Source organism: Phaseolus vulgaris, chromosome 7 (genome assembly GCF_000499845.2).
Source record: "Phaseolus vulgaris cultivar G19833 chromosome 7, P. vulgaris v2.0, whole genome shotgun sequence".
Classification (NCBI taxonomy): Eukaryota; Viridiplantae; Streptophyta; class Magnoliopsida; order Fabales; family Fabaceae; genus Phaseolus; species Phaseolus vulgaris.
Window position 1 is genome coordinate 3,015,315 of NC_023753.2, and position 142,206 is coordinate 3,157,520.

Genomic DNA, 142,206 nt, shown 5'->3' on the forward strand with positions numbered 1-142,206 from the left:
ACATAGCTCACTTCAGGAAGAACACTTTTGCCGTCTATTTATCAGCTTTGAGTCAGTACACTTGCGATTGCCTTCCTAGCCTCTTCGCATAACATGTCAGATTCCTTTCCAATAATGGGTTTATGTATAACCACTTTCACAGAACCAACGTTCACTATACCCTCCTTTCCTGCAGGCATGATTTGACCAGTTCCAATAAGGGTAATAGGTACGAGTGGAGCATTTGTCTTAGCAGCTACACTGAAAGCACCCTTCTGCAAATTCCCCAAAGAAAGTTGCAAAAGAATCGAGTCAGTTCACTGATTTAAGTCTCAGACAGTAAAGATATGTACAAAACAGAAAATAAAATAGTTGAAATTAATTTATTTCGAGTTACATTCCATAATCATCATACAAGCCAAATCCTGAGAGTCAATTATGCTTTACTCACCACCACAAACCTAGTGTAGTCACTGCGTTAAATTCCCATGCCCCATTCTAATTTTCATATCCAGTATACTTAACTTTCTGTCAGTATGGGAAAACTGAATACACTCCTGTATTTTTTAAGGTATTATCTTCTTTTACCAAAGGCATTTATTAATTTCATTTCACTATCCTATTTTTTTATTATATTATTATAACAAATGCTTTCCTTGTATTGTGCTATCTATTGTAATATACAAATTGTCCAGCCGACACCACCTATTGGCTGGAGAGCACATTGGAGCTAACCTTTTTCTCCCAGCTCTTCTACTTTTAATTTTATTTAAAAACTATGCAGAGCAAATACACTCTCTTGTTTGATAATAAACTTCATGTTCATTAACAACATTCACGAAACATACTGGTAGGTAGGTATAGGAAAGTATTATCAGTATGTATTATTTCTGTTCTTCCTACGTTTCCATCCATTTACAACTTGTAGCATGTTACCAAAGAAAGACCATTGTTAGTCGCTTAGCTGTCACCATCCTATAGTTGAAACCCAAAAAATAATTTTTCTTTCTCTTCCAGCCTTTTTCCCATTATTCTCTATTTTGCCGCTAATTCAACACTAACTCCTGCAATTCGAGACTTAGTATTTTCTCCTATTTCACACAACCTTCCAGTCAACAACAGTGTCTGCTTCTACTCTTTTACCCTTTTTATTTTCTTTGGGTGGTTTCTTAATGAGTTTCTCGACCTTTTTAATCGGAGTTGGTCGATGAATTAACTGGCAACTGAATTCAGTGACAAAGCATGCCAAAAAAAACCAGCAATGTGTTGCTTTTACCTCCTTGGCCATGCAATATTTCATGCAGTACAGCTCATTTGAAAGCACATCATTACAGCCATCTTCATTCTGTATTACTCTATAATGCAATGCAAGTTTTGTTATAGTCTACAATTCAGTTCTTATTCTTTTAGGGGTCATCTTACGTTACTATTGCTGGATTAGGTTTGTATTCCTTGCAGTACTCTAGTACTAGACCTATATGATTAATGAAATAATTAGTATAAATAGGTGTAATAAGTTTTTAGGATAGTGATTATAGCACATCTTACAACAAGTGATATATTATATCTTACTCTTATCTTCCCATCCTTACTCTTATCTTCCCTGTCCTTTATTTTTTCGGACAATTGATTAATAACTGTTGTACAGCGGAAGTGGTAAAGAGGGATTACTACCATGGTCACCATGCAATTTATAATAGAGAACTTCTTTCTAATATAAAAATGCTAATACAAAATCAGTTATTTTTCTACCACGTACACTCGTAATAATCAACAAACTTCAAGCCTTTAATGGATCCTTTCCTATCTAACTTGGATCTCAGAGTCCATCAGTTTATTCCTAGATTATAATTATCTATAAACATGGCAATGGTTAATGATTACAAGAATTTTGACACAAACTCACCTTGAATGTGCCTAGTTTTCCATCTTTACTGCGTGTTCCCTCTGGAAAGAAAAAAACAGAGGCTCCTTTCTTTATCAAATCCATGCATCGTTTAAGACAGTCCTATAGATTAAGAAGCAAACAAAACTGTGACTTGAAGGTCATTCATATCTTTTAAGCCAAAGGGGGGAATGAATTCCCAGAAAACAGTACCATCCAAATAAGAACTGGTTAAAATTAACAGCAATAACAATAATAGAGAAAGAATACCAGCTGACTTCGGCTGTCCATGCGCTTCAAAGGAATGACACCCAAAAGAAACATTGCCCACCCAATTATTGGAAAGAGAAATATCCCGGTCTTGCTAATGAACTTGAAGCTTCTTCCTAATGTAAGAAGAGTATATATGTCTAGAAAACTCTGATGATTCGAAACATACACAGCAGGGGTATCTGGGGGTGGCAGATTCTCCATTCCCTCAAATTCAATTTTGAAAAATGGTGCTACAGTCAATGCAGCCCACACTTTGGCAACAAAATGATGGAACTTTCTTCGATGGCGATCAAACAGGAGTACCAACGGATGTCCAGCCAACATCAGTACAAAAAGAAATATGGCACTGAAGGCTGTGACAACATAAAAGCAAGCTCCCCTGACTTTAGATTCCACTTTCAGCTCTGCAAGTAAGTGAAGATAAATACTTGACAAAATAAATCAGCATCCCAGTTCAAACACAAATCACACAAAAATCTAACCAAATAGAACGTATTATACATACCAGGTAGCAAATAGCCATCTTCGGCAGACCCAGCTGCAGTAAGTTCAGATCTAACAACTACATCTCTGGGAAATTTATTCTGAACAAGAAATTTAGTACTATCAAACAGCCATGATACATTTTCAAGCTTCTTGGAGATTCCTAGCATGCTACATTGAGGAGCTACAGAGGAAAAGCAAGATAAATAATAAATAAAACGACAATCAGTCATTTACCAATTCACTATATACAATCATTACACCCTCAGCCATGTATCAAGAAGAAACAAACAAACTAACAAACAAACACCAGATTAGTAAAGAATCTTTTGAAATGTAAGTTGTTATTAAGAATGCATAATCAGATAGACCCACACACTTACCCTTATGTGAAGTCCACAAAATTGGGTGCTTAAAAGTTGTTGCAGAACGGTGAGAACACAACTGCAACAGGAATGGGATTCAATAAAAAAAAAAACTAAAACATGAAACGGAATAGAATGATAAAGAAATACTTACAAGGGTGGAAGAGGATCCCGCGAAGAATCTCGCTTCATTGTGGCCTAAAGATGAAAAGATGGGAAAGAAATTAGTAAAAATCGTTGTGGGGAGTTAGAGAAAGAAATAAGAAGAAGAAAAAAATGACTAACCTAGGTAAAGACGATGGTGGATTGGAGAAGGGGAAGAGAGAAAAGTGATTTCCATGGCATCGAAATTGATTTAGGGTTTGAATTGTGCTTTTTCGAATTTGTAGTCGTAAATTTCAAAGTATCATATCGTTCAAATCAATCACCGGTATCTTTTGTTTCTTGGCAGAATTCAGTTCAGGAAGTATATCACATTAGCTTTAATAATTCTTTTGTATTATCCTTTTATGCCAATTTTTGTTTTGGCTCAATTATAAACTATAGAATTATTATTTTATATTTAAAAAATATTTTTTTATTCCACTCTTCTTCATCTTCATCTTCATCTTCATCTTCTTTTTTCCATGTCCATTTCTTCTCTTTTCCACCATACTCAATCTCTTCTTCTCTCTTTCCTTTTTCATTTAAATGAATTTGACTTTGTTTAAAATGAAAAACATCCATAATATTTTAGAAAGCAACTAATTGATTTTAAAAAATGTTGTTGAACAAGGTAATATTTCTAGATTAAGTTGGTTTAATAAACATTTCCCACGAAATTATCATAGACAGCTCAATCTCTTCTTCAAAATCAAACTTAAATAAATTTATACACAAATTTAAAAAATTTAATACAACTAGTTAATCAAATGTGATATCTGAGAAACTCTTCTATACTTACTAATGGAAAAATATTCAGCTTATAAAGATGTGTCTTCTAAAACCAAAACTATATCGTGAAGTAATTATCTAAAAGTACATTATAAAAAAAACTGGAATCTTTGTGAAATTATTTATAATTAGTCAACTATAATTATAATTAAGTTTGTGTATGTGTTACACTATTGTATGAACATTGATTATTAAAACAATAGTATGTTAATTAGTTATTTGTAGAGTTTAAAATTGGTTAGTTTAAAAAAGAGAGTGAAATAAATAGTGTACTATACATTACCGATCACGCAATTGAAAATTAAAAAATAATAATCCATCATATTTTGATAAATTTATTATTTAAGAAATTATATTAACATAATCAATATTATAAAATGTTTGCCTAATACAAGAATTAACTTCATTAGATTTATTAACATATGGACGTCATTATGACCACAAGTCGGTTGGACAACATCGTTAGGATCAATTATCGGAGGTCGGTGTTTTATTTTTGTCCTGAAAATGCACTTCAAAGAATGAAGGGAAGAGAAATATATAAACTCTTCTTAATCTCGATTCCTAAATGATGTAAAACTATATTATCATATTATGAAACAATACATATTTAATAATATTTATTATTTCAATTATAAAATACGGAATTTTAACTTAAGTCTTAAAAGTATACAATTGAAAATCTAAAATCAATTAGAGCACGATAAACGACCTATACACTAAAAAATAAGAAAAATATTAATATTATTTTATACAAAAAATTATTTCAACTATACTAATTTGACTAAAATAAAAATTATTTGCTAAAAAGTCAACCAAATATAATTTTTTCTATCCGAATAAAAAAAAGTTTAGAGCCTAGATACAAAATGTTACTTTCAATTGATAGTTTCATTCTTTTGAAATGTTTTATAAATTTAATAAGATATAAACAGTTTTTTCTAAACACAAGTTACATAAATCAGGCATTTAATAATGTAATTAATTATAACGTCAATTGGTACACTAACTAGCACAATAATTGCGTAAACACGCAATAAAATATTTAAATCAAAATGTGTATTTGGGTTGGATTGTTTTAAAAAATATATATGTTTTATTTGAACATATTTTAAAGGAAAGATTCTGAAGAAAACCTTATAAGTATTTAATATTCAAAAGTTAATCATAAAATAATTAAAAAATACCAGTTTTACATTCTTTTTATTAAAAGCCAATACAGATTTATACACTCGTAATCTCAACCCTCCACATCAAACAAAATTTAAATGTAAAAAACTCCTTAGATATTTTTTACAAAAATTAATCATTATTTCCAAAATAGATATCTATATTGATAGAATAATAAATATGCATTTTAAATATATTTTTAATTCATGTAAATTTAGGAAATTTTAATTTTTAGTTCTTATTAAAATTCATTTTGGGTGAATAAGGTTTTTTATATTCTTTAACAACTTATATCTTTAAGGACACCGTTCTAGCTAACATTTACTAATATTTACAGTATAATATTTTATATTTTAAAAAATATATCCTTCAAATAACTTTTATTTATTATGAAAATAAATAATAAAATGTCATTTTAATTATAGTACTTCCACTTTAAGCTATTTTTATAGATAACTATTAAAACTTGAATACATTAAGATAAAATCATATAATTATCTTTCATTTTAAAATCTTATATACATTTTTTAAGATATAAAAAGTAGTTATATAAATAAATATAGTTTTATATAATTCACTAAAACCTACATTTTGTTTATAAATTTCATTTTTTTCAAAATATGTAAATTGAAATTCAACTTTTAGAAAAAAAATATAATTTGGTATTTATATTATATCTTTTTATTATTATGTAGTTTATTATTTTACCGGATAAAATTATAATCTATTCTATTATCTTCTTATCTTATTATATTAACCGAACTTTAAAAGGATTAAAATTCGTTTATTTGAAAAAAAAGCAAAAATAAACACACTTAAGGTCGAAAATATTCTCATATTTTAACAAAAGATTTGTTTATAATATATGAAGATAGCAATTTGGTTGATTCCCTGGCTTTCCCCCTTTCGTATTTGCAGAGAATAGGAAAACAAAAACACCGATGATTGAACCCTAAGTTTTAAATTACTGTGGGTGCCTAATTCTAACACTGGTATGTATTTTTGTCTCTACCACGTCTCTGTGATTCATGTCTTGGGATAACTATTTTGAAAATCATTGAATTGAAAATGAAGTTGTAAGTTGAGTGATGTGATAATTTTGATTCTCGAATGAATCTTTCTTGTTCTTGTGATGTAGTCATCACGAAGGTTGTTTTGTGTAATCGATAAGATTGTCTTTATGATGCCGATGGAGGAAGTTAGTTTGCATGTTTAGGCAATATCTGGTTATATAATCGAGAGTTGGATGGAGTGAGATGATTTGAAGTTGCCGTTGCCATTGTTTGAATATCGTAGTGAAATTAAGAGAGAGAGAGAGAATTGGTTTCGGCATTTATCTTCAGAATTAGAGGGAAAAAAGTGGGTATTAGATAATGTAATAGCCATGTTGAAAAACTTGACTTGTTTTCATCTGTTGAATAGGTAGAAGCTAATAAACTCATTTGATGTGTGAAAAAACAAATGAACTAAACCACTCCAAAAACCAAATAAAACCACACCTGAATTAACCGGAACACTTTTAAAATGGTTTTAACCTTACTTTAGTTATATTCTTGAATGGATTCTGGTTGACCCATTCACTATACAAGTTAGGAACACAGAAATTGTACTCCGTTTCACGTTTCAGTTCTCAGCTCAAATGAAAACATCTGGCTTCTCAATTCCCTACCCCAGTTCCATCTCAGCCTCTCCCAACAACCAAAGCAAACAAAACCCTTGATTCTTCTTTGTGAACCCTTAATTCATACGTCCCATTCCAAATCTCAATCACCTTATCTCTGCATTTGCTTTGCATACAAGTGTAAGCTAAGCTTGATTGTGATTCTCTTTTTCTGCATCAGTCTTTCTCACTGGTTTTGCAGTCATTTCTAGGTTCGCAGACATATCCATATCTTTTGTCTTTCGTTGTTTAATTATCTCATCTATCTCAGATTTTTTTGCTTTTTTGGATCTTGATCCTTTTTATTTATAATGTACGGTAAATTGGTGTTGCTATGCCGACTTACTTGTTCTTTGTATAGATGTCTTTGATTAATTTTACAAAAAAAGCAGTAGTTTTCAGTCAGATGCTCTCAGTTTTGGTTTCTCGGTTTTAGTTTTGTCCTATCTTATTGTTCTCTCGGTGCTTGCCTTGTGTTGGTTCTGCAATAATTCCTACAAAACATTATGGGCTCAGTGCATAATAAGAGGCGGGCACAAAAATAATATTTGAGATAATTTTAGGAAATAGTTATTATCATGAGTTCATCAGATACAATACAACAAGAGCAGAAGCCTTTGTGAGTGTGAATGTTTGCAAATCATAATCCTGGTCCAAACACTTTGAATGGAATGGTTCTTCCACCAATTCAATTAGGATTATAAGACTTTTCCTTAATATATACAATCTATTTGTATATTGTGGTAGATTATTTTTCTTGAGTTAACCCACTTTCTAATGTTAATTGATGCTCATGGGGGTACAAGGAAACTACAAAAACAATTTCCAAACTCGTTCAAATTAAAAGTTCTAATGTGACTCTGGAGCTGCACTTGCTTGCTGAGTTTTCTTCTTAGCTTCTGTCTTTCCCTAGCCTTATGTTTCTGAAACCATTGATGAGTAGAACTGATATATCCTGTTATAGTACTAGAAGACTTGTTTAGTTATATAAATTTGTGCCTTTTTGAATGAATTCAATGAAATTTTGTTCCAATCAGGCTGTCTCAGGTCTGTGAACTTTACTTCTACCATGGCCAACAAATCTCAAGAAGAGCCCAAGACTGCTCCTGAGCCTGATCGGTGGTACAATCTCACCCTTGGACCTTCCGTCAAAGATGAATCCTCCAACAAATACTGCACTCTACGATGTAAGTTACAAAATATAAAAGCCATTTCTAGTATTTTTCTTTTTCTGGCGGGTCAGTTTTTGTTTTCCTAATTACTGGCAACTAGTCATGGAATGTTCACACTTGATTTTGCAATGATTATGTCAAGCCTTTTGACTTTGGTTCTTAATTTTTTTTCCTTATTTATGTTGAATTTTAATCATCAATGTCTTGAAATCTGTACAGATGAATTTAAGCCAGCTTCAGTTGATAAGAATAAGCCTGGACTGCTACGCAAGACCAAAGAGAACAGGATTTCTGTGGAATTTCAGAACAACCAAATGGGAAAACCGAAGGTGACATTTGAGGGGAGTAGTGAGGATTACAAGGAAAACGATGCTGTATTGTTTTTTGATGGTGAGACACTTCGATTGGAGCGGCTTCATAGAGCCGTAAAGCAATTGCGACACCTACGAATGCCTGGTGAATCTGCAGGTGCTGCAGCTACAGTTGTGGCTGCTCCATCTGGACCAGCTTTGGATCCTCGATCATCCCCTGTTGGGAAGTCTGTAAAGCCAGCATCTCATGGCAGGAGCACATTTCAGGCTGTGCCGGTAAATGCTCATTAACTATCTATGGCATAGTTGTGTATACTAGTTAATTCCATTGCATCTTAAAAATGTATGTTGTTGGAAATTTGCATTATAAATATGGTTATTTTTGCAATGCATTAAGATTTTTACTGATTTTATTGGGTTAAAAACTGATCATGTGTGGTATGTGTATGGTTACCAATAATGTATATCCTCTTGATATCATAATGATTGAGAGAGAAAGTTGGGGAGGACGGGGGAGGGTGAGCTGATTGGAGAGGCCTGGAGGGGCAATATAAAAACTGTTTGTTTATGCTTGTTATCATGGAGGTACTTCTCATTTGATGACAGGGCCAATATTTGTATCCATGGTTACGCAGCAAGCTATTTTTCATTTTTCATATGCATTTGTTAATTAAGGGGGAAAAGGAGTTATAGAAAGAACTGAAAGCTGCAAAATTATATTTTTGAGACTGTCGAACAGGGTTTTCTAAATGAATGAAGCAAATAGTCTGTCTCTTGTACCATTTTAACGATGCTTATGTTGGTTTTGCACAGGTTGAGGTCGAGCGAATTGATATTGGTGAACCTGAGAATACTGGTATGTATCATATAGTTTGAAGGTTTATGTAATTGCATATTTGGACTGAATTGAGTTTTAAACTTCTTTTTCAAAGTAAACAGGCCCGAAGCTTTTCATTTTCACTCATAATGTGATGCAGGTTTTTATTTTCATCATATGGTTATTTACCATATGATCTTTTGTGTAAAACTGTTCTGGTCATGTTTTCCAACTTGATGATTTGTGTTTCCTTTGCTGCGTATTACAAATTGCTCCATTGTCTTATCCCCAGTGCTGAAAGGCTTTATTATTGGATTTCTGCTCTGTTGATTTTGTGGTACTTTCACCATTGATGAAATAGTTGAAGCTGGCTTTGCTATTTAATTATTTACTTATATATGAAGTATGATTAATTTAATGTTGTACGTGTGGTATGACAGGCATCAAAGCTGGTTCGAAGAGGTCATCTGATAGTCTAAATGAAGTGCCCATTAGTACCTCACCAGATGCGAAAAATGAAGTGGAGGAACATCAAGATATAAGTATTAATGACCTTTTTGGCAGCGAGTCACCTGAGGATGACAACAATGTTGAAGAAAAAGATAATGTTGGATTTGACATGAATGTTCCACAGGCGGATGATGATATTGTGGATATGGATGATAGTGGTGATGAGGTGGAAAAAGGACACAATGCTGCAGAAGCTGTGGAAACCCAGGTGAATGCAGAGGGGAGGGATGAGCAGACATCTACTTCTAGCAGTAGCAGTGGAAGTGGCAGTAGTGAAAGTGGCAGTGGAAGTGGTAGTGGAAGTAGCAGCAGCAGTGACAGTGAAGGCAGTGATGAAGACTCAGTTCATTCAATCTGAACTTATACCACGCTGCTTTCTTTTTTTTTCTTTTCTCATTGCAAAGTAATCCAATGCATAATGAGTTCAATGTGTTTCTCAGGCTTGGCTTCGAAGGCTTATGAATAATGTGGTATATTTTATGTGTTTATATTATTAATCGACTTTAAATAATTTGGCTTTGTCATTGAATTTTTTTGAAACAAGAGTAAAAGCTATCCATTGATTGAAAAGTAACAAATCTTACATACTCAGAAACACACACGCACTTTTTATTTACAATCAGCATTATTATTTATATAGATGCATTGAAAATATCAGTTAACGCTAATATTAAACATTGAAAATGTAAATTAAAGAATATTACATACTCAGAAACACATACACGCACTTTTTATTTACTTTCTAGTACCACTTGTAAAATATTTCATCTTATAACTTTATTTACTTTTTTAACTTGTTTTCCGTTTATATTTTTCCGTAAATCTATTAATTATAAACTGTAATAAATTATATATACTTGTATAACATATTATAATTTTAATCACTCTTATTAAATTTGTATCTTCTGTACTTTACTTTTCTCATTTAAAAATATATTTCAAGTTTTCTTAATATTCCAATTTATTAATTTGATTGAAATTAAAACGTATATTTTTTTTATTTAGATTTAGTTATAATTTGCAACCATATATTAACACGTACGATTAAACATTATTTATTTTTTCAATAACCGATTAAACATAGTGTATAAAACTATATAATTCTCTTTCATCGTTATAGCCGGTTCATATTACTTAAATCTTATTTGGAAATAATTATGTGTAAAATGTATTAAATAAGACACATTTTACCTTTTAAAAATGATAGGATTACTTAAATGTTAAATATTAATATAATTTCTGGAAAAAATATAATTAAAATCATACCAAACATTCCTCCTAGTAAAAAAAATCATTTTAATTTTTCTTAGTTTCAAATATTAAATTTGACTTAAAATAAGAAGAGCTTTTGCTGGTCAGAACTTTAGTTTTGTATTTCTGAAAGAAAAATTAAAAAGTATTTATATCTTTATTGTATCTCATATTTTAATTACACATGGGGAAAAATAAAATGCATAGAATAAAAATATAAAACTACTTAGTAATATAAGTAGAGATGATAGAGAAATATTTAATAGTAAATAACAATTTTTATTATTATTATTTATAATTTTTACAATAATGTCAAACATTTTTATCATCTGATTTCCAACTTACATGATTTGTATTCACTGCGAGTATCCAGATCCTTGTCATCCTCTTCAGCGAGTCTCTTACAATAACACGTTCTTCGTAGGACAGTGTAACTTCCATCAATAACATCAAACACACGCAATCTACACCACCACTTTCTTTTACCTAACTTTCGATTTAAGAGGTAAAACCTAATTCCAATTTCTGTTGTTGTGCCAAGAACCACACCAAGTCAAACAAACCCAAAAAACGTGAATACTGCGTCCGTCGTGACTTAACGACTTCACCAACTGCAACACCATTCGAACCCTTTTGTTTTCATGCATGATGTTGAAATCCACACTTTCATTATCATATCATTTTACCACCGTTAGAGAAACAACATAAATATATTTATTTAATGGATAAATAGAAAAGAAAATTAAAATTATTCATCAACAACTTTCAAATAATTATTTTATTCATGGCTGATAAAAACAAAATAAAAATTTAATAACAACTCAAACATCTTCAAAGAAATCAAAAGAAAAGAAAAAACTTAGTACACGTGAGAGACTTTAAAGGAAGAAAAAACTTGCTATTGATTTCATAAACAAATACTTAGATAAAAAAAACACATCTTCAATAAATAACACATAAGAAGAATCAAATACTTAAAAATGAGAATGTATTTCTACAACAATATCAACAAGAGCGTTCTCACCTATGACGCGAGAATATCGTTAACGCCGTCAACTACAATCATGTCGTCGAAGAAGGGAAAGAACACCGGAACTCTGTTAAATAACAAAACGCCGTCAGATCGAGTGATACTGATTGTGAATCGCTCCAAAAAAAACTAGACAAACTCTGTTGTCGAAATTCATCAGAGTGATATTGATCGTGAACACTGTGATTCCGCTAAGCTCGGCGACACCGAAAAACTGCTTTCCTACGCAGCCACGACGGAGTATCCACCGGTTTTTAGGGATTGAATGGGTTGGTTGAAGGAATCCAAAACACTTGCGGTGTGGTTCTTGGCAGAACGGGAATTGGAATTAGAAGAAATAGGTCTTTGACTGTTAAATGGAAAGTTAGGGTCAAAGAACCTGTCATAAAGTAAAAGAGAGGCATGGTCGTAGATCGAAGATTGCGTGAGGTTGATGTTGTTGTTGTTGATGGACGTTAGGCGGTCGGACGAAGAAGGTGAAATTGTGAGAGGCTGGCTGGAAAGCATGGTAGGGATCTTGGCGCCGGCGGTGAGGAGTCGGAGACTGGGCGGCGTGAGCGGGAGCTCTGCCCAGATTTCTTGAACGCTGAAGGAGACTGTCATTGAAAAGCCTCAATGGGAGACTATATGGTATTCAATTTCTATTTGGCGAGATTATAAATACTGTTATTTTTTAAAGTTCAATTTCAAAATTTAATTCAAATGAATCTAATTATCTATACCTATATACCTAAAGGGAGTCATTTTCTATTTTTTTTTAAAAATCAAAATTTAAATATTTAGAAATTTTTAAATTTTAAATATTTCAAATTTTTAAAAATCGTAAGGCATTTTTCAAACACTTCAAATTTTAAAAGTTTTCAAATTTTTAGAAATTTTAAATTTTTTAGAAATTTTAAATTTTCAATATTTTAAATTTAAAAAAAAATCAAAATTTTAAATTTAAAAAAAATCAAAATTTTCAAACCCCAAAATCTTTTTTGAAACACTTCCAATTTCAAAATTTTAAATTTTTAAATTTTCAAAATTTTAAATTTCGAAAATTTGAATTTTCAAATTTTTTAAATTTTTAAAATATTTCACTCTTTAACTTCCTTCAATATTTTTTCTTATTTTCCTTATATCAATATTTGGTTTTATTTTCTTATTATTTGGTTTCATTTCCTATTTTCAAAAAATTTAAATTTTTTATTTTTCAAAATTTCAAATTTCAAACCCTAAACTCTTTTCGAAACACTTGAAGATCACTCTCACTACTCTCAATTATATGTTGCATTATCAAGAGATGTTTCTTAAGCTTCAACAACGAATGTGTGTGTAATTTGCAATTTATTCATAATTGACATTCTTTCGTAGAAAACAAAATTTGTAAAGAATTGAACACTTATAGTGATTTATCTAGTTTTAATCACTCGCATTGGTTAAGCCAATTCACGCAAAGATATAATGATTTTACATAATAGTGATGATAACGACATTTTTTTTTATTCATAATGTACTGTAAATTTCTATTGTTAATATAAGTGTGCGAATAATAACATCATTTAATATATAAATGAAAAAAATAAGAAATGTGGATACACAGGAAGATAGCGCTTGTGTTCCCGCTAGCACGTCTGGTTGACGTTGAAACAAGAAATTATAAGGACTATTACCTTTTAGCACATATGTGGGAAGAACATTTATAATGTGAATTGAGGCTATGAAAGCTTAAGCCCTAAAACGTACCTACTAGAGTGTGGTGCAAAAGACAAATTCATTGAGAGGAGGACACAAGCTTGGAGGGTTTAGAATGCACACAAAATGTTTTGTATTTTAAAATGAAAAGTTATGAGAGGTTACACGAAGTAAGAAGGTTACGGGATATTAAAAAAAAGAAAGATCGTGCAACCACTAGATAGGTGCCACGTGTAAAAATGGATGAGTAATTGCCAAAGCCACGTTGTATAAACGACATCTTAATGGCACACATAAACTTCTTCGCCTACTCGACTCGAGACCAGCGAGTTGTGTGTCGTCCTGGCTCTGATCGAGTTTATGGAGAGGTTCGTGATGTGAAGAGGTGCTCAAATAACAATTGTGAATAATATCTCTTAGTTGAATATGAAAAAATGTTTATCAACACCCCTATGTCGATCCAAGAGAGATCGCCTCCATGAACCTTAAATTTGGTGACTCATTATAATCGATATATATTCTTGACAAATTTTTCAAAAATTATCCAAAATTTTCAAAAATAATTTTTTTTATCTTCATGCTCCATATGGAAAATACTGCACTATAAATAAAGAAAAGGTTTGACAAGAAATGGATTGAAGATTCTTTATTCATGTCTAGTTCATAATAAACTAAGTGGGAAAAATTTAATGCAGTAAGCGAGTACAAATACACTTAAACCAAATCAGTAATAAATAGAGTATCTTTAACTATAAATTGACTTATAGATCACAAGCGATTGTTATAGACGAAATACATATTCTTTGTGAAAATTAAAATGAGCTTGAATAAAGTAGAAGTTTATTTTTCATCTTACACTTTATTTACTTTTTTTAACTTCTTTTTATTTTTTGAACATCATAGAATGTCCGTTTATCTTTTTCTGTAAATCTATTAATTATAAACTGTAATAAATTATATATACATGTATAACATATTATAATTTTATTCACATTTTTATCTTCTATACTTTACTTTTCTCATATAAAAATATATTTCAAGTTTACTCAATATTCCAATATCTTAATTTGATTGAAATTAAAACGTATATATATTTTTTATTTAGATTTAGTTATAATTTGCACCATATATTAACACCTACTATTAAACATTGCTTATTTTTTTAATAACCTATCAAACATTGTGTATGAAATTATCTAATTCTCTTTCATCAGTATAAACCGTTCATATTACTTAAATCTTATTTGGAAATAATTACGTATAAAATGGATTAAATAATACGTATTTTACCTATTAAAGGTTTACTTAAATGTTAAATATTAATATAATTTCTGAAAGAAAAATATAATTAAAGTCATATCAAACTTTCCTTCTCAGTAAAAAAATATCATTTTAATTTTTCTTAGTTTCAAATAAATATTAAATTTGACTTAAAATGAGAAAAATTTAAATCGTCTATTTATCAAAACTTTAGTTTTGTATTTCTGAAGAAAAATTAAAAAATAGTTATATCTCGTATCTAAGATTGTAATTACACGGGTGGAGAATAAAAATATAAATTATTTAGTACTACAAGTTTTTTGAACTATGTATAGAAGTTAAAAGAGTAAAACTAAATAAATATTTTAAAAATAATTGTATCAAAAGTATAAAATTTATTACATCGGTTAATACATTCATTTGAAAACTAAAAATTTAATTATTTTATTTATAAAACTTTGTTTATTTTTATTTTTATTAAATAAATATAATTTTTTTTTTATCAAAAGAAGTTTAAAGGTAGAAAAGTAATAGAAACATTATAAATTATTATTATTATTATTTTATAGCTCTTATCAAAGAATTTCAAACATTTTTTATCCGTATTAATTAAATCTGACTTCCATCTCACATCGCTCATATGTTTGGATCTTTATCATACTTCTTGGTCAGTCTCTTATGGCTACAACTTCTTTTTACAACGACTTAACTTCCATCAGCAACATTAAACTCACGCAATTGTCAATCTATACGACAACTTTCTTTTAATTTACGACACACGTTCTTCGACTTAACTTTCAATTTAAAAGTCAAAACCTAATTTCAATTCCTATTGTTCTGCCAACAACCACACCATGCCCCCGATTCCATCAACAGAGACATTCAATCCCTAAATCAGTGGACATTCCGTCTACCATGGCTTCATTCCTGAAAATATAACTTTTCGGTGTCAATGAGCATGCTTCGATGTTTCGTGTCGACGGTCATGAAATGATCTCGTAAATTTTAACGACGAACCCACATTCTCTATGTTCTTGAAGTAATTCACCATCAATATCACCCGATCTAACAATATTGAGTTAACGACGGTGTTCTTTACTACATAAAAAAAACATACCAACAAATATTTAAAAAAATAGAATAAATCTTTCATAAAATATCATTTCATCATCTTTAATAGACAAAGTAAACACATGTTAATAAATCTTTTAAATACAAGAATAACAAAAATTAAACTCAAAATAATATATTATTTCTTTATTTTTATACGTATATTGATAATTCCAATCAGCATTATTATTTATATATATGCATTGAGAATATCAGTTAACGCTAATCTTAAACATTGAAAATTTAAATTAAAGAATCTTACATACTCAGAAACACATACACGCACTCTTTATTTACTTTCCAGTACCACTTATAAAATATTTCATCTTATAACTTTATTTACTTTTTTAACTTGTTTTCCATTTATATTTTTCCGTAAATCTATTAATTATAAACTGTAATAAATTATATATACTTGTATAACATATTATAATTTTAATCACTCTTATTAAATTTGTATCTTCTATACTTTACTTTTCTCATTTAAAAATATATTTCAAGTTTTCTTAATATTCCAATTTATTAATTTGATTGAAATTAAAACGTATATTTTTTTTATTTAGATGTAGTTATAATTTGCACCATATATTAACACGTACGATTAAACATTATTTATTTTTTCAATAACCGATCAAACATTGTGTATGAAATTATCTAATTCTCTTTTATCAGTATAGTTCATATTACTTAAATCTTATTTGGAAATAATTATGTGTAAAATGTATTAAATAAGACGCATTTTACATATTAAAAATGATAGGATTACTTAAATGTTAAATATTAATATAATTTCTTGAAAAAAATATAATTAAAATCATACCAAACCATCCTTTCCAGTAAAAAAAATCATTTTAATTTTTCTTAATTTCAAATATTAAATTTGACTTAAAATAAAAAGTGTTTAAATCTTCTCCTTATCAGAACTTTAGTTTTGTATTTCTAAAAGAAAAATTAAAAAAAAGTGTTTATATCTATTATATCTCAGATCTTAGTTACACATGTGGAAAATAAAAATGCATAGAATAAAAAAAGATAAAATTATTTAGTAATACAAATTTTTAAAAAAATATATATAAATGTGTAAAAAATGAGCATAGTTTTTAAAAGTATTAAAAGAGCAAAATTAACTATTTATGATACTACGTTAAAAATATGACCAGAATATTTTCCTTCCTATTTTTTATTTATTTTATGAACTATGTATAGAAGTTAAAAGAGTAAAACTAAAGAAATATTTAAAAATAATTAGATAAAAATATAAAATTTATTATATTTTGTTATCATTATTTTATAAGTTGATTTGAAAACTAAAAATATAATTATTTTATCTTTAATTTTTTTATATATTTATTTTTATTAATCAAATATAAATATTTTATTATCAAAAGGAGTTTTAAGGAAGGGAGGTAAGAAATATTTAGCGACAAATGATAACTTTTTTTATTATTATTATTATTTACAATTCTTACAAGAATGTCAAATATCTTTATCTATATTAATTAAATTTGGCGTGGGGATCCCTACCATACTCTTTGGTCAGTCTCTTACGGTCACAACTCCTTCATACGATCGTGTAATTTTCATCACCAACATCAAACTCACACAATCGCCAATCTACACGACAACTTTCTTTTAGTTTACGACACATGTTTTTCGACCTAACTTTCAATTTAACAGTCAAAACCTAATTCCAATTCCTACGATTATGCCAACAATCACACCGTGCCTCCAATTCCATCAACCAAGATATTCAAAGCCTAAACCGGTGGATATTACGTCTGTCGACGAGCATGCTTCATTGTTTCGTGTCAACTTCGATGAAATGGTCTCGTAAACTTCTACGATAGATCCACGTTGTCGATGTTCTTGGAGTAATTTGCCATTAATATCACTTGATCTGGCAACATTTTGACTTAACAACGATATTCTTTCCTACGTGAAAAAGAAAGAGAAACATAACAGCAAATATATAAAAAAGAAAACACATATTTCATAAAATATCATTTCATCATCATCTTTAAAATAGATGAAGAAAAACATCTTAAGTGATTTTTTTTTAATACAGGAAGAACAAAAAATTGAACTTAAAATAATATATATATTTTTTTTATGTGTATAAAAGTTATAGTTAATTCTTATCAGCATTATTTTATATATATATATGCCTTTTAATAATACGAATAATGATAATAATATGAGGTAACGCTCATCTTAAACTTTGAAAATGTAAATTAAAGAATTTGTAAATTAAAGAATCAGATACGAAAATGTATATTAAAGAATCTTTAAAGAATTGGATACTTAGAAAAAAAAATAACTTTTAGAATGTATTTAACATCACACATGCAAAACAAGAATATATTTCTACAGCAATAATTAAAAAATTAAAGTGCCTCAAAATTCAAAAGGATCAAACATGCTTCCTCATAATCAACAACAAGAACTGAAATTGTCCTGTTACGCGGGAATATCGTTGAAGAACGTGTCGGAAAGAACATCGAAACTCCGTTAAAAATCAAAACGCCGGCAGATCGTGTGATATTGATCGTGAATCTCACTCCAAGAAAATAGGCAAAGCGGATCTTTCGTTAACGAGAACATTCCACCGAAGCCGGTGCGCACAACGAAAAGCTGCATTCATAAGAACGCAGCCATATCCATCGGTTTTAGGATTTGAATGGCTTGGTTGAAGGAATCGAAGGCACTTGCGGTGTGGTTCTTGGCAGAACAAAGGAATTGGAACAGAAGAAATAGGTCTTTGACTGTTAAATTGAAAGTTAGGGTCGAAGAACCTGTCAATGCCGTAAACTAAAAGAGAGCCGTCGGCGTAGATTGGGGATTGAATGAGCTTGATGGACGTTAGGCGGTCGGACGAGGAAGTTGAAAGCGTAAGAGACTGGCCGGGAGCATGGTAGGGATCTTGGCGACGGCGGTGAGGAGTCGGAGACTGGATGGTGTGAGCAGATTTCTTGAAGGCGGAATCGGAGAGAGCAAAGACGGTGGCTGAAGGACTTGGAGTGTGAGAGCCATTGAAACGAAGCCTGAATCTGAAAGAACGTCGGCGGCGTCAAATATGGCTTCACGCGGAAGAGCGCCGGCGAGAGAGAAGGAAAAGACGCACGCTCTGACTGCTGCATTATGAACCTCACGCTATTCCATTTCAATATTTGGCGCAATTCTCTTATATCTTACCACCCTTCTTTTCTCCTAACAATATTTCAAACAAATTGGGCTTATATGGATTAAGCCTTCAGAAGAGGCAAATTGGGCTTACCGGGCCTACATGAATTGGTAGCCTGGCCCAATCTTTACCATATTAATAATAAAAAATAATTTATATATAATTTTTTTTTAATTTAATTAACGTAATAACTAATTATGTTTAGTCTCCAATTAATAGTTTTATTGTAATATATATATATATATATATATATATATCAAACTCTAATTTAATATTTTTATGCTTGATATTTTAATTAAGTTTAAGCAAAAATATAATTTAATATGTTTTACCTTCATATTTTAATTAAGTTTAATTGAATAAATGAGTCAAGTTTTAATCGTACTTCTTTTTTTAATGAAGTTAAAGTTTCAAAAAATTTGGTTTAACGTGAATTACTTTGTTAACGAGGAGAGATCGTATTATACTAATGTGACCTTTATCACATATTATATTCTCAATAAATTTATATAACAGATAAATTCTATTAAACTATTAAATTATAATTTAGTATAATTATTTTAATCGTTTCTATATTTAAGATCAATATTCAATTTAGAGCGGATTGAGATATTAGTTTAAATATCAAGTGGTGGAGAGATTAATTTACTAAAAAATTACAACTTTAAATAATTTTGCTTTGTTATTAATTTTTTTTGAAACAAGAGTAAAAGCTATCCATTGATTGAAAAGTAACAAATCTTACACCTACATACTTATACTTTTCAACCTTCATATTTTTTAGGTTTCAACTTTGAACAAAGAATAATGAAAGAAATAAATTATACAATACAAATTTTAACAAAAAAAAAAGTCATTGTTTTCATCATGCTTGATAATTTTTGTCTTTAAAATAAAATATTTTATAAAAAAATGGTATATAAAAAATGATAAGATTCTTAGTATCTTATGTGTATTTACAACCCTTCTTATATAGAAAATATATAAAAGTTAATGAGTTAATAGAGTGATGTAAACACAGATGGTTTTAGTGAAAAAAAAATCAAAAATAAAGTTTCATATAAAAATAATTAATAAACAGATAAATAGACCTATAATTTTTATCATTATTGTTGAACGAGTACAGAAGTAAAATAATTTATTCACTTTATCAAAACATTTGTGTGAAAGTAGATTTTTTTTATTTTTACAAAAGAGTTGAAATTTTTTATGAATTATGAATTCTCCTCTGACAACAATTACTTTTTTTTATAATAATTGTTTGATTTTAAAAATAATTATGATTTTTTATAATATTTTTCAATTAATATTAAATATATTTTTTCGGTTATTTTAATAAATTTAGTTATAATTGTCTTTTAAAAGATGTTAAATTAAAATTATATTTGTCTAAATACTTAATCAATAAGAGTTTTTTATAATGTTCCTTACTAAAAAAAATATTTTAAATTATTAGTTTTATGATTTAAATTAGTTATTGACTTAAACGATAATAGTTATAAAGAAGAGTTATTTAAACTTCAAATCCTACTTTAAATAATTTTTCAGCTTGTCTTGTATCTTGCGTCTTGCAGAGAAAAAAAATAGAAGAAAATTTATTCACACACTTTAATGTAACAGTCTTCAAATTTCATTTTAACTTTTATCTTATTTTTATCTTAGAAGGTTTACCTTGTGTTTAACAATTAATAGGAAAAAAATATTTATATTTTTATTGTTTTTACTGAATGGGGTTGGTGATAGAAGAAAACAATATAAATGGAAAACGTTGCAGTTCAAAAAGGAAACAAATGTTCTTAGGTGTATTTTTTGAAATATAAATATTTTTATTAAAAAAATATTGAGAAAATTAAAATAAAACCTTTTTTAAATATTATTTATTCATTTTCAATAATTATTATAATTTCTTTAAAAGAGAACCTGATAAATAATTTTTAAAAATTAAATATTGAAAACGGAGTAAATTAATTTAATCACTCCTAACAAATCCATCATTTATCTCTAAGGTTCTAAAATAATTTTATTAGGATTTTTTCACTCAATGTTACTCTATTCACAAACTTAAAAAAAAAATCAAATTATTAATTCTCGTTCCTTAACAATTTTAGATAAGAAATAATTGTCTCAAGATATTTCTGATTTTAAATTTCAAATTATAAGAGGGTAAAGCTTAAACAATAATGTTCAATTTCAAGAATAATTACCATATCTTGAGCATAGTTGATAAATTAATAAGATGCTCAAACTATATATAGAAAAAAAAATATACTAACAAAATCATTTTTAACTCATCTAACAAGTTTTAAATATCACAATAAACCATATATTTTTACTCAAACTTGTATAACTCAAATTAATTATGACCATGCAATAAACGAGACTATACTACAACCTAAAATTCCAATATTTTTTAACAAAAAATCTTCACACAATTTAGGTTAAGCTTCTTTAACTTCAGTGGATGGTAAAAAATATTTAAAATCATTTTTTTTGAAGAAATGGTTTGTACAGACTTCCAATTATTTATCGGAATATTTAATCTATAAAATTACACATGAACTTGTCCATATTATTAACAGTTATTCCTCTACTATTTTACTCAAATGAAATATAAAGTTTCCACATGCAAAAATAATAGAAAAAAGATTAGACCAATTGTACGAGAACAAAAAATTTATCAAAATGAATAATAAAACATAATTATAAATTATATAAATTAATAATAAAAATTTATATACATTAAATATGTTTTATTTTTTTTTAAAAGAGAAAAATGTTCTTAGATTTGCTCTTATTTTTATAATCATAATAAAAATTTATACAATAAATTTGAGTTTTTAAAAAATTAATGTATTTCTCTTATTTAAAATTATGTTAAATCCATGTTAAAATTGTTATAAATCTAATAAATATTTTTTGAATTAGACACTTCATCTATATTTATCTTCGAGACACATCATTTAAATTTATTTTTTTTCTATTGTTTCGTTTTTTAAGTATAAATTAAATTATTAAGTACAAAATAATAAAATTAGTTGTAACTGATTAAATACTTTTTTTATTTTTTTTATAAATGTTTATTTTAAAAAATAATACATTGATAATATACAATCCTCTTTTTTAACCTAAAATTTTAATTTTTTTTATGAAATAAAAAAATACTTTTTTTTATATCATCAATTATATCTGTTATTTAAAATGGGTGAAATTGAAGGCATGGTTATAATTTGCATGTCATCATGTATCTAAAGCTAAAAACAAAATCAAATTGCTTTCTTTATTTATATGGACAGAATGTTGCAGCAGACTCTGGCTTTTCTCTTCAATGTGAGATGCCACCTTTGTATCTTACGTTACATAGTAGGGAACTTGTGATACAATAAACTCTACTTTATCAACTCATTCTTTATTTTAAAATCTATACTGAATCATTTATAACCAAAAACTCAGGAACATAAATATAAAATAAGCTCAATTTATTCATAATTTTATGATCAACAAATACCTAGCCCAACAAGAGCCACAGAAGCATCACAGCTGCTACTACATACAAAGCTAGACGCCTGCAAAATGTACGTGGTTTAGCATCATACATGGATGGGCTATAAATTTCTGGAATCAGTTTTATCATTACTTACACGTCATTGAACACTCTTCGAATTTTTACCGAATTTTCATTTGTCTTCTCAGAAAGTGTGTTTGCTGCAGTATTTAGATCCACATTCAGCTTGTCATACCATCCATGACATCAGATGGAAGAACAATCCTAGTGACATTGATGGTTTTTGCAAGCCTGCCCAACAGAGGATGCATCCAGTTCTGTGTAATTAAAAGAATAGGGCATGTACGTTATCATCCACATTTGAATTTGTGATTAATAAAACTTAGAGCCAGCAGTATACAGAAATTTTGCAGATACTATTACTAAAATTATCATCATCACTGTTATTTTTTCACTGAAAAGTGAAAACCAAAATCAAACATCCATAGCACATGGTGGTTTCTGGCAAGGACGACTTGTAAAAACACTTCCCTTCTTTGTGGGCGGTTTGTATAGAGTATCCAAAGAACAAGGCAGAGCAGAACACTATTTAGATTAAGCTGACATCTATTAGATATAATGACTCCACAAAGAATGAATGTGGCTGCAACAAGTAACCATCCAGTGATAACAAATCTGCAAAACATTTAAAAAATTAGATAGAAGAACAGAACAGCGACTCACATCCATAGCACATGATTTTGAATTATGGGTTATCAATCATGCAAATACCTTACTAAAGAATTTTTTTCCATATCTATGACAAAGGGTGAAAGAACAAGGGGAATTTTAAGGAAATATCTATGATTTAAATTTACAGAAAGCTGGAGAAGAAAATTATTTCATCGAGAACTTTCAAGTAATTTAATAACAACTCATTCATCGAGAACTTTCAAGTAATTTAATAACAACTCATTCATCCAGAACTTTCAAGTAATTTAGTAACAACTCAAACATCTTCGTCTTCAAAGAAATTAAAAGAAAAGAAAAAAACTGCTCGTACATGTGAGAGATTGAAAGGATATCCTACAAAAAAAAAAAGGAAGAAAAAACTTAATCATCATCTTCAAAATACACCAAGTAAAACATGTTAGTTTTTAGATACAATTATAACAAAAATTGAACTCAAAATAATATATTATTTCTTTATTCTATACGTATATTGTTAATTTATATATATATATATATATATATGCATTTTAATAATATACATAGTGATAATAATATCATCTTTAAACTTTGAAAATGTAAATTAAAGAATAGTTAAAGAATCTGATACTTAAAAAAGAAAAAGAACTTTTGAGAATGTATTTCAACATATGCAAAACGAGAATGTATTTCTAATAGAGAATGTATTTCAACATTACACATGCAAAACAGAATGTATTTCTACAGCATTTCTACAGAGACAATGTATTTCAACATTACACAAGCAAAATATTTTTAGAGCGATTATGGTAGCCACTAAAAATTTAAAGTGCCTCAAAATTCAGAAGTATCAAACAGGTTTCCCTCATAATCAACAACATGAGCGTTATGACGAAACGCTGTGTTCTGTGACGCGAGAATATTGCTAACGCCGTGAACTACAATCCTATCGTTGAAGAACACGTCGGGAAAGAACACCGGAACTCCGTTAAAAACCAAAACGCCGCCAGATCGAGTGATATTGATCGTGAATCCCTCCAAAAAACTAGACAACTCCGATCCGTCGTCGAAATTGACCAGATCATTCCACAGAAGCCGGCAAGGCACGACGTGCCGGCGAAAGAACGAAGGATACTGGCTGAAATCGCCGATGCGGTTTAGCACCAAGTCGTCTGCCGGAGCGAACACTGTGATTCCGCTAAACTCGGCTACACCGAAAAGCTGCATTTCTAAGAACGCAGCCACGGCGGAGTATCCACCGGTTTTTAGTGTTTGAATCGCTTGGTTGAAGGAATCGGAGACACTTGCGGTGTGGTTCTTCGCAGAACAGGAGGAATTGGAATCAGAAGAGCTAGGTAACTGAAAGTTAGGGTCGAAGAACCTGTCAATGCCGTAAACTAAAAGAGAGCCGTCGTCGTAGATTGGGGATTGAGTGAGCTTGATGTTGTTGATGGACGTTAGGCGGTCGGCCGAAGAAGTTGTGGCCGTAAGAGACTGGCCGGAGAGCATGGTAGGGATCTTGGCGCCGGCAGTGAGGAGTCGGAGACTGGAAGGGGTGAGTGGGAGCGGCGCGAGATGGAAGCGGAGGAGGTCAAGGGAAGGCTGGCCAGATTTCTTGAACGCGGAATCAGAGGGAGCAAAGACGGTGGCTGAAGGAGACTGCTCTAAAAGCGTTTCGGCAACGACTTCGAGCGTGAGAGCCATTGAAACGAAGCCTGAATCTGAAAGAACGTCGGCGGCGTCAAATATGGCTTCACGCGGAAGAGCGCCGGCGAGAGAGAAGAAGAGAACGAAAACGAACGCTGACTGCTTCATTGTGAACCTCACGCGATAATTCAATTTCGATATTTGGCGGGATTTTATCTTACCAATCCCTCTTTTATATCTGACCAACCCCTCTTTTCTTCTAACAATATTTAAAAAATAAAAATTAAAAAAAAAAATCTATCACGTGATTAGTAACAAATATACTGTTTTAGTTATAACAGTCACGGTTGTACACAACCCGCGTTTTCAAAATATTATTTTTTTAATTTAGAAATACACTTTTTTTCCAATTAAACACTGTCATTATTTAAAACAAATAAAAAAGTTAAATTTTAAATTTAATTCAAATGTTTTAATCTAATTATAAATCATAATATTGTTAATATTTTGTTACAGTACATCATCGTATATGCATGATTCAAACAAATGATTATTTATTTGTAGATTCGTATTCAAATCATTTGTAGATGTTATATTGCAAAGTTGAAAAATAATTTAAATATTTTTTTACAAGCAAAACTAACTAAGTTATAAATGAGATAAACAAGTCAAACTTTAATTTAATATTTTTACGCTCTATATTTTAATTAAGTTTGAGCCAAACTCTAATTTAATATGTTTTACCTTGATGTTTTAATTAAGTTTAATTGAATAAATGAGTCAAGCTTTTTTAATGAATTACTTTATTAATGAGTTAATGAGGAGAGATCATTGTATTAGTGTAACCTTTATCACATATTATATTCTCAATAAATTTATACAAAAAATAAAATCTATTGAACTCTTAAATTACAATTTTAAAAACAAAGTTTAAATAATAATAATAATAAAATAATTAAAAGATTTATGTTTTATCATATTTCAATTTATAATACATTAATTTTGATTTATATAAACAAATTAATGAATAATTTTCTGAAGTGAGTGATCAATTCATGAAAGAAATACATATACTAAAATGATACCTGAGTAAAATCACATATCATATGTGGTTTTCTCTTTTATTCGTTGATATTTCTTCCCTATGGTGTAAGACAACAAAAAAATGAGGTCTCTTTCTCTTTTTGCGTCCCATGCCCTTATGCATCCGTGGATACAAACAGAGTGTATAGTGCACCCATAGATCCAAATACATGCTTAGGGTTTGTTTATTTATATAAATGCTGAGTATAGAGGATTTGAGGGTATATCACTTGTTTGGATTCATGGTTTTATCTTGTTTGTTTATATAATACTACTATTTACATTCAATGCAATATTATTTTCTAATTATAATTGTAAAATTTATGAACATTTAAATTATTTATTTCTATAAAATAGTTTTCAATTTTTACATATATTCATAATTTTACATGTAAATTATTTTTCTTCAAGTAACTCTTGTTTTAAAAAAAATAAAATTATCCAACTATATCAAAGATAACTTGCATAACTTTAATTCACCAAAATTTACACAAAAAATACTTAATATTTGATTATTTTATTTTTTTGTAAAGACAATGATAAATTTGTAATATTATATTTTACATCTTTAACAAAAATCAAAACACCCTTACAATAATTACATCATTAAAAAACTTTAATAAACTTTCATCACATGTCCACTATAACATATCTCAATCCAAATACACTCACTTTTTTTCACATTTACATGTTAAATCTTTACACATTCACTTCTTATACTTCCACTTTTCAACACAAACATAATCTCAAGGACAAAACAATGACGGACTCAAGCTTAAAAACGAACAATACCTTATTTCCTTAACCCTCGACTGAAAGATTTGTTCCCATACACCCAATAATCTTATATCGTTAAGGATTCAATATCAAACCAAAAAGTTAAGGTCAAGTACAATTTATATACCATACATGAAATCATTAATGCACCAACTTCTTGTATACATCCCAAATAAAACCATAATAATCAAGCCAAATATACCGATAGTACCATAAAGTAGCAAAAATTCATCTTTATCCACTAACCTCATGTGCAACTACATATCCCTAGATACGCAATCATCCACATGCAAGACTTAAATCTTACAAGACTTAAATCTTAAAAAGTATGAAGAAATCCCTAAAAAATTTAAACAAAAGATAAAGAAAATATGTTTTAGAGAAGTGATAATTTTTAAGCCATAAAATTTTAAAAATTATATTTTTTATTTATATTTCATCTCATTTAAATTACTTTTATCATCCACGTATATAAGGGGAAAAAATACTTTTAAAAAATAATAAACAGTAAATTATGATTATTTTACATCAATATAACAAACTTAAATCTTGAAAAATATTAAAAAATCCCTCAAATATCTAAACAAAAGATAAAGAAAATATATTTTAGAGAAACAATAATTTTGAAGACATAAAATTTAAAAAATGACTTTATTTATTTATATTTCATCCCATTAAATGTTTCTAGAGAAATAATGTTGTTTTAACATAACTATATAAAAAATTTAAATCTTAAAAAAATACCAAACAAACTCTCAAACTTGAAAAGATAATAAAAGAATTATATATTTTAAAGAAATAATAACTTTTAAAACATAAAGTTTAAAACAATACATTTTATTTATTTATTTATACTTCATCTTATTTAAATCGCTTTTATTCTTAAACAAATTTAACTCGATACTTAAGAATTACTTAATTCAACACTTAAAATAAACACAATACAAACTTAAAAATCTACCTGTTATACATACACACACACACACATATATATATATATATATATATATATATATAAATACTGTAAACACCATCAATGTGTAAAATATAAATTTATTTAATTAAATTATTTTTAACAAAAGAACATGTAAATCAAGTAAATTTGTTAGAAACAAATACATTTAATTTAATTTGTGTATTATATTTAAATTATTTTAGATAAATAGCCAAAAAATATTTAATCTAAAAACAAAAAACAAAAAAAAAACCTTTTATATCTTTGGGGCTCGCAAAAGTTATTTCACCAACTATTGAGTACATATTTATCTCCTGCACACCTACACAAACGCATTTTTTTATGTATTTAACCTAATATATTCTCCAATTAACTAATATTAATAATTAATAACCAAGAAAATAAGCATAATTTACTTACATATCAAATTATAAAGTGATACTCTTATCCTTTATTTTTTTAAGAGGCAACCCATATTTGATTATTTTTATTAAAATATGAATGTTAATTATATGTATTATATAATTATAATTTATTATGTATAATAATTTATGTCATAATTATTTTAAAAATATGTCAATCATTTCTATAATGAAAATCATTAATAGTAAACTCTTTTATGGTTGTTATTTTAAAGTTAGTGTCAAGTGATGTAGATTAATGCATAAATTTAAACGGCTAAGATGTGAGGCCTGTTTGAATTAAAAAAAAAAAAAAAACCTGACACACGCGCTTACGTGGTTTGGCACGTATAGAAACAGTCAACTATTTTGCACAAGTAAAGTATAACCGAATCAACATGACCTTTTACTAAACAAAAAAAAAATGTAGAATTTGTCCATATTTTGTCTTTCTTTCTTCATTTGTATAATAATTTGCTCATTGTGATGGTTACTTCAAAATTAAAATAAACCTGAGATTGAATCTTGGCATCATCATCACCATCATTGAATACAGAGAAGAGAGAAAGGTAAGAGCAAATCCGTGATCTCCATTTCTTTCCCTAACACCTAACAACCAATCTAACCTCCAAGGAAGAAACCCTTGTCTTTTCTCTTTTATCCCATTTTCTCTTCTTCTCTGGAAGGTTGGGATTTGAAATCGAGCACTGAGAAAGCCAAAACCTGCAAAACTGGAGAAAATTTTTGGAACTTTCTGATCCGGGTTTTCCATGTGTCCACTGTCATCATCTCCTTTTCTTTTGTGCATGACAGTTTAACAGCTTCCATGTCCATCATCACCAAACGAGAAAAAGCCAAGATCTTTAGCGTCCATTTACGGAGAGGAGTCTAGAAAGCCAGACTCTGGGCAGACCCAGTTCTCAAAATCCCTTCTTTCAAGCCACGCCTGTTATTGTATCATATGCCCCAACGCCAAATTAGAGAGCACAGTAGTGGCTATGGGAGTTGACAGGAAATGGCTTTTCACTCTATTCAGTGCAGCATTGCTATCTCTCATGGTTCTGTTGATGTCCTCTTTCTCTGCTTTTAGTTCCCCAAAGGCTTTCCCTTCCCTTGTTCAGCATGGCTCTCGCTACCCTCCAGCTTTTGCATACTTTATCTCTGGTGGACACAAAGACAAGGACCGGATCTTGCGTTTGTTGTTGGCAGTTTACCATCCTAGGAATAGGTACCTCCTCCATCTTGGGAGGGATGCCAGGGATGATGAGAGAAAAGCCCTGGTTGCCGCCACGAGGGCGGTGCCGGCGATTCGTGCTTTCGGGAACGTTGATGTGGTTGGAAAGGCTGATTATGTCACCTACTTGGGGTCCTCCAATGTGGCCATCGCTCTCCGGGCTGCTGCCATTATGCTCAAATTGGATAGTGGCTGGAATTGGTTCATCACTTTGAGTGCACTGGATTATCCTCTCATCACACAGGATGGTATGCCTGTTTGCAATTTTCTGTTTGCTTCTTTGATTTGTGACTGTGTTTTGATGAGTCAATACCTAGATTGCTGTTGTATAGTTGGGAATTTGGAGGAGCATTCAAATCAATTTGCCTTTTAAAAAGAAATAAATAAATGGGATTGGTGGGTGATTAGTTAATAATTCAGTTTTATGAATTTGATTTTGACTGATCCAGTATTAAGAAGTAGTTGCTTGGTACTTAAGGAAAGTTTCTGCAATTTTAGTGGTCCAATAATTCACTTTCTGTTCCTTTTTAGTTCACCTTTTTTTCTCAAGTTTCACTTGTTTTTAGTCTATGCCCGAGGCTGGAATTTCAGAGGGAAAGGAAAGGGAAATCAAATTGTTTTTTCTAAAACTAAGAGTTATATAATGTTTTAAAAAATTATCAAAAAGATTAAGACATTAACTGTGTGCTAATCTATCATTTTTTATTGCATTTTAATTATTATCCTCAATAACTCAACTCCCAAATATTCCCTCAGGAAATCTGAGATAGATTGCTAATTGCAAACTTGCTCCTATAATCCTTAATTTCGCTTATCCTAGATTAGGTGTAGACGTTGTCCTATCGTTGAATCTCTAATATGATCAGCCTGAATTTATGTATTTCAGTATAAATATTCATTTTTTTTTAAAATTTCTTTTGGGGTCTTAATTTTAATGTCTTGTTTTGAAATTTTATAAATTCTGTTTGAGCAGTGTTAAAAAGACTTTTGCATTGATGTTAGCATAATATTGTTTTTGTGTCACTAAATAATACTTTGAGTTATTGTTTTGAGATTTCTTTCTGTATCGAATTTTTTGTCGTGGTAATACTGAAGATTAAGGTTTATTCTTTTAAAACTATACTGAAATTATCTTCTCATCGGATTGGTTACTACAGATTGATTAAACTGAGGCTGGTCATTTTGATTCTACTTTTGATTTTCAAATTAAATTTAAAATTTACCTAGAGCCCACCATTATTTAGCCTAAAGTTTTGCATGTTTAGATACTAAGCTAAAAGGACAGGTTTTCCAACTTATTAGTTTTTCATGCATAAGGAATTTGTGGTAACAGCCAGGAGATAAAGCCAAGACAAAAATGGTGAGGGAGCCGCAAAAGGGAGAGAAGGGTATTCAGTTGAAAAGAGGGATCACTGGGGTGAGAAGAGTGAGGAGGTGAATATGGTAGAAGGGTAATTAATGAGACAGATCAGGGGAACACTTGCCCTCGGCTGCGCCTTTGGTGGTTACATCCAAAAGACAGAAGTTATTGTTTTTATCTTGACCAAATAACAAATTCTGAGGTAGAGATTCTTCAAGCTCATCCCTGTATACCAAAGAAACTGCACCCAAATTCTTTATGTTATCTAGTTCCGTTTGCTGGTGAATAAGTTTAGGTCTTAGGAATTTGGAGTCACTTCATTTGTTCATCCTTCTTTATTTCAACCAGTTTGTGAATGCATTTTGGACTCCTTCCAAAATTTTGCCTGAGAACTTCTGTCAAACTGTGTTGGCATTGCATATTAATTTCCAAACGGAAGTGATTGGTTCTAAGCTGGAGACTGTATTTATGCATTAGATGGTTGAATATCTTAAAGTTCGGGGTCGCAAAATCTGATAGCGGATAAAGTCAATTCTTCTGATTGCATGGGATTACATGTGACTTCAAAGTAAACTGGCACTAAAATGTTTTAAGTCAGATGGACAGTTATCTAGAATTTAGTTTCAGACTTTCATCACTTCCATTATGCTTTTGATTAAACAAAGAAAATTGGGTATGTTTCACTCTGATATGCACATGCTACAGGAAGTAAGCATAACCAGAAGTAACTAAAACGACTCGTGTATTGTCATGTCTCAAATAAGTGCTTACTACATATTTATAAGATATAAGATTTTAATCATTTGAGGGTTGCATGGAAGATCTTCTGAAGAGTTGGAGGTATCACTAATGGAACTTGTGCAAGTCAAGCAATTAAGAAAGAACAAAGAGAGTGGCAGTAAAATTTGATTTTATAATATAAGGGGGTATGATGAAAATACAAGTTTTTATGTTGGTAACCATAGAGATGGGCTTTTGATGGCCAAGTATGTGAGATTGGTGGTGAGGCATTCGATGACAGACACATTGTTTTTAATAGAATCTCCTAAGGCATTCGATGACAGACACATTGTTTTTAATAGAATCTCCCAAGGCATTCAATGACATACACATTGTTTTTAAGTAAACCCTCAGAAGCCTGTAGAGCCAATGGGGCTGACTGATCCTAAAACCATGAGTTTGGCTATAGATTAGCAAGTAACAACAATCTATTCTGCATCAGTTCTCCTAGACCCTAGGTGTGTCATGGTCTTGTTGATTAAAATAAACATTGGGATTCCTCTGTTACTGGTAGGACTGGATGTTTTTATGGGCTCTTTCTATATATTATTTTTGTTGCTGTACAAGAACATCTATATTCATTATTCTGCTTTTAAGTGAATAAATACTTCATTTTTCTAAAATTTATTCATTGAATTCTTCTTGTTTTATAAGGTCAACAGAGTTCTCAGTTTTTTGTTCATACTCCCAGTATTGCTTGATGTATGCCTTCTTTCCCTACTTGTCGAAGTTGCTGATCCATATCCGTTATCTTTTATCAGATCTGTCCCACGTTTTCTCTTCTGTTAGGAGAGACCTGAATTTCATTGATCACACTGGTGACCTTGGATGGAAAGAGTACGGAAACTACTGCTAGTTCTAGCTGCTACTTTTTCGCACTTATTCAGTTAGCCTTATACCATTTACTTAGTAAGAATTTATTTGGTTTTGCAGGACTGATAGATTCCAGCCTATTGTAGTTGATCCGGGGTTATATTTAGCAAGAAAGAGTCAAATTTTTCAAGCTACAGAAAAGAGGGCAACTCCTAACGCATTCAAACTTTTCACAGGCAAATATTTTGTCTCATGCCTTCTGTGCAGCACAATATATGCCTTGTAGGGTTTTTGTATCCCCACTATATGTTGATTGCTTTTCGTGCCATGCAGGTTCACCATGGGTCATCTTGAGCCGGCCCTTTCTGGAGTTCTGCATTTTTGGTTGGGACAATTTACCTCGAACCCTACTGATGTATTTTACAAATGTGAAGTTATCTCAAGAAGGTTACTTTCACTCGGTCATTTGCAATGCGCCAGAATTCAAGAACACAACAGTAAATGGGGACTTGCGATATATAGTCTGGGACAATCCTCCAAAGATGGAACCACTTTTCCTTAATGCTTCCTTTTACGATCAAATGGTAGAAAGTGGAGCTGCTTTTGCAAGACAGTTTCATCTTAATAATCCTGTGTTGGACATGATTGATGAGAAGATCCTCCATCGTGGTAGCCATCGAGCTACTCCAGGAATGTGGTGCACTGGGCGGAGGAGCTGGTGGGTGGATCCGTGCTCCCAATGGGGTGATGTCAATCTTGTGGAACCAGGTCCTCAGGCTAAGAACCTTGAAGGGTCCGTTGCTAACCTTCTTGATGGCTGGAACTCACAGACCAATCAGTGTCAGTGAATAGATAAGAGAATAGAAGCATTTAGGAAGCTGTGCAGTCTAAGCACCACGATTCATCCACCAGTAGAAATTGCCATTTGCAGAAAACACATTCTTTGGTCACCAAAGTGTAATATCAATCTTGGAGTCATAGCATTGTTTGTAAGTGAGTGCTGATAGCAACACATCAGAGTTGTACTGGGGAAGGGAATATATGTTTAAGCTCTTGGGCTTTGGAGGCTTAATATTTGTGGTGGATCCTCCAATACCTTCCATCAGTGGGAGGATATTCCCTTCTGCATCCATTTTCATGGTGTTGTATGTTCAGTGTGCCTCATTATCATAGAGATTCTGGACGATCAGAGCAGAAAGTTCATTCTTTTTAGATATCATTGTCATTTTCCATTCCCTCATCATTGCACTTTTTAATTATTTGTTTCTATATAAGGAATATCTCTCAATTCGAAGTCAAAGAGTAGTTTCTCAAAATACTGAAATCTGTATAACTATTTAAGGAGCTCAACTTTCTTCACAATTTTTTTTATAAACATGGAGTTAAGATTGAAACTTTAACCACATATTTTAAAAAATAAAAGTATCTATCAACCATTTCATAATATAGTGGCAAAGTTGAGAATGCCCTAATACTTTAGTTCAGATGATATGCAAAGGAAGTGAGATAGTGATAAAGAAAATAAAGAGGAAATTAGGGTAAAAAAAATGAAGTTGTTTAGCATAGTTGAAGAAGAATATGAATAGAAATTATTTCTTATTATAATTTTATTTAATAGAAGATGGAAATTGATTTGATGTACCCACCAAACTAGTATAAAAGTAAAGCGCAGTGGCATAGATGTTAATGCTGGTTTCCATGGCGCTTTTTCGATCATCCAAAAGGTTCATCATCTCCAATCTTCTCCTTCCCCTCACAGAAACTTCTTCAACATTGCTTCCTCCTTTGTCAAGTTCAAATTTTTACCACCATTACTCCACACCCACAATCCAAGTTCCCTATGGGTCTCCAAAAAACACCACATTGGCCTTCCACACGGCCCAACCTAGCTCCACCCCCAACGCCGAAGCAATCTGCAGAATCTTATCCAACTCCCGCGACTCCACCGTCGACGTCTCTCTCGCTGCTGTTGTGGTGAATCCCTCGCCGGAGCTGGTACTGGAGGTCTTGAACAAACTCAGCAATGCCGGTACCCTCGCGCTTTCGTTCTTCCGTTGGGCCGAGAGGCAAAGCGAGTTCAAACACACCACAGAGACCTTCCACGCATTGATCGAAGCACTGGGAAAGATCAGACAGTTCAAAATGATTTGGACTTTGATCGACGACATGAAGCAACGAAAGTTGCTGACTTCTGACACTTTTGCCCTCGTTGCTCGGCGATACGCGCGAGCACGGAAGGTCAAGGAGGCAACTGAGATATTCGAGAAGATGGAGCGTTACGGTTTGAAGCCGCATGTAACGGATTTCAATAGGTTGATCGATGTGTTGTGTAAATCCAAGTGTGTTGAGAAGGCACATGAGGTGTTTGATAAAATGCGGCGCTTAGGCTTGGACCCTGATATCAAGTCCTACACCATTTTGCTAGAAGGGTGGAGTCAGCTGCAGAACCTGACCAAACTCAATGAGTTGTGTAGGGAGATGGAGGATAAAGGGTTTCAGATTGATGTTGTTGCGTATGGCATAATCATCAATGCGTATTGCAAGGCTAAGAAATTTGATGAAACCATTGGGTTGTACCATGAAATGAAAGCTAAGGGTGTGAGGCCTAGTCCCCATGTGTATTGTACTTTGATCAATGGTTTGGGTTCGGATAAGAGATTGAACCAAGCTCTTGAATTTTTTGAGGTATCTAAGGCTAGTGGCTTTGCACCAGAGGCTCCCACCTACAATGCTGTTGTTGGGGCTTATTGCTGGTCTATGCGTATGGATGATGCGTATAGGATGGTTGGTGAGATGAAAAAATGTGGGATTGGTCCAAATTCTCGAACTTTTGATATTATACTTCATCATCTTATAAAGGTTGGTAGGATTGAAGAAGCTTGCACGGTTTTTCGCAGAATGAATGGCGAGTTTGGGTGTGAGCCGAGTGTGAGCACGTATGAGATCATGGTGAGGATGTTTTGTAATGAAGTGAGATTGGATATGGCGATGGCAGTTTGGGATGAGATGAAAGAGAAAGGAATTCTTCCTGGAGTGCACATGTTCTCCACGTTGATCTGTTCCTTGTGCCATGAAAATAAGTTGAATGAAGCGTGTAAGTACTTTCAAGAAATGTTGGATGTGGGTATTCGGCCTCCTGCCAAAATGTTCAGCACCTTGAAGGAAGCTCTAGTTGATGCGAGGATGGAGCATGTTGCCATGCATTTTGCTATGAAAATTGATAAACTCAGGAAATCTCCTTTGGTTGCTTGACAAAAAGGCACACATGGTATATCAGGAATAGTTGGTGCGAAAGTGACAAAATTGTGTCTGCCTGTCTTGGTAAACGTCTGTTCACAGATGGATATGATGTTCTTGCACGACAGTGTATGTGAAGATTCTGTTCATATCCTTTGGAGACATTTATCCTCTGGAGAAGGAATTTGTGCATCACATTGTCATGTGAAAATTTCAGGTTTCCAATGATATATCCCAATGGCAATTCATGTGGGATACCTATGATCAACAGAACCAACTAGTAAAATTTGATTAAAGGAGTTTTTATTAGGAGGTCTGTCTTAGGCCGAAACAACTTTAGAGAACACTTGAACTCTTTCTAATTTCTATAGCATACCAGAAGGAGAAGGTTACTCCTGCACATGAAGGAAGCCATGCTAATATGAATTTCAGTATTTATCCTTTATTTATCCTAATAGTAGACTTGTTTTGGGTATTGCTGACTTCCTAAGGATATTGTTCTACACATCACTAGTAAATACATTCATCTCCATCATTCTGTCTTAATTTTTTAAAATTATAATTGAGTTTTATTTACTATTATTCTGTCTTGATCTTTCATATACATATTTGAATATGTTATTTAACTGTTTATTTTATATAGAAAAAGTCAAAATAAGGTATTTTTCACAATAAGATTTTATTGGTTCATTAATTATGTTATTTGAATTTGAAGAGATTTAACTTGAGTAACAATTCAATGAGTTTTAACAACAACAAAAAAAGGTTGGTGGTGACTAACCCTGGTAGATCACTCTGTTGGTTTTTGCTTCTCCTTGATCTCAAGCAACATCCTTCTGAAATTTAACATCTCTATTGTACGAATCTTTCTTATTAATATGATGATAAAGTTTGTAGGCCTTAGACTCCTCACTCACAACCAAGAACACACATTTGATACTTTTGTCATCAAGCTTACTCCTTTTGTGGCCATATACAAGAACAAATCCAATGCAACCAAAATTTTTGAAATAAAAAACAAAGGGTTTTGTTTCGCCACATGCATGCCTCTGGTGAATTTTTATCGCAAATGTTGAGCTTTACTTAAAATATAAACCTCCAAATTTACAACTTCAAGCCAAAAAGTTATGGGATCTTTTTTTTTTTTATTAAAACACTTTGAACCACACTTATAATGATTTGATTTTTTCTCTCAACCACGTAATTTTGTTGTGATGTATATGTCTCTTTAAATACCCTACTCATTACAAATTTGAACAAATTCTTTATACGTGTATCCCCTCTCTCTATCAAAATGTATATTTTGGATAGAGAAATCGACTTATTTTTCAACTAATGTCTTAAATTTCTTAAATACATAAAGTCGTTTATCTTTATAAAAAAAAATACACCTAAATTTTTTACTCAAACCATTAACAAAACGAGTATGTATCTATTATTTCCACTAGAGATAGAATTAATAGAGCACATATATCCTAATGAATTGATAGATCACATATATCATAATGAATTACATGTGGTTGTAATTGAGATGCACACCAATTTTTTTTCATAGAAAAATGAGCCTTTTAAGGATTTCTTTGAGAAAAAATGTTCACATAGGTGAGTTGGAAAATTGAAGATAAGTAGTCATTTCACCATAATGCTCTAATAGAGTTTTCAATCCACTAAGTAAGTGACCTTGGAGACTCTCAAACTTGATTTTGGAGACTCTCAAACTTGATTTGGTGACATTGAACTAACTTTAAAAAAAGCTGTGAGGGCAAAATTTTACAAAGATAACAAACATAAAGATTAAAAGTCATTAAAATTTCAAAAACTAAGTCATGTCCTTTAAACACTTCACACTTGTTTTTGTTTCATTTCAATACTCAATCCTTTGTCTAAAAGTGAACTCATAAATTATTTTTTTAACCCAAACACACAAACGACATGATTATATGATGGATGACTTTATTAATTATAAATGTACATATATGCATAACTTTATTAATTATTAGAAGTTTGATACTACCTTTTTCAACTACATTGAGTGAATAATTAGTCCCTACTCTAGTATCATAAGAAAACCAATCCTTTATACATTTCATCAGAATATTGCAACTTGAATTAGAGAACAACTTTTTTTCCATTAATCTTAGTTTATTTGTTTTTCTGTTTTGTTGATAATTTATTTTCATTAAAATAAATTGGTCTATAAACACCTGTATTCACAATTTATTAATTATATTTTAAATTAAGTTGCTATTTTTTTTTATAAATTACAAATCCTTTTTTATGAACTTTGTTGCTCATAATTAATTTTATCTGATTCAAGAATGATCCTCTTGTTAAAAAAAGGCCAACTTAATATGAAAACAATGCATGTACATAATATTTTTTTAATAAGTTTTTTTTTTTAATTTTTTTTTAAGAAAACATTCTTTTCACACATTTTAACAAATACTGTATACCATTATATAAAAATGAATATACTTTTTAAATAAGCAATTTTATAAAGAAAACATACTATTCATAATTATCTTTGGTATAAATTTTCATAAAATAATTTTTTTAATAATAATTTTTTTTTATGAAATATGTATCTTTGTAAAGGTAATTAAATATTTTAGATTTATAAGATTGTTAAATTATTCTTTTAGATTTATATTATTTGGGGTTAGTTATTATAATATTTATGTTTATTTTTTAAAGTATATTTTGATCAAAATAAATTACTTGTTTTATTAGTGAGGCAGTTAGAATGTTTGGGCCAGATGCAGCCCAGCCCACAAAGAGTCCACACAAGAAAACGATTCATGACGCCCTTGATACTAAAGAGCCCACAGTCCCTGCATTCAGGGAATAGTTTCGTTTCAGAGGAGAAAGATCTTCACCCACCATTTTGCTCAGTAAGGTTTTCTCCACAATTTGTTTCAGCTGCTTCATTTATTTTTTCAATTTTATTTTTTTTCTTCTTTTTTTCATTTCTTTTCCACCCAAACTCTGTTGACTAACTCCACATACTTTTTCCCTGGCTGATTTATTTTGCTTCTGTCAGATTCGACTTTGTTTGTTTTGGTTCTTGCAGTAGAAAGAATCTGTTAATCAAGAGATTTTTGTCTTTGTTTTTCTTGCAACTTTTCGATTTGGACAGCAGAACTACGATTTCTTAAACCCACTATGAAAATTAACCCTTATTTTTTTATTTATTTCAAATTGCATCTGAGAAGTAGCGCAATCTGCATCTGTTATTTTTATTTTTAATTATTAAAGTTAAGAATCTGTTCTTTTGTTATGGTTAGTATTATCATGCTGAATACGGTGTTGTTTTTTCCAGTTATCGCTATGTATAAAACATGGTTTATGTGTGTTTTTTTGGCCCAATTATGGAGTTTGTTAGGTTTGATTAGTGTGGGTTTTTTATATTTTTTTTGTTTTGTTTTCATTGCAGGAGCAAGAGGCTGGTTTGGTGTTTCTTTTGTTTCACTTTTTATGAATACCTGAATTTGGAAGGGTTTTAGGGTTTTGCAACATGCTAGGTTCATTACCTATATTGCCTCTCCCTGCCCCTCCTGCTGATGGAAATCTAGGTCCTCTCCCTGAGTCTCAAGTATCCGAGGAGAGGACTTATAATGAGGAGCAGAACAAATCAAATTCAGCTTCTGTTCCAGTGCCCGCAACAGTTGCAACCCACACAAGAACTATTGGAATTATACATCCTCCTCCAGATATTAGGACCATTGTTGATAAAACGTCCCAGTTTGTGGCTAAAAATGGTCCAGAATTTGAAAAGAGGATTATTGCAAATAACACGGGCAATGTCAAGTTCAATTTTCTTAACTCATCAGATCCCTATCATGCATATTATCAACATCGGTTGGCTGAATTTCGTGCTCAGAATCAATCATCAGGGCAGCAAACTCCTTCCCAGTCCACTGACTCGGGTGTTCCTGAGTCAGCTCCAACTGCCCCTGTCCCGGATAGTAATGGCATAGCAGCAGTAGAAAAGTTCGATGTTTCTGCCCAGTTTAAACCTGTTAGGAAAGTACTTGAACCCCCTGAAGCAGAACAGTATACTGTTCGGCTTCCTGAAGGAATTACAGGTGAAGAGCTGGATATTATAAAGCTTACAGCACAATTTGTGGCTCGAAATGGGAAATCTTTTTTGACAGGGTTGACAAGTAGGGAAGTTAATAATCCCCAGTTCCACTTTTTGAAACCTACCCACAGCATGTTTACGTTTTTTACTTCTCTTGCGGATGCATATTCGAAGGTTTTGATGCCACCAAAGGGATTGACAGAGAAGCTGACGAAGAGTGTGTCTGATATGACTACTGTCCTTGAAAGGTGTGTGAATAGGCTGGAATGGGAGCGCTCGCAAGAGCAAGCTAGGCAAAAGGCTGAGGATGAGATAGAACAGGAAAGAATACAAATGGCTATGATTGATTGGCATGATTTTGTGGTGGTTGAAACAATAGATTTTGTTGATGAGGAGGATGAAGAATTACCACCTCCAATGACTATTGAGGTGGTTATCAGGAGAAGCAAGGCGTCAGCCACGGAAGATGATACTGTTGAGCCCGAAAAGGAGGTTGAAATGGAAATGGACGAGGAAGAGGCTCTGCTTGTTGAAGAGGGCATGAGAGCTGCTAGTTTGGAAGACTCAGATGATGGGAAGCAAAATGAAGTTAGAGTTACTGAAGACCCTGAACCACCAATGAGAATTGTTAAGAACTGGAAGAGACCCGAGGAGAGGATTCCTGCTGAAAGAGATTCAGCTAAGTTCGTTGTTTCTCCTATCACCGGTGAGCTAATTCCTATTAGCGAAATGTCAGAACATATGCGAATTTCTCTCATTGATCCCAAGTACAAAGAACAAAAAGAAAGGATGTTTGCCAAAATTCGAGAGACAACTTTGGCTGCGGATGATGAAATTTCAAGAAACATAGTTGGTCTTGCCCGGACCCGTCCTGATATTTTTGGTACCACAGAAGAAGAGGTCTCCAATGCTGTCAAGGCAGAGATTGAGAAGATAAATGATGAGCAACCTAAGCAGGTTATATGGGATGGTCACACAGGTAGTATTGGGCGTACTGCAAACCAAGCCATGTCACAGAATATTGGAAACGAGGACCAAAATGATACATCTAATAATGAGGCCAAGAACCTTCTTGGTCCTGCTGCACCTCCTCCAAGACCTGGTATGCCTTCAGTTCGTCCACTCCCGCCACCACCTGGATTGGCTTTAAATCTTCCACGTGGTCCAGTCCAATATTCTGTTCCTCATAGTGGTGGCCTTCCAATTCCTCCACCCAGGCCACTTTCGATGATGCCATCTGTTCGGCCTGCTCCTCCTCCTCCAATGCAGATGAATTCTGGACAGCAGTCAGTTATGGGTGGTCAACCGCACCCAATGCCTCCAATGCATATGAATAACCAAGGATTTCAAATACCTCCACCACCAGGATCCCAGTTCACTCCTGTTCCAGTTCCTCGACCTTATGTTCCTCTTCCTGTTCCACAATCAGTTATGCCTATGATGCACCCACCACCTTTGCCTCAGGGAGTGCCACCACCGCCGCCGCCAGAAGAGGCTCCTCCCCCACTCCCAGAAGAACCAGAACCAAAGAGGCAGAAACTTGATGATTATGCTCTGATCCCTGAAGATCAATTTCTGGCTCAACATCCTGTATGGATCGACCTAGTTAACAATTATTATTGTTTTAAATGTTTATATAGAACTATGTTTAGCGTCAGTGCTATTCTATATATCCTAACTGGCTGTCTGTTTTACTGATTGTAGGGACCTGTTCGTATCAGTGTATCTGTTCCTAATGTTGATGAAGGAAGTCTCAAGGGACAAGTTCTGGAAATTACAGTGCAATCTTTGTCTGAAACCGTTGGTAGTTTGAAAGAAAAAATTGCAGGGGAGATTCAGCTCCCTGCTAATAAGCAGAAATTGAGCGGAAAACCTGGCTTTCTCAAGGATAACATGTCACTTGCCCATTACAATCTTGGTGGAGGGGAAACACTTACCCTCACCTTAAGAGAGCGGGGTGGTAGAAAGAGATGAGCATGTCGCTTGCATGTCCAATGAAGAAGGTTGTTGTAATCTTTGCCTTATTGTAAGGCATATGGACTCTTATAGTATTGATAGACTACATGACGTAATTTCATGAATTATATGTTGAATACATTAGATTTATTGTATTTTGAGACATCTTGCAGTATTTACTGCTTTCTTGAAGACTGATGTTAATTCTGGAATACAGATTTTGGCACCTTGGCGCTTCTCTCTTGAGGGAATGGGAAGTAGTGGAGTTCCTTTATCTAATGCTCTATTCAAATTACTTTCATCACTGATTATTGCTTTCTTTTTTGTATTTGAAGTAGTGGAGCTTCTTTGCTGTCAGGGAGGGATTATTTACATGTTAACATTTTTTGTTTGTTTTTTCATTTTCAGTATTGCAATAATCAACGTGAAGTGATGATTTAGGGTTTTCTTTTTTCCTAGGGTTTAGGTTTATGTCATATATTGGATATTTTCTCGTACAAGGACACTGTTGGACATTTGGTTAGAAAGGCGTTGGTTGCTGAATGCTTATGTACTTTAGCTGGGGGTATCCTGTTTGGGTTTTAGTCACGAGGTTGTTTTATTTTGTTGTTGTTTATGTCCTTAACCTAGATTATTTCTGGCAGTGGTTGGGATGGTTGTTTTTTTGATTTGGCTGTTTTGTCACAACAGAAATTCTACTTGGACTTGTGGGAAGGCTGTGCAGCTTAGCCTGATGTGTTTTTGAATGAGATGATGCGCAGGTAGAATGGTCAACAATCTTTTCTGTGCTGTTATAATCCTTATGTTGTGATCTTTCACTTTTTTATCTTTTTAGTTTTGTGCTGATGGCAGTTTCTGCCTGCCAATTTATTGCAGAATGAACCAGGTTTGGTATTTTAAAGAAGGCACCGATTCTCATGTTCATCTTTTTTGGGGATATGTTAGGAAACTTTCTGTTTAAGTTAACTTGTCGATCTCACAAGATTTTCTGGTCATCCTTAATTTGTGCATTTGTTTCTTCCCCTACCTCCCCATTGGCCTGAATATTACGTTTTTTTTTCCTGTGTGTGAGAGATTGTTAGTATACCTCATTGGAGCCTATGTTTGACTGTCGACAGACTCACAAGTTGGAGACTGTCAAGCTTGCTTGCAAGAAGCTTTCGGAGAACGACACTGATGTATTAAGATATTGGATTTGACTTCTGTTTCTATTTAAACTATGGAAATTGTGGTCTTACAAGAACCTAATGATGCCCCTTTTCTGTAGCCTTACCAGATCCCATCTAATATAAGATATAGGTCATTGTTGATATTTAGGCGCAGAATAAAGTTTCATTTGCCATACATAAAATGACCATTGTTGATATAATTGGTAGACATTAGTTTTTATTAGATAATTGCTGTCTCTTGAAAAAGTTAAGGCCCTTTAAAGATCAGAGAGACGTAAGATTAGTCGTCCAAACATTTTCAACCCTTTATGGCAATCTCTATATAATATAATGAATAATACAGTCTACCAGAGTTGGGGTGTGAGAACAAACTGCCCTCACAGACGGTTTTGTTTTATGCTGGGGATTTGAATCCCACCAGTTGGGGGCGAGAAAGATGATGGTTTGATTTTTCCGAACCATTGTTAGACTTAAAATGATGGTTTGATCTGGTAAAGATTGTTTGATTTAGTTTACCTTTTACACTTGCATGATGTTTGTAAATTGTTTACAAACTTGTTTTTGGCAAACTCAGGAGAATTGACATATATGTTGTGTGGAATTATATAGCTAGCGATGGTCAAGAAGAGTTCGTTTTTCATGATTTACTTTTTTAAATCTTAATAATATTAAAGGAAAAAAGGTGTAAGTGTAAAATATACAATCATGATTAAGTAGAATAAAAATTATATTAACATTCATATATTTTCCATCGAACGATTATTTAATATTTATTGTATGCATAGTTAAATAGTATTTATATTATATAATTCTGAGAATATAATTTTTTATTTTGGGGGAAAACACTTAAGAATTTGTTGGTATGGATTAAAATTAAATCTCTTCATAAATAAAATAATTTGTATATTTTAAAACAAGTTATTTAAGATGCAAATTTTAGTGTCATGAGTAGAAATATTTATTAGGTTGAATAATTTGATGACTTAAATAAATTAAGTTAAAATTTCTTAATAATTGGATTAAATTTAACGTAGTTCAAAGTGAAACAATCATTTACGTTTGGCAATAAGTTACATAGGTTGAACTTTAAATCCTATTTAAACGAAATTATTATATTTTTTTTGTTAATTTAACTGTTTTTTATGTTTTTAATTTTGATTATTAACTTGCACTTCTAATTTTTTTTGTTTAGTTTTATTTACAATAATATATTCTTTTTTTTTAAAAAGTGTATTTTAAAAATGACACAAAAAGTAAAAGTAGAAAAATTAAAACCTTATCTAATTCGAGTTTTTTTTATTGGTTTGCATAATAAATTTGTCCAAATTTCGTATAATTGAATACACACTTTTAATTCAGACTTGCTATGTTTCGAATTTCATTTTATTATTAATATTATTATATATAACTATTAAAATGAGCTTAGTAGGATGATGTGGTTCGAAAACTTATAAAATCTTAAACTAACAAAAGAAAATTGTAATCTAAATTAGATTATTTTAAAATTCGGTCACTCGTTTAATAATACAACAATTTCTATTTTAAAATAAATGAAAATACTATAATAAAACTATTGAAAATAATACTTTATTATATAACACACATGCGCGCACATATATATATATATATATTAATTTATATATCAAACAATTATATTTAAAGTTAAAACTAATTTCATTAATATGATTTAAATTTTAAAATACATATATATTTTTTCTAATTTTTTTTATACCTCCACTAATATACTCCCACTTTGTATTTTTTCAAGCCAATATTGATGTCCAGAAGGTCAGGTTTCATAACATTGTAAGTATGTTGGATTTCATTAGTTCCTATATGCTTCTGTATATCCTCATGTATCATCCCTTCTAAATCCCATTATAGACTCATATTTATTTATCTAACCCTAATAAAGTTATAAATAGTATTTTATTTCTAAATAAAGTTGTAAATGACATTTTATAATTTTTTAGTTTTAAATTTAATTAAATACTCGACATTAATTTAAAAAGTACATATTGTGCAAATACACGAGATTTATTTTAAAAACTGTTTCCATATTTAAATAAAGAGTTACCTTAAAATACAGGTACGAATAAATAATTGATATCAATAATTACTTGTATGATGTTTTACTAAAAACATTTTTATTATATTTGAAAAAATAATTAATATTAATTTAAACATATTTTAATGTGATTTTTGTAAGAATTTTAATAAAAGAGCATGAGTAATTTTTCTGAAGAAGTTAAAAGAAAATGAAAAGGCTGCATGGGGGTGCATTGTTTTTACTAGCAGAATGGTATGTTATAATCTTATTTTTACCATTGTTCATCGGGTTTCCTTCACTATGAAATCTATGTTTTATTATAACTCTTTTCATGTGATAGCTCATTATTTTGTTGAGTGTAAAACCTTCTTAAGTTGTGTACATTTTCCTTTATTTCCAGCACTAGCTACCTTGTGGTAACTCAGTTTATTTATATCTGCTTCAGATTAGGATATCATATTTTGATCTGGTTACTTCATGAAGCCATAAACCAAGTGTATTCTCATGGAGGAGGGTTGGTTGGGTTTCATTTTTAGAGAAGGAACATTGTCTTGCATTCTTAACTTTGGAGCTAATCTTCCTAAACTCTACTATTAATATGGAGAATGAATCTCAGGTTGTATTTTAATTAGCTCTTGCAGCCTTTAAAAATGGACTTTGAGTCTCATATACATTCACAGGCTTTTGCCAATTAGGTTGTTCAACTTTCTCTTTGTTTTAGTTTTAGTTATATAACACCTAGTTTTTCATGTCAAATGGGAAGAAATTAATCTATCTTTCACATTTATAACACAAATGATTTGATTTCTCTTATGAAACTGATTTTAAAGACACAAGTATTCTTCATTCAGAACAGTCAGATAGCAGAAGACTAGAGAGAAAGGTCAAATGTGAGTTGTTATATTTTCCCCAAGTCCCACATCAAATGGTTTCTAAGAAATTTCTTCTGCTTACATTATAAGATGAAGGAAGGTCACCTGTTGGAAATCACGGAGTCGTGTGTTAAGCACAAAGCGAACTATTCTTTCGCCTTTTACTAAAGAATACCGTGTGCTTGTCACTCTAAGCGACATACGCCAATTTTTTAAAGAGATTTCTAAGGAAATCTCTGCAATTGTAGTTTCAAATTATTTCCTCTGTTAGGTATTTTGGACAGCTTCAGTAAACCTAGTAATTTTTTTTGGAATTCTGTTTGATGTATTGTCCAATTGTTTTCATAAATTTTGAAGTATTAAATCATTTACACAGGTCTTAAATTATAATCATTATTAGATTGTAGAAACTAATTATTGTAATAGTAAAAGGTTGGAATGAAAACTGATCCAAGTAAGGTATTATGTGGTTTTTATTATTTTAATTTAGGTTACATTCTCATTTGTTTGTAAACTTTTTAGTTGAAAAATTAATTTGATTGCATTGTTTTATATATGTAAATTAAGTCTCTTATTAATGTTAAAGAAGTTCAAAAATTAAGTCTATTAATATATTCAAGAAGTTCAAAAATGAAGTCTATTATTATATTCAAGAAGTTAAAAAATTAATATGATATTCAGAAAGTAGATAAATAATCTTTAAAAAAAACACACATATATAAAAAAATAAAAATAAAACAAACGCACAGGAAGAGTGGTTGTGGGCAGTTGCAGAAGAAAGTGAAGCCAAAATTTTCTCCAGAAAGTTGCAATGGATATAATCTCTCAGTTACAAGAACAGGTTAATTTGATTGCACATTTAGCTTTCAATACGATTGGGACATTGCAAAGGGATGCCCCTCCTAATCGGCTGTCGCCAAATTATCCAGAACCACCTGCACATCCTACAGAGGAGGGCACAAATTTTTCAGAACAGCCAAAGCTCATGAGTTCTACTTTAGTGAAGGCTGCCAAGCAGGTACGTACCATTAGTCGAATTGGAATCATACGTAGTTGTTAATGTTGTCAAAATCGTCATTTGCTCGCCTAATGGAGGGATCCATCCTTCTCGTATTCAGAAGCTAGGGTTTCACAACCCATTTGTTAGCTAAATTACAACCCGACCCAAAAACAAAACCCGACCCTTTTGTTCTGCCAGGGTTCCCTACGTTTCGAAATCGGAACGAAGGAAAGTTTCAGCCTTCGGAGCACTGACGCAGCTCTCATGCCGCTAGCTTCGGCTTTGTCGGCATCGCACGACCACCGTCACCGTGCTGTTCTGCTTACTCTGTTTTTCCTTCAAATTTTATAGAGAACAGGAACTATTTTTAGTTGGGTTGGATCTTGCTAAAAGACTGTTATTTTTATCATTTATATTATATAATTTTTCCTTTACTCTCTAAATCAGAGTTATTATTTTTTATCCCCTTTCTAATCCTCTTAGGCATCCTCGAGTTTGACAACATTCATGCCTCATCAAACACAACACAAACACTAAACCAGTGGACACTAGACAGATATATAATTTTAATTTTTGTATTCAAAGTCATGGGTATAGCTAGTGTATGGAATTGTATTAGAGTTAAATGTGTTAAATATGTTTAGAAATTCTCTAAGTATCTTCAAATATGGAAATGTAATATTAATATTTTAAAGAATACTGCTCAAATTGTAATGGATTGTCATTGCTTAATATGTGTTGAACATATGACATTCACATTTTAGGAAACAAATTGTTCATTTGCCTTTTATTTAGTGCAAATATGGCTTGCAGCTGAAAATTTACTTTGTTCTTTAAAATCCCACTCTGTACCATTAGAATCAATACTTCTATGTTTATATTGTCATAGAGGAAGAATGAAAAAGCATTTTGCTGCCGTGATCATTCCATTCCCAAGCTAATATTGACATTCAAAGAAAAGTAGAATTTTGTTGCTTTTGGAAGTACTTCATTTTCAAAATTTATTTTAGATGTGCTTATTTTAAATTTTGATTCTTCAAGGCCATGTTTAGCATTATTGAAATTTTCCCTGGTTTTTATCTTTAAATTATTATTTATCAGTTTTACACTTTAATTAATTTCACACTCAGGAGTAATTTCAAGTTATACTTCCTGAACACAATTGTTCGATCAAATTATGAGATCTTCTTTGGTCGGGAGCTAATGGATTAACTAGAGGTCACCTTGTTAGTTGGAAGATTTGCTAGATTAAAAGAGAAGGTTTGGATATTGGAAAGTTGATATCCTAAAATGTTGCTTTAACAGCGAAGTGGCTTTAGCCTTTTCTTTTGCAGACTAACTCTTTATGGTATGAAGTTGTCCAGGGTAAATGTGGTTTTGTGTTCTGAGGGATGGAATGAAAATTCTGTGGTCAAAACAATGAGATAATTGGTAGCCCCTATAAATTTGTATTCAAGGACATGCTTTTTTCATATCTTTTGTTTCCCCTTGGTAATTGATGAAGGTTCCTTTCCATATTAAAATTTGGGAGAACCCTTGGATTGGGTGTGAGAATGCATTTCCTGGACACTTCATATGTCTAATTTGCACGTAATGCTCCTGTAATTTAGTTTTATTCTTCATCTGATTCTGTTTTTATGAAATTCATTCTAATGGAAATTCCCTGAATTACAGTCCCTTTTGCCTTTTTTGAATTACATGTCTTGAAAATACTGACCAGAGGGTTTGGTTTGGTCTCTTGACACATTTTATCTTGTAAATCTTGCTTTCATTTTATCCTTATCTATCTCCGAAGTCCAAAAAATGGTTCATTCGTTTTTGCCAAGTCGATTTGGAAATTGGTTGTTCCTGCAAAGGTTAAATCTTTTGTTTGAACTGATGTTCCAAACTGGATTAGTGCCAGTGATTTAATTCAAATTTGAAGACCTCTAACTGCATTGTCTGCTAACTATCGCATGTTCTGCAGATTGAGTTTTGAAAAAATTTCCTCAGTTGTTTTTGAACTTCTCAGCAACCCTTTGGTGTTTCTGGTGAACATTGGGTTTTTCCAAAGGGGCTCCAAAAATTCCCGTTTTAATTTTAGAGGTTTAGACGCTGATAGAGATGTTAAAATTACAAGGCTTTGGAGTTCACATTTTGTGGTTGTTTGGTGTACATGGTTGGAAAGATATGCACATTTTTCTTTTGTCAAACGATGCCTCTGGAGTTCATTTGAGATCATACATAGTTCACGTAGTTTCTTGGTAGTGTCCTGCTAATGGTTTTTCTAGGGGTGTCTTAGGTTACATAGATATTGGTATATTGAGTTACATGTATCATGTTCTTAGTTTTTTGGATTTTTCCTTTTATTCTTGATTTAGGTGATGAATTTCTTTGTCCCCGTGCATTGAATCTCTCTTTAAGAAATTTCATTAACAAAAGAAAAAAAAGTCCCCAACATATGTTAATTTTCTGAAATATTACACGGATCATATTCTAAGACTGGGATGGCTGCATAAGGTGTTCCAATTGTCTTTTTTTATTTTTATTTTAGAGGATAACATGCATAATGCTTGCTTAGAAATTGTAAACATTGGATATATACATAGAACCAATTTAATCAATTGGACTAGGGCTTATATTTTTCTTATTATGTGATGCTGAACTTCATTATTTATGGAGTCTTTGAGTCTTCGGTTTTCATTATTAGATCACTCGTAATTGGTCCATTGAAATATATGGTTTTTTCTGTAGTTTGATGCATTGGTTGCAGCTCTTCCAATATCCGAGTCAGGTGAAGAGGCACAGCTTAAGAGGATAAGAGAATTACAAGTATGTAACTCACTTTTGTATCTGATTGATTGGTGAACTAAGTAGTCTAATTGTTAAAAACATTGTTTATGCTTTTACATTGTTTATGCATTTTGCCTTCCAGGCTGAAAATGATGCAATAGGCCAAGAACTTCAAAAGCAGTTGGAAGCTGCAGGTGTGTCCAATTCTCTCTTAATCTCTGTATAACACGTGAAAGTGTAAATTCCTGTAATAGCCAAAATGAGTTTTAATTTAGATTCATGGAAAAAGGTGCCCTGGGGCACAACTTTCATATATGCAAAAGTAGTTTGTTCATGCAATATGAAGCATTTTATGAGCTGTACAGCTGTAGTTGTTCGGTGGAGGCTGCCATGCATCTGTATTGTTCCACGGAATATGCAATATTGAAATAGCAAACAACATGTGCTTTGGACTTTAGGATGTTTTGAGAAGGTATTAGTCTATCTAACACTTTGTGTTCTTGATGTCAGAGAAGGAATTGAATCAGGTTCAAGAACTGTTTAGCCAAGCATCAGATAATTGTTTGAACTTGAAGAAACCAGATGACAATTAGCAACTTGTGTTCCTGACAATATCAGAGTGATGAATTTGGCCACAAGTATCTCAACTTGACACAGAGCAGGCACTGCTGCAGGATGATTTTCCTTTTCTCCATGAAATCTTGGATAACTGAAATAGTCTGTATATTTTTTTTTTATGTTTAACTTTTGCATGTTTAGCTTAATTCATACAAGTTGAGTTGCTGTAATTATATTCCTTCAAAGGAGAAATGAAGAGTGTTTACTATCTTTATTCATTTCAGTTTCTGGAAAGTACACATTTTAGTCCTTTTTTTCTTTCTAATAATTATAGTTTAATGTTTTTTAAGTAAATATTGACAATAATAATGTGTCACTTATTAAATCAATTTTATTAAAATAATTTCACTCTCTTAATAAATATATTTTTTATGTTGTAAATATAAATATTAATTGATATTGTATTTAGAACTGAAAATAAAAAATATTAGTGCACTTAATCTTTGTTAAAAAAAAAAAATCCAATTATTTTTGGACTTTAGTGTATTTCGAATAACTTGCTACAACTACACTAAGTCTCACATGCACAGTAAGAGAGCTATTGCATAAATTTAATCTTAATCATCAAGGGATTGTGAAGAAATATTCTCTTGTTATATTAAAATTGAATATCCATGGATTTCATATAAATTAAAAAGTAACTTATGACGGAATAGATTTTCATGCTAAGTGATTAATCAATGTCATTCTCCTTCTAAACCCTTCAATAACTAGCAAGGGACTAGAAATTTGATAATACAATGTACAGTAGAGGAACAACGAAAAACAATATTTCACATTCTTTTTCCTTTTATGAAAGGGAATGGATGCATTGTATCCCAGGGCAGATTAAGTAAATGCTTAAATAAAAGTGACCTAATCTGTAAAATATTTGTTAGGAAGTTTGATGAAGCTGTTTTGTCCAGTCAAAATGATCCCACTCTTTGGAAAAGCTTGCAACTGCTTGCTTTTGTACCTCCACGGCCTCGTAGCGTCGTCGCCTATACATGTCCTCTTCTGCCAAATGTAGCATGCCTCTTACCACATTCAACCCAAGGCTGCTATTAAACTGTTTCTCATCATCAATAACATGGACAAAACCCTTGTTTAAACCAAATTCAACGTGGAAATATGGAAAGTGCTTCGGAATTGAATTACGCAATCCCTTTTCACTTGTATCAATAAGTTTCTTTGCATTGTGCTGACTCCACTCATCTTCAGCTTCATCAATAGCCTGTCATGAACCCAATTTAAAGAGTTTAAATGTTTAAAATGTGGGTATTTGAAACTAAACAAATATTAAATGTAGTAATAATAATGGATAGAAAAAAAGCAACCATCAACATAAGAGCACAATATACATTGGATCTTTACACAATCTTAGTAGTATGCTTTTAATCATATGGGGCCTAAAGGATTAATAGTTCATTTCCCTGATGCATAAATGAAAAGCATTGATTCCGAAGAGAGAAGTTAGTAATCAGTGCTACAAAAGAAAATAATGTTTGGCAACTCACCTTTTTAAAGTACAAAGGAGCCTCTTTGGCAATATCTTGCGGTAAAGGAATGCACTCAACCATACAGTGCCGTCGTTGCTGTGCCAATCCCATCACAGTCTCAAGAAACACTACCTCCTTTTCTTGCTTAGCAAACATCATAATTAGGCACTTCTTGAAGTTTCGAATTTCTGTCCACACATTATCGTCCACAGTTCTTGTAGCTGATTCATGCTGTAAGATAAAAGGAAAAGACAGTAACAAGGTTAAAATTCCATGAAAATAAAAAATAACTAAGTTGCTTACGGCACAAGATCAGCAGGCTCAAAAACTAATACAACTCAATGTTACTTAGAATTCATGCAATAATACTAATCTACTAAATTACTATCCCAATTTCAAGAAAACAGTATCAAATACACTTAAATTCTCATTACTATCATCTATCTGAATATTCTCCGGGATCTGCATAATTTATCTAGTAATGGTACTAGTCAATGTCATAATGGAAGGATCTTCAGATGTCAAATCCCAAGTCAAATAGCATCTTTATGCATAAGAAAAAAACCAACTAAGGAACTTAACCACTCATAATGCAGGGATTGTCCTAAATAAACAATAACTTGTATTGGTTTCAATTCTGGAAAAAACAAAGTAGCAGAAATTAAAGTCACCTGAATCGGTAAAATGCAGCAATGACCAGGAACCATGGGTTGCCACTGTGGCAACATAAGATATGTGAAATTTGCGATTGAAACCACAAGATGCATAGGTCGATTTGGATTTTCTAAACAAAAGAGGCAGCGTTCTTGCTGAGTCAAGAACCGATTAGTCTTTTTTAGGATCTTGCTGTCATCACCTACTTGCTTCTTTCTACTCTTTCTGCTTGGACCATCCTCAAAATCATATTCATCATCGGCCTGAGTGGAAATACTAAACTTCTTGTTCTGCATTATGTTGCGAGCAAGATGCATATCAGCATCATCCTCTCCTTTCTTCTGCCGAGCAGCAAGCATCTTTTGCATACCATACCTTGAAAATAAAAATCGCTGTTAAAAACATGAGAAATAACAAAATATCATAAGGATAAATAAAGCTTTAGAGACCAATAATAATAGTGAATCACATCAAACATGCTTACAAACATAAAAAGAATAAAGAGATGCAAACTAGAAATAAATAACAAGAGAAGCCCAGTTTTTTTGTAACATATGAAATTTCATATTGGGCACAATGTTTTCACATTAGAAATGAATAAATCATGTGTGGGATAAAGGAGGAGAACACAAAAACAAATACACAGAATTCCAAGACAGCAAAATACCTGCTAGAACTGCCATCTGTTCTTGGTCTAACTGAATGATCTCGATTTTCCTGTTTTGTGTTCATAACTTTTACTTCTTGCTGCCCACCAAACAAAAAAAAAAAACTGAATGAAATCGAGATAATCAAGAAACTAGAAGGATATGTTTCTGTAAGCAAAAATACAATATGTTGAATACTATCTATTTCCTTATTTTTAACTAAATAAATACTATTTGTTTACTTGTATATATAACAGCTGTGTAATTAATAATTACTAGAGAAGGATTTTCAGACTGTAATTACTATATTTAATCCCTATAAACCAAGGGATTTTTACGGTGCATTGATCATTAAAACTTAACATTGAGTGCCAACCTCTCAAGAATTTCAGAATGAATTTCATTAGAATCAACTATTATCATCAAACCAAATAACTAGGCTAATGTCACCTCCTCCCAAGGCAAAAGGAAAAGAAACATAATGCATTATGTACTCGTACATAACTAGAAGCTTTTCAACTCCTCACCAGCTTCAAGGTTCAGTTCTCACATACACGAAAGAGAAGAAGTCCACAAAATACAAAATGTCCAATTTCAGGCAAGTGGCAGCAAGATTGACAGAAGAATTTTAATAACAAGCAAATACTGATGGAAAGCAAATTTGATAACATAGCAGAGACCAGAAAAGCCATGAAGGCAATTATAATTCAAGATAAACTTTTCAAGGAACCAGAACAGAGAAAAGTTTGTCCTAATTCTGGAGTAAGGACCATAATCACAAACATTGAAACCATTATCTGAAAAAACAGTTTGTTCTGGCCATTTCTACTTTATGTAATATGGTAAGAAGGAATAAACTAATAGCACTACTCCCAAATCCAATACTGAACAGGCACATGAAATGATCGAAGATGGAAAAAAACACAATACGCTGGTCTAAACTGCAAAAACAATAAGATCCAACCACTCTAGAAAAGACACCTTATCCTCTTATTCATGTCTTACCATAAGTTTTTCAGCTTCTTCATGCTTTCCCTTCAAACGAAGTTGCATAGCCTTAGCTGCCAACTGGTTTGCACTCATCTCATTCTTGACTTCTGCACTTCTTTCCCCTGGAGTGTTTGCTTCTAACGAAACTTTTTCCAAAACAGAGCCATCAGAATTATTAGTCATCTTGCTACCAAAATCATGCATAAAGCTTCCATCATTAGAAAACTTATTTAGGCTAGATACTGCGGCAGAGATTACCCCAGCACCCTCAGCTTCCATGTGCTGGTGGCTCTTTCGCTTTCCCCAAGACAAAGAACCTTGAACTTTAGGTATTCTCATTTCATGGTGGCGAACAGAAACATCCTTTAAGTACTCCTGCTAGCATTTCATTAGCCAGTTTCAGTGAAGTGGAACAGAATATATTTCAGAATTCCAGAAAAACCAGTTGAATTGAAGGAAAAGAAAGAAATGTAAAATAGTTCTTTATGTCATCAAAGTTACCCTTGTAGAAGACCTTCGACCGTGCTTATCAGAATCTGGTGAATTTTCTTCAGTTATTCCTTTTTGTCTATTTTTTATAGCACGTAGATGTGCTCGAGCAGGAGCAGCTGCATTAGATGCAACAGATGCAGTCAACTCACCAAGAGAACCCCACCTTTCTTGCACAACCTGCACATATCCATACAAATAAATGGCAAATTTTTACAGGATGACAAAGATGTTCTTTTATATAGGAACAAGCAATGTCCGAAAAGCAAGGCAAAATAACCTCATTAAAGTTCCGTCCTTCTCGAGCTGCTTGTTCTTGTGCACGCTTTAAGGCTTTAAGTTTCCAACTTGCTCCTCCATCCCCAACAAGGGAAGAAGATAGAAGTTGGTCAGCACCAACTTTAGATCCATCCTTTTCTTCCGGGTAACCAGTTCCACTATCCTTAAAATATGGATTCAGTTCCTTAGGATTTACCTTTGGCTGAAAAAGAAAGCAAACAACTATGTCCCTTTATCACCTTAGATTGGCTGAGAATGAAAGATGAAGACAGGCTGCAAACTATATGAAAATATTTAATACAGACCACAAATGGACAGGCACTTCAACTAATGGAATGTCATCAGGAAAATTGAAACATTGTTCCCCAATCCAGCACTTTTATGTCAAACAAAATCCATGTATCGATAATGAAATAAACACATGGATATAAAATAATTCTCCTGCAGAAGAAGGCCAAATGATCAAACCATTTTATCTTCAAAAGGCATTAGCTCACCATATAACTGCCTTATACATTTTTTTAGTTTTGGAAAAAATCTTATCATTTTTCACATTTACCTTTTATTTTATCTCTTAATATGGTGAGTGATAGCAATATAAGGGGAAAAGGAGATTCTCTTTGCTTTGATTTATTCCTTGGTTTTATTTCTAGTTATTTTATCCTTCCCTCCATATTTATCCATTCATATCTTGTAAGAAATAGCAGAAAATGACACCAACTTATATCAGTTAAAGAGAAAATTCAAACAAAAAGCAACAAAAAAATTTAGTAAGCATAAAATGCTGTGTCCTCCCTTGAGGACAGAAAAAGAACATAAATATAGAACCCAACAGGAGAGATACATATGTTAACAGCCAAGAGGGAAAGATATTTAACAGAGACATACCTCCTCAACAGGAACCTCCTCTGACAAATTCTCCTCTGTTTCCACGACTGCAGGCTTCTTACTTTCAGCCCTGAGCATCCAATCCAGTCCCATTTCCTTTCTCGCAATTTCCATCTCACTGGGAGAATCATCCCTTTTCTTTTTTGCTTTACTCCTTCTCTTATTTTCATCTTTATCACTCTCACTTTCACTTGAGTAAAGAGAAGAGTCTTCATCAGACGAATACCACTTCTTCTTCCTAGATCCTTTCTTGATCTTAACAAGCCCGTCATCATCAGAACTATCCCTAGAGCTCTTCCCTTTCTTCTTTTTCTTTTCCCTCCTCCTATCTGATTTTTTCCTCTCTTTCGAGGCAGAATCCAAGTCCCCGTCCACCTAGTATACACACTATCAGACACAGGAAATAGGAACAACAACCATAACACTCACACTAAGATAAAACTAAAGTAGACCTACTCACCTGGTCCCGGGAAATGAATTTCACACCTGAAAACATTTTCTAGATTCCTAGACTGTACCAATACCTGCATAATAATAAAAATACAATGAACAACATGCAGAAAAAGGGGTTTTATTTGAAAGGTTCTTCTTCTTCAACGCAGTAGATGCAATATGCGACGGCAGGGCATGGTGATGGAAATAATACAAAAAATGTAGAAATTAATAGCAAATGAACAAATAAAAAAATAGTTGAACGAAGAAATTAAGAAGTGCAGGGAATGCATAAATTGAACAGGAAGATTGGAAATTGAGAGAAAATTTCACCAGATAATATCGTAAAATTGAATTTGGAAGAAAAAAAAAGAGTAAGGAAGAGAGCAAACTTACCCTAACAACCAATAAAGGTACCGGCGCCGGCGTGTTCTCAGGCAACACAGATGAGACGAAAGCCAAGCCACCAGCGATGGTGCCGTTTTCTTCAGACGCCGCCGTTTTGAGTTTTCACTCCTGATTTTGGTTGAAGCTATTAACGTCCTTTTGATTATTTATTTCTTTTTTGTTAACACCAGCGAAGCAAGTATATGTGCAGATTACAATTAGAATTAAACAAAACAATAAAAACAGAGGGAATGAAAGAAAAAAAGGAGTTGAAAATTTGTTGAAAAAAATCGAAAAAATAATAAATATACTTTATATAAAAAGTGTAAATATTAATATCATTTGTTTATTTATTAATAAAAAAATATTTTATTATTCTGTTTTAAATATTTCTTCTCCTTCTTATTATTATTATTATTATAAAACCAAACTATAATAAAATCAAAGGCAAAAAAATTGATTAAAGAGTCACTTTTATGAAGTGTTCATGATGCAAAATATCAATTAATTACAACATAATTGATGTTTAATAAATTAATTTTTTTAATGAAGACAATTTTCTAATTAAAATATAAATTTTAAAAAAAATTAACATTAAATTAGGAATTATATTATTATTAAATTATAATATTTAAAGACTGATTTCTAGGTTTTTAATATATCTAACGATTAAATTATTATTTTCGACAACGTTTCTTTAGAATAAAATTGGTCGATTACTCAGTGTTATTTATATTTACAGCTTTTCTGGTTGTTGATTTTTCCCTACTTAAAAAAATAATAAAATTGTCAATTTCCTCCATCGAATAATGAATCAATTTTATTTTATTTTTTTACTAATATTATTTTTACAAATTATTTTTAAGTTTCTTTTAAATTAGTAATTTAAAATTAAGTGATAGACCTCCACTGTTAGCCTGTTTATTAGTTAATTAAAAAACTGTCTAGATATTACTCTAAAATAAATACTATAAAACTAAAAAAATCAAATATAACATATCGAATAATAGTGTAAAAATAGTATTAGATTAAGTGTTCAGTTATAACATTATTGTTATTTTTTTGTGGTTATTGACATCCTCTTTTTATATGAATAAGTTTAGTATTTTTTTATATGTTAGGAAAAAATGTAATAAAAATATAGAAAAATAATATGATGAAAATCTATTTTTGTATCAACTAAACTTGTGATGAAAGTGCTAAATATATTACAAGAACGGTCACTTCAATTTTTCAAGATGGAATTAAGTTCTTAGTCTTGTTAATTTTAAAATAAAAGTGATAGTCATTAAAAAATTATCAATTTATTATCTCAATCAAGAAAACTATTATTTGATTTGAATATTTAAAATAATAATATATTGCAATTCAAAGTAATTTATAGTATTAATATGTACTATTATAATAATTAAAAATTATGACAATGCATATCCAAATTAATAATATATACATGTAATTCATATTAAATGATGGACCTGCACTGGGCCGGGCCATACACGTGGGCCTCAGAGTAGTATCGGATGGACTGTTTCTTCCTGCACCTCCATAGGTTCTTCTGCCACCCCCATACACAACATGAAAAATACCTTTTTAACCTTCTTGTGCCACCCCCATAAAATAGCTTATGAATTATGTAATCCATGCATGCATTAAAAAGAGACTTCCGGATTATGTAATCCGGAAGCTGAAAAAGACTTCTGGATTACATAATTCGAAAACTAATCATGCATCTGAAAAAAGATTTCCAGATTATGTAATTCAGAAGTTAATTATAAATTTAAAAAAAGACTTTCGAATTATGTAATTCAGAATATTACAGAGGGATATTTTTTGAAATATGAAAATGTATGGAGGTGGAAGAAGAATATATGAAAGTGCAGGAAGAAACAACCTATCGGATGTTGCGAAGCGCGTATGGGTTATTCTTCAAACTACTACTATTTGCACTCTCTTTTATACTAAATTATATTTTTACAATAGTTACCAAAACATTTCAGATGTGGAGAACAAACCCTAAATCCTTGTACAACGTTTGTCAGTTATTGGTGTTAGGTTTCATAAACTAGATTCAAAATGACTCTAATACTATATTACAAAATGAACTTTTAAATCTAACTCAACTTTATAAAATCGACTTATAAAGTAAGATTTACAACCAGTTATATATAATGAAATGTCTTTGATCTGTGATGAAGAATATAAAAGGTATAAATTGTAAATGACAAATGTCCTACTATGGAAAAAAGAAAAAAATGGTTGAGGGGTAGCACTTAGCAGGAAGTAGCAATTGTTGATCCCAGACAAGAAAAACATGGAAGTAGAGGGATAGTGACGCATGGATAATAATGGAGGTCAACAAAACGCAAATTTAGGCCACAGGAGAGTGAGAGCAAAAAGAATAGATGGACATCGAAATTGAATCATTGCCATTCTCTTTTTCTCTCACTTCCATTAATCTGTGCATGTATATAAATGTTTGAATAATGCATGGAAAGGACCCATCCAATTAAATTTGACAAGAGTCACAGGTGGTAGCAGGTTAACAAGTTGACAATACCATGCATCTACTCTTCAACTCTTTGATTTGAAAGCCCTTTGTCATCTTCTCAACTTCTTCTAAATCTCTAATCATGAATCAATAGCTAGCATTCCACTGCACATGCCAGGTGCAAACCTCAATTTTTTTATATTTTCATTATTGTGTCATGTAGTAGATTCAACATTACAGCAAAAGCCACCACAAAATCACACAATGTTATGCAGTAATTAACAAATGAACTAGCTTTTAAAAACAGTTTGATTTTCACGTTTTTATATTACTGTGGAAGCTGTTGCTCAAACTTATACTTAACTTGCATCGCATGCATGCATGCAACACAACCAGGTTGTGGTAGAAATATTAATTTATGAAAGTTACTATCTGTTACATATACATGCATAGAGTTTTTTCAAACAAAAAGGAAGCAATAAATATATATAGAGAGAGAGAGAAACATGAATTTGTAATGGGTTCCCACTGTTTAGATAACAACATTGACACTTCAAAATAGTCCATGTTCATGCAACTGTTTTGCATCCAAACAAATGTATTACTATAACTTTTTTTATATAGATATGCTAGATTTGCTACAGTTCTCCACTGTTAAGATAGAAACATTGACCTTCAAATTAAATGATCCATCACCATCATTTCCACCAAAAATAAAGGACAAAAGATCCATGCCATTAATGCAGATATTATTATGGCTGCAATGAAATTAGTGATTAAGCTGTTTTCTTTACTTATACTTATTTGAGAGAGAAGATGCTGAAATATTGTTCAGTTTCTTTCTTACTAATAGTGTCTTCTGAGATACTCCAAATATAATGAGTTTTCATACAAAGTTTTAAGTACGAATGGTTATTTACCTTTAATGATTGAACAATCCTTACTAATTTTTCCTAAAAAATGACATTAACTATAAACAAAAAAGCAAAAGAAGAAAATTAAACTTGACCTAAATGATTTCCAAAAGGACAAACTGATTTATTGTAATAGATTGAAAGATATTATTGATAAAAGAAACATATTTGTGTGAATCAGTACCTCAAAGAAACGAGTTTTAAATGAAGTTTCAGGGAAGTCACGCACCCTTATGTCAAATCTCTGTGAAAAAGGTATCCAGAAGAAGATGCTGCAGAACAATGAAAAGAAGGTTCAAAGTTGTGTTTCTTTGAGCAAAAGAAACCAGTTAGAAAGGAGCTTCATAATAAATATTTTACCCCTATCATTCTCAAATAACTTACTGCATTCAATAATTTTGTCTATTCATGTCAAGTGGCTATTTGGTCACATATTTGTGGAGACAAAACATATAATTAGAAACAAAAGTCCTTATCTAACTTTATTTTATGCATTAAACTTTAGCACAAGTGATGCATATATTAAGGACTTTGTGAATGTATAATTTGGTATTCCAAAATATTGTTATAAATAAAGCCTCTTCCCTCCCTCATCTCTCTCTATATCAAATACCCTGTTCTGTCTACTTCTCCTCTGCTGTTCAAACTTCCCTTCTAGTTCTCAATTTATTTTAGTGTGCTAAAAAAGAACCAAGAAAATGGGTGCTCTTGATTTCCTTTCTGACTACTTTTCAGTTTCCACGCCAAAAAAGAAACGCAAACCAATGCAGGTTTTGATGAGCTCCTATACCATATCTGTGCATGTGTTTTATGGTGGTAGCAATTTCTGATTTCATTTTCCTTTTTAACCCTTTTGTCTTGCAGACAGTTGAAATCATGGTGAAAATGGACTGTGATGGCTGTGAAAGAAGAGTTCGCAATTCTGTTTCCAACATATCAGGTTGGTATCTCTCTTCTTTACAATTACTCTCTCATTTCTCAACTTTTCAAGCAAATATGGAAAAGATACCTTACTATTTTCACCTTTTGTCTAGGTAAATCAGCATATACAGAATTTCATAAGTAATTTGTTGAGGTTATTCAATCAAAATCACAGTTTTATCTCAATACACAGCACTAATATTGACTGTATATCTTATTATGTAGATTACTGAGATGAAACTTCAGTTGTGAGGAAAAAATAGTTCACTCAAGAAAAGTGTCTAAATTTTGTCCTATATCAGAATTAACAGTTTTTGGTAGTTTGCTAATTAATTTGCTTTATTCAAATGTTGTTGGTAAATGGAGAAAACAATGAATTGATTATAGTTAACAACATGAATTCAGGTGTGAAAGAGGTGGAGGTGAGTAGAAAGCAAAGTAAGGTAACTGTGACAGGTTATGTGGATAGAAACAAGGTCCTAAAGAAAGTGCAAAGCACAGGAAAAAGAGCTGAGTTTTGGCCCTATATTCAGTACAACTTGGTGGCATATCCCTATGTGGCACAGGCATATGACAAGAAGGCACCATCTGGGTATGTGAAAAACACTGAACAAGCACTTCCCAACCCAAACGCACCAGATGAGAAACTCACCTCTCTCTTCAGTGATGACAACCCTAATGCATGTTTAATCATGTAAAGCATTTTCAGTACAAGTTCATATGTTTCACTGTTCATTATCTTGGACACTATTTCTTCTTAGTTTCTGTTGTCTTTGTTCAATGGCTAGAATTTTGGTTCTGCTTATAGAACTTGGAAGAATAGATGAAAATTCTGTCTGTCATGGCTGTGTACTTTGTTTAAATTTTGATCACTGCAAAGTTTTCTTCATTAATTGTTACATCCATAATAAAAACTTTCAACTCACAGTTACCTAATTATCAAATAAGCTTTTCTAATTACTTTATCAGTAATAAGCATTTTTTTACTCTTAATATATACATGTATTTGTGTGAATATATGCAGATATTCATACAATGAAGAGAGAGTAGGGGTTAATACTTTATGTAGGTTTTAATGCATTACATATACAGTTCAAATGAACAAAGTTTGAAAAAGCATATTTATAAGAGAGTATAATTTTTCTTTTACAAGAAAAATGATAAATAAATAAATTATGTGATCAAGATGAAAAATACAAGAAAGAAGATTATAGACTAGATATTTAATTTGTTTTCTAAAATAAAATATACGACCCAAATTATTTATTTTTTAATTAAAGAAAATAAAGTCATCAAATGCCTTTTTTTAACATTAAAATATGTGGCATAATTTTTTCCTTTTTTTCATTTAACAGTTTTCGTATTTATAGATTTTAGTTTTATTCCTCCAAAACTTTAAATTACTATTTTTAGTCCTATTATCTTTTGTGAGATAAATAAATAAATTTTACTTTAAAGATATTATATGCTAAAGTTATATCACAGTATTGTCATGGATTATTTAAAATGACTGAGTTGACTATTTGTTTGAATATAAGTAATTAATTAGTGTTATATGATAACTAAAGATAAAAAAAAAATAGTTCTACTTAAGGCGACAAAAATCAAAACTTGCTACAAAACTAAAAACTTATAACCATTTTATTCACTAGTTTATTTTTTTATAAGTAAAATTATTTTTATTATAAAATAGAAAAAGGTTGTATAAATTTACTTTAGAAACAAGACAGTTTTCGTCGTGCTTTAGAAGTAAGCAATTAACTAATTAATTGATTATACTTTGTATGGTATTTACCAACTTTCACTTACTCATTTTAAACACTTAGCTAAATTAACAACAACAATAGCAAAACACCCAAAATATATCTCCAATCCTTTGTGCAAATTCTACCTCCATTTCCATATTAATCGTGAAAAGTTAGTTTTAATTTTATTTAAATTTTTAAATAACCTTAAATGAAGCATAATCTTACCTTTTTAGATAACTTTAGTTGCATTTCTATATTCTTGTATCTCCTTTCTAACCGTAATACTTTCATTCTTCTATGAAAATAGCGTTTGACAAAACAATTTCATCATTTAAGCATGTGTGAGATGGTTGATAAAAAAATTCGTTGTATTCAACATTTCAAAGTGCAAAGATATTTTTTTTTGTAGTTTTGTATTCCATTTTTGTATCTCGGGTTTTTCTTTTTAAATTTCGTGACTTACAAATGAACAAAAATACAGTCACCACCATAAAAACACCACAAAATTTACTTCAATCATCATCATCAATTACCATAAGCAACGGTCACCACTTGAAAATGAAAAAAAAAAACACATTACACTTTTCAACCAACTCGGAAGATATTATTTAAATTTAAAAAATTTATAAAAATATAAGGTACGAAGATGAAGGAAGAATATGTAAATCATATGTGAATTGTTGTAAAGGATCTTTATTCTTCCTTTTTAATCCAATGTTGATATTTTGCCAATCCTAATAAATTCGAAGATATTAAAAGCAACAATACCTACAATTGATGGATAAAGTAAATAACCCTAGAATTACGGAACGAGGACCCTTGTTAACTTTTTATCCTATTAATCGTTATAACATCTCCAATTGTTGTTAAAAAAATAGAATGATATCTTTAGCTTCAAATAAAATAACACAGAACAAAAATCTAATGTCATGTTTGTCAAACAGTGGACATCACAGTATCTTGCTTTCCCTTTAATTTTGGGATTTTACAGCAAAAGGACTATTATGTGGTAACACACTAATGGTTGATTTTGAAAATTGTCAAGAGATAACATTAAATTATACACAAGATTGTCACAAAGTGAACAACAATAACATACTAGATACTTGGTACATTGAGGGAGTTTTATTTAAATAACATTGTTCTCTTTTCATAGTAAAAAATACACAAAGATCAATGCAAGTTACTTTAAGCCAAACTCTTATAGCATATCTCAAAGAAAAAAAATTCCTATCTCAAATCAATGTATGTTAGTGGATACAGTTGGAGGATAAAGTTAGTTAGATGAAGAAGGCAAAGATGATATTTTCGTTTTGCATTTAATGCAAATTCATAATAACTTAATGCACTTTCTCCCAAAATGTAAGGAATAGATATAAACATAAAAAGAATATCTAGAAAACCTTACCTCTACTCCAATAAAGGAGACAAGATCACTCCACTATACCTAATATAAATAGGGGAGTTTCTTTCTGTACCCCCACATTTTTCTTCCTGCACCCCTGCATTCTTTGTAATACCGAAAATATCCTTTCACAGTTTTGGGTAATTCTGGAATAGAGTTTCCGTAAGCAAAAATGTTTCCGGAATAGAGGTTTCATAAGCAAAGGGTGTTTCTGGATTAAGAAATCTGGAAGATAAAAAATAATTCTGGAATATCCTTTCCAAAACACATTTTTTTTATTTTCAGATTGGTAAATCCAAAATTATAAAATATATTTCAAAAAATATGTTCCAAAAATATTCTGGAAAAAACAATCCAAAAGTCATTTTTAAAAGGGGTAAAATAGTCTTCTTAAAAAATATAGGGTGGAGGAAGAAACAACCTATCAATACATACTAATCTTATTTCACAAGTTAAATTTATAAAGTTGAATAGATTTAAAATTTATTTTATAAGATGGTATTACAACTATTTAGTATATATTATAATAAAAATGTATCGAATTATCAATAAATATAAGTTGACATGTCTTTGTGTAAGAAAAAGTTTAATAAAGATATCACAATTAACAAAAAATAAGATCAATTTATAGTAAAAAGTAAATCTAAACTTAGTTTTATAAAATTAAATTAAATTTAAAGTCCAATTACTAAGAGAGAACAAATTATAAATATAATAATTAATTGTTAAATCAAGTTTGACTTTTTTTTAGTTAGTGGACAAAAAAGGGCCTATCTTTATATTCTATTTCCATAAAACCAAAAAATAGTAGAGGTTTAATACTTGGCCTTAGATATTGTTTCCAAAAGAGCATATATGAAAAATAAAATACAGTGATGAAGAGAAAGCCAACTTAAAATACAGTACAAGCCCTACTGGGCCTTTTAATATTTAGACCTAGACAAGCAAAGCAGTTTATGGGCCTTTTCTGCACCCCATCATTCTTCTTCCTGCACCCCATCATTTTTCGAAATTCTGAAATTACCCTTCGCATTTTATTTCAAAATATAGCTTCCATGGCAGTGTGTGGGAACTAATAAAAAAAAAATAGTGCAGTTATATATACCAAAAGATTAACTAAGCCAAAAATTCAAAATAATGTACTTAACACACATAAAAACAGATAATGTGAACTATGTTAGACTTGATAAAATTTTAAAATAAATACAGTTAATATGAAAATAAAGCATTTACAATCTTATTATTCAGTATGAATTTATGATAATTGATTGAAAATATTTAAAAATAGTAGAACTGAAATTTTAAGTTTAACTCAATCTTATAAAAATCAACTTAAAATATGAGTTTTTCATCGATTTATATATTATGAAATGTCTTTTATCTTTAATCGATCGATGATCAACATGTGAGAGCATGCATTGTAGTGTTGGAGCAAACACATAAGTAAGAATGATATCTTTATTCCTGATCTTGAAGGCAGTTTCATTGGCAGAGAAGGTTTTCAGAATGTAATGTGTTGCAATGTTATTAGAGAGGCATTGGTATGTGGCTATAATTGTGATAACTGTTCTCTGTTCAAGTGTAGAGTGGGAACATGCTTGTTTGGGAAGAACAAGGACAAAGTACTGCACCAGTTTATCATAACAAAAATTGGAGTGATGAACAAACACTACTTTGAACCTTCTCTCCACTTGATTTCAACAAATTTACAGTTTCTATTTTTAGGCCATTTCATACCCACGGGTTGCCTTCATTTTGTATGTTATGCTTTGTTTTGATTCTGAGATAGATTTGATATGAAAGAAAATTGAAATAGGATTGTTAATTTTTTATTTATAAAATTGTAAAGATTGTAACTTTTTCTCTTTGTTTAAAATTAATTTAAAATGAAACATGGTTACTTGTTTATATATGGAATTTGTGTGTAATTGTAAATCCAACACCTAATTAATATTAAACATAAAATTGTACAATATTATATTATGAGAAAAATAGTTAAATTACAATAATTAAGCAGAAAATAAAATCATATGTTGACAATTGTCACTGAAAGATTTTTGGAAGTCACCGCATCTTTATTAGATCTGGTCAATTCTTTGGTGAACTATCTCAAAACATTCGTTGATATTGGTGTTCAAAGTATTTAATCATTGATGTAACTCTTGAGTATCACCTTACATTTGTGAAAGCATTTAAGTATCGTAGGTGAAATTACATGGTTGTCGGGTATGGTGGGTCTTTGTCATCTTGTTTATCATCTTGGTTCATACTATCATGTTGTCATATATTGTTGAATTGAAAGATATTCAACTTGTTCAAGGCCTTTCGATCGAAATAGAGTGATCAACCTAATTTCACAAATGTGTCGATGAATAAGTCTACACTAGTGAGTTATGATCCGTGTGATTAGAATGTTGTATAAAAAACATGTTGTTCTCCTTACATTGAGTCATTATGTTGTTTGTAGTGAGTGATGTGAGCGGATTTGTGAGCGGGAAAAGGCGGGAAAAGTGTGAAACTCCTTCCTCACACATGCATGGAGAAAAAAGAAGAAAGTTAACTAGACCACACATGTTTACCTTGTTATCCTTCCTTTTTTGAACCAAACTAATGGTTATGTGTGTGGTGATTCCATCTTGTTGTCATAGTGGTTTGGTCCTCTTATGAGATAAGATTTCATATATAAAAAGTTGTGCTAATCGATTATGAACATTTATAAACCGATTAAGTAAGACAACAATAGTCTAGTATCGATTATCCAAACCATACATATCAAACATAATCTATTATACATTTGTTTTCAAAGGATAATTGATTATGGATGTGTCATAATAGAATATATGTTTTTTTACAATGATAATTGATTACCTTCTTACAAAATTGATTATATAATTCTTGTCTAATTTAATTAATCATTTAAAAATATAAAATAAATTATTTATATTATTAATTCAGATTTTACATTATCATTATATAATATTTATAATATAATTTATTATATATATAATAAAATAAAAAATATTAAATTTTAAAAAATTTATGTAATAAAAATATTTAATAGTATCATTAATAAAAATAAATAATAATAGTAAAAATATAACTATAATATAATAAAAATAAATATATTTATTTATAAAAAAATGTATAATAATAATAATTATTATAATTTTTTAATTTAATATAAAAATTAGTTTTAATTATAAATATTTAAATATTCATTATTTTTATGTAACAATTTCTCATATATTAATAATGTCAAATAATCCCTATTTGTTTTAACTGATATATTCGAGTATAGTGGATATTCTATTCTAATCTAGACGGACTTTATGTATAAACAAGTAATTTACATTTAATTTTTAATTAATTACTATGATAAAGATAAAAATATAATCTCACATCTTCATCAATTAATTTCGTTACGTACATATTCTATGAATCAATTTCTCTTTAACCTATTAAAATGAACTACATTTTCAAATTTTCGTAAACATCTTTTACAAGTACAAATAACTAAAATTCTACTTTTACTTAGAACACAAAAATTTCTAATACACTTTGTATATTTTTTAAAATCATTTTAATACCCAAAATAATTTTAATTACAAACAACTAAAATATATAAATAAATTATATTTATTTTTCCATTATGTTTAAACAGAAAACAAATTTATAATCTTACTTTTTTTAATAATTAAAAAAATTAAAATTTGAATATTTTTCATTCCCCAGTCCAAAGAAAAGATGAGTAGTGAAGCATGAAAAGAATTGGCCTGAATGAAGCATCTTATTGTTTGGAGTAACTGTTGGGAAGGTGCAAAAAAATACTGTGTTGGAGTTAGAGCCTTATGGGTTAAAACTTTGCATTGGAGTTAGAGTTTGGGCTTATTCTTTCTCTTTCTCTTTCTCCTTCCACACACCATTTTACTCCAATATATGCTTTTCCTCTAACCAGTTTTGCCAATTTGTTTCAGATAATTTGACCTTTAGAAAAAAAACCAACAACTGATATAAAGTTAAGTTTAGGCTTTGACCAAATGAGTACTTTATCACAGTACTAAGGTTCTCTCTTTTTTATGAATGATCACAGCTCTTGCAACAACATTATGCTGCTGCTTTCTCTTGGTTATAATTGAAATAAGTGACTTTACACGGTTGAATAAATTAAGTTGATGATAAAAGAAGAGTGTGATGATTGTTGTTTAGATCTAATGATAATGAAATGAGCAATGTGAATGTGTGTCTGTTTTGGCATGAAATGAGAAGAAAATGGTAAAAGAGGGTTGCAGGAAAACAAAGGGACACGTCCCATTCAAGCCTTCTAGGGGGGACCCCATGCTCACTGTTCCCATTTATGACTTTTGGATATCAAATACCAACCATATCAGATCCTCCTCTTCCAGACTATACAATACAACACAAATCCCACCTCATCTTTCTCTCACCACACCCCATCAGATCACTCATGTCATAGCCCCTAATCCTCTTCTCTTCTGCATTTATTTATATGTCATATCAGTTACAGATTCCATATAAATTACAGATACAAATCTAATCTTATAAGATACTTAAAATGTAACATAATATGGTTTATACCACTTAGTTGAAAACCAATTCTAAAGACACTCCACTTGAAATGAATTTTATATGGGAAAAACTAGTTGTTCACTTTAAATGAGTTATAGAAAAAGGAGGAAAAGGTACAGAGGAAGAATGAGAAGAAAGTGAGTTACAGTTAAAGTTAATGATGGTAGTAGAGCAATGAGAGGCTTGGTGGAGAAGCAAAGACATAAAAGCAGGGGGAAAAAGCTTGATGTGTTGGACAAGATGCAGGTGTTTGGGAGTAGGAAGTAATGATGACCTAACAAGGGGTTACAGTGGTGACTGAACCCCACCCTCCTCCTCTCTTCTCTTCTCTAGTCCCCAAGTCCACACTTGCTACCACTTTTTCACAGCCTTTGTGTGATTGCGTGCACCCTCTGTCTCTGCCAATGCCTCTCACACTGCTACAACACCTATATCATATACCCTATCAAACCACACCCTTCTTCACTCTGTCACATACTACTATCACACCAAAAACTAAACTCATTTATTTCACTGCTTCCTCCCAAATTCCCCTCTCCCTAGCTACCCTTCCCTACCATAAATAGCTTCTAAACCATGAACTATGTTTACAATTTGAGCCCTTAAAAGATTCAAAACTTAATTTCTTCTTAGCTTTTCCTCCTCACCCCACTTAACCCCTACCCTACCCTACCCTCTACACACCACACCTGCTCTACCAATTCTCACCTTTTCAACATTCTCTTTCCTCCCTCTACAAACCTTTTCATCAAACACACACACAGTAATATATAGTATGACATACATAAATCAACTTTAGTGCTTGTTTGAATTGATATTTGAAAACTTGGTGTGAAGGGAAATTGAATGAGCTATAGTATAGGTATGGAATATGAGGATCTCAAATAGGGTGGTGGAGAGTGTTTCAGGCTTTTCCCACTAAGATTCTCTCTTTTGTCTTCTTAAAGTACTTGTCTCCTCTATTGGGATCACCCTGACCCAACTGTTAGTGCCCTTGGAGGAGTTATGCTACAACATTAACTACAATTAAACCAGACAATTTCCTCAAAAATATCACCATCAAGTGAACTTGTTATCACTGAACAAAAAAATTACTAACAGTAACAATAGCCTCTTCTTTTAATATGTTTTTTTCTCTCCATCTTTGTTTCCATGTTGATCTAATAGTATCCAGAGACCCTCCATTGACCTCTGTGTACATGGCATCATTCCTTATGGAGAAGTTGATCAAACAAATGATGAAGAGACAAAGCGGTGATTCCATTCTCACGTGACAATTTCTCAGTCTTAGGTCAAGTCATTCATATTCTTTTTTACCAGATTGCATGTATCATTCACATCATCATCCACTTTTTATTCTCGATGCTATCTCTGCACACCACAACACACATAATCAAAACCTAACTCCACATTAACACTATTAGTTAATCTCAGTTCTTTTGAGAGATGAACTTGACCAAGTTGACTTTTCATCAAAAATAAAGTAACTTTTCTGCATACTTAATTAAACCTAGGTGGATGTTTATAATGAAATTATATGACGTGACATGGAATTTCATTTGTTGCTTGAGTGAATCGAAAACCATGGATCCATGCATCGCAGGGAATGAATGATTGTAGAATATGAGTTCCCTGAATTGCTCCAATAAAATGACAAACAAGTGGTGACAGTGTTAGCATATGGATAGCGAAAAAATAGCCTCAGACAATGGTCGCAAACCAAGGATTCTCAACTGTCACCTAGGTACGGTGAAGCTCTTCATTGTATTGTGTCTAACATAGTAGAACCACAAATCTAGTCATCATCTTCATCCATAACCTAAATCTTTAATAAAACTCTTTCTTTCTACCACTCTGCAACCTTGTAGCAAGAATAAACAAACTTTCCCAAAAATAAGAGACAGAGAGTTAGAAACATTTCCCTTTAATTATAGAGATTTTTTTAGCATTTATTATTTAAAATGGTTAACTTTATATTGTCAAAATTCATGCCGAGCAAATTTTAAACTTTTTAGATATTTATAATAAACTATTGAAATATGTGTTTATTATTATTTTTTTAAATAACACACAAATTTTGAGTTTCAAATGTATTATAATTATTATAAAGTGGACTTTAAGCCTAACTAAACCCAGTAAAATCTGTTTATGGTCACTTTGAAATATGATATTAGAGTCATTTTGAGTCTATCCTAACGAATGTTTGTGTTGGGCTTATCGTACCACCCGCTATCGGTCGTTATCGAACCACCCATAATATGTTATCCCACGTACGAGCGGTCACTCTCGACGCGTGAGGAAGGTGTGTTAGAGATCCCACATCGATTAGAGATGAAAACAACTCATTGTGTATAAGTGAGTGGAAACCTCAATTTCATAAATCGGTTTTATGGTATTGAATTAGACTTAAAGTCGTGATTTTCTCTTTTTAAGATCAGAACATTTATTAGGTAAGAAAAATTAAGAATAACTTATTTCAATAATTTTATTAGGATAAGTATTTAATAGATTAAAATGTTTAGATTATATAAAAAATTTACATATAAAAAGACATATTTAACTTTATTTTAGTTATATTTAAAATAAACTTTTGGACGTTTAATTTTATATTGAAATGTGTGTGTAAAAGGAATTTTGAGTAAAGTATTTTTTTTGTTTGTTCCGATAAATGTGGTGACAGTGGAACTTGGTACAAACAAACAAAACAGTTGTTATCCAACTAAGAAAGTTACGTTGGTAGAATAAGCTATTAAAAAGACAGTTATTGCACCTGCTCATCTTTGCCTCTTTGTCATTTATTATTAAATGCGTATCATAAGCAACATCATTAAAACCGTATCTTTATACAACAAAGTATTCCTACTCAAAAATACAACTAAATACACCACTTAATTCTTATACAATTTATTTATTTATTTACACTCAATTAATTAAAAAAAAATAAAATATTTAAAGTAGATGTTGACACGGAGTATGAAGTGGGCATGTGAAGTCGCTGTTGTTCTTTTATTGTTTTCCGTCACCATTTTACGTCAAATCACATCACTCAGACCAACCCATCATTCTCTCTCCACCCTCTCTCACCTTTTTCCATTTTTTTTTTCTCAATAACACACTTTTGTCTTATTTATTTATTTATTTATGACAATTCCAATTTCAAACTTTATTCTCCCTTTTTCTTAAACTAAAAGATTACATTTTAATAATTTGTTGGAATACCTAATTGATGAACAAATATTTTTATAATAGTTCTAACTTATTTTTTAAGTTTAACTTAATTAATTATATATATATAATTAATAATTTTTTTGTTAAATATTTAACATGTCCTTTATTAATGATAAAAATTGGATTTTTATTGTTACATTTTGAACTTTTTTACACCCATATAGTTTATTTTATCATCACTAGAATGATTAAACAATAAAGAATTAATATAAGTACTAAATTTATATTTTGATTCAAGAAATTTGTTAAATTTAAGTATATATATTCAAATTAATTTTATATAATCAATTAATTAAGTTATTTAGTTGTGAGAAATTTTGTTTATAATTAGAATTGAAAAATTAAGTAATAATTTAAATTTGTAATCTAGGTAGAAATGGCTCTCCCCATGTGGCTTTGTTTTGTTTGCTTCCAAAAAGTGGTTGAGAGGGAGGGAGAAGAGTGGCTACTACTACTACTACTAGCCGGTATAAGAGAGAGAGAGAGAGACAGTAGAATCTATAAGTTGTAGAAACTCACATGCAACCCCTTTTACCGTTTGCTTTAAGAACCTTATTTTTTGGTTGCAAACAGAGGGAGAGAGAAAAGAGGGAGCGTGTTTGGTTCCAAACAGCACTGAAGAAATGACTAAAGAAGAAGACTTTAAGCTCCTTAAAATCCAGGTCTTTCTCCCATATACAACTCATGCTTTCTGTCTTTCTTTTAAGACATCTTTTCTGTTTTTTAATTCCATTTTCTATGAACACAGCAAAGTTGTTTGTTAGTCTTTTCCTGAGGAATCTTTCTGTTTTCTTTTCTTGTTTGCTTTGTTTCGTCTCATTTTCATCTACAGACTTGTGTTCTCAAAGTTAACATTCACTGTGATGGGTGTAAGCACAAAGTGAAGAAACTCCTTCAGAGAATTGAAGGTCCTCCCTTTCTTTTCACCTCTCTTGTTTACTATATCGTTTCTCGCTCTTACTATTCATCCACTATGCTCATTCTTGTCTACATTGTCTCTAGCTTCCCTTGTTCTTCACTATAAAGTGTACGGATGATGAGATTTTGTTGAAGTTTTTTAGCATAGTTATAGTTATTTAGTCCATTTATGACGGGAGAATCATACTTAAATTGATGACTGTAGTAGTATTGCTGACTCACATCAAACGGATTCCTTTCATAAGCTATCATAGTTAAGTGAAAACAATAAGTAACTTTTCAGCATATAAAGTACTTATTTTCTCCTTTATGTAGACATACCATGGATATTTTGTTTTTAAACCATCTATGGGAAGTTAGGCTTTTAATTATGGTGTTTGGAACTTGTGGTAGTTTGACCTTGGTGTATGTACGGTATGAATCATGTTAGGAATTTAGTAAATTTTTTAGAAGAATGTCAGGTAAAGAGTATAACAAAGGAGTATCTCCAAGTGACATGCCATACAGAAGAAAATATCCCCTTTGGTTGCTCTTTTAAGTGTTTGTCTTATGTTAGATTTTCAGGTTTATGTTTTATTCTTGTAATTTATTGTTCAGCTTGCAACTGATTTTCTGGGTTGTTTGTTCTGCAGGTGTTTACCAAGTTCAAATAGATGCAGAACAGCAAAAAGTAACGGTTTCAGGTAGTGTGGATTCTGCAACCTTGATCAAGAAGCTGGTGAGAGCTGGCAAATATGCCGAGCTCTGGTCTCAGAAAATAAATCAGAACCAAAAGCAGAAGAACAACAATGCCAAGGATGACAAGAACAAAGGACAAAAGCAAGCCCTTGTCAAGGGGCTTGATGCCTTCAAAAACCAGCAGAAGTTTCCTGCTTTTAGTTCTGAAGAGGATGAATACTACTCTGAATATGATGATGAAGATGAGGACGAAGATGAAGAAATGAGGTTTCTCAGGGAGAAAGCCAATCAGCTGCAGATGTTGAAGCAGCAAGCAGCTAATGCAAATAATGTGAGGAAAAATATGGCGCCCATGGGAGCTGGTGCCATCAATGGTAAGATGAACAATGGTGGTGGCAATGCCGGTAATGGCAAGAAAGGAGGCCCAAATCCGAATATGGGAGTGAAGGAGAGTCCAAATGTGGGGCTTGATCAGAAAACAATGGCAGCCCTTAAACTGAACGGTGGCCATCTGGGTGGTGAAGGCCTTAACCTCAATCTTGGTGAAGCCAAAAGGGCCAATGACATTGGTGCCATGATGAATATGGCTGGTTTTAATGGTAATGGGGGTAATGTTAGTAGTGCCACTGTTCTAGGGGCTAATAATCCCAATGCCATGGGAGGTTTTCCTGTTCAGTCCAATAATATGATTCCAGGTTCCTCTGCAGCTTTTTCAAATGGTGGTATGGCTACTGGCCAATACCCATCTTCTCTGCTGATGAACATGAGTGGCTTCAATAACCATCCATCCCCATCTCCATTGATGATGAACATGAACATGCAGGCTAGACAAGCCATGCAGCAACAGCCCCAGATGATGTATCACAGGTCTCCCGTGATTCCTACCAACACTGGCTATTACTACAACCATAGTAATAGCTACAGTCCTGCACAATACTCCTATTCCTATGGCTTGCCTAGTTACCCTGGAAGTGGTGATGATCACTCTGCAGCTCACATGTTCAGTGATGACAATACCAACAGCAGTTGTTCAATAATGTAATGATAGATAATAGAGCTCAAAAAGTGAAAGGAAAAGCAAAATAGGTGGTGGGTTTGACCTTGGACTCCCATTTACCAAGCTAGAATAGCTTTTGACTGCTATTTGGTGGGACATATGAATGAATGTGTTGGGGAGGGATGGATGTGTGAGTGAATCATATCAGTGTACTGTGTAGTGGTTAAGATGATGTTTGCCTTGTTATTTTTTAAAAGAATATTGTATCCCTGGTTGTTCTGTCTTGTGAACTGCTGCTTCCTATGTGGATTAGATGAACATGTTTTATGCTAAAGTCCTAACTTTTTCAGGCGATGAAGTGTATATTATTATTTATATGCATCTAATCTTGAAGCCAATGTAAATATGCGTACCTAACTTTGGACTTTAGCTTTGTGGGGACATGGTGGAAGGGCTAAGATCTTATTTTATTACATTGGATTTAATTGGATATTGGAGTATGCTTCAAAGTGGACAAGGTGACACGAGTCACTGTTTTCTGTGCACTGAGACAGGGTATGATGACACGGTGTGTCTATGAACAGTTGGGTTGACAATGTGTGCAAAGCTGTGAGTAATAGTATGTTAGGTAGATACGCACGCGCTTGTCACGTGTGCTAGCATGCAGTGTTCTCACAGACAGGACCACGATACAAACTTGGGAGTTGGTGATATAAATATGTAGTTATATTAATGATCTTAAACAAAGCACATGCCACTGTGTTTAAGGGGTTTATCCAGACAGAATTTTAGCCCAATGTTGTAGCCTTTTTCTGGTTTGGAAAAAGAAACTTGAAAAGGTTTAGTGTTGGAACTGTTACTTGTAACTGGTAGCATTCCCTAGGCTCCTTACCTTTGCTTTTCTGTTTTTTGAAGTTGAGAGTTTGAACATCATACATTCTTGAACAAGATAACCATTAATATGGTAAATTGGAATAAACAACAGCACAATTACTATCTTTGTAATTTTTAGTGATGACTTTGACATTTGTGTATACTGGTTTAAATCTCATTATGGGGTTATGAGCAGATTTACCCTTGAAAAAATAAGTGGTAGTTGGTTGATGGTTGGGTTGTTATAAAGGAAGGGACAAAGAACAGGAGAGGCCATGTTGTCTTGGAAGCAAAACGCTACTGCCAAGACAAGGAACATGACCATGAGCTTCAGCAATAAATAATGAATAGAATGTTACAAATGTGGTTGCCAGCAAATTCAACAACAGGTATACATGAAGAAGTGGAATAGATACTGTAGTAGTATATTGGGAAGTGGATTATTCTAAAGAAGGGTTTTAAAAACAAGCAACTCAGATAAATTAATTCAACAGTCAATTTACTAGCTAACTATCTCAGGAATGTCACACACATCATTTCAGCAGTGAAGAAAAACTACAAACAAACTAAGAGTAAATCTGATGCAGTTGCTGTTTTTTAGAACATAATTAGAAGAATAAACAGTTCTTTTCTACAATTTTATTGGATATTACTTATATAAAGAATGAAAAGGTATTTAATATTTGTCAAACCCCTAAAGAATATTAGTTTTTGTGTACAGGATTTGTTGATGAGTATGTGCTTGTTTTGACTTTGAGTCTTAGTAAATGCAGCTGCTGCACAAGAGAAGAAATTTATCACTCATAAGATCTCATACTGATGGGACAGGACCTTCAGAATCCTGTGGGTTATAAAAAAATATTATTTTTCTGATTTAAAATTACTGTAGATAAGACAAAATTATTTTATATAAATAGATATATGAATAATATTATGAGATTGAATTTCACTTAAAATCTATTTTAATATATTATTAAAACATTCTTAGAGGTGAAACTATTATGTGGTCCTATAAATTACTCAAAAGTATCTAATTGTTAAAAGTTAAAATAGGTATCTTTTATAATGAATTTTTTCTTTTGGATGTTATTATTGAAAGTTGAAACAGCTAAGTTAGGTGTCAGTCCTTATCCAAAATACGACACAAAATTGCTACAGTGCTCTTCACAGTTCAGGCAAAGTCTTCTCTGTCAAATTGTAAATAATATATTCTCTGCAATATTACTAACCATTTTTATAGGCTTATGAAGAAAACAAATTGAAGAAACAAAATCTTTCACTCACTCACATTTGACATTCTTCACTTTAAGCTAAAAAATTGTTGAGCTTCAGAGTGATATGGAACTTAGTTCTTGTTTAATAAGGCTGGTTTATAATTTAATGAGTGTAAGAAAATTTCAGCCAAAACTAATACGTTATTATAATAGGATTGTTTCTGTTTATTTGTTTTCTAAAATAATACTCTGTTGTTTTAATATAAGTTACATTTTAGAAGAAACTATTGATTTTTTAATAAAATATTTCATTTACTTTTATTGAATATTATGAATATATATGTTTTATATTAATAAATAGTAAAAGAAGAATTTTAAAAGTAATTGATGATGAATATTAATTTAGTACATTGATAATATTTTTTAAAAATTACATTGAATTAATTAATTCTATCAGTGATTTTATCAAAAGTATCTTTTATCAAAGACCAGAAGGAGTAAACCATAATTAATTTTAAAAATTACAGAAAGTAAAATTGATTTTTTATTCTTGATACTTGGAATTGTGACTTTGTCAAGTTCATTCTAAGAATTTTAGCTTAATTATAATTTTGCCCTTTTTTTCAAGGAAATATTGTAATACCCGCTTTGTTTGTAATTACTTTATTCTTTTAAATAATGCATTCACTTTTGCTCTTTTTCAGTGAGGTCAAGATTATCAAGTATGCCAACATCTTGATTCTAAATTTTGATAAACCTCTGAATACAAAATTGAGAATACGAAGATGTTACACAAAAATCAAAATTTAGTGTAAATTTAAAGGATTTTTTACTAGGTAAGATTATAGTTTGAAAAAAAAAATTTAGTTTGCACAATTTTGAATAAATAAAAAAGGTCTAAACAATATAATTGGATCAATTTATGAAAAAACTGGATTTGATGATCTTTAAGTAAAAGAAATCAAAGTCATTATTTGAAAAAAAATGGAATTAATTAAATTATGGGATCAAAATCAGTTATATCCTAAATTAAAAGATCAAATACGTAATTAACTAAAAAATAACTTGAAAATAATTTTTTTTGTTGTGCAGGAATTTGCTTCTTGCTGTTACTGTAGAAATTAATCATTAATGAAAGCCTAATCACTAGAGTGAAAAGAGCTTAAGAATTCATTGTAAAAAAAAAGTGTCAACATGTTCTTAATTTGAATTATACAGAAAAAAAATGGTTACAAATTCATGCTACCTAAATAAAACTATACTTGATTGCTTTCATCAAATGTCTAGACGAACAAGATTAAATTGCTTTGATTGGTAGAAGTGCTATTGCATTACCTGCATTGATATTTTGCTTAGACAAGAACAAAATTTATCGCCAATTTCTTTGGAAAAACCAAGATTCCCACCTCTGCAGATAAAAAAAACCAGCTTAGGTAAAATATCCAAATGTTTAGTCTTCAAGAAAAATCTATCAAGTGTGCACACCACAACACTACTGCAATCTTTTTTTTTTTACCACTGCATAAAATTGAAGACCATCAATACAATGAATGACAACTATCAATTTCTTACCATAAAAGAGAAAGTTCTGATGCATTGTTTATTCAGAAATCAAAGTCCAGACTCGAACACAACCATCCTCCCCAGAACTGACCACTCTATCCTGATCAATAAAAGTTAATCCGTAAACTCCACCTAAATGAGCACCCTTTATGGTTCTGCGACTTGAAGCCGGTTTTCCAATTTCATATATGATGACACATGTATCAAGTGAACCAGTAGCTACCAGTGTGCTATCAGGAGACCAAGCTAGATTGTTAATACGAGCAGTATTAAACAACATGTTATTAAGCTTCACCTGAAAGACAAAATTTTCAGTCAAATGGCAGGTCATGAAAGGAATAATTTCTTTAGTCAAAACAACTAGGCATTTCAGTAGCTATTACAGACAGTATCATCATCTATGAAACACAAGAACTTCAAGAAATGAACCGCGTCTGTGTTAAACTGAGTTGGTAACTTGAAAAGTTTGTTGTACTGAGTTGGTAACTTGAAAAGTTTGTTGTACTGAGTTGGTAACTCGAAGTTTGATGTGTTTCTGTCAGTGGTGAGGCAATGCACTGTCAATAAAACCTAAGTTTTGTATCAGATTTTTTTTTTCATGGTTACTATGTTACATTCATTATTTGCGTAGAGATATCCAAGGTCTACACGAGGTCTGCTTGTCATGGTCATGGTCGTGGTCGTTACATTTTCTTGTAATTATCCTAATTTACAGAACATGTACATTACCACATTCATTTAATGATGACTCCTTTCCTAGCCTCAGCATTGGAGATATGGCTATAAACAGTAGTAGGAAAGCCAAATATAACATTCAAAACATGAAAGAGGTTCTTCATTTCGTCATAGATTTGAGTAAATAAGTTTAATTTTCCCTTAAGCAAATCAAGTATTATGGCTAACCAAATGTTTTCATCAGTGCTGCTCATTACGGAATCAAGTTTAACAAAAACATACTTGAATGAAATTCATATGCACTTCATGATGGGTAAAGCTAGAATACTACTACAATCAAGAAGATAAAGAGTCACCTATTTCAAGCAGGAAAAAATTGTGCATAGGATGAACCAAAGTCTAATGTTACCTCTTTGGAAGCACGGTCCCACACAACAGCTTCACGATTCAAATCAGCTGACGCAAACATGGAAACATCTGGAGAGTATTTGATTACGGTAATGGCGCCTCGGTGCTTTTCGAGTACACTCTGTTCAGTAACTGTATCCCCTGATACTGAATAGATGCGCAATTTACCGTCTTGCCCTCCTACAATTGCTTCACTGCCATCAGGTGAAAGAGCAGCCGCGGTCACAACAAAGTCCAGCTTTACAGTGGAAAGAATTTTTGAACCCTTTAGCAAGACAACTCCAGATTCAATTGCAACAATGGCAAGCTCAGGGCTATCAAGTGCAAGGCTCAAATCCTTTGGCTGACTTCCAACATCAAGAGTTTCAGCAGGACCCAAATTATCCCCTTCAAAAGGAACTCTGTATACCTACATTTAATACATGCAAGTTTAAGCACTATCTACTAAAAGCCAAAATTCTTTAGTTTGGAATAACAGTAAGGTCAATTTTCGTTAAATCTTATGAGCAAGTAAAAGAAACAATTGACTTTTGACAAGATTGACAACCCAATCAATGATAATCTGTTCCCTCGGTGGACTAAGTTATAAAATCAAGAAATAAACAAATTTGCTTCAACGTGAAAGAGGAATAAGGTAAGAAGTTTAATTTTACAGCTAGCATTAGAATATTGTCAAAATCAGAAATACTAATATTTTGTTTTAATATCTTACAGTTTATGACAGTCGCAGAACTGTTTTAAGATCTTGAATACTTTTAATAACCCGTATGTTCGTGTGTATTTTTACACGTATTGACATTCTTTTGAATGCGTATTAAAATCCATAAATTGAATGTATTGTAAATACAACCTCGAGTTTATAAATCTAGACTCTAATTTTATTTTTGGGTTAGACCAAATTTAAACACACTACAGTATGCAATTCATAGTAGCTGTAAATTTTAATAAAACAACTGCTTAAAACTGATAATAGGTTAAACTGCATGTGTAATATGATATTGGATCAAAATTTCCCTACATGAATAAATAGATTGTGTGGTAGAAAGATATCATAATGAATATCAACAATGCAAAAGGGTGCCTTCTAGACTGAATAATTTGACTAATAACCAAGCATAAATTAAGAATTCAACTCAAAGATGTGCTGGTTGTGAATATAAAGTCCAAACAGTAGTTTAAAATGTCCAAGAAGGTAAAATCAAGTAACGTGAGAGACATTTCATGTGTTCCAAGCCTTGCTCAGAAGAAGACTGGTCACTCATTCTTCTAGATATTTCTATCTCATGAAATGCCCACCCAGAAACCAAATGGACTATTAACTGCTATCTTTTTTTTATAAAAAGCAGAACTTTATTCTTTTTATGCACTCTGTTCCAATATGGAAACAAAAATTATGAATTGTTAATGATGAATGAAGACTTCATCTAAATTCATACTGAACTTACAAGGAAAGGCACTATTTAGCTACATTGCTTTACAAATCTTCCACAACAAAACATTTGTTAAACAGTAAACACCGTTAATAGAGTTGCAAAAGTCTGAGGCCTAGATCTGGATTCATCGCAGACATAAGTTCAATCTCTAATACTGGAATCAAAATAGTTGATTTTGCATGTACTTTCAGGATAAACAGCAAAACTGACTTCATGGTTTGGTGGTGGTGACTAGCCTACTATCAATCAGAAATATTATACTATATTTATCTAAAAATGATTGCACAATCATCGTACATCAAACGTGGAGATTCAGTGTTTGCAATGAAGAAATAGAAGGACCGAAGATGTCTGTATAATGGTAAATCATAAATGAACGATGTCACGTGTCAATCAGTTACCTTGTTGTCAAATCCAGAAGCAATAACTTCATCTTGGCCAGCTACTAACAATTTGATTAATCCAAATTGTTTACTCTCAAACTTGCCACTGTATCCCTTGCCTGGAATCCATCTAATGATCACTCCATCATAGCTGCTGGTCAAAAGCATCTTTTCACTTCGTTTAAGAAGAGACAAAATGGTGACATTTTTCATGTGACCAGATATTGAGCACGGGCTTTTATCTAAATCCTTAGCAGAATATAAATTAGTCATGCCACCAAGAGATATAGTAAGCAGAAAATCATTCTGCCAAAGACAACCAACAAGCATATCCTCCACCTCGCCAGATTCAGTAGATGCCAAAGTCTTATTAAGGGTTCCACTACTACCATCCTCAACAATATCCCATATTTTTGCTGATTTGTCAGCGGACACAGTAAGAACCTGCAATTCATTAGGTAGTTTAGGGTAGCATGTAAACATAACTGCCCTGAACATCGAAAAAAAGCATAAACACTATCAAATCATTTCCTTCTTTACGCGATTAGATTGGTATTTGCTCAAAAGTTATTATACTTGAAATAAATATCTTCTGGCACCATCTATTCTATATTTTCTTATTACCCTGTTTAGAACTACCTTCCAAACCATGTTGAAGTGGATTGGATGCAGAAACTACATACATTATGTAGCATGGGAATGAATTCGCATTTGTGGTTCTCAAACGCCATAACAAACATACACTATAAGATTCAAACACAAGTAGAAGCTTACCTGTTTGCTGTCAGGACTCCAACTAACTGCATATATGCTGCCCTTGTGACCATGCTCCGTGGACAACTCGCCAAGTTTGTTCCCTGTCTTTCCATCATATATAATGCCCTTCCTATCCGAGCTAACAGTAATAAATTTGCTCCCATCTGGAGAAAATCTCACACAGTTGACAAAATTCGAATGGTCCCTGCAGATACAGAATGTCTTCTATGACAACCTGAATAAAGAAATGGAAACCTACTCAACCCAAAACATTTCTGTTAAACTAAAACAACTTCACCCTATTTTCAAAAGTAAACAATTGATAAATATCAGTGCCGTGACAACTCCTGATCATAGACTATATATATAGCTATAACGAAGTTATCTTTATCCACACCGTCCATAACCTCTTGAATCTTTCATCATTTTCTATTTTATAAAGTTCCTTCATATCCCAATTCCCTGGTAAAAGACGTATATTAATTTTTATCTGCATCTTTACCAACAAAAGAGAGATGCCAACTCTTGCAGAAAGTCCCTTAGTAGGAAATTAATATACACTGCCCACTTTAAAAACTGAAAAAAAAGATCAGAAAAAGCTCCCCAAGTTAATTTGAAGAGGCATTTATCCACTAGTAAACTTACCTGATGGACATATTGAACTTGAACGGTGGACCATCATAAAAATTCGCCAAAAAATCTTCTCCACATGTGACAATGCGGAATGGCCTTGTTGGTTTAAATGCACAGCTTAAAACCCGGCGCGAATGGCCATCAAAATCACCAACAGTGGAACCTGAATCCCACCTTAAAATCCAAAATATATTAAAGATGAAAAAAGGGGACAGACCATTAGATATCGAAAAATAGGAAGCACTTTTGCACATACATGCATTTGGCCAATTCTTCTTTTAATATAATTCTGAGAACATGTAACTCAAATTCAAACATTATGACATGAGCCATAACAGAGAAAAAATGTTACAGAGAAACTCAAACAAATTAAAATAATTTCAATTTAAAAATTGCGTAGCTACCTCCATTCAGATCATACAGGGTCATAAAAAATAAAACTTAAATACTTATAATGGCAATAACTTTAACTCTGACTAGGTAGATGGAGTCATTGTCAAGTTGTCGTAGATAATACATTATCAGTTACTAGTTTTTTAAAATTATATCATCAAAACAAATTCTTACACTACATCCTTGATGTCATCCTATAAAAACTATGTTTACAGTATTTTCTTGTGCTATTAAATTTTAAAGGATTTGTTGGAAAATGAAGAATATAATAGATTATCGATGATCTAAAATCAATATTTTTTTTCTAATAATAATAATAATAATAAATAACTAAAAAAATATTTTATTTTTCATTCTCATTTGCTTAATCTAAACAATTCTATCTTTTCACTTTATTTTTTTCCTTCTCACTTTTTCATCTACATCTAACCAAAACATTAATCACTTTTTTAATCTAATGCTTGACATGACACTCATCCATGTGATTGTTTGCTGATATAAAAAATACACTCAATATATATACCTCAATTATTTCATTTCCTATAAGTTTTGTCAGTTTTTAAGGGAGTCTCTTTCATGTCAGAATTTTTTTACTTTTGCATGTATTTATTTGAACAGTATCAGACATATTGCTCACTACTTTTTGTTAACTAGGATATTACTTAACAACAAATTCTTAATCAATAACTAAAATTAAGAAAATCATGATAACTTTGTTACCTTTTATAATAAATGTATGAATAATAATTGTATACCCACGATATATAACTATTAAAAGCATGAATGTTTTAAAACTTTTACATTGATATTCCATGTCTATAGATGAAAATATGGAAATACAAATACCACCCAAAAAAAAATGTAACAATAAAAACACGAGCTTAATTGGCATAAACTATTTCAAATATTGATAATTACATAAAAGTGAAAAATCTTGTACGAATAGACTTTTTTCAGAAAATATTTTTTAATCATACATAGATATTGCATGTAATTTTTTTTACATAATTATGACATGTAGATGATGTTACCAAACAAACTATCTAGATATTAAAATTTGATTCTCTAGTGGCATGGAAGATTTGTGGTAGTTAAAGAAAGAACGCAGAATTGATATAACTATAGAAAAGTGCAATTAAAAAAAAAAAAAAAGAGGAAATGAGAAGAAAATTACATAAAGGCGCGAACGAACGACTTGCCCTTGCCGTCCCCACAAGCGACGATCCTCATTCCGTCGAAGGACCACTGGAGGTCGTCGATCCGACCCGACAGGACCCGAAACTCGTTCTTCAGAACGAAGTCGTTATGAGTCCCCCAAATGCGGACGGTGCCGGAGACATCGGCGGAGGCGATCCACTCACCGTTGGGAGAGTAACGCGCCACTGTGACGGGGTAGGCATGCTCGCTGTAGACGGAGACCTGGAGCGGGTTCTCGAGGTTGCGGATGATGACGGATCGCCCGGTACAGTAGAGGACGTTGTTGGTTTTGGAGTCGCCGGAGATGAGGATGCCGCGGCCGCGCTCCGTTGAGGGTGCGCACGCGTAGGTCTCCGAGAGCTTCGCCATTGTCGAATCGGAATTTCTCTATTCCCATTTTTTTGGGGTTGTTAAGGATGCGAGTTATAGAGTGCGTTACAGAGAGAGTGTTCGTGTCCGAAAATGGAGGACCCTGTTTTGAACAAGCTCGCTCCCTAATCGCCATTCACATTTTCAGCTTTTGGATCAAACATTTTCGTTCTTCCATAAAACTAATTTCAATTCGTTATTAATTAAAATATTCAAGTAATTACAATTACTTATTATTTATAAAACATTATTACATTCTGATTCTCTTCGTATTAAACTTTACTTGCTATCACGAATTAATTTGTTTGTATAATACTTCTCATTAAGTGCTGTTAACTAATTATATATCCTATTAATATAATTTTTAAAATATTTATTTTTAAATTTAATAAATCTATGATAAAAGTATATATAATGTTAGATCTTAGCCTTTATCTTTTATTAAACTATAGTTTCGATATAATATGTTAAGACTGAATTTTACAAATATAAGATATTTGACTAAAATAACTTTTTAAATTGAAAATCAATAAAAAAAACTATAATGTAAAAAAAAAAATCATCTTTTTTAATTATAAAACTATGTAATATAGTTTAAATATAAAATCTATAATTATATATAAAATGACATATCTATTTTGTGTGTGTAATTTCTCACAATAATACATACGATCACAAATTTTAAGAATATCTAATTTATATTGGAGATGCAATTGAACTATAAATCTTCAGATGATAAAAATTTTAAGAATATCTAATTTATATTGGAGATGCAATTGAACTATAAATCTTCAGATGATAAAAATACCTTAGGAACTAATAATACCATGTTTATATGAATCATGTTTTTCATCATAAGTTCATTATCGTTTGTAAAATTATTTTATTAAACGAAACTCCTTAGTGATAATTGCTAAAACTAAATTCCCAAATTTAATGAAAAAACAATTACAATATCAAAAGATAAATATACAGAGAGACAACACCCAAATATGTAATTTATAAATTTTTAGTTGTTTAAATTTATACAGAGACATATATTTTTTAATTCAATATTTTCTTTTATCTAATAGTGTATACAAGAAAAATCAATATTACATCAAATCATAGTCATTGTACTAATAAACTTTGTAAAAAAAATCTATAGTTTTTATTATTTTTTCAATATTTTATTATAGATGATATATTATGTAGTTTTTTAAAATTAAAAATAGATGACGTGTGTTCCGCAAATAATCAAAAACTCATTCAAAGACATTATATTTTCTACTTAACTAATATAAATTTACTCAATTATTATAATTTCATTAATATTATTAATAAAAACCACTTCTTATAAATTGCATGGAAATTTAAATATATATAAATTCAAAACACGAATTTTTATTTGATCTCAAAAAAAAAATATCATTAAAAAAATCACGAAAATGCAATTAGTGTTTTTCTTTTCTTTCTTAGAACATGTATGTATAAAAATATATTAAATTTTTTAATAATATTTAGAAATTTATCTCATTTATTAATTCAACCAAAATATTATTATTATAAATTTATACAATACCTATAAAAAAAACATAACAAACTTTTAAAGATATTAAAAAAAATACCAGGTGCGATAGCCTTGTATCTATAGAAACAATCCTAACATAAAAAATAATTAACTCATTTATAGTTAAATATATTTTTCTCTAGTTATATTCTCTACCAGATAATCTAAATTAAATAAATTCTCTTTGTTTTTACTTGAATCTCTGAAATGAAAACATCTAAAGAACCAATATTGTTTGTGGATGATATTAGAAATATCTTTGCCAATGTTTTTGTGACAACTTTCTCCTTTCTGGTCTCTTGAACAATCATGATTCCCTTAAATTGTTTTTTTGTTAGCATTTGTTTTCTACTTCACTCACATTTGTTACCTTGGTAAATAAAATGAACATTATTTTGTTGGTTTGCTAGGGCAGTGACAGGGAAAGATAGGTGTACCCTCCAAAGCATGTGGCTAGAGAATGAAGTTAGAGAGAATGCCAAAATGCCTTTAATGAGTTATGCCACTTTTTCCTGCATCCTGTCAAATCATCTGCTATAAAACCACTTCCTAGTAAACAACAAAACAATAACAATTTTATTGGAATGAAATCGATATACTCAATTTTATGTATTTTTTTTATATATAATGCACACTATGTGAAATTTTTAAATCATTTTAAACTCTACGGACACACTGAGACGAACAATTGATATTGACACTTGATACAACGTACACATACAAATAATCATGTAATTTTTAAAATATTTAAAATGTATAACACGAATACACTGATTTATATATTATAAATATATAAATTGACAATAAAAATTTATGTATATATTTTACATTATTTTTTGAAATATAAAGATATTTTTCATGATTGGTTCACAAGAATTTGTTTTTTATTTTTAAAATTATAATAAAAATTTATAAAACAAGTTTGAATTTTTAGAAAATTAATGTATTTTTCCTTTTTAAAATTGTGTTAAAATTGTACTATAATTGTCAGAAATTCAACAAATACTTTTTAAATTAGACACTTTGTAAGGACCGAGAAAAATAGTCTTAGAGTAGAAATGGTACAATTAAAATGACACCTGAATATTTTATTATTAAAGTAAAAAGGCTATATAAATAGAAATTTAGTTATTCATGTTTCATTTTAAAAAGAACTATCATCCCTCTAAAAACTCCTTTTTCCTTTCCTCTGCCTTCTCTCTAAAATCTCGACCTCCTCGCTCATCTGTTTGACGATCAGAGTCCACCATTGGACTCCTGGCAGCGAGATCTACAACATTGACCGATCAGAATCTTTCATAGAGTATGTTCATTTTTGTTCCCTTTTTCCTTTCCTCTCCCTTCTCTCTTAGATTTTGACCTCCTCTTTCGTCAGTTTGATGATCAGAGTCTGCCATTGGACTCCTGGCAGCGAACTCTACAAGATTGACCGATCAAAATCTTAGATAGAGTAAGTTCATTCTTGACTCTTTTTCCTTTGAGTTAGTTTTGATCTGGTTGGGCTGCCTTTTAATTTAAGTTTGCATGTGAGGTTTTTATCTTCAAAATTAGTCTCTGTTAGCTCAGGGTCCTAGTGATGTAGTTAGATTTGTGATCAGGACTCTGTGGTGCAGGTTAGGGTATCCTTAAGCTTTTGGTGGGTTTGGAGCTCTTAGTGAGCATCTGCTAAAGTCCAGGTAAGGAAAGCTAGTTTAAAATCTTCAATAGAACCCTAGGTTAGAAGATTTGAATGTGAGTGTGACGTGATCACCAATTCCAAATTTTGTTGCAAGATTTCTTGTTTTGAGTAGATTGTAGTTTGATTGAAATTGAAAGTGTTGTGATTGAGAATTGGTTGTTTGATTTAAATGGTTGTAGAATTAGAAATCATATATATGTATAGATGGAGATAATAACTCAATGATTCAATGAGAGTGATTGTATCATGTTGAACAGGAACTACCAATGTAATGTGCAGATTTATAATTTATGAATCGAATGAGATGTTGATTTATAATCTGATAGGTATATTAAGTTATGCAGAATTTTTCTGCATATTTCGCCCAAGCTAGCAAGTTCTAGCTCAAGCTAGAAAATTATGGGTGCTCTCTGGAGGATTTTAGCTCAAGCTAGCGAATTCTAGCTCAAGCTAAAATTCTGGGTGCTCTCTGGAGGATTTTAGCTCAAGCTAGCGAATTCTAGCTCAAGCTAAAATTCTGGGTGCTCTCTGGAGGATTTTAGCCCAAGCTAGTGAATTTTAGCTCAAGCTAAAATTCTGGGTGCTCTCTAGTGGATTTTAGCTCAAGCTAGCGAATTCTAACTCAAGCTAAAGTCTAAAAAAAATAAAATAATAATAAATAAATAAAAATAAAATATATTAAACTAATTTTTATTTGCTTTTAAAAGATTGATTTATTTATTTATATATAGTTTTTCTTATAAAGTATGTAAACTTTTATTTCATGTATAGTTAATTGAAAATCTCTTTAATTAGACATTTATATGATTAGTCAATGAATTGTTGTGTATTTTGAAAATTTTAAACATTGGTATGATTTGATTGTTTGATGGTGGATATTTTGAGGTTCAAAATATGAATTCTAATTAAGACATAGTATTTTCAGGAAAGAAAATACCGTGTTAAGATTGTTTAGGATGTGCATTGACTAGGGATTCGTCTAAAAGGAGATATCCTGACTCTCATGAGATAATGAAATCATATAGATGAAGTTATTCAGGTGGTGAGAGTCGAAGGAGGTTCATATGAATGGGTAAGTTGTTTGAAAGATAATTAACTTGACCTGTTATATGAATTAACCCTGTCATACTAGGAGAGAGATGATATTGAGATTAATTATGCGCATAGCTGTGTGGATTTCACAGTGATGTAGTATGACAGGTGCAGATCTCTGAGTCTAAGTCAACGCACGAGTCTTCCGGAAGTAGTGTCAAGTGTCTATGTGTTATGAGTCAGTAGAAGTCTGACATGAGAAAGATGAATATTGAAATTGTTGATAGACACTTGATGGTTATGTGAAATGCATGAGAAATGATGAATTTATGTGGATGTTTAAACTCATATTTGTGTTATAAGTTTTAAAAATACCTAGCTTACCCTTTGTTTTGTTTTGTGGTTGTTTTTCTTTGATCTGTGATGATCGTGTATTTTACACGGGAGCAGATGATGTTACAGGTGATAAAGTTTCTCGGTGAGAAGATGGATAATGGAAAAATTTTATTGTTCTTTTGAAATTTTGTTTTAAAATTTATGTAAATGTTTCAAGTCCTATGAAGAGAGAGATAATTTGAAACATTATAATAATGAAATTTTAGATATATTTGTATTATGTTTATATATTTATTTTAATATTTCATACAAATTATGGTTATAGATATGAAAAAAATATAGGGATGTTACACACTTCACATATATGTGTCCTACGAATGCATACGAGTGTCGGTATTCAATACAAATATTCAACACTGACCTGCATTTTAAGAACAACTTAATCATGTACAAGTAAATACTGAATTTAACAACATAATCATGTCATTTTTTTTTTCCATTTCTGAACACGTATATGGAGAGGAGTTTTCAAATTAAAATTTGTACTGAGGAAACTGTGTTTACACAGTTATTTCTATTTTAATACAATTTTTAATAAGAAGTTCATGAATTTTGTTATTTTGTAGAATGTATATTGGTGTATTGAAACGTATTTTGTTCAGTAAGTAATGTTTATGTCTATAAATGTTTGTTCAAACACGTCAGCTAGACATTATTTTAATCGCGTCAAGTCTAATATATAAGTTTTATTTGATCTTCCAGTCATCCCTCACTAGTTATGTTAATGAGAGTATCTGTATCTTAGTTTGGCTAATATTTATCATATTTATGTTCAGTAGTGTGATTAAAGAGAATTTATTAAGTATTTTTTAACTGTTTTTGGTGTATACAGTTGTTAATTTTATTCTTATCAATATAATTTATTTTATTTTTTAGTTATTTTTAAACTTAATTAATCACTGTACCGGTATGGGCGAGGCCGACCTCTGGTCTCCCTGCTCGAGATTCACTTGGCTGACTGAGATCAGGGGAAATCTGGCCGAGACCCAAAAGACTCGGCCAAGACGACGAGGCCGACGGTCTACCTGGCCGAGACTTTAGAAGAGTTGACCGAGACGACCGAGACCAGGGAAACTTGGCCGATGGTCGACCCATATTACCGTTAATGCTTAAACCAATGTCAGTGAAGTTAATCCGTCATTAAGAATTAGGTAATACAACCCTAAGCGGATCCACTCCGATAATCGGGCTCAACAAGGTAGATTCATTAGAATAATATAAATAGCACGCATCCCAATGAGTAAGGTATGTCATTTTATTATGATCCACCTACCAGAGCATTGATCACCCACTTTACTGACTTGAGCGTCGGAGTGCCTTCGCAGGTACCCCATCGGGTGTTCACCTAAGACCGAGTGCCAGAGGAGAAGTAGGAGGACGAGAAGAACCCCAGTTCATCACCCAGCAACCTGACCGATCGGAAGAAGGAGAAGAAGACTTCAATAGTTCTCTAAGTCTCATCTCTCTAGTAGGAACAATTACCTATAATAAAATTTTAAAAATTATTTATTTTATGAATATTTTTTTTAACAAAAGTTAATAATTTATTTTAATAATTATGATAAAAATCAATTTTTAATTTTTTTAACGTAACAAAATTAGACACACTTGCCTAAGTACATGTTTCCACTAGTATTTATTGAGAAATACAATTTCCATTTAATTGAAATAATTTTAATCTTATTGTAATATTTATAATAAAAAATATTAATTGTAATGAATAAATATTAATTATATTAACAAAATTATTATTATTATTATCATTATTATTAATAACATTATCAACTAACAGTATTAATTATAATGATAATATTATAATAACTATTACTATAATTACTATAAAAAATAATAATTACTATTACTACTAATATTATTATAAGGATAAGAGTATTATTAATATGATTTTATATTATTTATTATAATATTATAATCATTATTATTATTATATAAAACTAAATTGTATTTCATTCATACAATAATAAACAACGAATGCTTTTACAGTCACCATAGCTATTCATTTTTAGTGCGTACGTTTTATTTGGCCTTCCACTGAAGTTATTAGGTTAATGAATGTATTATTTGTTGTTAGGTTAATATTAATTAAAGTGAACTAATTTAGGTCAATGTACATAATTATACTATGTTAAAAAAAACATTAAATATTTACAAATATTTAAAAAAACATATTTAATATATAAATAACAGCTGCCAATTTAAAATAATTTCAATTTGACTAATATTTTCATATTTTAACAAAGTATTTCCCCATAAATTGTTCTTAAATTAATTATTTTATCAGTCAAAGTAACGCAATTTTCGAAATAATGATAGAATTTCAGTGATTTAGAACAAAATATGCATTGTAATTAATGTGTAGAGAAACTTTAAACAGCAATTTTTTTACAATGGAAGAAATACTTTTTCTTAAAAAAGAACTCATTTAAAATCTATTATTTACAAAATCTTGCATTAAAGAAAGAGATATTTTTTTTATATCTCAATACACAAAAGTTATAAAAAATATTATACTTTAAACCATTTGATTAAAAAGTTTTTTTTATGAAACTATAAAATTTATTAAAGATATAGTATTAAAATAAAAATTGAACTAAGATTTTATATGAAAACTTAAAAAAGGAATAACATAAAAATATTGAAATAAATATGCATGTAAGAAATTCAAGAAAAAATAAACATGACGAGTGTGATTTATTGTTGAAATAAGAAAAAATGTAAAATAGTGTGAAGTGTGAAGAGAGAGAGAGAATAAAGTGTGAAACAGAACATGCATTGCATTGTCAGAGTGAGAATAAGAAAAAGGAAAAAAATTACTTTGAAATGCAGAAAGTAGTCAATATCTATTTATTTCACAATACATTATAATAATATAATAATATTGTAAATTAAAAAACAATTAAAATATTAATTTACTATATTATTAAGAATATGTTTTTTTTTTCACTATTTATAGTCTTAACCAAAAGAAAAATCTCATATGAATATATTTTCACCATCCCTTCGTGTTCTTTCTCAGAAACACGAAAGTGGAGCTTTCATTCTTTTCTCTTGAGGTTCACTCATGGCCCCAACACTCACAAAGTGGCACAACACACAATCTCCACCATTAGCCATTAAATATCAAATCTTGGTCCTATTAATACCCTTCTCATCCTTCTATTGTTGTTCAATATTTGTCCATTTTCTGAGACAGCCATGGACAGAACATTGCTCCTTAAACTTCTCACTCTTGTCGCTTTCCTAGGATGTTCATCAGCTTTAGATCATCTTGTTAATCTCTCCAAGTTGGAGATGTTTGTCGACGAGCTTCCAGATATGCCCAGAATCCATGGCTACCACGTCTTCAATGGTGTCCCAAAACCCAAATCTATCAAGATTGGGATGTTCAAGAAGAAATGGGTATGTCTGTGTTTCTTTCTCAGTTAACCATTAAACTATTGTTCTTTGTTCCCTGCTTTCGATGATTCCTAGACTGAGACCAGCTGAAATCCACTAGTAGTTTTTTAAGATTGAACTTTCAATTTTGAAACCACTCTTTTAGGCCAGTGCAATGACTAATTCTAGATAATTCTTTGTCTGTCGTTTCGTGTGGTTCACAAGCTTTGGTTTATCAGAATGAATAGTTTTCAGTTAAATTATTAATAGTTGAAATTCAAATCAATAATTTATTTCATTCAAGGTCAATTAATTCAGTTTTTTGTGCAATCTTTTACCCTTTTCTTTTTGTTAATTAATATATATTCTTTTCCCAGATATTGAATCTCCCTGAGTACATACACACATTGATACTCAAAATAAATATTGGCTGAAATCTGTTTGAAACAGTCTAAGTTTATCCTCTGACTCCAAATTGACAACCATGACTTGAAGTGTTCTTGTATGGTTTGTTTACTAAGTAAGTATCGGTTATTATTGTCTTTTGTTTCCAATCCAACAGAATCATCTCTACCTTGGATTCTTTTTCATACAATCCTTACTCAAATTTGTTTGTCGTGATATAATAGTTCTAGTAACTTTTTTTTAGGATAAATTTTGATATAATATAAAGAAGGAAACTTAATTCTAACATATTATTGTAAGATGATGTTTACATGCAGTCATATATAACAACACAGTGTATTCATAAAATTTACGTTTATTTCTTGTTTTCAAGTTTCCTTTTTCTCTTTGTGCCTTGCCCAAGTCAATGCTGCAAATACATGTGTACTCTGTTTTAGTCAGTAAAATTAGATAAATCGTCTCCATATGAAATGCTACTTTGTAAATGGTCCCCTTTTTTCTTCAAGTTATTTATGTTAAATAGTTCTTCTGAATCTTACCTTGCACGAGTTATTGACTTACTAAGTTTAGACAGAAAAAAAATATACAACAAACAACCGTGGTTGCATTCTCTAAAAACTGTTAATAATAGCTTTGGTAGTTGTGGATGAATAGAAAGTAAAAAGAAGGGTAAAATACCTGTCACTACTTTTTGGCTGATTTATACATATATATCACATTAGAAACTTAGAAAAAGTATGTTTGTTTTCCCGTGTAACCAAAAAAGTCACTTTTAATCGTGATGACACCTCTCAGGAACATCCCTTGGTTTATAATTAGATAAAATTAGTGGTGGTTCTAGTCAGTTAATTAATCCTCGAATTAAATAAATATAGTCACTAACCTTGTATTATACTTTACACTGATTAATATTCCTTGGAATTTGGGTGTCATCTCCTTAAAATATCATTCTGTGAGTGTCATTTTCTAATGGCATTTAATTATTCACATGAATGAATGGAAGTCGCTATAAATAACGCAAAGAATTGGGTTCCCAAAACTTTGAAAGTGGCATCCACTCTGGCCGTCACATTGAAAACTCAGTTTCCACTATGAGTAATGTCTTCTCGTTCACACCACTCTCTCACACTCTTATCAATTATTTTACTGTTACAGCACTAATTCATTTCAAAGTTGGTCAGAGTTTCCCAAATGTAGTCAATTAGATGAGTCACACCACAATTTTTTACACTTTGAATTCAATCTTCACGTCTCTTAATTTTATAATGTTAGATAACAAGATGGTAAGAAAAATGGTAATAATCAATATTCACATTTTTTTTTTTCCTTTTGCAGAAATTCCACAGGGATCTGCCTCCAACCACAGTCTACGCGTTTGGAACAACCAAGCACAAAGCAACTGTTCCTGGTCCAACGATCGAGGCCCTTCACGGCGTTGACCTGCACGTGAGGTGGCAAAATCACCTCCCTCCACACCACATACTTCCGTGGGACCCAACAATCCCCACCGCGATTACCAACACCACACCTGGCATTCCCACGGTGGTCCACCTTCACGGTGGGATCCACGGGCCAGAGAGCGACGGAAACGCGAACTCGTGGTTCATTTCTAAGTTCAAGGAAACGGGACCCACGTGGAGCCGGAAAACCTATCACTATCCAAATAATCAGCAACCGGGGAATCTATGGTACCACGATCATGCCATGGGTTTGACCCGAGTCAACCTTCTGGCTGGCTTACTTGGCAGTTACATCATTCGCGAACCCGCCGTCGAGGACCCGTTAGGGTTACCCTCCGGCGACGAATTCGATCGACCGTTGGTCGTCTTCGATCGGAGCTTCCGCACCGACGGTTCCCTCTTCATGAACTCCACCGGTAACAACCCCGATATACACCCTCAGTGGGTGCCGGAGTATTTCGGCGACGCCATCATCGTCAACGGCAAAGCGTGGCCGCGCCTCACGGTACGACGTCGTAAGTACCGATTCCGCATAATCAACGCCAGCAACGCCAGGTTCTTCAAATTCTTCTTCTCCAACGGCTTGAGATTCACCCACGTGGCGTCCGATTCCGCTTACATCGAAAAGCCCGTAACAACCAACGAGATCCTGGTGGGGCCATCTGAGATCACAGACGTTATTGTTGACTTCTCCCAATCAAAGACCAACGTCGCTATCCTAGCTAACGGTGCAAAATTCCCTTACCCTTCCGGTGACCCCGTTAACGAGGATAACGGCAAGGTCATGAAGTTTATAATTCTACCCGATCGAGAAGTTGACACGTCACGGATTCCTCGGCGGTTGGTGGAGTACCCCGCCGCGGATTTATCCAGTGTGACGCACACACGGTATGTTGCTATGTACGAGTACACGACCGAAGACGACGAGCCAACGCACCTGTATCTGAACGCAAAACCGTACGATGCACCGGTCACGGAAACCCCGAGGGTGGGGTCCACAGAGGTATGGTATGTGATTAACCTGACGGAGGATAATCATCCGCTTCACATTCATCTGGGTTTGTTCCGGGTGTTGGATCAGACGGCGCTGGTGAAGGCTGATGAGTTTACCGAATGCATGACGAAGAAGAACGACGCGGTGCAGTGCCACCTGCAGAAGCACGTTCGCGGGAAGAAAGTGGCGGTGGAAGATCACGAGAAAGGGTGGAAGAACGTGTTCAAGATGATTCCTGGGCATGTAACGAAGATCGCGGTGAGGTTTTCTCACATACACAACAATGAATCCTATGCCTTTGACGCAACCGCGGAACCTGGGTACATCTACCATTGCCACGTAAGCACTTTTTCTTCTTTGAGTTCTGAAGCAAAATCCATTTTTGTTAATTCTGGCATAGCAACACTAATTCTGCATATACTCCTTCACGCAGGTTTTGGATCATGAAGACAATGCTATGATGAGACCCTTGAAACTCGTCAAATAATAATATTTTAAATTAAAAAAAAAAAGAATAAAAATAATAATTTATTGGAGTGTGAATTGGATGTATTTTACAGATATACGTATATTTTGTGTCACATCTTGGTGACAGACAAAGAGCAACGGGTGAAAGTTTAAACTCAGTTTTTAAAAATATATTACGCAGAGTTTGTATGGGAGTTCAGTTAGTAATAATGGGGGTGAAGGAAAACATCCCACAAAGAAAGGTCTACTAAGGGTTGTGGCTCCACTGGCCCACAATGCAGCTTGGTCCATCTCTGTTGGGCTTCTATGTTTTCGATTTCAGATAGCAATATTATTGTTTGGCTTCTTCTTCCTGCACCCCTACAATTTTCTTCCTGCACCCCATAATTTTCTAAATCCCGAAACTGGCCTTAATCTTTTATTTGAGTGGTTACCGGAAACAGGGATCTGAGAGTGTGCTACGGATTCATCAATCCGGAACTGAATATTGTTTTGTCTGGATGAGGGGGTGTTTCAGAAGTAATTTTTGCATAAATTATTGATTTTCGAATTGCTGAATCAGAAGTCTAATTCTGTTATAGATTCGTGGATCTGTAATGTTTTTTTTTAATTACGGATTTCTGAATCTGTAATGCATATTTCTGTTACAGATTGGTGGATTTGTAATGCTTTTTTTGAATGATGGATTTTTGAATGTGAAATACATATTTTGAATTATTGAATGGTGGATCCAAAATTTTACCGGAAGTGTCAATCTGAAATTTTTCCGAATTTCATAATCCATAATGCAAAAAAAATAAATACAATTCAAGTGTATTTTAGGGTTTTTAAAAAATAATAGGGATAATTTAGTCTTTGCATAACATTGTCGGGATGCAGGAAGAAAAAATTGTAGGGGTGGAGGAAGAATAATACAAACTTCCAATCTAAGAATATTTATATATTCAGAAATATATTGATAAAAAAATTATATTAAAGGTTAGAAAACAATTTCCTTTATTTTTTGGTGAATCTCTTTTAACACAGACATAATTAAAAATAACATATTTAGAAATATTTTTTTTATAACTTTGTGACAAATATAAGAATAACTATTCTCACTTTTATATTTTTGGAATACTAATAGTTTCATTGAAACAAATTCCTTCCAAGATTTTATTTTAATCTATCGTAATTTCTTCTGGTTCACTAAATCAGAAACTAATTCCGCTTTTTCACGTAACTACAATTAAGGAGAACGTTATATTATATTTAAGTAATCCAATAATAAAAAGTAAACAACTTATACTTTTATAAAACAATACACTTAATTATGTTTCAAATTAATATACTAATTCAATATTTAATTGAAAATAGAAAAATAAGATTTTTTTGCTAAACAATTGAATTTTATAAAAAAAGCATTTCGTGCTCAAATAACAAAAAAATATACTTAATCTTGAACAAGATACATTAAAAAATGTTTAAGAGTTTGGAAAAATTCTACAAAGTCTTAAATTGTAATATTATTCTGACTATGTTCACACAAAATACTATTTTATTATAATTTTGTAATAATATATTATTTACTGAATTTTAATTATAATTCTTGCAAATATCTCTTTCGGTTTAATAACTTTTATTTATGATTTTATAGTTTTAACAACAAATAAAAATCATGATAATAAAATCGTGTATTAAGAAGTATTCAACTAACAAACTACTTAGAAGTTTTATAAACAGTTTATTTGAGTTTGTGAAACTTATTTGTAATTTCTATAAGCTTTTAACTACAATTAATAAAAGTTTAGAAAGATTGCACTTTTTTTAATATTATATTAAATGACACTCACATTCTTATAATTCTAAAATAAATACTAGTATTTGTTATGTTTTTAATAAAATATCACTTATGCTTCCTACATTATTTCAATAAACATTTGTGTTTTTAACAAATTAGATTTATCCTGGATATTTATTTTAATTTTTATGTAAATAGTTAATAATATTTTAAAATAAATTAGTAGAAGCTCAGTTACTAAAAAAAAATAAAAATCAATTTATTAAAAATATAAAAGTAATAAATAAAAAATGTCTCTGAAATCATATAATATACGATGGTATGCAGAACATAACCCTGGACTCTCAGCAACCGTTTGATAAAAGAAGTGTTTGACATCACAGTGATCATCATTCATTCGTGCATGACATTCGGCATCGCCTTCCAAAATTCAACTACCCGTTCCGTTCTCTTTCTTCCTTCTCGAAACCCTAATAAACTCCTTCACTGCTCTGCACTTCCCTCTGATTCCACTTCTGGTAACACAAGCTCTTCTTCTCAGATCTGAAACTACTTCTTTTACCCCTTTCTTTCTTTCTCTCGAATCATTTTTACGTTTTTAAGCATCTTACACGACTCCTTTTCCGAATTCCAATCCACGCTAAATTTTTCAGCTTTTTACGTTTTATTCCATCTTCTCATGCTTTACTTTAGTTGGAAATTGAAAATCACAAGGTTCAATTCACGGAAATCGTTCTCCTGAAATGGTTTTAGCTAGATTTTAGTTAGGGACCTGACTGAATCTTCCAGAAGTGTTTCCACGGGTTTCCGGATAGTTTTTTTGGGTTTTCCCTTTTGCAAGTGAAGTTCCCGAAAACTGTTATGCCAAATGTATGTCGATTTGATTTTGGCCAATACTGCTTATGTATGCATTGTCTTTCTTCCACCCAGTAGCATATTGTTATGATCGATCATATTATTGAGTATACAAGAATGATTAGATGAATAGGCAACTATTAAGAAGAAACATTATTTGAATTTTTTGTCCTGTGCAGCTTCAACCAGAAAGATACTGTTGGGCTTGGTCCACCTAATGATAAGACTTCCAATTTCAACTTAAGTTGCTGTTGCTATTTTTGTAATAAAATGGATTCAGTGCCTGCTGATGTGTCTGATTCACATCTTATCAAAGATCCACCCACTTCTTCTCCTGCTAAAGAGAGTGATGCTGGTTTAGTTTCTGAGCAAGATAATTCAGCACGTGAGACACCTTCTGTGCTGTCCCCACCTGGCATATCGTCTTGGGCCAAAAGCTTGAAAATTTCTCAGTCATTTTCTGGCTCCCAAGATGACTCATCAAGTGGAAATGTTGGGAAATCAACTTTTGCTCGCTTCACTAGTAATCTGGGATTGAGGATGTCTCCAAAGTCTCCTGTAGCAGATGAAAGTTCCAATGAAACTGCTGTACAATCTAATTTGTTTGGAAGCATTACGAAAGGGCTGGTTGACACTTCTAAGAATGCTGTGAAAGCTGTGCAGGTTAAGGCACGCCATGTTGTTTCCCAGAATAAACGCAGATACCAGGTGATGCTCTTGTTCAAACTACTAATATACTTTGTATTTATTATTATAAAGATGATTTTCACAAAGTCTTTCTCATTTTTAAAAAATATTGTTTCTTTCTTCTATTGGGAACATTGCTTTAATCCCTTAATAATTGGCTGAAGCTTATAACTTTTGCAATGTAACTGTTATTATGTAATAAACTGTTATGTAATACAGAAGCAAAAAGATCTAACCAATGTTTTTATATTTTGCTTTAAATTAGATCTCATAGCTGGTGTTGAGTTTATAAGGCCTGAAGTTTGCAGACATTTCCTTACTCCCAGTTAAAAATATGTTATATAGTTTAGGGTTCTGTATGGAGAACATTCTAGTCCCTTTCTTTGGTTGACAAAACTGTTAGTAGAATTTTATTATATAACTATTGTTCTGACTGGTGAGTGTATTAAGTTCGAACTTTTGTATTTCTTTGTTTCGTTCTGAATTGTATTTTCGCTTCTCAAAGAACCAGGTTGATGCATACCCATGTCCACTTTTATACTCTTTACCTTTAATTTTCAGGAAGGAGGTTTTGATTTAGATATGACATATATCACTGAAAACATCATTGCAATGGGATTCCCTGCTGGTGACATGAGCTCTGGGTTTTTCGGCTATGTTGAAGTGAGTTAAAATTCTGTGTTTTTTTATCGCTATCCTTATCTTTAACACCACCATTTTGACTATCTAAAAATGTAATGCAGGGATTTTACAGAAATCATATGGAAGAAGTGATCAAGTTTTTTGAAACTCAGCATAAGGTAGTAAACACACTCTGATGCATGAAGTTACTGGATGTTATATTTATGCCCTTGCTGTAGTTTATGTATGATACAAATCAATGCTGTATTGTATGGAATGTTGTTTTTGTTTCATTTAAAAAAGTATGTACCATAAATTATTTGTATTTTATACTGAGTGCTTGTTTAATTTGGTCTATTGGAAGTGAATGCTGCCTATGAATATACGATCACCCCGCCCCTTCTTGCTAGGCATGGATTTGGTTTCTCTAAAGTAGGGAGTTTGGGCTCAGCAGTTAAGATTTTAATTAATCTATAGTTTGTTAAGATGTACGTACATTTTATTACACTGTGTACTGTATACCAATGGTTATAGCTGCATTATATACCAATGGTTACAGTGCACTCTTTCACTTTAGAGGAGTTAAATCTTGCCAGGCTTATATTATTAGTAATAGTAATCACTTTAGAGGAGTTAAGTCTGGCTAGGCTTATTTTGTTAGTAAATGGAATATAACCCGGAGGACAGATGGTGAACCACGTGTGTCATGGTCAAAGGTTGAAAGTGATATACTAGAAGGCACAAAAAAGTGGCTGTGGTGGTAGGGTGAAATGGGAGTTTGTCTGAGTTGCATACAGAAGGTGTAGTGGATTGAGAATGATTATTTTTGGCAGGTTAGTTCAAGGAAAGAGCTGCAGATGATTATACTTCTGTTCAGTAAGCTGTATGCCGAGTGCAGAGATGTCTGCAGGAGTGCTTCCATGGGAAAATATTAGTGGCTTCTTTTACATTTATGTTCTTTTTCTACTTCTTCTATCGACCCCTTCTGATGCCTATATTAATGCTTGGTTTGGTGAGGGAGAAAATAATGTTGGGAAAGAAAATCATACCAAAATGAAGAAAAGGAAGTCTCCGCTTATTTAGTTGGATAGCAGGTGAGTAGAAAGAATGAAGTATTTTTGTTTAAAGGACAAAAATACCCTGAAATTGAAAGAGACATGTTCAGATAGGAGAAGTTGAGGGATTGGATTGGAACTCTATTAAGCTTAAATTGATTTCTGTCTTCTTCTCATACTGGAGTGAAAAGTTTGAAGGTGGGTCCCACATCTTTTTCTCTTATGTTATTTTGCCGCCAAACATGGAGAAAAAAAAAATCATGGAATGCCTGTTTTTGTTTCCTTTTATTTCTCCTCTATTTTTGCTATTAATTTCTATAGAATATCCTCTGATAGCTTCGGATATATATAGGGAACCTGTTTGCTCTTGGATATTATTCAAGTTTCCTGGGTCCTATTTTGCTAGACGTATGCTATTATGCTCAGATTTGTACAACGAAAGGAGATATTAAACTGCTAAACTTATCTTCTGCATTTTTTGGCTATTTTAATTTCCTTACTTTAGTTATTGTTGTTGATAATACCATAAGATTGTATTGTTGAGATTGTGATAAGATTATTAAGGTTTATGAGATATAGGCTGAAATTGTGTTAGAACTTTCGATCAACTTCATTGTTATTATTTTGTTTTATTAAGTGTACATAGAAGGCCACTAGAAGTGTCTTTGGGGTGAATGGATTGCATGGTTTTTAGATAGGGATCAAAAGGGAAAGGTATCTCAATCTCATGAATAATATCTAAAAAGATTTGGCCTTTAATCAAGGCAAATGGTATTGTATGATCCATGTAACCAACCTTGCCTAGTGTGATAAGGCGTTTATGGCTATTGTTGTTGAATTAGTTGTACATAATTAGGGTAATTAGGCTGAATATCTTGTAATATTCTTTCCCTATTTATGGAAGGAAACTACTTGTCAGTTTTTTTACATATTTTATATGTCTAGGAAGTTTTCAATTAATTTTTTTTTGTTACTTGTGTCTGTTTCAACTTGCATGTCAAGTTGGTATTATAGTCCATGTCAAGTTGCATATTCTACCATGCAGCCAATGGCTCAGGTTTGTTGGTCGATCCTAATTCTGAAAATCCCTCCATTTGTTTCACCTAGTTTGATTTCTGGGCATCTTGTTTGTGGTGGCTTTCTACACTTTGTTTGCTACCCCAATATGTTTTTTTGTCCCTTGGTTGACGGCTGTATCTGGGTTGTTTTTTGCCCTAAAACTTCCCATGTATTGCTTACTGTTGTTGTTGAGTTCTTCTTGAGACTTTTGTGCAGATATTGTCTGAAATTCCTTTGTCTACCACGTTTCCTCAACAGGTTCAACTGGCAGGAATCCAGTGGTCCTGGATCCTGAAATAGCTGTTTTGTGACTTCATTAAGTCTATTTCACTACAACATTTGTTGGTTGTAATGATCATCAGTCTGACATCCTCAGTAAATCTCTATGTGGACCAAGGATATATCATACATACGTAGCAAGCTGAATAAATGACACAACTTGTATGCACTGGCTTCAGGTTGAATGTCAGTATTACATTAAGATTGTATTGTTTAGATTTTGTGGTATAGGTTGAAATTGAGTTAGAATATTTTATTGGTTTCATTGTAGTTGTTTCCTTTTACTAGCTGAATATAATCCAGATAATTTGGCTGAATGAATGTCTTGTAGGTCTTGTAATATTCTCTCTAATTATGGGAAACCTCTCCTACAAAATTTCTCTCTGTCTCTCCCTCTCTCTCTCTATATATACGATAGGGCTGGGACTGGGAGACTCTCCTGAGCAATTTTCTGTCTAATGTTTATTCCTTATCTCTGTTTCAAGTATCATAAAATTGTCTTTATTATTACATATGATATGAGCACATGCTTAATATATTCTGTTATTCTGTTTGTTGCATATTTTATGGTTCAACAAGTTTCAATTGTATGGTGTCTCTTTTATCAAAGTTCCTCAAAGTTTAAAACTTAACTAGCCTTTTTCCTTGCTTATCATTTTCTTGTTTAGTTTTACATTTGACATTTTTCTTTCTCTGTATGTAGGATAAATACAAGGTTTATAATCTTTGTTCTGAGCGGTTGTATGATGCATCACTGTTTGAGGGAAAGGTGATTTCTAAATTTTCATTAAAGTCTTTATCGGGACAATTGTGATAGACTTGCTTAAGGGTTGTAAATTTCATTTATACACCATAAACTTTTGGTCATAACATGGACCTTCAATTTTGGATAGTAGTATTGAGGTTATCTTTTCTTCAATTAACAATCATTCACATCCCATCTGCTCCTACTTCTTGATCATGATTCTAGACAACCTAGATTACTCCAAGTTTGCTTTTTTGCCACATTATATTTTTCAGGGAATTTATTTGAACAGCTTCTTGTACTCTTGCATCTGAAATATGAAATTTCTTCTTTTAGGTGGCCAGCTTCCCTTTTGATGACCACAATTGCCCACCAATTCAACTGATTATATCATTCTGTCAAAGTGCTTACTCATGGTTGAAACAAGACATTGAGAATGTTGTGGTTGTCCACTGTAAGGCTGGAATGGCCAGGACAGGGTTGATGATTTCTAGTCTTCTATTATTCTTAAAGGTAAAGAGTTTCTCGGCATTTTCTTTAAAATATGATGACTGTGCTTGATATTTGCACTTTCTGTCTTGTGCTTGACTCTTAGATATGATGACTAAAATGTACTGCAGTTCTTCCCAACCGCTGAGGAATCGATGGATTACTATAATCAGAAAAGATGTGTTGATGGAAAGGGACTTGTTCTGCCTAGTCAGATTGTAAGTCTGCTATGCAATGGGTTAATTAGGTCGAAATTTGGAGATTCAGGAGTTGTTACTGGAGTTTTAATATTTTCTGGAAATGATGTTTTCTGTGAGTTCTGGAGTAATTTCTTATGTTTTACTGTTTTCTTCTGTAGAGGTATGTCAAATATTTTGAACGAGTCTTAACTTACTTCAATGGCGAAAACCCTCCTGCCCGCAGGTATTTACTGGCCAAGATGTAACTGTAGTATGTACTTGTCTTAGTATCCATACTGACATCATATTCCGTACAGGTGCATGCTTAGGGGATTCCGGCTTCACAGATGCCCTTACTGGATTAGGCCCTCTGTAACTATCTCAGATCATAGTGGTATGCTTGACAGTCTTGTACTAAAATTTCCCTACAAATATACATGTTGTCCTTGATCATTCTGTTAGTAGATTTATGAAGCATCTTTTGTACTGGTCATTAAATTTGTCCTTGTTTCTTTGTGGTGTGTTTTATATATTGTTTAGCTCTATGTCATGCACTCAGATCTTTTAGTATGAACTGAGAAGGCATATTCTCGTTAGGATTTTCTTCCGAGGACAATAGCTATGTTTTATCTCAGATGTGTATGGGGAAGAGTCGTGACTGATATAAAATGGGGAGAAAGTCTACCTGTTAATGCATGTTATTTCTAGCTACAATACAAAGGAATTGTTTGCTTTACTAGTTTTGGGTAGTGATAACTAGATATATATTTGCATGACATTATGACCTGCTTTGTTTTTGTCAAGAATTTGACGGACATCTGATCCCTCCGAAGGTGTGGAATGTAAGATCTCAGTGTCTGATAGACTACCCTGTTTGATATCGACTCTAACCCATTTCTAATGTGTAGGTGTGTTGTTCTCAACCAAAAAGCATCCGAGAACCAAGGAGCTTTTGGTGCGTTTCATTAGTAATATGACATCAGTTTATAAATATTTGATTGAATTGTTGTTCCAAAGTTATGTTTTTCGTCGCCCTCCCCTCCCCCAAGTATGATGGATTTCTGGGTGACTTGAGATTTCACAATTTGCAGCCAGAAGATTTTTGGTTTAGTGCACCAAAGAAGGGAGTGATGGTGTTTGCTTTGCCAGGAGAGCCTGGTCTTACAGAGTTGGCTGGGGACTTCAAAATTCAATTTCATGATCGCCAAGGAGATTTTTACTGGTATTAATTATTTTTCATTATTATTGATCAATTCTCTTCGGCGCTGGTCTTAACGTTGGGTTGAAATTTCTTGCTCTTTTCACTCTTAGTTGGTTGAACACAACTATGACAGAAAATAGAAAAGTATTGAACACCGGTGATCTTGATGGCTTTGACAAGGTAAGTTTTGTGGTTATTGGTAAAAAAATATCTGGCTTCTGTTGAGTTCAGCATTTCCATGTCTGTCATTCACAATTGGATCTTCTTATCAACTGTATTTTTAATTGATATGAACTTCTGGCAGAGAAAATTACCTTCTCCGGGATTTGTGGTTGAGATTGTGCTCGCGGACTATAATGGCAATGTTGTAAGTTCGCAACCTGAAACTACTACAACAAAATCAGATGAGAGTTCAAGTAACAGTCCTGCTGGTCCTGCGCCAGTGGAAAGGAGCACACCTGCAGAGAATGCGGCCAAAGAATCAGAGTCTCATAATAATGATAAAGATGATGTGTTTTCAGATGGCGAGGCAGAGCAATCTGCTTCTTCAAAAACCAAGCAAACAAAAGTACCTTCTGAAGCAGTTGAAACAGTTAAAAATGATACCAGAGGGTCCGACTCCAACAGAATTTCAAATCAAATTGCAAATTTATCGCATGCAACAGAACAAGTTTCCTTGGGAAACAAGAACTCCTCCACGTCAATTCATCACGCTAGTGAGCCAAGAAGTAATGTTGACGGAAAAACAGTGTCCAGTATCGAGGTGCCCAGCGCAGAAAGTGAGTTTAAGGCCATGGCTGCAGATGCTTCTGTTTTTACCTTTGGAGATGACGAAGACTACGAAAGTGATTGAACTACATCAATTTGTTATCTTCATATTTGGATTTTTGTACATAAAATTGCTTGCAGCTTCCACAACAATATTTTGGTCATCCATTTGTTTTTTCGTTTGTTGTAATGATAAATCTGGATGTTTCATTGACTTAATGCACAAGTTACAAATAAGAATAGGCAGAGTTATGTGCACGATTTGTCCCCCTCCCCCAACTGATACACCCTGCAAGGCCTTCTAAAAACATATATCTCACTCTTTCGTTTTTCTTATCGCTCTAGCTTTTTCATTATCACAATATTATTATATCTATCAGATTCTCCCTTCATTTTCTTTCTTCTGTGAACATAAAGATGACATTATTATATCTTGTCCAAGCTTCATAATTGCAAAATTAATAATAGATTCAATAAACTGGAACAATGTGAATAAAGTCTCCAGCATCCATTCATTATATTGAAAATGTAAATGTGAGCTACCTAAAAGTACACTTTATATCAAGAAACACTTATGTTGATATTTTATTTGAATGTTTACGTTAAACAAAATTCTTAAAACTTAATGTTATTTGTAAAGTAATTGAACCTTAGTAAGGATTGGTAAGAGAGTGATTATTTTATAATATTAAAAGATAGAGTATTCAATAATATTATAACATACAATATATGGATTATAGATTCCATGTTCTAGAATAGATAAGATGTATTCTAGACTGTAAATTCTGAAATACACAGTATATATTTTGGAATATATCTTAATTTTTTTAACAATTAATATTTTACATATAAAATAATTAAAACTTACAAAACTTTTTGCTAACCAGTGTTGCGAATTGTACTTATCAAAGAATTTAAGAAGAATCCTTTACTAAAACCATACGAGGATGCATTACAAAACTCACATGGAATATATCGGTACATTTTCTATAAATAAACTTTATTCTTTTAATTCTTTAACTAATACCTTTAAAACACATGTTAACATTTTTATAATACGTAGATTCAAATTGTAAACATACACAAATATTCATTAACTATAACAAATTCGAGGCCCACAAGCTACTATATATTGTGATGGTAAAACATTAAAAACAAAACTTAATTATACAAAATAAAATCAATGAAAAATTAATTTAATATCAACAGTGTGGGTGAGAAAAATACTCGGATAAATTCAGCACTTCTGCAGGTTTACTTTTATATATTTGAATATTATAAAGATCGAGGCTCTCTCTATCTTTTAATGTTTATTTTTTTAAATCAAATAAGTAATAATAATTTGTATTACGTGTGTTATTTTTTGTTCTGACAAATATGGTTTATTTTTTAAAGTTAAGAAGAATACTTTTTTTATAGTGTGTTATATCTTAAGTAGTAGAATGAAAAAATGTGATAAAAAGTTTATTACACACACACACATATATATATATATATATATATAAATTTTTCACAATAAAATGTTTGTGTATACATAATCCAAAATTAAAAAATAAATATAATAAATAAATTCAAAAATAAATTGTAGCTTGTAAAAAATATCTAAATTGTGTAAAATTAATAAACATTAATATGAGACTTACTTAGTTGCGGCAGCATGATACAGGAGAGAAGGCGTTTTAGACTTTTTATTCTTATATACATGCAGTTAGTAATTATTAAGGTCCAGAAAGTAAAATTCGGACAGTTGGGAATGGACTTGTCACATAGGCCCGTGTTGCTTCTGTTGAATGAGCCCAGCCCACGAAACTCGGCCCAAAATATGGAGGAGTGAATTGCATTGAATAGATGGGTGTTTTTTCCCACACCCTTACATTTTACTTCCTGCACCCCTACATTATTGTGAAAGATGAGAGGTAACTTTGCACAATATAAAAATGGAGTTACATGGTTTCTTAATGAGCCAATTAAATTCACAATTATTAAATAAAATTTTGCAAGTTAACCAAGATAGTAGTTATTTCATGGTCCTTTAGTCTAAACTTAGCTTAATGAGGTGTGGAGTTAGATAGGTTTAGTAGAGTTACTTATACAAGCTTATAAATGCCAAACTCCCACATACACCTAATTTACCAAAAGCCCTATTTCTCATTTATTTTTTGCCTTTAGTTTTAGTCATTTACAAATTTATTCACAATATTTGATTTACATTATTCATTCAAACACTTTTATGTGTGTTGTCAAATTCTAGGCCAAGCATTATTTTCTGTGTTTTTTTCTAGAATCCACAGTTTAGTAACATAAATATTTCCTCACCACAATCTATGGCATGTGCACGATCTTTTATGTCGGTCAGCCAACTTAGTTATGGAGATAACTAAATCAATAGGTTAAAAATGAGACAATTTTCTAATTACATTATTTGATAACTATTTACTAGTGAAAATATAAGCCTCACAACACCTACTTACCATAACATAATAAGAATAAAGTTAGTAACGGTAAAGTTGTATAACAGAATATATACACCAAAATGAAATATAAGAATTAGTTACATTAGGAGGTAGAAAAATAAATAAAAAAAATCTATAAAAGTAGTTACCAAAATGATAAAGATAATTTTATATACATTGATAGGAGTTATGAAAATAAACATTCTCTTTGTCTCTCTTTGTCTAGCCTTTGAGGATTGGAAGGTTTTGCAAAGTGGAATAAGGAGAGAGATATGGTGGAAGATGAGGCCAACTCAACTACAAAGGAGTCTAGGTTTAGGTCTACTAAGAAAACTAACTTAGAAATAATTCATCAACAAGAAATGATCAAAATTGAACATTATAAGTAAAAAATACAAAAGACATAAGGAGCGAAAAATTTAAATTTGAAATCCCTTCAAACTAGACGTTGAAGAGAACATGTTTCTCACATGAGTAGTCATGTGTCCAACATGAACAAGTAAGGAAAACATGCATTCTTCAATCCTAGTTGACCTACCTCGTTCAAGTAAGATTGACCTAAGATTTTTCTTGGACATTTGGAAGTCCAATTGAAATCCTAATTAGGTTAAAAGACCTAATCTACTACTAACCCAAATACAAGCTCAAAATCTTACTCTACTTGACCAACTACAAGATCCAATTATTCAACACTATTTGTCCAAATACATAGTCCATAAAATCTTATTTCATTCTATATACAAAGAGACTAACTCAATGTAAGAATAACTTGAGCCTTTTAAGATAAGTTGAATTCCACTCTTTTTATATTATCTTGATCATGACTCTAATTATTTTCATCATTATTAATATAGATTAAGATGATAAAATAGTTTGAATTCAATTAAGTATTTTATTTTTTTAATACCATGATCATCCTCTAATTTTTTTAATAGTGGACAACTAGCACAATCTTTTATATTTTTTATAAATTTAAAATAATATAATTTCAAATTAAAAATTCTAATTACATGTCTGCTATTGTCCTTAGTTTATTTTCTAAATTAAATTTTTTTCAACACTAATAATAAAAAAACTTAAACTAATATTCAATGAACTTTATAAAATAAAAAACTAAAATTAGTTTTCTCTGGGAAGTGTTGGTCCAGGGGTGTGTTTATGATTGTAGGAAATTGGGTGTGAATTTAAAGCACATAAAGTTGGAAATATGATTAATTATAAGTGGATTAATGTTGCATGAAGAAATTGAATGAGAGGGCAAAAGTTTGTGAAAATGTGGGAAAATTAAATTTGAGAGTATAAGAAGTTGCTGTCATGGGTCCAACTTGGTCTGTGTGCCGTTAGATTTATGCAATTCTGCCCGCCAACTCAACAAGAACACCGAAAGCACACACTATTTCACATATTCAATAATCAATACTAAACATTTTTCAATTTTCATTTTCATTTTCATTGCTACCTTCACACCATTTTCTAATAAATGTGTGTATAAAAGACAAGAGTGAAACCCACTCAGTTGAACAAGAATCAATCTCTCCCTTTCAACTTTCTCCACAGCCTGCCACTTTTCTTCTTTCTCTGCTTTCATCACTTCTTCACTCACTGAGAAAAGAGAGAGTGAGAAATCCAAAAAGGGACTGATGGGTGTGAGAATGAGTGTTTTCTTTTTATAATGAACAAAGGACTACACACCCTCTTCTTAACTGAAGAAGATGGCAATTCAGCAACACAATCACCAACTACAGCATAATGAGAATGTCTCATCTGTTCTTGATGCCCTTTACTGTGATGAAGCAAAGTGGGAAGAAGAGGATGAGGACAGTGATGTCACAACAAACAATGATGCATGTGGGGTGCACGTGCACCACTCTGCCGGAGCTTCTCTCTTCCCTCTGCTCTTGTTGGAGCAAGACTTGTTCTGGGAAGACGAGGAACTAAGCTCTCTCTTTTCCAAAGAGAAGCTTCAACATGAACAAGTTTATGGCTGTAACAATCTCAACAGTGATAGTAATGATAATAACAATCATGTGCATTTGAACCCTTGTTTCTCTCAGCCTCGTCGTGAGGCAGTGGAATGGATGCTTAAAGTCAATGCTCACTATGGATTCTCTGCTCTCACTGCAACACTGGCCGTTACTTACCTGGATAGGTTCCTTCTAAGCTTCCATTTTCAAAGGGAGAAGCCTTGGATGATCCAGCTTGTGGCTGTCACTTGCATCTCTTTGGCTGCTAAAGTTGAAGAAACTCAAGTGCCCCTTCTCTTGGACCTTCAAGTAGGTTCATCATCACAAAGCTTTGTTCATTTGAGTGCGTTTTTTTTATTGTTCATCTTAGGTAGATGTCTCATCACACGTGTTTGTTTATATGTTTTCAGGTGCAAGACACTAAGTATGTGTTTGAGGCAAAGACTATTCAGAGAATGGAGCTGCTGGTGCTGTCCACCCTCAAATGGAAGATGCATCCCGTGACCCCACTCTCGTTTCTAGATCACATTATAAGAAGGCTTGGATTGAAAACTCATCTTCACTGGGAGTTTCTCAGGCACTGTGAGCATCTTCTTCTGTCTGTGCTTTTAGGTAAGCATTAAGAATAATGACTATAGCCTCACTATTTCAGATACCATTATTGAGTTGACTCAAGACTTTTAATGCTTTCCATCAGTACAAAGAATGAATGAAGATGCTATTGTGTTGATTTTCTTATCATTTGGCATGTCTGTGTCTTCTTATGTCTAGATTCGAGATTTGTTGGGTGCCTTCCCTCTGTTTTGGCCACTGCAACAATGCTGCATGTTATAGACCAGATTGAACACAGTGGTGGGATGGAATACAAAAATCAGCTTCTGAGTGTTCTCAAAATTAGCAAGGTCAGTGCCTAGATCAGGATGTCCAAGTGTTTGTTTCAAGTGATGATATTTGTTTATCAACATTGCTCCAACTCCATTATTATTAGGATTAAGAACATGAGTTGCATGAACATGTTAGATTAAGACTAAAAAATGTGTTTAATGCACGTGATAAGCACATTGTTTGATCCCAGTTACTGTGCATTTGACTAACAGGAGAAAGTAGATGAGTGTTATAATGCTATTCTCCAACGCTCAAACGCCAATAATTATGGTCTTAACAACAACATTTACAAACGCAAGTATGAGGAAATTCCAGATAGCCCAAGTGGCGTAATTGATGCTGCATTTGGCTCTGATGGTTCCAACGATTCGTGGGCAGTGGGGTCATCATTATATTCACCACCAGAGCCTCTGTTCAAGAAGAGCAGAACCCAAGGACAACAAATGAAATTGTCACCACTTAATCGGGTCATTGTCGGAATTGTTGGCACCTCTCCTTGATACCCCTTTTTCTCTCTTTCCTTCAAAACCAAAATAAAAGAATGTCTTATATTTATTTACTGTGGTAATTAATCTTTCCATGAATGTTGCTAAGCTATAGTGCCTTCCCCTCTGTGTATCTCTTCATTTCCAACAATGTCCCACACTTGTTTACATCTCTTGAAGTGAAAGGAGTGGTCTCTGAGGGAAGAGGACAAAGTTGGCAATGAAGAATTGAGGCTATCATCAGCACTCTCTACAATATGTTTCAAGCACTTTTTTTTTGTTCAATGGGTCTCATATAGACCATACCAAATTTGGACATATTTATATCATATTTTCCATAATAAATTGGGAACAATTTTGTTCATTTGTATATGCTCTTATTCACTTCCTTGTGTGCTTGAATTGAATGGTTACATGGTAGATGGATGGATAAGATTCAGAAATGGTCCACCCCAAGTTTTTTTACCGTTTCTTCTCTTTTCTTGTTAAGTAGTTTTGTAAGGAAAAAAAGCAGTGAGACAGAACAAAATAAGAAGGGTTTTTGGACAGATTAAGAAGATGATTTGTTTGCATGTGAAGGGAGAAGTAGTTTGTCGGCCAGTGGGGTTTTGGTCATAGGGGAGGGAGCGGGTTTCTTGATTGGGGGATTCAGTCTTTTGACCTCGTAACCAGGGCCAAACCCTTGGTCTTATAATATTCAACCACCCTAATAATCTACTATACTATAACATAACCCCTACTTACTCTCAAAACACCAAACTTATTCATTATTCATCAGCCATAGCTACAGCTACAAGCACTTCCAGAAGGGCATGAACAATAGCCTGGTCTGTTTGTAGGGGCTTGCTCTCATATGTCCCTACTTAATTATACATGTATTTTGTAGCACATATTGTTGTCTTTGCATGCCATTTTTCGGTGGATTATTAGAGTAAGATAGCATTAAATAAGCATTTCGTACATTGGAACCTTTTAGTTGGAAACTTCAAAGGAGTTGTCACTGTGCAATATTTATTGCATTCTCTTCCTTCTGCACAATCTTAGAGGCATGTAAGGACGAACATGCTATCTTAATTTATTTTGGTTTACATGACTTATAGTGTGTGGTCAGCTCCTGTACATCTCTGCCAATCCAGCGCAATAAAATTTAGACTGTAGCGTTACTTTAGTTTAATCAATTAAATTGAAATTCTCAAACGTGATGACCACTTCAAAATGTCTCATTCTAACTCTAATTATAATATTATAACTTTTCACAGATTGCTTATTATGGTATCCAAGCAATTTTTCTTTTATGTCCAATAATATGCTTATCGATACATAACTTGTCAGAATACAACTTATGTTAATTTCCTTCTGATGTGATCGATGTAAATAGATAGCATATCTTGATGATCTCAGTGATGGATAATTTGAAAACAAAGTCTGCATGTTTTATATATATAAAGTTACAAACAAAACCGAGTTGGAATTAGTTTTTGCTGGTTCTTGGCTAGCTGGTATTAGTTGTCACACTTTATCTGTTCAATTATCTAGTCTAATTGCACAACAACTAATGCATTTGCAGTCAATAGTAGGAGACAATTTATTAATGATGTCTGATATAGCACTAATGAGAAGCGAAGAACATAGCGAAGAATATGGGGGAGACACTTTTACAACTAATTCAAAGTAGTGGGATACACAGGATTAATTAACTTTTCAACACTTATGCAACATTTGCTTTGTTAGTCGTTAGTTGGATTAGACTAACTATGATTAAGTGCACACACCCTTTTTACAGAAACAAGAAAGGTGGCATACCCCATGTGGATAACATTCCGTAGACCTTCCCTTTCTCTAAGTTGCGTGGAGATTTTTTTTTTCTTTTCTGTTTTTCTTCCTACCCCTTTTTCTTTTATGAATGCAAAGATTCATGATGATCATTCTAGTGGATTCACTATAGTGCATGCTTCACCTTTAGGTTGTTCTCTTTGCAATTGTTTATTTTTTATTTTTGTCTTTGTTCTCGTGTGAAAACAAAAATAAAGTTCATTCTGCTTTTTTCACGTGTATAACACAAATTATTTCTATAAAGTTGGTGTATGTAATACCGCTTGGTATGTGAACATGATGGAATAAGAATGGCACACATAATGGTTTAGTGTAGTATGTTAGAACAGTTTTTCTTGGAGTAGTTTAAAGGCATAGAGAGCCATATTTGTTTGTCTCCATGATGAAATGGAGTGAGTGTAGTAAACAAGAAAAGTAGTACTGATATAATGATTTTGGTTTTTTGGTGGCTTTGACAAAACACCCATTAATTGTAAATTATGATCCAATGCATAAAGGAGGGGGATTTTATTATGGGGGACAAAATCTGATTTTGTAGGAAGATTGTCTCTGTTTCTGTTAATATTTTTCTCTACTTTAAGTTTAGCAGTTTAAAGATGGTACTAGATGGATGATAGTGATCATGACTTCATGAGTCAGGGGAGAAAAATTCAAGAGGGGAAAATGTTTTTCCAAAAGGAAACAGCCTTAGTCCTAAGGAAGGACCAAAGGTTATGAGATCAGTAATGCATGCCCCCACCCCAATAATTGTAGAATAATATGATGCTTTGGCTTGGGGCTTAGCTTGGTGATTTTGAACTTTCTCTTTTGACCTAGTCTCATCCTGTGTTTGCCATTGCTTAATAAATTCAAATGAACACAGATTTGGGCTAAAACTCCTCAATGTAATTTTCCTCTGGTCTTTTCATGCTTACAGCTGTAAAGTCTAAAAGAACAATAAAAGAGGGCCATATATGCTTGTGGACCCCACACAATTTTCTAGACTACACAGAAACACACTGCTTAGGCTGCACAATAAAACATACATACTCTTCAATCTTTGATAAAATAGCCAATTCATAGCTACACAGCCGAATCTACTTCTGGAAAGTTGAAGCCGGTGACCATTCTTTCTGTAAACCATTCCAAAATGCTACAAATTATTCAACTCTCACCATTAATAATTTCCCCACTCCCATTAATAATTGCACTGCTATTTATTACAAGCAAAAGTGAAAATATTGTAAGAGCAATTAATGGTGTGATTAATTGTGAGTACTACTTAATGAATATAATAGTTTATCTTGCAGTTTCACCATGTCTAATAAAAAAATTGTTTCCATTTGCCAAAAATTAGGAGCAGGGATATAGTGTGGAGATTTCACCAACAAAAAAGTAATGCTGATATAGGATTTATCATAGTTTGATCGATTGCATGATACCAGAAAATGATAACCATTGTTCATCATCATGAATTCCCGTGTAACTATTTCCATCATGAATTACTATATCTTAGGTTTTTCACCAAAAAAATATTTCAAAATTTGTTTTTCTTTTTCACCAAAGCAGATGAAACAGGAAAGAGTTTGACTGCTCCACAACAAAGACAATTAGGGCAGGGAGAAGTAATATTCCTCTCCATAATAAGGTAATATGTCACATCATTGAGCTATAAGTTTGTCTGTTATGTGCTAAATCAATCAAAAGAATTAAGTCAACATTTTAAACAAGTAAATTCTACAACGATTTGAAGTTTTGAATTCATGTGTTTACCTGCCTCTCAGTGGAAATTCTCACCAACCTTTTTGTTGACAGTATAATTTCCTGTACGTTATTCTGACAGTAATTGTAATTGCTTTATAGAATAATAAACAACTCATCACAAGTTTCCAGGTTTCTAACATCAGGATAAGGGTAAGAAAGAAAACATATGAGAACCAAAGTTAAGTTCTTATGGCCAAAGTATGAGTTTTGGACATCTGTTTGTGTTAAATATTTTAGATGAATCATTTATAGTGATTCTTTTCTACTGGAGTAAGAATTGCAACTATAATTTTAAAGACTAATTTGACACAAAATCAATAAGGACAAAATTTACCTGGTATCGTAGAAGTCGTTGTTGTCATTTAACTGTAATATTCAAGGAATAGACTAATTGGTGGTTTACACTAAAAATAAAAGTTTTTATGGTAAGGTTTCAACTGTTAGTTAATAGAGAGAGGTCAAACATGGCGTTTTATTGTATCTGAAAAGCAGAAAAGAATTCTGATTCTTTCAGTTTGACACCGTAATCTTTTCAAGTTGATGTAAAGTTGGTTCTGGCACAGACAAATTTACAGCCAACTACATTCTAAACCAAGGTGTTGATGTTTGCTTCTCAAACTCAGAAGGAACTATCCAAGATTCATATGGTCCCAAATACCAAGGATTCCAAGCAGTTGATGCATCACTGTTATGAATGGCCCCAATGGATCAGAAATGTAGCCCCCAAACCTCTGTCAACTAGCATTTCCACACCTAATGCGTGAACAAAATTATTATCACAACGTTCCTTTTTTAATTGTTACAGTTAATGTTTGCTACCAGCAATCGGCATCCAATGTGCTAGGAAACGATTCTATTCTAACTGGTCACCATCTTTCCAAGCAGAGACAAAAATGCCAACACTAGAAACATAATTAGATTTGGCCATGTTATCCTGAACTTGTACGAGTAAAATTCATTATGCCACACACATATATATAAATGTGTACAATATGTACATCGCTATTTCTTATATTAAAATGAACCCTATTCAGAACATTGTGGTCCAAAGTCCACACATTTAAATTAAGCTTTCTTAGCATTTGAAATATTAAGAGGGGAAAATCTTTGGCTTTACTAAAGTCCTGAAAGCTACAAGCTTCCTAAGTTCTTTTTTTTTTCTCTTTTTTTCAGATAATATCTTTACAATCTTGTAAGTTTGTAAGGATAGCCACTCCTATTTGTAAGATTTTTTTGGAGGTTATGTAGGTTTATAACTTGTTAGATATAATAGGGTTCAAACATTCTTAAAATGATTTGTGTTTATTTTAATTTTTCTTTTTGCTGATAAAAGAAAATCTTATAAGTTTGTATGCAGAGGGTCTGAGGAAGAGCAACAATGAGATGGTATCAATCCTTCAGGAAATAGATAAACATGCATTGATGAGTTGGAATAGGATAATAAATAAGGGACTTTACTCAGTCTCAAAAATTAAAGGAACTGAGAACAAGTTCTTTTATGAGTGTTTGGTTTCATTACCTACTTACAATAACTAAGTGCAGAAGATCAATAAATTGAGGAAAGGCACTGAGGTTACTAGTTTAGAACCTCATAGCATGAGACCGAAAATAATCTTCTTGGCGCCTTAAGGAGTTACCCCACCATATTGCTGTAATGTCTTATATGGAAAAGAAAACGTTTATAAAGGAGAAGTAGACAAGTAGCATTGAATGCCAAAACAAAAAGGCAGAAACAGTGATGCGTTTAGGTGGTCCAATGCAGAGAAACAAGGTTAAATCTCTTTCCCTCTCTTCTAACAAGGCAAAATTTATTGTTAAGCAAGGAGGATATGGATCCCTTCAAGGTCTCTCTCTTAGGTTCCTTTACAAAGTCAGAAGAAAAGGACAAGAGAAGTTTTTGATGTTTTAGGGGCCAGCTATGAACCCCAGCATGGCTTGTGTCCCAAATCTGTGAAACTTGGCTGTCATGCTGCAAGCATGTCTGGCTCATCAGACAAAGATTTGGGTATCTTGTGACAGACAAGAGTGACCCTAGCACTATCACAAGTTAAGTTTTCAAAGCCTTAAACACTATCTAACAGTGAACATATGCTAGTTGACAAGTGAATAGTGATAAATGATGAACACCCTAAATATGGCCTTATCTGGGGTAATCATCACCTTAAGTGTTTGTTCCTGGTACAAAACACTGTTGGTATAAAGCGACAACCAGAGGACGCCAACAAATACACAAAACAAAACATGCAGCATGTGTGTTGTGTACGTAGATAATGAAAAGTCAAATCCTAGCCACGCAGCACACACTATCTCCAACAGAGAAGGCTGTTTCTAATTTCTTTTTTTCTTACAAATGAGAGGAACAGCACGTTGGACAGATCAAGCAATTACTCTTGTTTTCTATGTCTAAATTGTAATACATTTCATTGTTTTGGAAATCTAATCGTTGATAAAGTACAATGTCTTTGTTTGATCAAGGAAAACACCCCAAGAACTTGGCAACAAGCAAGTCCTCTTTTGTGTGTCTGCATAGATTTGGTTTACTTGATGATACTGTAGTAAAAGTTTTCATAGTTTACTTGTTACAACGGGGTACAATCACATCACATTAGTGTATGATTTGTTTCACTTCGCAGCAAGTCTAATGTAGATCCATAATCTACATCGAAGTAGAAACTCCTACAAATATATAGTTTCCTTTTCTACCTTCTAAAGACTCTAATAATTTCTTAACCATACAAGCTGTTAGTCTATTTTTATTTTTCATCCGTGTAATATTTAAAAACTTGTACGAAGAGAATAGGAGAATGTGGATGAGTTAAGATATGGTCCAGTAAGTTATGAGCCATTCCTTGGGGCTTGTCACTTCATATACTATCACCTGCAGGTCGTGTTACTCGACCCACATGGCACAATGCTTCACAGAAAGATAGAACCCGTGACTCTTTTCATGGTACATTTTTAGCTGTTGTGCATCATGTATGCCAGCAGAAGTCCCAAATCCCAGCTGTGAAACAATTGGGTAAAAAAATAGATGAACTAAGTGAGACGTAAAGAATTTGATTTTTGTACAATTTTTTCTTCCATCTTGGCATGTCAAGATTTTAAGGAAATGATGACATATTAAATGACTGCAGCAAGTTATCTCAGAATAGTAGGTAGAGTGAGTAGTCCTGAATAGCTGCCAGAAACTAATTATGTATATAGAGTGATCATTTTTCAATTTGACTGAGGCTTTGTTAGAACTTTGAATTCTATCTGTTTTTTGTTGTCCTTTCTATCTATTAATCTTTACATGCATTCAAACCATGAAAGACCTTACTTGGTCAAAATAGATTTCTGTTCCAACATTCCATATTAATTTTAGAAGAATCTCTCCAATAAATTCATAGGGCCATAATTGCAGCAGTTATAAATATGAGCCCTCACATGTTTTGAATTGATCTGGATAGTTCATGCACCACAATCCAAGGCAATTCATTCCAAAAGATTTACATGGGATTGGTTATATTACAAATTTCATTTATATGTAATAATTTATTTCAACAGAACAAACTTTAAAAAAGAAAAAAAATTGTACAAATCTGTGCAAATAAAATCATATTCTTTTGATGTTAAAACGTGTAAGAAAGGCTGCACACGTAATGAGTGAATGAACAAAACAGTTCAACATATTTTGAGAATCATTGGCCTCAATGTTTCATCACACAAGCGCAGTTTTTTCAGCGACCAAGATTGAAGGAAAATAATCATCCCCAAAAAGAGAATCAATAATAGGTTGTGAATGCATGCCAGATGTGAAGATACAATAATGATTCTAAATACCTGTGAAAACTTTCTGTACACAGTTGATCAAGATCAAATCATAAAAGGGAAAAAGCAACTTTTGCTGTCAAAGATGATTAACTCTAATAGAAACTTCTGTTTATAAAGCAAATCAATTAAAAACATAATCATGTTATCTCACACCCCCACTTCAAAATAAAACTTGGTAAACATGCTATCCAACTGTTTGTTTCATATATCGACATTTAAACGAAAAATTGAACAAGATACAAAGTAGACAAAATGTAACAGTACATGCAGATAACAAAAGGAGCTATACTGAGTATTACATCTTTCTATGCAGATAACAAAAGGAGTTATAGTGAGTGTTACATCTTTCTATGAGGATAACTGAAGAGCCGTATTCAGTAATACATCTTTCCCTGACAGTTTTTTTTTTTTCATTTTGTTTGCTACCATTCTGGGAGAATCAACCTTAATTGCAAGGTTTTTTTTATACATTACTGTGCTGCTGATAAGACAGTGATGGAAGGATTTATAGAGTTTGAATTGATTGATTTGAATTACACATTGGTAGCCGTGGTAGTAATCATAACTTGACCATGCACAATTACAACAACATTTATTCAAGAAATTACATGCTATAATATAACTGAGATTCAAACCGGTTATTAGAAATTCTAACTTTTATTTATTTATTTACTAAGATGAGTATTAGAAACACCTTTTATGAACCTAATTAAAAAATTTAAATTCATATAAGATAAAATAGTAACAAACACTTATAATCCTTTTGATAAACTAATTACCTTTTGCTCTCACCGACAAATAAAGGTTCACATAAGCAGTTAATTCTTATTCCCAAAATTAAATTATTTTGTTTTTCTTTACAAATGTTACAATTGCAAGATAGTCATAATTGCCAGAATAACATTATTGCCCGTGATATTCTATTAATCAACTTTCATGTATATTTTGGTGCTCTATACCAACAACTATTGAAACAATAATTGTGTATTTGTTAGAAGTAAAGTACAATTTCAGTGGGTTTACTTTGTAATGTACCCCACCAAGCCTATGTATAAAAGCTTTGGTCTAGGAAATGAACAGAGTGACTGTGGTGAACCTTTAATTTGTTGGTAAGAGCAAAAGGTCATTAATTTATCTTCTCAACATTGTAATGCTGGAATTTATATTAAACAGTAAACCTGAAATTTTAAAAAAGAAATCGTTAGTTTTGTTTCGTAAATCATTTAAAAACTGAAGATCATAAAAAACTAAACCTGAAAACTGAAAGAGAGCGTGTCACTTTTTTTTTACTAGTTATCCATTTTATATAATAGAATTTTGTCAACTTCCTTGCAGGGAACAGTTCTAACACTGAGTTACTCTTGAATTGAAGTTCAAGATCAATCTTTCATACTCGCATGTTCTACATACTAGTTATCCATTTTATATAATAGAATTTTGTCAAGTTCCTTGCAGGGAACAGTTCTAACACTGTGTTACTCTTTGAATTGAAGTTCAAGATCAATCCTTCATACTCGCCTGTTCTACTGTTCCTGTTTTGATCTCCAGTCTGACTTCTCTGTCCCTCTAATTTACTCTTCACTGTGACTCTTATATTCCTCTTTTGCCGCTGTGAAAACTTAGAGATATACATCGACTAAACAGTGCTGTAATATGCTAGGTTGGTTGAGTATAACCTCTATCTTTCACCCAATAAAGAATTAGATTGTTCATACATAGTTCATTTGACATCAAAGATTAAAATATAGACTACTCCACAATGTATGAAAATCATATGAAGATGAAAATATCCAGAGTGGAGTTGATTTCTTCCATCAACTTACAAGCTGTAGTGTTTCAGAATATTTTTGTTCAATTCTAGCATCCAGCACTGGATGTCAAGATTTCAAGATTGAGAAATGATGACACCAAAAGTGACAGTAGTAAGATAGGAAAACATACAATAATCCTGAACATTGTGCACAAATTCACAGCAAGAAATGAATTAGTAATTAAGACTTTGTTAGAACTTATAATTCAAACTATTTTTTCTTTTCTTTTCATCTATTGAAAAAGTCTACCAGTGACTGAGGGGTGATGGGGTGCGAATTAATTGATTTGAATTACAAATAGGTAGCCATGGTAGGGGAATCCTGCAAAAATAAGTGTCATAGTGAACATAATGCGACTATGGACCAATTACAGCAACATGCTTTCAATCGAGTAGATACCCTTCTCTGGCCAAATAGACGAGTTCATCATCAATGTACAGTAGCCTTTACTGTCAATTGAATTTGAGCCCCAGGCAGCCATTTTCAATAACAAACTGAGACCAGGTATTGCTCTGTGTAAATGATCTATGTACACGATCTTTTCTTGTTCAAAGAGACTTGTCAAATTGAAGTGCCTGTTCATGGTTACAAGTGTACGCATAAACCCCTAGAATTCAAAAATATTATTGATACCATCTTGCTCTACAAAGATACACACCACTGTTCCAACTTATCAGACAAGAGAAGACAAAATTAAGCATAATGCTATATCTAAAAAATACTGTCTTGTGCGTGTATCTAGTAACAGTGAACCTAAGCCACAAAACTCGATGCACAACACCTTGATTTACTATCTTGCTCCATAACCGAACCACTGAATTTATCAGTTCCATCCTAACAGACACAAGGATACCAAATCCAACGTAATACTAAGATTTTTGCATCCCTCTCGCCTTGTACATGCATAAACCCCTGATGATTTGCACCTCCTGCTGCATTTGACACAACACTGTTTCCTGCAGCGATTTCAACATACTCTGTTTGCTATTTATTCACTGAATATTTATTTTTTGTGTAGAAGACAAATATTAAAGAACACCCAAACACTATTTGACACCTAAAAAGAAAGAAATAGAAGAGAACGAAAAGTAAATTTGATAAGTGAATGGGTTGACAAGAAGAAAAAGATTGAGAAAAACAAGTGTCAAATTGGTGTTTGTATTATGAAGTTATCTATATATCATTGTGAGAATTCAATCAAAACCAAGACACCAAGCAATAGTTATCAGATGCCCTTTTCAAACCCCTCTCCCCTAATGAAATAAAGAGGCAAATCAAAGTTTGTCCATCCCAAGCTCTCACACTTACCTTAATTCTTAATCAGAATGCACCGAATTGGTGATCCCTCAGCACCAGACAACCTAAGAGGTAAGCAATGGACCGAATAAAATCCTGCAGGAACATCATCAAGCTTCAAGCCCTCAACAGGAATGATTTCCTGAAACATTTGCAGTTGTTAGGACTTGTTCACATTGATTCTGTTTCTTATCCAAGCAACAAATGAAACATATTCAATCTGGTTCATACCAGGGAATCTGAAGACACAACTACCAATCTCGTTAAAATACATTTTTACTGACTTGTTGGCAACTATCTTTCAAACTAAACAGTAAAATATCTTAACACAAGCAAACATCAAATCAAATTATAAATTGGGACTGGCATGGATGGAGACATTGTGTAAGCTAAGGTGTTAACATTGAGAAAATACTCAGGCTACTAATAGTTAGCTGCTATAAAATGCTTCAAAATTAAAGACAGTAACTCTTTAGAGTCCTCATTGACATGTACGGTGTAAAACTATACTTATTAGGATATCCTTTTCCAGGAACCTATACAGGTATATCCAAAGTTTAGGAACAGATTGCAAATAAGCTTGATAAGTTTTGAACTGACTAAAACATTACGTGAAAAGAATCTAGAAAGTCATCCAAATAAATCATTAATTTTGCAGTAAAATTACAATAAGGTCATTATTATTTTTAGAAGGAAATAAAGCTCTGATAAATTGTCATGTGGACTATCTTAGAAAATTTTATTATATGTATTGATAAAATTACAGCAAAGAGAATATCAACACTGATAACTAAACTTCCAACCATCTTTAGGAGGTCTGCTTTCAAAGCCAAATACTTGCCAGTTAACAGTTTGACAAGAGCACATTATAGCTATAACATAGAGAGAAAGATTAACTGGTATTATGATACACCAATAGGGGTAGAAAGAGCGAATGATGTTCATAGCTACATACATCACAAGTAATAAAAGTCAAAGATTCCACTTGTGTACAGAAGCCACCACAAACAAATACAGAGATTGAAAAATACTTAGTGGTACTTTGACGGTATAATCCCCAAGATAAGATTGACTTTCACTAAAAAGGGGCAGGGGATGATTAGTAATCAATGTTGAAACATAACAACACACAAACTCTCACCACAAAAGGAACTTTTTCTTACCCTATCTTTTAAAAGAACAAGGTGAGATGAAATCAAGTAATCATAAGAAGCAACAGATAGGTAATCAACTCCTGCATTACACCACAGAAAATAAATGTCAGGCAACATAATTGAGGTAGGAAAAAAAACGCAGAAAAGCTGAACAAGAAAGAAAGGTTGGGGGAGATGTGCTCAACTAAAAACATGGAATGAAAATGAAAAAAAAAAATAGTGAATCACAATTAGCAGTCCAGAAGTGGGTTCTGATGTTTCAGAGATGACAAGAAAAGACAGAGAAAGGAAAGGAAGAAGAATATTTTGTAGTGTTTATCGAATTACTAAACATATAACCTAACATGTACAAACTAGATCCAGCTATTGGGCTTGAGACAAGTGACAGGAAAAGTGACCATGGGAAACTGCAGCCAAATATTAAAAAAGTAAAACCACACTTATACCTACCTATAAGTTTAATATCAGTGTTCTCCACAAGCCACTTTGCTCCATCCACTGAGAATCCTACATAGCTTGTGTCACATTCCTTCTGAAACATAAGCCGCCTAATAATTCAACACGTTTAGTTCAACATTTGATTTCAAATTAGCAATGAAATTCAATGATTGTGAAAATGATAACTTGGCTTGGACAAATCTTATGCAAACTTGGCAATCATAATTAAAAAAAAATTGTTTATCATCCACCTCTACTCTTTTAATAAAGGAGAATACAGTCATTGACACAAGTACAATGAATAAAAATATAAATAGCTGCACTCAAGTCTCACTCATACAGAAATTAAAATAAATAAAAAAGAGATAACCAAATTGTTGACAAAAGCATTGAAAAAAACTATTATTATTATACTGATGAAGTATATAAATATAATAAGTTCCCTCACACGAAAATTTTACACAGACTTCGAAAACATATTTGAAGCAAACACATAACATGAGTCCAAGAACACCACACATTATATTTCAAAATTGTTACCTCAAATTTAATAATCTTTAAGTACCTCCATAGCAGCAATGTTTGAATAGCCCAGTGTTAACAAAACATTGTAATACTTGCTAAACCTGTAGGTAATTACCTGTCTGTATTTAACGTTCGGAAGAGAACACGTATTGTACCTCTTGGAATATTTAACGACTTCATAACTTGAGCTGAAAAAAGGACAACACATTTCCATCGGGTAATAGTATTACAGTAGAGAAAATAATTCTAAAACCACAAAGTTGCCAATGCTGTCCAATCCTCATACACCACATGAAGAAAAAAAAGCATACCAGTTATATTACTATCTCTTGGAACATCGACTAACAGAGCAGGTCCTGCACACAAACAATCAGCATTTAGACCAAATGATAGTAAGATTATTACATGTATTCTAAACTCAGGGCTATTGCACAATTAGAATCTATACATCTCAGGTATTGTCCATTTTGAACCAGGAACCTCACAATTTGTCCTTAAAAGGAGTATTTATTTAGTATAAGTGATTTGGGTTGAGGAAAAAAGTGTTTGAAACTACTCTTATCCTTTATTCCTGAGGGTAGGTTTGGATTGGCGGTAGAAGACGGAATGGAAAGAGATGAAGTGGAAAAGAAAGTTATTCAATCGTTTGGTTCATAAAAATAGGAATTGAAGATAATGGATGAAAATAGATCATGATTCATCTCATCTCATTATTACTGCATCACAATTTTTCTCCCAAATTTAGGGTGGACTTGATGGAACAAAAAGGTTTTCAATTAAAATAAAGTAATTACTTTATATTTGCAAATTTTATGATATTCATCAGTGATATCATATCTAAAATAATTACGGAAATAAAAAAAAAGTTATAACTCATTCTTTCCCTTCCATTTTGTTTTCATGCAATGGAATTAAATATCTCTTTCCTTCGTTATAGGATATCCAGACAGTAGAAAAGAGTACGAAAAAGAAAGGAATGATAAAAGAAAAGTGACCGTTGAGTATATCCAAGTCGAGCGTGTCGACGTCGAAGCCGGCGTCCAAGTAGTGGTCGAAGAAGTGGCCGGGAGCGTCGACGTGCGTGCCGGTGTGGGTTGGGAGCTTCATTTCGGAGTTGTTAGCGATGGAACCGTTCTTCATGCTCTTCGGAAGCCACAGGAACTGCCCTATGCCGTGCTTCGATTCAAACTCCGGCATCTCGGGGTGGTACCGGTGAGTGATGTCGAATATTCGGCCATTGCCGTACACTTCCCGTCGCGGCGGAACCAGGCTGTCATCGCCGTTCGCCGCCCAAACCGCCACCGCGAAGGCGCACGCAACCACTGACAGCAACACTACACACTTCATCGTCAGATTTGTTAACAATCAGCCACGCAAACAGTATCAGTTCACGTCCAATCCCCTTTTAAGTTCGATGAGATATTTTTCTACCACGTATTTCATTTTGAGACGGAACTACTTCTATTTTATTCATTAATTGAAAATCATTTCGATATTTTTTTAAAAATTATTATTATTGCATAAAAATAATCTTTTTTTTTCAATTACTGTATGCAATAACTTATTATTAAAAAACAGTGTAACAAGAATATTTTTAAAAAAAATTACGTTGGGAGAAAAACTTCCAGAGGAAGTTTAATAGAAGGAAAAAATATTTTATACTCATTAAAATCATGATATATCGGAATTATGAAGCCTAATAATTACAAATTGCATGACTAAATTTTGTTTAGTTGTAAGATATATTGCTGAAAATACATTTTTAGTCTATTACCACTTTAAAGGATTATAATTAATAATTTAATTCTTAAACATAACAATTTTGATTAAATAAATCAAGTCTGTATTTTTTTATTAATTTAAAAATTGATTGATATTTTAGATAAACTTAATTTGACGTATATTATACTTGTGAATATATGTAAAATGTTAAGTATGAAAATATATAATTATAAAAGAAGTTTTGATATGATTCCTTAACTAACATTCTTCTTGGAATTTATTTTCCCATTTTAAAGATTTGTAACATGTGGTTAACCACATCATTTTTAGAAAAAGAGAAGTTTCTTATAACAAAGAAATGAAAATAAAAACATGTATGATTCGTTTTTTTTTTAGTTTTTAAAAATGGCTTAGAAAGGCATGATGTGTTTGACTTAATCTCTCTATTGCTTATCATGATCAAAATTTAAATATTTAAGATAATAATCATTTTCAAGGAACCTAGGTCAATATTAAAAACATAAGTTTATTACAGTCCACAGCCGAAGTTTAATCACAATAATTGAGATGAGACATTAAACAAAGGGTATCCAGTAGTTTCCAACCCAAGGAAGTAAAAGAAGGCAATTCAACATACTGCTATCAGCTTAGCTTGCAATTCTCATCAAAATGCTTCTTGTGGACCTAAACTATATTCAGACTACGTTGCGGCAGTTTCAACCTTCAGCATCAGCATCTTGACAAAATAATAAGGATAAGGATATTTCACAGAAGGAATATGAAAAATATGGCACATTCTCGTAATATAATCATACCGTGTAATTGAAAATCAGGTTTGACCACAAACTAGCATGGACCCCATCATCTGGTCAGAATGCATCGTATTGGTGATGCTTCAGAGTGAACCAACCTAAGAGGCAAGCAACTGAGTGAATATGCTCCTGCTGGGACATCATCAAGCTTCAGGCCTTCCACAAGAATGATCTCCTGAAGCATTTGAAATTTGTCAGGCTCTTATCCAAGTCACAAATGATGGAATTTTTAACTTTTCTTTCAAAGAAGGAGGAAGTCAAGACACTAACAATCTCTTCTGTTTACACAACTGCATCTTCCACGTATTTAAGCTACAAATATCTTTCCAAATAAACTAAAGTTTATTTATCTAGAGGTAAGAGCCTCAAATATAAGAATGCTAATGCACCATAAATTTGGGTAAGGTAAGGCTGGAACATTATGTAAAGATGAATCAACTAAAATCATTATGAATTAACAAAAAGGACAGGTTAAGCAGTGGAAACTCAAAGTTCTCTGTTAGAGTGATAAACCTGACCGGCTAGAAATTTATACTAAGAATAATGAGTACAAGAATTTAGCAATGGTGATAGTTATTAAGTGATTCTTAAAGTTTATACACAATCGAAAAATCTAGTTAGGCTTCTTAAAAGATACATTAATTTGAGAAGCACAACTAAAAAAGCAATTCAATACAAATAGCTATTTTCCCTGAATAAGTCATCAAATGATACATACAGATAAACTGATATTGCCATAAACTTGCTGGAAACACTAAATCTAAATGAGATTCACTGACAACAAGAGTACCAAAAATCAGAGTTTAGACATCTAACCCACCACACCATTACGAATACAAGTACAAAAGTTTAACAAGGAAAATGATCCCAATGTTAGGCACTAATTAACATATTTAGGGCCCAGATCTTATTTGTAGTTTTATAATTTTTCAACACAATAGTGAGTGGAATGAGTAGCTTGTTATTAATAAGGAGTAACAGGTGCATAAATTTCAACCATAAGGTAGAGAATTTCTTACCCTGCTTTCCAGAAAAGCAAGATGAGATTGAACCGAGTGATCATAAGCAGCAGCAGATAAGTAATCAATTCCTGCCATTTTCATAAAAAGGAAATTGAATTAGTGCAATAACAACTTTCACAAGGAAAAAAAACAGAAATATGACTACGATAAATTGGAACAATCACTGAAGTTGTTCCCTTATACAAGGTATTTCCATTTGCTATTTTTATATCCTGAAATAAGGACAGGGTGAGAGAGAGAGAGAGGGCAAGAGAATGAAGAAAAAATGCGCTGTCATTATCAAATTTAACCCTAATTTTTAATTTTTTAAAAGTTCAGTGTATAGGACTTACGAAAACAGAAAATATAAATAAAATAATAGGTTGTTTTCACTGTTTTTGGTATAAACATTTGTAAAAATGAAATACAGTAAAAAATAAGGTGGCATCTTCTAAAAATGAAAACAGAAAATGTTTTCTCAAACCAACCAGATCCAATCTTTAGTTCAGTGGGAAAAAAACTGGTTATACAGATAATGTAACTTCAATGAATACAGTTCAAGGTCATCCACAAGTTGGAGAGAGATCCGAAGGAAATTACTTTTCTATGAAAAAAAGGGCTCCTTTTTGGTTGGCCAAGTTAAGGACAAAGTGATGTTACCACAACAAAGAATATTTTCTGTAACTACGTTGGTATGAGGAATACAAGTATATTGACTTCTTAACTAACCAATCAAGGGCAAGGAATCTATAATAGTTGGGCCTCATAAAGAATCACCAAAATATACATTTGGAGATATAGAAACACATGATGATTATATACAACACTGCAGGTGAAATAGCTGATCGAATATACAGTTCACGGATGAAATTTAAAGAAAGAGTGATGTCAGTAATACAAAATAATCATATGCACTTTGAACCTTGTGCATTTGCAACTATTTATTTATTAATTCATAACCACAAAGAATAGAATCAATTGACATCAACTCATCTTGATTCATTCCTAAATTGCAAATAAATACTAATAACTACCATGCACTCGTAAAGACGATAAAAAGATAAATGTATGCTTAAAAAATGGATGTTATCTGAATTGACAAAGTAAGATATAGTCAAGACAAGAAATGACTGGAACAAAAAGTGAGTTAAAAAATGTGACAAGGAAAGCTATATAATAACTAAATGACTCCACTTAGAAGCAATTAGAAGATTGTTTTATAAGAGGAAAACAAAAATGCAGGCTTGGATAACGGACCAGTCATGAGTGGAACAAGAATCAGAGGAAATGCTTTAGGGAGGGAATAAGTAACCTAAATCTTAAGAAGTCATCTATATCTCACCTACAAGTTTGATGTCAGTGTTCTGTACCAGCCATTTTGCACCATCCTCCTTGAATCCCACATAGCTTGTATCAAATTCTTTCTTAAACATGAGTCGCCTAACAATTCAGCAGTGATTAACTTATATGTAGTTTCTAATTAAAAAACTAAATATCAGTATATAGTTTAAGCAAAATGTTGAAATTTCAGGCTAAAATGATATTATCATTCATTAATCATCAAGATTTAAAATACATGATCAAATAAATAAAAACTTAAATGTGTTTGGATATGGGTAAGGGGAGGAAGGCACTATAAACATTTTTATTAAATTTATATTATTCAAAACCTTCCCCTACCTTGCATTTCCTCCATAGTCCTCCATAAAAACCATATTAAAGTTGGTAAAATGATGTTTTTTTTTTGTAATCCTAATTTAAAGTTCATAATGACTTACAAAAATTCTTTTAACATAAATAGTCATGCACTCTGTTTTCACTTTTCAGTTTTTCAAATTCCCATTAGGAGTCAATAAATCATTATGCATAATTGGTAATTAACCATTCTTATTACTTCCAGCAACCGGCCTCTTCCTCTCCATTCTCTAAATTCTAATACCCTATTCATAACAGACCATACACATAAAATGAAGGAAACTACAATTAAGGAATTACGTGTGTGCAGGTTAACATATTAGATCCACAGACACCCAACAATGACGAGAAAGGAGCAACCCAAAATTGAATTTGAACATAAAAAGGTACCAAAAAACTGACGTTGTAAATGATTGCAGTGCAATTTGCAGAATAAAATTGTTGTTCCCTCCATTTTCAAAACTATAAGAGACCATGTAACTTCAGGATTCGGGAACAACATAATTTCCTTCTTAGAACTCATTTTTCATAACTGCAAGTTAAAATCATAGAGATGATTCTCAAGATAAATATTGTAATAATCTAAAAAAAACGATGCACAAAACACGTTTCAATTCATGTATATGCGAGAACTATGAAGCTGCCTCAGAGAAGCACTTCAAAAAGCAAGTCTGAAGATTTATTAAATTAACAAGAAGAAATTCCTCCTACTGTAGTCATGATACATGTAATGTAACTTATAGAACTCACCTGTCGGTATTTAAAGTTCTGAAAAGCACACGACGTACACCTTTAGGGATATTCAAGGACTTCATAACCTCAGCTAGAAAAAGGAGAAATTTGGTAATGCTTCAGTTAAACGTGACAAAATGATAAGGACAAGCTTTTGCATTTTATAACAGGTATTCAAAATAAACAAATAAATCAAAAACAGTATGAACATGGGAAAGTAAAACATCAATCCAACTTCAGACTTGAGAATAACAAGGGTAAGACGAGTACAACTTTTAAACAAATTTACTGTGTAGGAAGGTCTAGCATTAAGACTTTATTTGAATAAACTTCTTTACAAGTATTTATAAGAGAATAAAAAAGAAGGTGAAATGAATTCAGCAATCAACTTATGCATTTAAAATTTATAAAAGCTTTTTCATCTAACTTCTCCAAGAACTAAGGTGCAGAAGTTTATTTTAGTATGAAGAAAGGTCAATGTGTTTTACTAGTTTATATTCGTCTCCAACAAATGTTTATGAAAAAGTTAATACAAACAGGATATTGTGTGTAAAAGAAATTAATCAGAAAAGAAAAAAATATATCCCACCCACTCAATACACAGAATGCAGGAGTTCAACAAAACAAAAACAAAAGGCAGAAAAAACAAACTGGATCATTAGTAACACGTACCGGTAATGTTTTTATCCCGTGGAGCATCAATCACAAGTGCAAGGCCTATTAACACATAAAACGCAGTGTATCAGTTGTCTGCATCTAAAACTAATTGGTAATCAATAAACACAGTATTTAAGAATGAAACCAAAGGAGAACAACATCAAATTAACACTATAATAACATGAACGAAAATAATTATTAAATTGTGAGAATCTGAAGTTGAGTTGAAGAAATTGACAAATGATAGAAGTTGCACGGAGAGAGGATCGATACGTTACCGTTGAGGACTGTTAGGTCAAGCGAGTCAACGTCGAAGCCGGCGTCATAGTAATTGTCGTAAAAGTGACCCGGCGCGTCGACATGAGTGCCGGTGTGAGCACCGAGCGTGAATTTGGAGCTGTTAGCGCGCGAGCCATTCTTCATGCTAATTGCAAGCCACAGAAAGTCTTCCCCGAGCCCCTCCGTCGATTCCCAAACCGGCATCTCAGGCACGTACCTGTGGCTGATGTCGAAGATTCGCCCGTCGTCGTACACTTCTCGCCGCGGAGGAACCAGAGCGTCGCCGCCCCCGCCGCGGAGGGAGCACTCATCGTCGGCGTCCGCGCCGGGGATGGAAGGATACGCAGCGGAGTTCGCAGAGACGGCGATGGAATGCGCAGAAATTGCGCAGAGGAAGGCAAAGAGTGATAGAGAGTTCATGGTTCAGTGAGCTGAATGAATGAACCATGTTGCAATTGGTGCCTCTATTTCTTCAATTCTTCATCCCAATCTCTTTGACAAAATGTTTTTTTATTTTTTTTATTTTGACAATCAAAAAACAAAAATTGAATGGTAGTAGATTGATTTTGTTTTACTTAGTTTCATTTTCATCCTCTTGTTTCAGTGCTCCTAAAATACTCTTAATTTGTTTAAGTTACTATGTTTTATATTCATATTTTTTGGTTTTAACATACACCTTCATTTTCTTATAATGTTTTTATTAAAATAATAATCACACAACTCAAATATTTAAAAGACTTCCATATTTTTTTATGTTTTTAATAAAAGGATATTTATATTTTAGTAAAGCATTTTTTATTTTATTTAAAAAAAAACGAAATAACTAAAAATTATGAAAATTAAAACTTAAAATTTTAAAATATAAAAACTCAATATATATTATTCTTGTTTGGCTAAATAATAAGTGTTGGTTTCTTAACATGTGACATGTTAATTTGATCCTTAAAATTTATTGAGATTTTTGTGTAAAAATGTAAATTAGTTATACCTTAATTATATAAAATAATTTTTAAATTTCAAAAGAATATTTATTTTTTAAATTTAATTATTATGAAGAAGAAATATAGCTATGCTAAAAAAATATAATAGCTCATAAATGTATATTAAAATTTTAAATTGATAAACTTCAAATAATTTTCATAATTAATATTATATTTAATGTAGTAGTATTTGATATAATTGTTTTTAAAAAAAACATTAGTTTTATTTATTTATTAATTTTTAAATTTTGATAAAATATTATTATTTTTAATTTAATTATCATGAAGAAAAAAAAATAGTTATGCTAAAGAAAATATAATAGCTCATAAATGTATACTAAAATAAAAAATTAAAAGAAATATAAGAGACAACTATCATTTAAAATTATATTAAAATTAGTAAAATAAATATTTATATTAATTTAGATGAAAAAAATCTTAAAACAACTTTTATAAAAAAAAGAGCAGTATATATCTAATATAGTATTTATATTATGCATTATGTTTATTTTATTTTAATGGAAATTTTCATGTTAGGCATCACTATGCAACTTTTATAAAAAAAAGAGCAGTATATATCTAATATAGCACTAGGCTGACATCTCAATTAACAACAATCATCTGCCATCACATGAAAAAAATATTATTAAAAAAAGGAAAAAGAAAGAAAATACAAAAATATGGGGGGACTAGACCAAAACCCACATGTTAACAAAAACGATACATAGGTAGACTATACCTATTCATAAAGAATTATAAGAACAGACTAGATGGAAGTCTATTATACCAATGAAATGATTGTCTATGAATGAACCCTAAATTAGCCAACTTATCAGCACATGCATTTCCCTCACGAAAAATATGAGTAACCCTAAACCTGATTGTCCTACAGAAATTAAGACAAGTATTCCATCGATTACGAAGCATTCACGGAACAGTAGTCCTAGCAGTAAACGCAGATGCATTATGTTTATTTTAGTATTTGACATTTAGTGTAGTTTTTGTATTGTTTTAATGAAGTATTTGATATTATGTTAATGTAGTATTTAATATATTATATTATTACACGTAACTTTTATTTAAATTTAATGAAATTAATCTTCATTATTTATTAATTATCTTCTTTCATTATTTTTTTAATTAACTTTGCATGTCAGATGATCGCACCACTGTCATCCACATCATGGATTCCTACATAGAAGAATGTTATGTTAGAACAATCAAGAATTTCCTCAGAATTATTTACGAATAAATAAACTTTAATAAAAAAATAATATATATTTCTATTTTTAGTAATTATTCTGTCCACTTATTTACTTTTCTTTTTCTTTTGTTTTCTTAATATATCAGCAAATAAGCTTTATTTGAATTATTGTACAAAATGGATTATAATTAAAATTTTAAACACTATTATACATGTGTTTTGTAAAAAATACTTGTCTTAATTATTTGTGAAAATCAGATTTAGAATTACTCATATTTTTCGTAAAAAAAATGTGTGTGCTGATTTAGTTTGTTCTTATAATTCTTTATAAATACATATACTTTATCTATGTATCGTTTTTGTTAACATATGGGTTTTAGTCTAATTTCTTATTTTTGTATTTTCTTTTTTTTTTCTTTTTTTTTTATGTGATGACAGATGATTGTTGTTACTTGATGTGTCAACATAACTAAGATGTCAAGTTGCATGTCTAACGTAAAACCTTTTATTTAAAAAAATAAAATACATGTGTTTTGTATGGATGAGAAATATTTATTTCTCGTAATCTTATTTATCTGTGTAGTCTCGTTTATTTGTATCATCTTAGTAATGTGGAGTGTATCACACTTAAAATTATTTTTTACTTATTGAAAATAATAAATATTATTATATATGTATTTAGGTTAGATATAATTTACCTATTTATAAAAAAATTATAAAATATTCTGACCCAATTAACACAAATATTATTATATTAACATGATATTGGTTAGTAAAATATGTTAGTCTTATTGACGATCAAAAGTCAGTGACATTCTTTAATTGTTATTAATATATTTAATGATTTTTTATATTAAAATATGTGTGTTGTGAATCGTTATTATTAACTTTAGAAGACCGGGAGGAAAAATATAATATGATAATTTGAAAAATATACTATTATTTTTCAAGTGTATCATAATATTAAGGATTTGTTGTTTACTACTCAAGTATATATATTTAATCAGATACATACATATTTTATTAAAGAAAAATAATTGTTTTATTAAAAAACAAGAGACAAATAATTTCTCGTGCACATTTGTAATATATTACGTTTCAAGTATGCACAAGAATGTTGCATAAAAGAATGACAAAATAAATATATTTAGAAGATATTGTAACTTCTATGATTATATAATGAAATATTGATTACTTCAATTGTTAACGTAGAATATTAGTTAATGTTAATTACTTTTTTTTAACATTGATTTTACCTAATACACTCTAACTCTTTTTTAATTTTTTATTTTATTTTTCTTGATTTATATATAAAATATGTTTTCTAAACTACTTTTAGTTTATTATAAAGATGGTGTTCACGTTTTTAATTAAATTAAAGATACCTTTAGAATAATAATACTTAGAAGAATTTTTAGTTAAAAAAATTACATGACTAAACAAAAAGTTGTGAATTTTTTTTTTCTTATACTCTATTTTAGTTTAGTAGTGGAAAGACTATCTTGTGAAGTGTTAGTGTAAACTTTTAAATGTTTTTTTTTTTGACGGAACTTGCTATAATAATTTCATATCTCTAATAATTGATTAATATTATCGAAATAAGTGGTGAGAGATCATTGAATCATTTATTTTCATATTAACATTAATTAATCAATTATTTACAATAGACTCTTTAAATTCTAAAACATAAATTGTAGATATTATTAATTTATCATAAGAATTAGCTAGTTAATAGGATTAAAATGAATTTTATGTAGTTTAGATGGTATATATCTATATATTTATATTGATATATTTATAAAACCACTAAAGTTATTGGTAATGAAGAATCTCGACAATATATATGAAGGTGTTACACTAAAGCAGAATAAAAATTATAAGAAAAAAATATATTAAATATTATTATCATGTTAACCCATTTTTATTAAGAAAATGTCTAATAGCATGTATGATCTCAGGCTAACATAATTACAGGAAAAGTACAAGTTTTAGAAATGTGGATGTCTTGATTCGTCGGGGCTAGGATCACTGTTAAGACCCTTCGGTTGTTGTGATGGTCTGAGAAAATTAGTATCTCCGTTCAGCATAGAGAAATGTGGATGCCCTGATCCGTCGGGGCTAGGACCACTGTTGAGACCCTTCCGTTGTTGTGATGGTTTGAGAAAATTAGCATCTCCGTTCAGCATAGAGAAATGTGGATGTCCTGATCCGTCGGGGCTAGGACCACTGTTGAGACCCTTCCGTTGTTGTGATGGTTTCCGTTCAGCACAGAGAAATGTGGATGTCCTGATCCGTCGGGACTAGGACCACTGTTGAGACCCTTCAGTTGTTGTGATGGTTTGAGAAAATTAGCATCTCCGTTCAGCATAGAGAAAGAAAGAAAAAAAAATAAGAAAGAAGCCTAAGCATTGAAGTTTTCAGTCATGATAAGAGTGTATAAACGCTGCTTCAACCAAATAAGACAATCTAGTACTTGAAGGAGTATTTTGATTTTACTTGTTCTAAATAAGATTCACTTCTATTTATAGTCTTTCTCATGAGTAACTTTGATTTCTTTCTTTTTTATATACATATATATACACATTAATTAGTAAATTCTATAATTATTATTATTTGGTAACTAAAATTATCTAATTAGATACCAATTTATAAACTAGATTATAAATTTTATTAATAATAAAAATTACTTTAAAGTTTAAAATAATATTTAATTTAATTTACCAAATACTTTAATATCATTTACATTGTATTAACTAGTTTACCAAATATTTATATTACATGTTCAAGCTCTTAAATAAAGTATTTTATTTAAAAATATTATTATCATTGTGACTAGAATAAATCAAGTGTCATCCGTACACATATAACTTTCATCATTATTTATTTTAATTTTTTATTTAAATATGATATTATATAATTTAGATATATATTTATTTTAAATTTAGAATTTATAAATTTTATTTATTTTATTTTTATTTAATAGAAAATTAAATAATTTATAATTTGTATTTATTTAAGATTTTGAATAATTTAAGGATTTTATTTATTTCATATTTTTATTTATGCAGTATACTAAATAATTTAGAATTTGTATTTGTTTAAAATTTTGAATAATTTAATAATTTTATTTATTTTAAGTTAAGTAAAATATTAAATAATTTAGAAAGTAGATTCTATGTGTATTGTAGATATATTTACTAGTGTATCAACAGAATGAGAGAAAAATAAAAGAAAAATAAAAGATATATATTTCTCTTATATTAAATGTATTTATTACAATCGAACATAAAGTTTATTTGATTTTTAAACATTTCTGTAACAAATTATTTATATTTATGACATTCTTGTTTATATGCAGGAATCCATGGTATCGACTAATTGAGATAAATTGTTATTTAAGAAAACAATGTAAAAATATAATTAATAAATAATGAAAAATTAAAGTAAGATTAGTGTGGTAAGAGAATGAATGAATGAATACCAGTATTAATGTGAAGAGACTTAATCAAGTCACAAGCGTACTAAACTAACATAATAATACACAAAATTCATTATAAAAAGATAGATATTTAACATTAATATTTAAAAATTCAATTAATAAGTAAAAGTGAACTTTAATTAATCAATATCATCAATTTTGTATAGTATGTATGGTGTTAGAATTATTTACGTTAACTTTTGGATACCCACAGTAAGTCAATGTTCAATTATTATTAATTTTGAATTAAAATAATTTAAAATAATTTTTTTATAAAAACTTTTATCTTAGGTATTATTATAAAATTTATATCTCAGTTAATATAATTTAATATTAATTTTATTAATATTAATATTTTTATTTTAAAATTTATTTAATGTCGATTTGATGTACATGAATATTTATTATTTTAAATTTTATTTAACTTAGTGTTAATTTTATCAACATTAATATTTTTTATTTTAAAATTTATTTAATTTAATATTATTTTTAATACTAACATTTTATTATTTTAAAATTAATTTTATTTAAAGTTTGTTTGATTGATGCTAATGTTTTATATTTATTGACTTTTTAAAAAGATTTACTATATATTGCATTAGAATCGGCTAAAGCTAACTTTGTTAGCCTCTAATCTTAAAAAGACTTTATTAACATGATTTAACTTTACGTTAACATAAATATTAATTTAATTAAATAATTAAAACAATTTTACAATTATTTAAAAAAAAATTATGTCACGTTAAAGTCAGTTTGAACAACACCAATAACATTATAATTTAATCATGATGTAGCACAGACGCTAACACGGATACGGAGATGACACGGATACGGAGATACATAAAAATTTTAAAATGTAAGTTACGGGGACACGGATCTATATATTATATAATTATAAATTATATAATTTGACAATAAAAATTTATGTGCACAAGTATGTTCCAGATTATTTTTTGGAGCAAAAAGATGTTTTGTCATGACTGATTCACAAGGATTTGTTTTTTTATTTTTATAATCATAATAACAATTTTTGAATTTTGAGAAAATTAATGTATTTTTCTTTTTTAAAATTGTGTTAGAACCGTCATAGAATTGTCAGAAATCTAACAAATACTTTTTGAATTAGACACTTCATGGATACGTGTCCTACAAGCGTCATATGAGTGTCGGTGTCCGATACGAGTATTGGTCACGCCATTTAAGAAAAGTATCCAAGCTTCATAATTTAAAAATTAATTTAATATTTTCTTGAATAATTTCTTTGAATCTATCGCACAAATTTCTCAAGATGGTAAATTATTTTCTCATATTTCAACCGAGGAAAATATCAATTCATACACCCTAAGATAATTAATCATACATATGATATTCACACACAAATGTCACTGGAAATAAAAAAATAATCATTAATTTTTGTTTTTTACTCTCATTAATGGACAAGTAGACACATGTATCTATTTTAGTTGTAGATTGTATTCATATATAAATGAAAGAAAGAGAAAAATGTAGTAATATTGGTGTGGTTAATCGTTGTAAGCTAAATTGATGAGAATTAATGAGCATAAAAGAAAGAATATTTATTTTTATTTGTGGTGACATTTGTGTGTGAATATCGTAGGCTATAATGAATTAGGTTGAGTGTATAAATTGATTTATATTTTTGGTTGAAATATGAGAAATTAATTTAACATATTGAGAGAATTGTGTGATAGATTAAAATAAAAATGATGAAAAAAAATGAGATAAAGATTAACAATAATAATAAAGTAAAGAAGATTTGTGATTGTTTAGTGCAATATAAAAGATGATTAAAAAGGGTATAGAATGAAGTTTATTTCCAAGTTTGTTCATTATGAATTTTTTGTTTTCTAATTATCATCTTTTTTTTATAAAAGTTCTCATGTTAGGCATCACAATGCAACTTGTCATCTCAGCAAGGCTGACACCTCAAGTAACAACAATCATCTGCCATCACATGAAAAAAAGTATTATTAAAAAAAAGAAAAAGAAAGAAAATACAAAAATATGGGGGGACTAGACCAAAACTCACATGTTAACAAAAACGATACATAGGTAGACTATACCTATTCATAAAGAATTCTAAAAACAGACTAGATGGAAGTTTATTATACCAATGAAATGATTCTCTATGAATGAACCCTAAATTAGCCAACTTATCAGCACATGCATTCCCCTCCCGAAAAATATGAGTAACCCTAAACCTGATTGTCCCACAGTAATTAAGACAAGAATTCCATCGATTACGAAGCATCCACGGAACATTAGTCCTAACAGTAAACGCAGCACAAACCAAGACCGAATCACATTCAAGCCAAACATTTGTAAGTCCCATCTTTTGAGCTTCCTCCATAGCATGTATAACTCCATAAAACTCAGCAACCAAAGCAGTCTGAACTTCAAGAAACCCTGAAAAAGCACCAATAAATTCTCCCATACTCCCACGAAAAATACCTCCACAAGAAGCAAGACCAGGATACCCCCTAGCAGCCCCATCCGTGTTAATTTTAACCCAACCTGGTGAAGGAAATTCCCATCTAACAGGAAGAGGACGAAGAACTTTCCCACTACGAGTCTTAATACCAAAAAACTTAATCACGTTGAAATCCAACATATCATTCTTCATTGAAGCTTTAGACGAATTTCCCACTAGACAAGTTAAATCTTTAATTACCGAAATAGCCTTAGAAACTTCAATCTTTTCCTGAAATCTAGCATAATTCCTCATACGCCATATCATCCATATAGAAAAGGTTGTCACAGCAAGCTTAATCAATTTAACCAAAGGACTACCATCACTCTTAATAAAAGAAAGAAGATCATCCTTATTAGAGAAATGAGAAGTAAGAAAAATCTGTCGAACCCAACTCCAAATATGTAATGCAGTAGAACATTCAAAAAATAGATGTTGAATAGATTCTTCATGCTTTTCACAAAGCGTACACATAGAACATATATGCAAAACCCTTATTCTGAATATGCTTATCCGTAGGAAGTCGCCCATGAAAAGTTTTCCAGAGTACTAGAGTTTTGGAAGGCGGAATAGATGAAGACCAAATGAACTTACCCCAATCACATGGAACTCCTGGTTCCAAGAAAAAAGTCCTAGCCGATTTAAGAGTGAAACGACCAGACTCATCTAGAGTCCAATTAGGAATATCTTGTTCCTCTCTAACCATGATATGATTAAAAAACTGCGGCATATGCTGTAAAGATAAGGGAATATTCCAATCATAACCTGACCAAAATTGAGAGACTGTATCTGGAATGCTAGCCCTATCAGATAACCCTGCAATATTTGCTAAAGAAGTAGTAGAACACCATTTATCATTCCAGAAATTAATAAAAGAACCTGTACCAACAGTCCAAGAAGTTTAATCAAGTATGATAGAATAAAATTGCTTAATTCCAAGCCAAAGAGAGGAGGATCTATAAACCATTCTAAACTCGTATTTTGATTTAAGAACTCTGGCTTTCAAGAGTAAAGACCAAGGTTTGTTGCTATAAGCAAAGTTCCAAGCAAGCTTAAGAAGATATGCATTATTTTCATGATGAAGATTAATAATATTCAAGCCTCCATCCGCAAGAGGTGAACAAATTTTCGCCCAATTAACGGTAGCGATACCTTTTTTCATAATATCACCAGTCCAAATAAAATTCCGACACCACTGCTCAACTTGCTTAATAAGTGAAACAGGCCATTTATACATATTAAAACTATAAGCTAGAAATCCAGTAATCACTGTATTGACCAGCTGGATCTGACCCATCATGCTAAGAGATTGACCTTTCCAAGATGCTAGCTTCAATTTGACTTTATCAGCCAAAGGTTGAAGAAACCGACACTTTGGAGCACCAATAAAGATAGGCACTCCTAAATAATTGAAAGGCAAACAACCATGACTACAAGAAAGAATATTTTGAATTTTGGTGACAAATCTTGGAGAATTATCCATGGTGAAGAAACTACTTTTAGAGTTATTAATATATTGACCAGAAAAATCACCATATGTTTTAAGAAAAGTACTCAAATTTCGAAGAGACTTAATATCCCCCCTACAAAAAATAAAAATGTCATCAGCATACAAAATATGAGAGGGAGTGAGATAACCTTTCGGACTAGCCATATTTAAAATCTTCTTATCATTCACAAGCTTAGAGATACCTCTACTAAGAACTTCCTCTGCAAGACAGAAAAGTAAAGGAGACAATGGATCACCTTGTCTTACACCTCGACTGCAGGGAAAAAAACCCACCAAACTACCACTTATTCTGATAGAAAGCATAGCTGAACGAAGAATTGTACTAATCCAACTGACAAACGAGGGGTGAAAACCAAAGCGTTTCAAAACTAATAATAAGAACTTCCAACTCAGAGTGTCAAAAGCCTTATGAATATCAACTTTGTAAGCCACATTACCTTCTCTAACCTTTTTAGAAAGCATGTTAATAGCTTCAGAAGCAATACCAATGCAATCCTGTATCTGTCTACCCTGCACAAACCCATATTGATTAGGAGAAATGATTCTAGCAGCCACAAGAGCAAGCCTATCCGCCAGTATCTTGGAAATAATTTTAAATTTGAAATTAGCAACAGCAATTGGCCTGTAATCTTTAATGGAATCAGCACCCTGAATCTTAGGAATAAGAGATACCACATTACTGTTCATTCCAGGGAGAACCCAATTTTGTTTAAAGAACTGTTGAACAGCATTACAAACATCTGTCCCAATAATTTCCCAACAAGAATGATAGAAAACACCACCAAAACCATCAGGACCAGGAGCACTATTACCGTTAAGATTAAAAACAGCATTCTTGATTTCAGAAAAATCAGGACATTTAATCAACATCATATTCTCCTCAGAGGAAACCATCGCAGGAATATAAGTACCAATAAAATCTTCCATATTATCAGTATCCAGAACATTAGAAATAGACTCAGCATAAAGATTTTTATAAAAGTCCAAAATATGATCCTCAATGATTTTAGGATCCTCCGTAACCTCATTATCAATCCGTAGATGATGAATCCCACTAGAATTATTTCTCCTTTTGACCACAGCATGGAAAAAAGCGGTATTACGATCTCCATCCTTGAACCATAACATCTTAGCCCTTTCTTTCCAAAACAAATATTGACAGTGAAGAGCATGATCAAGCTCCTCCTTAGCAATCTTTTCTTGACAAAGAAGCCCATCACTATCAGACAAACTAGCAGTCTCTAAGTTTTTTTGAATACCAAGGAGGATACCCTGCTTAAAAAGAACTGCATTGTGAACATTACCAAAAGAATTTTTATTCCAGTCTCGGAGCTCAAGTTTCAACCTTTTTAACTTATGTTGCAAGATAAACATAGGACAACCAACAACCTTATTAGCCCAAGAATCATGAATAAGCTTCATACATGAAGTGTCCTGAAGCCACATAGAAAAGAAACGAAAAGTGCTAACCTTCCGCAAAGAATTACTAGCAAGACTAGCAAGAATAGGGGAATGATCAGAACAATTTTTAACAAGAACCTGATAAGTACAAGAATCCCATTCATCCAGACACACTCCATTACATAAAGCCCTATCCAGTCTTCTATGAATTCTATGCAACCCTCTCCTTCCGTTACACCAAGTATAACAAGACCCAGTAAAAGGCATACAAGAAAGGTCATTAGTATTAATCCAGTCCAGGAATTCATTACAAGAAACCTGATTAGGAGCCACCCCCCTTTACAGTCATCCGCCGAGAGCACAGCATTAAAATCTCCCAGAATACACCAAGGCCCTGTAAAGAAATTAAGATCCCTCCACAAAAATCGTCTAGACAAGTATGTGTTAGCACCATAAACACCTGCAAAGCTAAAACTTTTATCCTGTAGAAGACAAGTTACAAAGATAAATTGATCATGAACCAAGAAATTTTGGACAAGATTAGGAACCGACAAACACCAAAGCTTAGCAACTTTATTAACAATAGGAGACGTAGCCACCAAATGCATATTAACAGATTTGAAAAGGACATCGAAAGCATTAGTGTACGGCATCATGGGTTCCGC

General features: G+C 31.7%; 16 protein-coding genes, 1 non-coding gene and 1 pseudogene across 30 annotated transcripts in view; 11 read left to right on the top strand and 7 right to left on the bottom strand.

Annotated features, from left to right (window-relative positions):
* Positions 1-3,501, bottom strand: part of LOC137829995 (1-acyl-sn-glycerol-3-phosphate acyltransferase BAT2, chloroplastic) — a 4,255-nt gene extending 754 nt beyond the window's left edge. Inside the window, exons 1-7 of one of the 2 annotated variants that reach the window (XR_011084123.1) lie at positions 3,271-3,501; positions 3,140-3,183; positions 3,004-3,064; positions 2,643-2,804; positions 2,135-2,541; positions 1,886-1,987; positions 1-254 (exon numbers count right to left, since the gene is read on the bottom strand). The exon at positions 1-254 is cut by the window's left edge and continues 68 nt beyond it. Coding sequence is in view for 1 of the 2 variants with exons in the window: in XM_068637058.1 (XP_068493159.1) it covers positions 42-254; positions 1,886-1,987; positions 2,135-2,541; positions 2,643-2,804; positions 3,004-3,064; positions 3,140-3,183; positions 3,271-3,325 (1,044 nt within the window). In the remaining variant the exon portion in view is untranslated. The remainder of the gene's footprint in view (positions 255-1,885; positions 1,988-2,134; positions 2,542-2,642; positions 2,805-3,003; positions 3,065-3,139; positions 3,184-3,270) is intronic. The other variant, XM_068637058.1, reaches the window with a different exon arrangement.
* A 2,422-nt stretch (positions 3,502-5,923) lies between these two features.
* Positions 5,924-10,069, top strand: LOC137828158 (uncharacterized). Its single transcript, XM_068634615.1, has 5 exons — positions 5,924-6,080; positions 7,786-7,935; positions 8,140-8,507; positions 9,045-9,087; positions 9,489-10,069. The coding sequence occupies exons 2-5, from the start codon at positions 7,818-7,820 to the stop codon at positions 9,914-9,916; spliced, it is 957 nt and encodes a 318-aa protein (XP_068490716.1). The 5' UTR covers positions 5,924-6,080; positions 7,786-7,817; the 3' UTR covers positions 9,917-10,069.
* A 998-nt stretch (positions 10,070-11,067) lies between these two features.
* Positions 11,068-12,475, bottom strand: LOC137828992 (uncharacterized; annotated as a pseudogene).
* An 11,453-nt stretch (positions 12,476-23,928) lies between these two features.
* Positions 23,929-25,120, bottom strand: LOC137828152 (putative fasciclin-like arabinogalactan protein 20). The gene has a single exon (XM_068634604.1). It carries the CDS (start codon positions 25,069-25,071, stop codon positions 24,091-24,093), a length of 981 nt encoding a protein of 326 aa, XP_068490705.1. The 5' UTR covers positions 25,072-25,120; the 3' UTR covers positions 23,929-24,090.
* Positions 25,121-28,519: 3,399 nt separating this feature from the next.
* LOC137827890 (beta-glucuronosyltransferase GlcAT14A-like) lies at positions 28,520-33,518 on the top strand. Its single transcript, XM_068634249.1, has 4 exons — positions 28,520-29,601; positions 32,255-32,330; positions 32,427-32,542; positions 32,640-33,518. Exons 1-4 carry the CDS (start codon positions 29,118-29,120, stop codon positions 33,152-33,154), a joined length of 1,191 nt encoding a protein of 396 aa, XP_068490350.1. The 5' UTR covers positions 28,520-29,117; the 3' UTR covers positions 33,155-33,518.
* Positions 33,519-33,854: 336 nt separating this feature from the next.
* On the top strand, positions 33,855-36,099 carry LOC137827891 (pentatricopeptide repeat-containing protein At1g71060, mitochondrial). The gene has a single exon (XM_068634250.1). It carries the CDS (start codon positions 33,987-33,989, stop codon positions 35,556-35,558), a length of 1,572 nt encoding a protein of 523 aa, XP_068490351.1. The 5' UTR covers positions 33,855-33,986; the 3' UTR covers positions 35,559-36,099.
* Positions 36,100-38,355: 2,256 nt separating this feature from the next.
* LOC137827860 (probable splicing factor 3A subunit 1) lies at positions 38,356-42,823 on the top strand. Of its 11 annotated transcripts, none has more exons than XR_011083785.1 (6): positions 38,359-38,434; positions 38,977-41,214; positions 41,329-41,627; positions 41,798-42,172; positions 42,271-42,341; positions 42,457-42,823. XR_011083785.1 is itself a non-coding variant. In XM_068634213.1 (3 exons), the coding sequence occupies exons 2-3, from the start codon at positions 39,058-39,060 to the stop codon at positions 41,596-41,598; spliced, it is 2,427 nt and encodes an 808-aa protein (XP_068490314.1). In that variant the 5' UTR covers positions 38,356-38,434; positions 38,977-39,057; the 3' UTR covers positions 41,599-41,859. The 11 variants fall into 11 exon arrangements, 2 of the variants coding, with proteins under 2 accessions (XP_068490314.1, XP_068490315.1); XR_011083787.1 differs by having other exon boundaries at positions 38,373-38,439; XR_011083784.1 differs by having other exon boundaries at positions 41,798-42,341.
* A 2,969-nt stretch (positions 42,824-45,792) lies between these two features.
* LOC137830768 (U5 spliceosomal RNA) lies at positions 45,793-45,907 on the top strand. The gene has a single exon (XR_011084259.1). It is a non-coding gene; the product is annotated as a U5 spliceosomal RNA (small nuclear RNA).
* Positions 45,908-46,307: 400 nt separating this feature from the next.
* On the top strand, positions 46,308-50,295 carry LOC137827741 (mediator of RNA polymerase II transcription subunit 21). Its single transcript, XM_068634032.1, has 4 exons — positions 46,308-46,689; positions 49,405-49,482; positions 49,586-49,637; positions 49,954-50,295. The coding sequence occupies exons 1-4, from the start codon at positions 46,483-46,485 to the stop codon at positions 50,034-50,036; spliced, it is 420 nt and encodes a 139-aa protein (XP_068490133.1). The 5' UTR covers positions 46,308-46,482; the 3' UTR covers positions 50,037-50,295.
* A 423-nt stretch (positions 50,296-50,718) lies between these two features.
* Positions 50,719-56,535, bottom strand: LOC137827742 (uncharacterized). The gene is made up of 10 exons (XM_068634033.1): positions 56,315-56,535; positions 55,947-56,010; positions 55,487-55,861; positions 54,600-54,800; positions 54,332-54,499; positions 53,846-54,205; positions 52,861-52,940; positions 52,211-52,568; positions 51,558-51,770; positions 50,719-51,274 (listed from the first exon to the last, which is right to left on the bottom strand). The coding sequence occupies exons 2-10, from the start codon at positions 55,980-55,982 to the stop codon at positions 50,936-50,938; spliced, it is 2,130 nt and encodes a 709-aa protein (XP_068490134.1). The 5' UTR covers positions 55,983-56,010; positions 56,315-56,535; the 3' UTR covers positions 50,719-50,935.
* Positions 56,536-60,254: 3,719 nt separating this feature from the next.
* On the top strand, positions 60,255-61,470 carry LOC137827743 (heavy metal-associated isoprenylated plant protein 22-like). The gene is made up of 3 exons (XM_068634034.1): positions 60,255-60,477; positions 60,572-60,647; positions 61,034-61,470. Exons 1-3 carry the CDS (start codon positions 60,406-60,408, stop codon positions 61,324-61,326), a joined length of 441 nt encoding a protein of 146 aa, XP_068490135.1. The 5' UTR covers positions 60,255-60,405; the 3' UTR covers positions 61,327-61,470.
* A 10,528-nt stretch (positions 61,471-71,998) lies between these two features.
* On the top strand, positions 71,999-74,541 carry LOC137827861 (heavy metal-associated isoprenylated plant protein 37). The gene is made up of 3 exons (XM_068634216.1): positions 71,999-72,258; positions 72,429-72,504; positions 73,147-74,541. The coding sequence occupies exons 1-3, from the start codon at positions 72,220-72,222 to the stop codon at positions 74,232-74,234; spliced, it is 1,203 nt and encodes a 400-aa protein (XP_068490317.1). The 5' UTR covers positions 71,999-72,219; the 3' UTR covers positions 74,235-74,541.
* Positions 74,542-75,548: 1,007 nt separating this feature from the next.
* Positions 75,549-84,239, bottom strand: LOC137827862 (actin-interacting protein 1-2-like). Of its 3 annotated transcripts, none has more exons than XR_011083793.1 (8): positions 83,695-84,239; positions 82,140-82,301; positions 81,513-81,699; positions 80,757-81,182; positions 78,924-79,331; positions 77,849-78,134; positions 77,612-77,684; positions 75,549-75,838 (listed from the first exon to the last, which is right to left on the bottom strand). XR_011083793.1 is itself a non-coding variant. In XM_068634217.1 (7 exons), the coding sequence occupies exons 1-6, from the start codon at positions 84,084-84,086 to the stop codon at positions 77,877-77,879; spliced, it is 1,833 nt and encodes a 610-aa protein (XP_068490318.1). In that variant the 5' UTR covers positions 84,087-84,221; the 3' UTR covers positions 77,372-77,684; positions 77,849-77,876. The 3 variants fall into 3 exon arrangements, 1 of the variants encoding a protein (XP_068490318.1); XR_011083794.1 differs by having other exon boundaries at positions 75,549-75,835; positions 83,695-84,221; XM_068634217.1 differs by lacking the exon at positions 75,549-75,838 and having other exon boundaries at positions 77,372-77,684; positions 83,695-84,221.
* A 7,466-nt stretch (positions 84,240-91,705) lies between these two features.
* LOC137827836 (multicopper oxidase LPR2-like) lies at positions 91,706-96,041 on the top strand. Its single transcript, XM_068634189.1, has 3 exons — positions 91,706-92,158; positions 93,875-95,332; positions 95,427-96,041. Exons 1-3 carry the CDS (start codon positions 91,955-91,957, stop codon positions 95,478-95,480), a joined length of 1,716 nt encoding a protein of 571 aa, XP_068490290.1. The 5' UTR covers positions 91,706-91,954; the 3' UTR covers positions 95,481-96,041.
* A 1,538-nt stretch (positions 96,042-97,579) lies between these two features.
* Positions 97,580-105,437, top strand: LOC137827863 (phosphatidylinositol 3,4,5-trisphosphate 3-phosphatase and protein-tyrosine-phosphatase PTEN2A-like). Its single transcript, XM_068634218.1, has 13 exons — positions 97,580-97,759; positions 98,276-98,804; positions 99,345-99,446; positions 99,527-99,583; positions 102,501-102,566; positions 102,879-103,055; positions 103,163-103,249; positions 103,390-103,454; positions 103,528-103,604; positions 104,119-104,165; positions 104,302-104,432; positions 104,522-104,591; positions 104,716-105,437. Exons 2-13 carry the CDS (start codon positions 98,367-98,369, stop codon positions 105,262-105,264), a joined length of 1,866 nt encoding a protein of 621 aa, XP_068490319.1. The 5' UTR covers positions 97,580-97,759; positions 98,276-98,366; the 3' UTR covers positions 105,265-105,437.
* A 3,446-nt stretch (positions 105,438-108,883) lies between these two features.
* On the top strand, positions 108,884-111,336 carry LOC137828302 (cyclin-D3-1). The gene is made up of 4 exons (XM_068634804.1): positions 108,884-109,905; positions 110,007-110,208; positions 110,368-110,498; positions 110,694-111,336. The coding sequence occupies exons 1-4, from the start codon at positions 109,345-109,347 to the stop codon at positions 110,979-110,981; spliced, it is 1,182 nt and encodes a 393-aa protein (XP_068490905.1). The 5' UTR covers positions 108,884-109,344; the 3' UTR covers positions 110,982-111,336.
* A 9,369-nt stretch (positions 111,337-120,705) lies between these two features.
* On the bottom strand, positions 120,706-125,022 carry LOC137828304 (cyclase-like protein 2). The gene is made up of 7 exons (XM_068634805.1): positions 124,575-125,022; positions 123,891-123,935; positions 123,695-123,767; positions 123,067-123,164; positions 122,626-122,696; positions 121,475-121,604; positions 120,706-121,122 (listed from the first exon to the last, which is right to left on the bottom strand). The coding sequence occupies exons 1-6, from the start codon at positions 124,924-124,926 to the stop codon at positions 121,476-121,478; spliced, it is 768 nt and encodes a 255-aa protein (XP_068490906.1). The 5' UTR covers positions 124,927-125,022; the 3' UTR covers positions 120,706-121,122; position 121,475.
* Positions 125,023-125,766: 744 nt separating this feature from the next.
* On the bottom strand, positions 125,767-131,054 carry LOC137828305 (cyclase-like protein 2). The gene is made up of 7 exons (XM_068634806.1): positions 130,477-131,054; positions 130,214-130,258; positions 129,560-129,632; positions 128,457-128,554; positions 127,133-127,203; positions 126,117-126,288; positions 125,767-126,037 (listed from the first exon to the last, which is right to left on the bottom strand). The coding sequence occupies exons 1-6, from the start codon at positions 130,895-130,897 to the stop codon at positions 126,163-126,165; spliced, it is 834 nt and encodes a 277-aa protein (XP_068490907.1). The 5' UTR covers positions 130,898-131,054; the 3' UTR covers positions 125,767-126,037; positions 126,117-126,162.
* Positions 131,055-142,206: the final 11,152 nt, after the last annotated feature.

Coding starts and splice junctions, on each gene's coding strand:
- LOC137828152 (XM_068634604.1), bottom strand. CDS start 25,071: ATGAAGCAGTCAGCGTTCGTTTTCGTTCTCTTCTTCTCTCTCGCCGGC.
- LOC137828304 (XM_068634805.1), bottom strand. CDS start 124,926: ATGAAGTGTGTAGTGTTGCTGTCAGTGGTTGCGTGCGCCTTCGCGGTG. Junction 123,768..123,890: donor AAGAGATAGTAATATAACTG/GTATGCTTTTTT, acceptor TCCTTTTTTCAG/CTCAAGTTATGAAGTCGTTA. Junction 121,605..122,625: donor TTGTTCTTTTAAAAGATAGG/GTAAGAAAAAGT, acceptor CAAATGTTTCAG/GAAATCATTCCTGTTGAGGG.
- LOC137828158 (XM_068634615.1), top strand. CDS start 7,818: ATGGCCAACAAATCTCAAGAAGAGCCCAAGACTGCTCCTGAGCCTGAT. Junction 7,936..8,139: donor CAAATACTGCACTCTACGAT/GTAAGTTACAAA, acceptor AAATCTGTACAG/ATGAATTTAAGCCAGCTTCA. Junction 9,088..9,488: donor TGGTGAACCTGAGAATACTG/GTATGTATCATA, acceptor GTGGTATGACAG/GCATCAAAGCTGGTTCGAAG.
- LOC137828302 (XM_068634804.1), top strand. CDS start 109,345: ATGGCAATTCAGCAACACAATCACCAACTACAGCATAATGAGAATGTC. Junction 109,906..110,006: donor CCCTTCTCTTGGACCTTCAA/GTAGGTTCATCA, acceptor ATATGTTTTCAG/GTGCAAGACACTAAGTATGT. Junction 110,499..110,693: donor GTGTTCTCAAAATTAGCAAG/GTCAGTGCCTAG, acceptor TTTGACTAACAG/GAGAAAGTAGATGAGTGTTA.
- LOC137827836 (XM_068634189.1), top strand. CDS start 91,955: ATGGACAGAACATTGCTCCTTAAACTTCTCACTCTTGTCGCTTTCCTA. Junction 92,159..93,874: donor GGATGTTCAAGAAGAAATGG/GTATGTCTGTGT, acceptor TTCCTTTTGCAG/AAATTCCACAGGGATCTGCC. Junction 95,333..95,426: donor GGTACATCTACCATTGCCAC/GTAAGCACTTTT, acceptor TCCTTCACGCAG/GTTTTGGATCATGAAGACAA.
- LOC137827743 (XM_068634034.1), top strand. CDS start 60,406: ATGGGTGCTCTTGATTTCCTTTCTGACTACTTTTCAGTTTCCACGCCA. Junction 60,478..60,571: donor AGAAACGCAAACCAATGCAG/GTTTTGATGAGC, acceptor TTTGTCTTGCAG/ACAGTTGAAATCATGGTGAA. Junction 60,648..61,033: donor TTCTGTTTCCAACATATCAG/GTTGGTATCTCT, acceptor ACATGAATTCAG/GTGTGAAAGAGGTGGAGGTG.
- LOC137827741 (XM_068634032.1), top strand. CDS start 46,483: ATGGATATAATCTCTCAGTTACAAGAACAGGTTAATTTGATTGCACAT. Junction 46,690..49,404: donor TAGTGAAGGCTGCCAAGCAG/GTACGTACCATT, acceptor TTTTTTCTGTAG/TTTGATGCATTGGTTGCAGC. Junction 49,638..49,953: donor AAAGCAGTTGGAAGCTGCAG/GTGTGTCCAATT, acceptor TCTTGATGTCAG/AGAAGGAATTGAATCAGGTT.
- LOC137827861 (XM_068634216.1), top strand. CDS start 72,220: ATGACTAAAGAAGAAGACTTTAAGCTCCTTAAAATCCAG. Junction 72,259..72,428: donor TTAAGCTCCTTAAAATCCAG/GTCTTTCTCCCA, acceptor TTTCATCTACAG/ACTTGTGTTCTCAAAGTTAA. Junction 72,505..73,146: donor ACTCCTTCAGAGAATTGAAG/GTCCTCCCTTTC, acceptor TTTGTTCTGCAG/GTGTTTACCAAGTTCAAATA.
- LOC137827891 (XM_068634250.1), top strand. CDS start 33,987: ATGTTAATGCTGGTTTCCATGGCGCTTTTTCGATCATCCAAAAGGTTC.
- LOC137827863 (XM_068634218.1), top strand. CDS start 98,367: ATGGATTCAGTGCCTGCTGATGTGTCTGATTCACATCTTATCAAAGAT. Junction 103,455..103,527: donor GAAAACCCTCCTGCCCGCAG/GTATTTACTGGC, acceptor TATTCCGTACAG/GTGCATGCTTAGGGGATTCC. Junction 103,605..104,118: donor AACTATCTCAGATCATAGTG/GTATGCTTGACA, acceptor TCTAATGTGTAG/GTGTGTTGTTCTCAACCAAA.
- LOC137827890 (XM_068634249.1), top strand. CDS start 29,118: ATGGGAGTTGACAGGAAATGGCTTTTCACTCTATTCAGTGCAGCATTG. Junction 32,331..32,426: donor GGTGACCTTGGATGGAAAGA/GTACGGAAACTA, acceptor TTGGTTTTGCAG/GACTGATAGATTCCAGCCTA. Junction 32,543..32,639: donor CGCATTCAAACTTTTCACAG/GCAAATATTTTG, acceptor CGTGCCATGCAG/GTTCACCATGGGTCATCTTG.
- LOC137827742 (XM_068634033.1), bottom strand. CDS start 55,982: ATGTTTTCAGGTGTGAAATTCATTTCCCGGGACCAG. Junction 52,941..53,845: donor AAGAAGCTGAAAAACTTATG/GTAAGACATGAA, acceptor TTTGGTGGGCAG/CAAGAAGTAAAAGTTATGAA. Junction 51,275..51,557: donor CTCCTTTGTACTTTAAAAAG/GTGAGTTGCCAA, acceptor GGTTCATGACAG/GCTATTGATGAAGCTGAAGA.
- LOC137827862 (XM_068634217.1), bottom strand. CDS start 84,086: ATGGCGAAGCTCTCGGAGACCTACGCGTGCGCACCCTCAACGGAGCGC. Junction 81,700..82,139: donor AAGTTCAATATGTCCATCAG/GTAAGTTTACTA, acceptor CTGTATCTGCAG/GGACCATTCGAATTTTGTCA. Junction 79,332..80,756: donor CTTCTGGATTTGACAACAAG/GTAACTGATTGA, acceptor TATTAAATGTAG/GTATACAGAGTTCCTTTTGA.
- LOC137828305 (XM_068634806.1), bottom strand. CDS start 130,897: ATGAACTCTCTATCACTCTTTGCCTTCCTCTGCGCAATTTCTGCGCAT. Junction 129,633..130,213: donor ACGGGATAAAAACATTACCG/GTACGTGTTACT, acceptor TCCTTTTTCTAG/CTGAGGTTATGAAGTCCTTG. Junction 127,204..128,456: donor CACTGACATCAAACTTGTAG/GTGAGATATAGA, acceptor TGAAAATGGCAG/GAATTGATTACTTATCTGCT.
- LOC137827860 (XM_068634213.1), top strand. CDS start 39,058: ATGCTAGGTTCATTACCTATATTGCCTCTCCCTGCCCCTCCTGCTGAT. Junction 41,215..41,328: donor AATTTCTGGCTCAACATCCT/GTATGGATCGAC, acceptor TACTGATTGTAG/GGACCTGTTCGTATCAGTGT.